The sequence below is a fragment of the Pleurodeles waltl genome, chromosome 5 (assembly GCF_031143425.1).
Source record: "Pleurodeles waltl isolate 20211129_DDA chromosome 5, aPleWal1.hap1.20221129, whole genome shotgun sequence".
NCBI classification, from domain to species: domain Eukaryota; kingdom Metazoa; phylum Chordata; class Amphibia; order Caudata; family Salamandridae; genus Pleurodeles; species Pleurodeles waltl.
The window spans coordinates 1181650786-1181794964 of NC_090444.1; the positions used below are offsets into that span (position 1 = coordinate 1181650786).

Below are 144179 nucleotides of genomic sequence, written 5' to 3' on the forward strand. Positions count from 1 at the left end.
AGATTACATTGCAATGTAATGTTTTAAGAAACGGTTAGTTCCATGTGATAGGAAGTGATATTGAGGGTAGAACTGATGGTGTGCAATCATGTTGGCCCTTGTCTTTCTCTGATCCCTTTAAATGGATATCAAAGCAATGACAGAAGGAAGGCTAGATATTTCTTTACAGACCTTTAGTGTAATTAAAAAGAATGTAGGAAATAGTACTCCCACAATCGTGTAATCTTCAAGAGACCACATTCCCTTTCCTACTGTGGCCTGTCCATGTCCTACAAAATATACTAACAGCAAGACCCTATTAACTAAGGTAATTGGTCTCTTTATCAACTGTCCTCAGCTCACAATTACTAGTCATATCCTCCCAATGGGGGTGAAAGAAAAAGAAAGGCATACCATATCAATACATTCCTGCTGTGCATTATAACAGAAATGCTTAAGATATGTATTCTTGCTTGAGCTAATCTAATAAAAATGCAAAATAACACAAAAGCTCGACTCTTTTAGTGCTATGATGCAACACAGTCTGTAATAAGGGGGTGAATCATTAAAAACAAGGAACAAATAGATGAAATTTCGAATTCACTTTATTGATGAGAATAGGTTATCTGTTTCTAAAGCAATTTATGAAACTCACTCCTCCTCTAAAGAAAAGAACAACACATTCATCTGCAACAAATCTAAGATGTTAAAATGAACATAAAATAAGCCCCGCAACACTAGGTTTCTCATACGTGGGCTGGCATAAAATCATTCAAATAATTTTAAGACTGAAATGTATGATTTTAAGAACTTGGTTTGGTAAGCACGTTGAAAAACGTAAATACATTTTATTTCAGGATTTATTTACTGCAGCAGTAGAAATGCCATTTCATTTGATTTTCATTTAAATTCTGGTGAGTGCAAAATATTTTCAAAGCCCAACATCAGAAAAATAGGTTTGCCTCTAATGAACATGTAAATATCATCAAGTGTGATAAATACAGCGGGTAATGCTTGGCAGTATGCACATACTATTTCTAAAATTTCCTGTATTTGATGTTTATTTGCCCTGTCTGTTGCATTTATCTTTCTCTGTAATATCTTCGCAATTTCAGGAGATCACCAGGCGCGACATGGTGCGCACACCCTTGAAATTACCTGTTTAAAACAAAATGCATCAATAAAATGAGGGCAAACACCTAAAAACCAGTATGGTCACCATTCACATGTTGTGACTCTGTTTCTCTTGGCATCTAAATCTTTACCGAGGCTACATTTTACTAGCAAAAAAGAGATCCCATCAAACTGCTATGGTATAATGCCGTGAGTTTCAGGCACATCAGATGAGTCTTTCAGTTAATACACAATTACATCAAGGTGAATGAAGCGGTTCCATTGTGATACAGTCCTCAACCATGCTGCTGGGTTAGTGGAATATCCCAGAACTCAGCTTCCATTGTCTTGAAAAGTGGAAATAGCAGTTAGTAAGTGCTATCTCCATTAGGTATTTGGATGCAGCAATTTCAAGGATTTGTCCAAACCATGGATCTTTCAGGAGTTCCACATTTATTACCTGCATAATGCTTTCAAATCTGAATGGATTGAGCCTATCAGAAACATAAAAAAGACTCTGACAATGAATACTTCTCCCAGTCACTGGTCTGGAAATTAAGAGCATGTTATAAAATAATAATATACTTAATATGTTTTTCATGTACCACTACTGGCAACCGTTTGCAAAACTTTGTTTGACAAACGTACTCTATGAATTGGCTAATCCATGATGCTTCACAATTTTCCAGCTGTCAATGTGATGAGAATGAGGCAATTAAAAGTATTCAAACAGATGGTACGTCTTCCTTCTCGTTGCAAAAATAAAATCTGACATCTCTATGGGAAGGCTACACAATTAAGAAAGGTGGCAGACAAAATAGCCAACTAATTCCTTAATTCAGTCATGACAAGGTCACAGAGCAATCCATTTAGGAACTGTATAATAATCTGCATTTAATAGCTGTCTCTAACACTCATGTTTGTGAACTGTGCAGAAATGGGCACTGATGGCTGAGATGGGCACAACCTGCCAATCGTTATGAGGTTAAGACTTCCTGCAAAAAGCATTACATCCTTCAGATCTTCATAACAATAAAAATCCATATCTTATTCCAATTTCAGTAAACATGACATTAACGTTTGCTCTACTCATTGCTTTTCACGAATATCTATAAGGAACGAACCCTGAAATCTTGCAGTTTAAAAACAATAATTGTACTCAATTGCTACATTATGTAAGGTGGGAAACAGAAGAGAGTAAGCAAAGCCAATTAATTTACAGTACGTGAAAACATATCCCAATCAAGAATATGGCAAATAACACTTCAAGTCAGCATTGAGTTCACCATGAATTAATATCCAATGATGCTGATTGTTCGTGTGTCCCATAAAAAGCTGGGATTAATAGAGGCAGAACTGAAGAGCAGCAAGTCAAAGCAAGTTGGGTGTGCTTTGTCTTGGTGAACTTTTGTGCAATTGTTCTGTTAAGTGCTGATCAGTCGAATCCGGTACTGCTACATGGTAGAAGTTGGGTAACCTGATGTCGAATCGTAGTCCCTTCCCCACGTGAACCTTGTCATTCAAGGCATAAAGTTTGTCTGCAATGTCACTTCTGATCAAAATTGAAAAGAGTCGTGAAATGTAGCGGTGTTTTGCAAACAACAAGTACAGTTTCTTTCTCCTCCATGCAATATATCGACAGTCTGTATCTGCGATGAGGGTCACCTGCAAAACAGTATATTACACATGGAATTATTTCTAATGCAGTGCAACGTGGATATTCATGTTATTTTTAAAACTTTGTATCTGCTCCGCACCATTTAAGAAATTAAGAAATCAAGAAGTGCTAGAAACAGTAAAATATTGAAAATGGATATTTACAGTGCTTGATGTTATGGCCATAGCTGCAAACGTCTAATAGGCTGTACCCAATGTTTTGTGGTTTCTCACTAAAATTGTTGCCTCATTTCACTTTCCAAAATAGTTAGGGCCGAATTTAAGAAAAATGGTGCTGCATCCAATGCAGCAGCACTTTTCTTGCGCCCCCTAATGCCACCATGTGTGCGCATGCCACAGGGTAGGGGCAATAGTGTAAAAAGTTTTGACGCTCTTGATGTACTGTGCAGGATCCTGCAGAGTACATAGGGGACCATTGAATACAATGTTATGCCCCCTTTTAACGCCTGCTCTGTGCAGGTGTTAAAATTAGCCGCAAAAAATGTCACAATGGAATCTCTTAGACTCCACTGCACCATTTTTGTGGTCCCCTTAAGGGGGAAAATCCCCTTGCATCGGTTATGCCTAACGCAGGCATAATATGGTGCAAGAGGTTGCAAAGTGGTGCAATGCATGCATTGCGTCACCCCCTAAATATGGGGTGGTGAATTTGGTCTTTTGGGTCACATTAATGTAATAAAAAATTACGCTAATGTGGCGTAAGGAGGCGCTAGGCAGTCTTTAATCTGGGCCTTAATCCTTTGTCATTTTCTCTTTTTGCCTACCACAATACTTCCTTCATTATGCAGGATTTCTGGGTCACACATTGGAAGGGATATGGAACATCTGGCTGAGACAGGATGAGCCATTTTACCTAAAAGGCTGTTATTACGAGTTGAGTGCAGTGGTACGCCAGGGTGGTTAAGGCTTAATTATAAATGTCCCAGTGTTCCGCCACCTGGATTTCCCAGGTGCAGGAAAATCAGACATGAGTTTACTGGTTGTTAAAGTCACTTGGAGCTTGGGCTGCAAGTGCAGCCACGACGGCAGGGCCAGCTTTAGCGCTGGTGGCGCCCTGTGCGCCACTCTTTTTTGGCGCCCCACCACCCCATGGCCACCTCCTCGGATTCACTCACTACCACCTGAAAAATGTGCCCCTCATCTTTCCCTCTCTCACACACATTCATTTGTTTTACAGCGCTTGTAAAAGTTGGCTTTACTAATCCACTCAGTAATCCACATAAAATATAATTCTGTTTTTTGAAGCAGGCACTTTAACCCTCCACCTTACTTTATGGCCAGTCAAAACTGCTGCTAGACAAAACTCCAATCTCTCTCTCTCCCTAGCAGGAACATTAATCACACGAGATAACTTGAAATTGTAATTGTTTCCTCAAGGCTGGACGAGCAAGGAACTTTTCAGCAGGTGCTTTTAAATCACAAGTTTCGAAAGCTATTGCTCAACACAGCACCCCCTCCCCCAGGTCAGCGCCCCCCAAACCAGGTCAGAACCTGATGAGGCCGCACCGCTCTGCTGGACGGGGTCCCTGCCCAACTCTTTAAGGAATGGGGGAGCATTTAATGTTGATGTGTCAACTCTGCTGAGTAAATTACGGTCCATACATAATCAAGACTGAAGAAGGTGGAGGCTAAGCACAGACACCCAAAATAAAAAAAACTGGAAGCAATATTTCAATGGATGAATAAAAAAACAAGTATAGTGAGGAATGAGCAGAAATACGTGTACATGCTGATTTGTAAAGATAAAAAGTGTAGGCAGCCATTCACATAGTTCTAGGAAAAAGATACATGTCTGAAACTCGGCGACAATCATGCATGTGGACAACCCACATGTGAGAGCCTACTTACAGGGTGGTGGAGGAGGCACACCTAAGAAAAAGGTGACAACTTAATACAAAATATGGGTAGAAGTACAACAAAAAAGATAAGAGCACAAAACTCATTACTTACATTCAATGGACAAAAGGTTCCAGAAAACATGAGTAGATTGCCAATGTGAGGTCCTGACAAGCAATTGTAACTGTATAGCTCAAGGTTTGAAGATTAAGTACTCTAGATAAAAAAGACTACTTGCCCATTCCTAATACTAAAAGAAAGTGTGCTTACTGATTCTGCATCAGTTAGGCAATTCACACAGACTACATGAGTCGACGTTGCCTCTTTAGATTGGAAAAATAAAAATGTGGTCTGCGCATCAAAGCCTTGCTGAAAGGGTCAGCGAGTGAGCATAGTGACGTGCCCGAGCATACGTGTGGATGTTTGAGTGAGTAGTTAGAATTCTAGATGTAAACGTATAGCCTCAAAAATAACTTTCAGGCAGCACAAACTTCGAGCTCAGTGATATCAGAAGGTACGCAGGCTGACATCAAAAGCAAGAAGCGGCAGATTAGTGCTCTAGAAGTGTACATGTAATCTACAGAGGGCACTCATAAGTGAAAGAACAATTTTTAATGTAAATAATGAAAAAAGGAGCCCATCCAAAAACGCAAATCATTTCAGGGGACAAACCTGGACAAGAAGTAATAATACCAGAAATACACTCACCACCAGTGTAGAGAAGTCAGGCAAAGTACCTGCTGACATCAATGTCCGAAAGGGCAGCCAGCATTATAAAACAACTGAGCACAGTTACAACTGGTGCAGATCCAAACAAAAGAGATTTCTTACTTGCTCTGAAGTTGATTCTGAACCCTTTAAATACATCAGCAGAAAAACTAACCCCATGGGTGTGAAACGACAATAGGAAATAAAGATGAAGAAATTCCCATCTTCAATTTTCTGAACATATTTTGTCATCAATGATAATTTTTATCCTTAGGAAAGGGTTATCGTTTCTAACAACTGAAGTAAAGTATTCAATATACAAATAAATGTTTTATTTTTTCAAGAAAATCATATTCAAAACCTTTTTCTGCAGAGAAACCAAGTACCACCTGTGATAATAACAGAAGCTTGAGGCCCCCTTCCATATTTAACCTACCTGTCACTCCTATGCAATCCAAAAGTTTGACTTTTAAAAACCTTATTATCAAGGAAATTTCAAAACAGAAAGTGTCCCATTAATTGTAGGCTACAACATTCATAAAGAAGAGAGAATAGTCCCCAAGGCCCTTAAAAACAACATCACAATAATTATCAAACCATCTACTAATGGACTCAAACACTGATACAGGACACAGCAAAATGTAAGACATAAATACTCAGAAAACTAATCAGTCAAACTCAATACCACGTGCTTGTGAAGAATAAATGTCACAAGATTTGAAGAAAGAGATTTTTGAACTCACAACCCAGGCTAAATAAGGTAGTATCATCAACAATAAAAAAAATCTTGTTTTTAAAATTCCAACCCCACATGCCCCGGAACTCTACACCCTTTAAAAAATTCGTTAAAATCCTGATTAACCACCTGGGACAGCTACTTCTTTCAGGCTGTGGTTTCATCTTAGAACCTACTGGGAAATAAATTGATTTGTTTTTAATTAAGAACATAGCTTCCTCAACTCTCACTTATGTCAGAGATAGTAGTGCCTTTATCAATCAAACTGAAGATTTGTATTTTGATACAAGTCAAGAATTGTTACTCTGTATAGACATTGACTCGTTTTACAACAATATTCAGAAAGATGGCAATTTTGCCATGGAGTGCAATTTGGATGCTGCATTGTTAAGGCTTCCGGCTATCTCTTATTAAAATAGCACTTACTAAAATGATCTACAGTTTGCGAGTACTATCTACAAGTGAACAGGACTTCTACTTTTACTTGTTTTGTACCAACCTTTCCCATTACATATGTGGATAAATTAGAGAGATAGAGTCAATGATATGAATCCTTTCCTCAAATATATTTGGTTATGGTTTGTTGGTGATTCCTTCATGATCTAAAATGAAAATTAGAACATTTTCAACTAGTCTATGAAAGGCCCAATTCAGCATCCCTGGTCTTAAATTTACCATACATTATTGTAACACTTCCAATGAATTCTTGAATCTTACTATAAAATGAGTATCAAGTTTATTAAGCACTTCTCATTTTAGAAAACCTACTGAAAACAAGACCTTTTTATAAAACACAAGTAAGCATCAGGTTGCTCTGAGGCAAAGGCCCTCATTACGAGGCACTCGCTGTGGTGGTCCTTCCGCCGCATAGCCGGCGGTAAGGACCGCCACATTAAGAGTTGTGTGGCTTGGCAGATGGCAAGCTTCCACAACCCCGCCTGGCCCGCTAGTGCGGTCGCACCACCGCGGCTGGTGGGAGCACCTCCAACCCGGTGGCAGGCCTCAGTCTGCCGTCCGGATTATGAGGTTGCACACTGCCTGGCTTTCCATGGCAGTCACTCCGCCACAAAAACCCTGCTGGTCATGTACCCGGCGACAAGAATCTTCATTCCTGTCATCGGCACACACATACACACATGTCCCCACACATCCCCCCACCCGTCCAAGCACTCTAAACCTCCACCCCTTCATGCTCGCATGCCTTGACATACACACGCATGCAGCACAGGCATACATGCACTCAGACACCCTCACTCACTCGCATCCATCCACACAGACACCCCCAATCACTCGCATTCATCCACGGACACCCCCATAAACACGCACATTCACACACACACACATTTACATTCACTCGCAGAAATGCACGCATAAAGCACCTTCCTCCGCAAACACACACCCAAACACACAGACCCTCTCCTCCCCCCTTTTCGGACGCCCACTTACCTTCTCAGTCGATGGGGACACCCAGGAGGGGATGGGTCCTGGCAGTCTTCCCTCGCAGTCACCACCACAGCAGCAGGACTCCGCCAGGCCATATTACGGTGGTGGTGCGACCGAGGGAACCGCCCCTGCAGCGCCGACCGCCAGCACGACTGCTGGTTGCTTTCTGCCTCAATAATGGCAGAAAGCAGCCAGCACTCGTAATATGGTGGTCTGCTGACCGGCAGCACTGGTGGTTGTCTGGCGGGTTGGGCTTTGGCGGTCAGTGAAATTGACAGCCAAAGTCCAAATGAGGGCCACAGCCTTCCTTTTGGTCAATTCCTGCATATTTGCAAGAACTACAAGTGGTGAGTTGATTACTCACTTACTATCATGCAAGGAATTAGAAGAGAGAAGGTACCCAAGATGTCTGGTAAAGAGTTCTATGAAGCTTGCGACATATTATCCACATGAAACATTACTTATCACTAAAGAGAAACAACCGGACAGACTAGCCAATGAAAGTACTTTTTACCCAGTACCAAAACAAATTGTGAAAACCATAAAAACTGGAATACCTGGACCACTAGTGGCAGTAGCGTAATGCAAAATGATGTGCATTCCCTGCAGGATATGATGAGTGGCCATGAGTGTCCCATGTCTCATGGGTATACATTGTACTTGGAATGAATGTGGTGGCCTTGCTGAAGGGTTGGAGGCGTCTTAAAGAGTTTGGGCCACAAGGACTGCAGGGGCCTGTGTTAAGCCGCTGTCTAGTGGCCTATAGCTAGATCCTCCTACATTGCCTTTAACCATTTAAAAAATCTCATGTGCCACCTTGCCCATGGTCGTAACCCTACACTTGGGGATCCCTCTATTACGGGTAGCTGGGGTCTCTCCACAATTTTGGGTCACTTTAATCATGGCCTTTGTACTGTTTACATGCAACATTGTGGGCCTGATTCATAAAGGTAAACCTAAACTTTTGTGTAAGTTTACGATTGTTTGGGATTCACAAACGTATTTTACTAGTAGTATCTTTACAGCTGTGGAGTCCTCACACATAGGCAAACTTATAATTTACACAAAGGTAAACATACACGTTTGCATAAGTTTACGATTGTTTGCTACTCACAAAGGTGTTTTACTAGTAATATCTTTACAGCGGTGGAGTCTTCGTACATTGAAAGATAGGACAGTCCTATCTTTTTATATGCGGAGACTCCACAGCCGTTAGCATACTACTAGTAAAATACATTCGTGAATAGCAAACAATCTTCAACCTACATAGAAGTGTAGGTTTACCTTTGTGAATCAGGCCCTAGGACGTTTACATAAAGCAGTGTCACAAACATGGTTACTCACTTTACTACCTGTAATTCCATCAATGTGATTTACACCATATTGTGCTCTTGTAAGCTAATATATGCAGGACACACAATGCAAAAAAGTTGAAATATCAATTGTTTAATGTAGGAGCAGGATCAGATACCTTAAATAAGACTCCAAATGATAACAAGTGACAAGTTATTGACCAGGTGTAAATGCAGCACATAGGCAGTACTTTGTTATCAATGCCAGGAATCCTGGAGTGCAAGTGGATCAATCAGTGTGGCTCTATTTATCATGGGTTGAGTTCTACAGAGGATTAGAATAACATTATTATTTTTTAAAGAAACATGGGTAGAAATGGGATATGCTGATTTCCTTCTTAATTCATATGGAATAAAATGGTCATCAATTATTCCCTTTGTTTAAATTAAGGCATTGCAATTTAGATGTAGATGTATGGTTTTCCATCATTATGATATATGTGTATCAAACATATTAACATCACTACTTTCTACTACTTGTGATCCTAGGGATGGCTTATTTCCACTCATATGAATCAGTCAAACCAGTCCTGTAAACGGTAGCTTAAAAAAACAATATTTTTGTTCTATACAAATTAAAAAAAACTCATGAATGCTGATCCTTTGACCCTAACCCTTAGGTCCATGCTGTTCCCCCAAAAAAATCCCCTTGTGATTTATCAATCAGCATGTATGTCCATACATGTTACCGCTTTGACACACTGACTTTTCTGAAGTAGTTTTTGAACTGAAAACCAGTTTTTGCACATTTTCCTGTTTTTGGTTTCCTTGAATAGTTTTCTTTTTGATTGCTCAAGTTGCCAACAGTTGGGTCCCCTTAATGGTCACACTCTGGTATCTAGAACCCTGACCCCCTTCCAAGCCGTAACTTCAACATGTATGTCATCTGACTTTACAACACTGATGCTTTGTTTATTTTTTATATTATAAATTGTCGAAATCCATGTTCGTTCCGTGAAATGATCAGCATTTTGGATGGGATTTTCTGGGTATCCATGTTATTATTTGTTGTTTTTCTATTTATTTTCTTAAATAGGTTAGATATTCAGAATGATAACCTCCTCATTCTGCCTTTTGATGTCAGCAAGCTTATCATTTGATGTCACTGTACTATCCAGTTACTGGACTCAAAGTTTGTCCCTCACTGAAATTCCGTCTAAGACTTGACATGTACATCTAAAATGCCAACTACTTACTCAAACATCAGCCCATAACTCGGGGGACATCACTAGGCTGATGTATCAGCCAATTCAAGGAGGCTCTGATGCTCAGGACACCTTGTTTTGTTTCCAGATTATGGAAGTAATGTTCACTCATGTCGCCCTTTTGAATTGCATCAATGACTTCACCTCTTTTAGTAACTAGGAATGGACAACCCACACATTCTATCAAGTATAATTAATACGTTTTACTCCTGAACTACACAGTTAAATTGCTTATCTGGACGACGCATTGGCAATCAAATCAACAACATTTTGTCAAGCATTTTTTTCCTTAGATGTGAGGAATGAGCATTATGGGTTACCGTTTTTTGTTGTACTTACGCCCATCTTTTTATTGACTTGTGTCAATTTTTCTTACATATCCCTCCTTTGCCACATTGTAAGCAGACTCTTATATGTGTCGTGCACCTGCATGACTCTCGCTCACCTGATTTATGAGTTTCATAGAAGTATTTTTTTATAGGACTGTGTGAATGACTGACACACTCCTGAACTCCATTAAACAGCACATGTTTACTTTTTCAGCTCAATTGTTACTATACTAGTTTTTTACTGATCCATTGAAATACTACTTCCTCATTTCTAATTTTTGGAAATCCGTACTGATTCTCCACCTTCGTATGTTTGGATGATGGCCCAAAAATACTCAGCAGAATTGAAACGAGATAAAAACATTAGTAAAAGAAGTGCAATTTTATTTCAACTTTTTGCATTTGAATACTTTATTGGGCACGTTTGGCACCTGTATCACTCACAATCTGTTCATATGAGCATTGGGCATGTTTGTTATATTTTTTAATGTGTAGCACTTCTAAATAAATGTTCAAAATCACCTAAACCGATGTTTAGACTTCCTTTATCAAGCAGTTTTGTTTGTTATACAATGAGATTTTTTTAACGTATAAAATGATGTTTCTTTCCTAAACTGGAGCAGGATTAAGACCATCTTGATAGATACAGAGATGTTCTCTCGGATACTAGGTCCTTTGAAGAAGTAGACCTGGCTGCAGATATCGAAGGGTCACCGGAGACGGTGGCCTTGTTAGCCAGATAATAGTTAAGAGTGCTGATCGTGTTGGATTTGTAAAATATGCAGCTGGGTTTGAAGATGGTGTGGGTGGACAAGGGAAGCCGGTGAAGTTTAATTCAAGTGACTTGGCAATGGGTATTTCAAGCTGTCAATGTTCATATCATTGAGCCAATTTGTGTTCAAATGTCATTATAGCTTGATAACAATGCCACAGACTGTGTTGCATAAATTGCTTCTTTTACAACGTAATCCTGTCAATCCTGTGTCACAGTCTGATCACACATTGCTGCACAACACACTGCACAATTAGCCATTGTTACTTGTAGCATAATTCTAGAAGCCCTCTGTCAAATGTAGGTCCTGCATGGTTGCATAATTCCAGTAGCCCTACATTGAAATCTTCATGATGCTAGTTGTGGTACCAGAAGTGAGCATAGAAATCTCATACTCTCAGATGAAATTACTCGATGGGAAGTTATGACTGTTCCATCCTGGAATGTTATGAACTCTACCTTGAGAACAGAATCCAAACAGCTCTTATTCTGGAAACGTCTGGAAATTGAACTTTTTTGGCTGACATACAGTAGAAAACATGAGATTACTAGGGTAGTCATTATAAATACTGGTAATAGGTAAAAACCTTGCATTCAACAGATTTTCAAACTCTCAACTAACCCCAACAATTGCTTTGCGGAGCTATATGTCAACATGTGGACTTTTATAAGAACTCAAAATCCTCAATAAGAAAATAGACCTTTGTAAAGGCCCCACATTGACCCTGGGAAGACTATATGGATGATAATGACTACAGTTTGTGTGGCACTGGCCTTCTGTTTGGCTAGAGTGGTCAGAGTGAATGTGTACCTCTGCCTGGTATCCCCATGGCACAATCAGTATACACACTGTGCCAGCTAGTACGTTAGCTGGCGAGATTGTCTGTGGGTGGGAGCTGAGGTGGAGATGTGTGTCAAACGATAGTTTGGTCTCATTTAAAATGCGGAATTTGATGCACTTCTGTTTAGTGATCTGTAATTGTTAATCAAATACTCTACCCTAGAAAAACAAAAATGTCTCAGTTGATAGTACAACATTAACAGATAAAAAGGGAACATACAAATTCAAACTTTAATAACATAACCAATAGGGAATTCTAAATTGACTGTTGGGACAAGTAATAGTAATATAATATTTCCTGTATTTTCAATGTGGTAGCTGGCTGTAATCTTTTCAAACGTAATGCACATTGCTAATTTAGTATGCAAGCGGCTCTAAAATCAGCCCTTCTAATGGTAGTTGCTAATGGCCAGCATGTGCATTCAAAAACATTTCTCTATGAGTGCATTGCCTATTATATGTATTTTCTGACATGCTACCATAGAAGATATTGTTCACAATCGGAGTACAATTCACACAATGTAAAAGCTTATAACAGAACTATTCATGAATGTCGGTACTAAATAGGTAAACCTATCTTCTAAGGAACCCACTACGAAAAGCTGCTAGCCAACAGAGTAGTTTTTCATTTGCTGATTAATGGTAGTATGCATTGTTCATTTTATAGTAAAATTAGAAGGCAAAAATATTTTTGTTGCTGTCATTTTGCAAAGAAATTAAAGTTAGACCCAGTAGGATCACAGAGCTAATTTGTTCCACTCATAGGCATGCCTTGATTTCTCACTTTCAAATACTGATAATACACCACCACAGTTTCAGAATCGCAGTGCCTCTAAGTGAACCTGGTCTCTCACATTGCTTTAGCTCTGGGTGTTTGATAGCCAGTGCAATATTTTTATATTATCTTTGCAGTGCAGATTTTCACTTTGCCTAAAATGAGTAATTTGTTGATAACTCATTGCTTATGCCAGTTTGTTAAGATGAATGATCTTAGAGCTAGGGAAAACCCAGCTGCGGCCAGTCCTTTGGGGCTGAGGGGCAACACCCCCCACCTTTTGCCCATCAAGAAGCATGTCAGTGAGGCTGAGCAAAAGTTAACCTGACAGACACTCTTCATTTTCAGGTCAGGCAACTGGGAGTTAGACATGCGCTATTACAGGCTCCCGGCTGCCTGAGCTGAACTCTGCGGGCGTGACCTCTTCAGCCTAGCAATGGTGCCTCGAGGCCCGCTTCCTCATGATGACGGGGGACGTCACTGAATGCTTTGGACCCCGTTGCTTCAGTTTCAAGCCCTGAAGTGCCCAGGGCCGAATGTCAAGCAGTAATACCTTGTCACAGAGTGGGGTGGGCTCAGCAGTCTCATTGACCTTATCCCACTCTGTGACGAGTTGGGATTGCTGCCTTCCCTCATTGGCTGACCTTAGGTTAGCCAGTGAGGGAAGGCAATAGTCCCAACTCTCCTGGGACCTCCGAGGCAGAGCTGAAGTTAAGTGTGTGTTTTTTAAAAGAATGTTTGGTACATGCATGTGTGTTTGAATATTTGATAATGCATGTTGTGAATGGATGTGTGTGCACACGTGTAAATGAATGAGTGCAAGTGTGCATTTGTGCCTGTGTGTTCCATCCAACCCCTCCCACCTAATATTACCGACCGCCACTGGGAAAACCCCAAGTCGTCCACCAATTTACCCTTTATGTTTGACATAACCTCGAAATAATGTGAGGATATTCAACATATTGGTTTTCTGTGCAGAGAAAAAACACATTAAAAACCTATTTAAATTAGTGCCTTGTAAAACTTTGAAGCTGGAAAACTGTTTCTAACAATTATTATAAATAAATAATAGTTTTTTGCATATGACTTATGCCCATTTATTCGGTAATGCATACTCTTGGGCAATAAAATACAATGACCAAACAAAATTCATTGACAAATGTACTATATAGACTCAGTGACAGCAAGTGAAACACTTGATGACTTTTGAATGTTTATGGTAAAACCTTCAGTCATCAGTTACACATTGTTAACAGTAGAAAATGAATAAATACACGGAGTTTGTTCATTATTCCTAAATTCCTATTGTATCCTCAAGTATCTTTGAAAAGGATTAATCTAGCACTCTAACATATATATTTGAAAAATGCATAAATGTAAAATACAATAGTACACACACTCATTAAAGAAGACACAATAGACCAGTTATGGAACAAATGAATAAGTGAAGATGAACATGAATTAAGACTGAATGTACTCAAATATGACAAATTTTGGAGACATATGACCCTTCTAAACAGTCTCATAAATTACCTGAAAGATTCCTTCTTCTGACGGTCTAAGTGAATCCCATTCAGGAGAATCCAGAAACTGGAGTGGGAATATATAATGCAGAAACTCTCCATCAACTGTCACTCTGATCCTAGCAAAATATAGTAGTAAGGATTAGCAGTATATAATTGGAAAATTGACAAGACTAAGGTATAATTATATCTGGTCTAACACTTCATATAACACCCTAAACAAATCATAACAAGTTAGGTTCACAACTGTTAACATTAAGCAAGTCCTAATCATCTAAACCAGGAAATGTAGCTAAGCAAGAAGCTACAGGGCAAGAGAAGTTATTCTGCAAGCAAAGTCTAGAAATGTTAGACATTAGGATCCTTGGCATTAGTAAAACCTGGCAATCCTGGAGACAGGATGGCAAATGAGACACCTCGTTCATGTGCTCCTCTGCACATTACCATGCCTCTGTTCCCATGTTGCACCACTCAATAAATTCCCACTCAATAATCACTGTTTTCCTACACAACCGACAAAGCAATAGCTACATCTTTACTTCAGAAGCTATGACCTAAATGTAACAGTATTTCTCTGGTGTGTAATGTTCCTTCATCTGTCAATGGATTTCTTTGAATTTCTAACTCTTGGTGTTGTTTTAGGGTCTGATTCAAAGATGTGTTTTCAAATCAGGGTATTTTCACATGAAATGCAAAATTTTACAGTTTCAGGAAACTTGATTTAAAGCATGGTCTGAGTTTATTTTTGTTAGGTGTCTGGGCTATGCCCAGGTACTTTCAAATCGTTTGTAATGACTAACAGCATAGTCAAATAGGGGTGAGGCAATCTTGAGAGGTGAGGTGGTATATATTTCATATGCTCACATGTTTCCTTGGTGTACAAGCTGGCTCTCTCCCTTCTTGGTGTATGTACAGAGATAAAAGCAGAGAAGTGTTACTGCAAAGGAAGGCAACACAGCAAATAATCAAAAATAATTCCAATTCAGTTAGATGTAATCACAAACACAGTTCAAATTCAAATGTCATAAATCTTTATTTGGTCAAGGGCTGACCATAAAATAAAATAAAACAATTTCATCACACAATAAACGGTAAAATTCATAACAAACTCAACTACAGTTCATAGTTAAATACAATAGCAGCAATACTCATCACAACCATATTCGCTCACAGATCCCACATCTGTACAAGGCACACATATAAATAAAACCAAATAAAAGTCTAAAAAAGGTAACCTAAAATGGACAGTAATCCAAACATTCCATAAGGGCACCTACCATTGCGAATGACTAACTATATTCCATCCTCCCCTTCCATGGATTTTCTGCATCTTAATGCAGAAAGGAGAAAGGAACTTACACTCAGGCATATTTCCTCATCAGTCAACATTTGTAGATGAAAACACGCTTCTCTACACTTACGGCGCCCCAACTTTTTTAACAAAGGTTTAAGAAAAATTCTCAAATGAGAGTTAAAAAATCTACAAAAGAACATAATATGTAACAAAGGCTGCTCCCCCAATCACCACACGGACAAGGTAGGACAGGATCCCCAAATGGGCTACTTTTGCCACGAAAGTACAGTAACCTTCACACTGTGCCCGCTCTAAAGCAAAACAAAAGAGACTTCTCCCAATTCATGACGGGTAAGGACATATATAAATAACATGGGCTCACAAGTTTCAAAGGATCTGTAAAAATGTAAGATATTAAAAAAGAAATTTAGATTTCAGTCTATTTACGGTACAATACTTGAAAAAATGAAGCCTTAATTTCAACTTGTCGCCTCTTCTAATAGTTGCCCGAGCCGTAAAAAGGTCCTCCAATCCCAGTAAACAAAATGTTCTGAATAAAGTTGATCCACGGATGGAACGACCCTTATCTAAGGCAATCCATTATTCTATCCCTGCATAGGGATACTGCTAACACTATCTGCAATAAATTGTAAGTTAAGCTCTGAATGCATAATGAAACTTGATCTAGATAGAGGTGCCAAGAGCAGCAACCGACAAAAGTGGGATTCCTCAGTGTGAAGGGACCAGCTATTACAAAATCCCCAAATCTCAGCCCCATACATAGCAGCGGGGATGCACTGAGCATCGTAAATATTTAGAAGAGGGAGATTAGAACCCTTCATCCCTCTACTGGGTAAATTAAATAGTGCACCAGCCGCTCTACTCAGTTTTAGACATGCTTGAAACACCTTAGAGTTAAAATTGACAGCTAAACAGCTAAAATCATTAACACTACACAGAGACTGACCCTTAATTGTGAGCCTGGCGATGTTACTCTTGCCTGACCCACAGGCCTTCATGTGAGAATTCCCATAATTAGAGTTAAAATCTAAACTACTCATAAAAGAAACAAAACAGCCAACTAGCTGAAGCGCAATTGGAGTATGTTCCAGCAGCACAGGAGCATCCGCATATAAGAGAGCCGGGACCGGAGTATGAGCCAATCTGGGGACATCCACGGGTGTCTAGGTCAACTTGGAACATAGTTTTTGTATATAAATGGAGAAAAGTAGCAGAGCCATTTTGCAACCCTGTTGAAACCTTCATTTGAGGGAAAATTCAGTGGTCATAGCCCCACAGGCATTCAAACAGACTCTGGCTACGAGGTCTACATGAAGCATATGTAGGAAATTAGAGGGCGAGGCTGGACTAAAAAAGCACGCCAAGCCCTCGCATCACATCAGATCTGAACCCCAGATCTCCTGTAGGGCGATTATATCATACCTAGGAAAAAAGCTTGCCAATCCTTATTTTTAGCTTCCACCTTACACCCGCAACATTCCAACTGAGTATTGTAAAAGATTGAGCCCCGCAAGAACTAGCCAAACCGCCCTTAAAACCACTCTTTGGTGTAGCCACTACCAAAGACAGGCTAGAATCTACACTTTTACTGGTCTTTAACAGATATCAGTCTATTGTTGAAAGTACTTCAAATCAACTAAATGTTGGAATGGCAGGGGAGAAGGCTATACTTGCAGGTAACCTTAATGGCCTCTGGCTAATTGTATTATTTGGGGGGACTAGAGAAGGACACAAAGAGGGCCATAGCTGAGCCCTGCAACAGAAGCCAATCGAACAAACTGGGTGCCCTGGGGGGCGGACTGAGAGTACAAAGGACAGGAGAGGCACCAGAGAGATCTTACTTCTCCCTAAAGTATAAACACTCAGACTGAACAGGAGATTATGCCCCAAGAGTGGAAATCTGAAATTTACAATGACACAATCTCTAGGGGAATCACTAGGGTCAGGGCCTAACCACACATATCTCTGAACCATCAAGATGTCACTAGCATGGTGTAGAGGCAACACTCTGTGACGTGTGAGCCAATCTAAGGTCTTGGTATAAATCTCACCGTCAGACTTGTGCATCCCTTGTTGGAGGGGTGGTGCCTCTAGCAAGACTACCACGTAAGGGCAAGCTGCTGAGGGGAGGTTAACAACAGCCTTATCAGATACCGGTGAAATAGAATCCCTTCCAAGACTCGCCTTGCTTAGCTCCCTTGGGACGTGGTCATCACCGCCCATGTCAGCACCAGAAAAAAGACCCCGTGGCAGAATGGGGCCTTACTGGCAACTTGATATTAGTGAGGGCCCTTTCCCCAAGTATGGAAGTGTTCTGTTTAGTAACCTGTGCTATTGCTTGAGTTTCTTTGTTGGCCTCACTGTCATTTATCCAAACACTACCACCTTCTCTCTGTTCACCATTCAACTTGCGCTGGTATCTGGATCGTTCGAAGAGACCATCCCCATGGCAAGGGTTGCTAACTTTTCCTCAATGGTGTTTAAAAGTGAGACCAAAGATGATACCTCTATTTTCAAAAATTTCATTAATCTCATGAAACGCCCTGCCAGTAAGCTGACCACACTACCTTTTACCACCTTAGCAATATCCTCCTTAGTTATTTGCAAGATCGGTGAGAGAAGGAAGCTTCCATGTCCACAGTCAGCTGTGCCGCAGGGTTACTATTCTATTGCCTGAATTATTTGGCTGATTTCTACATTTGGCTCTCCTAGGAGCGATCGAGGATAAAACATGCCCAGCTAGCAATGGGGGGGTGGCTACCTTTTGACAAAAAGTCTTGTTGACAAGAGGCGATATAGTGGAGATGGAACCACTAGAAAGTAACGACCGCAACTCAACAGCTGAGTCCTCACAAGGTAGGATGCAATCAGACCCAACCCCAGACCCTGACCAAGATTCAATGAAAGCCTTCTCTCAGCTAAGGCAGTTACAGTGTATATGATGCCCACAGCACGTTCCAGCATGCAGTCAATTGTAGTTCGTTTCGCAGGGGGTGCTGGGGCAAGGGCATTCCAAATCATCTTCTTCTTCCCCATACTGTGACCTCTATGTCGGCAATTTTCGGGGTAACCAAGTTTGTCCCAAAAAACTGGCTAGTTCTTTATAGGTTGAAGGCGGTAAAACCTCTCCCTCCACCTGTAACTGCCAACAGTACCTTTCAGAGGGTTCAGAGATAGAGGCCAAGAGTTGTAGACCAGCCCAGCCTAATCCGGATGAAGACGGTTGTAGATGGGCCACGTGGAGGCAGCAAGAGCTTAAAAGCATGCACAACAGGGCTCTGTCTCTCCTAATACTGAGGGTGACTGGGGGACATAGTTCCACCCCACCCTGAGTCTCCAGCAGCCCCTCACTTTATTGCAGTCCACAAAAATGTTCCCACCCCACGGGAGGCACTAATCGCTTAAAAGAACGTGGAACAGGACTCCGCCTCTCCTAATACCGAGAGTGGCTAGGGCACATAGTCCCACCCCGGCCTGGGTCTCCAACAGCCCCTACCGTTGCTGCAAACACAGTTATTTGGCCTGCATGATTCCCTTTAACATATCCTAATAGCAGTCCTGGCTAACTATTTCTGAGGACCATACATCTGACACTTGGCTCCTAATGCTCAAAACCTGACTTTAACCTGCTTGTATCCATTAAAAGTAATGTGGTTCTACTTGTGCTAAGTTTTAGACACAAACTTATTTCCAAAAACTCATTGACAATCCCCACCTGAAAAATTAGTGACAGAGATATAATGATTGCATGTGACTGAGAAGAAAGTAAACTTAATTCACTGACCATGCAATCATGTAACTTCACCATTATGAGATCCATAGAAGCACACCAAAAAACATCCTGCCGATGCCCTTTAGGCTAAAAAGTAGAAGAAAGAAACAGTAACCTAATGTGATGGGGGCCTACTCTGGAAGGCTCAGCCCCTGGGTCATGGGAGATGCTTGGTGGGTACACAGTTCTATGGTAAGCAGCAGAAAGAAAGTTAATTGACCAATTCATTTGATGTATGGAATCTTGTGTGCCAAGGAATACTGTTTTGACATGAGTCCTGTGGAAAACCCACACTGTATCTACACACCTGCCACATCGCTTGCAAAGTAGTCAGTTTAAGAGCAACCTGAATTGCTACTGAGGTTAACCAAAAGATGAGGGGTCTAATGGGTTACCTCTCAACAGTACCCCTTTGTACAGGAGCAGACCTGTATACGGGGTCTGTGTAATGAGCAAATTGTAACATAATGGAGTACATGTGAACTTAAGAGAGATTTAATCAACCTTTATCGGTATGTTCCTATAGGAGTGAAGAAAGAGTTGATGACACACCTCTTTAAAGACCACTACCTCATAACACAGTTAATAATTAATCTCTTTTCTCACAACCTATTAATCCCTTCCTAATCATACGCTTAGACTCAACCTCTGCCTTTAATCCAGTGCAGAGCATTGCTGCTTTTTGTCTAGGTTCATGCTATACAGTACTACATATGTACAGATGTGCATGACTATTTTTCATGGAAGGCTTATGAATAAATCACAGACAGCTTAGAAAAAACTGGAGGGGTCGCATTCACAGCCACATTTTTGAGTAAGTTTATGACTTTTCAGTAATCACAGACAGCACTTTTGTAGTAACTTACACTTTTGTAGTAAGTCCAGCACTACACATGCCAACCACTGGCATTGCAGCACCCTCCCATAGAAAATAATGGTGGTATGGACTTAAAATAAAACCCCATTGGAAATACTGTTAAATTAATTTAAATGATTCAAAATGGCTACAAATATAAACAAATTAATGTGTGTGTGTATATATATATATATATATATATATATATATATATATATATATATATATACACACATCAGCTCCAACAGGTCAAAAAAAGGACACTCATTTCTTGTCGGTGCCTGCATCAGGGAAGGACCTACTCCCATTAATACGGTACCGTGATCAAGACCGGGAAGGTCGAAACGCGTTGGTGTTAGTTTGTTGGAGATCTTTTCATGTAATAAAAGAAGTTTGACGGAATTCTGTGAGTGCTGCATCCTTGACTTAATTCTCAAACAGGTGTGAAGATATATATATATATATATATATATGTATATATATATATACATACATATATATATTTATATATATCAGGAGATATTACATATTTAATTATAAAATATGTACTAACCTACTTTATATTTAAAAAATATTGTAACAATAGGAACATTTATTCTTACATTCATTATAAATGCAAACATAATTATTGAATATTTTATATTTAAATAATGCATTGCAATTTAATTATTAAATAAAAGGTGGGATCATGCACAAAATTACCATTATTGCGAGGTGAAAGAGAAATACTCCTCTGGAAGGAGTGAAAGCCCACGCGACAAATACTTTTAGATATTGATAACTGTAAATCACAGCAGTTACGTTTTTAAGCCAGACTAAAAATTAACCAAGAGCTAATAACTGTTTCTCTTTAGCTCTTCAATAGTTTCAAGGGTCATTTAATCGAAAAGGAATATAAATGTGAAGGGATTTATAATATATATTCTATATCGATAAAAACGTTTCTATCTCAATCCATCTTATCACCCAGTTGGCTATTAGGTGGGATCCTGCTGCAGATGTCCAACTTAGCTTTTACAAGTATAATGTTCAGCCACAGTGAAACAATTTCCATACCAGATTCATTGTGCTGTGAAATGATAAAGACTTCAATGGTCACTGAAAAACTCTGGAAGATCCTGAGAAAGAACATATATTTCAGTCTTCAGAGGTGAGGTAAAAAACCTACCGGGACCAGAAGTAGCAATGGCATGCTCAAAATACATAGAATGCCTGTAGGTGTATATCACAATCTTTGTTCTTCCTACAAAGCAAGTCCCTTGAACAATCAGGGATGATGACATCACGCATTTCTGATACTAAGAACTTCAATCAGATGCACACATCATTCCTTTCATGTGGAGCACACAAACAATGAAAATAAATGGAAAAAAACTGGGTGGGAGCCTGGACGATTCCAACTCACAGTCATCACTGGACTATTGCCTCTCAGGCACAAATGCACATTACAGCATCAGAACATTAAGTGACAAAAAGAAACAAAGAAACAAAAAGGACTTAATTCAGTGACCATGCAACTAAGCAACTTTGCATTATCACACTTATCACATCCATATGAGCACATCCATCTTAATAGTCATAAGCCACCACCAAGATGCCCCCTCACAAGTGGAAGGAAAACCTACCTAACGTGCCATAGATCTGTCCCTGTTGCATACTCCTGCAGCCATGGTCCAGGTTGTAGAAACAGAGCTGGCATGGATGCTTTACACCAGAAGCCTAAACTGTGCTTTCCATTTTTTGTGTAAAATGTAGCATTATTACCTCTGGTCAGACTTGTCCTACCAATACCAAACAAGCTTAAAAAGTACATACTGCTTTTATCAGAACGCATTGGGTATTTTATACTCGATCAGTTGATCGCATCACTCTTGCAAATCCATCAGCAATTTATTGACAACCGCGCTCATTGGTCTCTTACAATACTTATCCACCGTATCGGTGGTATCCTTTCACCTTCAAACAGCGGCACATTGTTGCCCTTCCATTGTAATATGGGTGACAGATTGCTATAGAATGCATTTTTGTGTCCATCAGGAAGCCACTACTGTTTATTTAAATGCATACCGCCACTTCTCATAAATGAGTAATCATTAGTACATAACTTGAAGCTTGTGATGATATTTCAGAAATTAAGGCAAGTGTTAGTGTTGGTTACTGCTCGCCATATCAGCATGCATGGTAAATTTGGAACAGTAGCAATAATCTGTCAGATTAACACTCTCAAACTCCTGAATATATTCAGTGGCCTTTAATGTTGAATTTTTGAATGTGTGCTCAAAACAAAAGCCAGATCTGTCCTTGGAAAGAGTTTCTATTTCATACAAAATCTATTTTCCACCACTTTGCTATAAAGAAAGATTGAGAACAATGTGACAGGTTTGCCAGAAACTATCCAACCCGAGAAAAAGTAAATCTGTTTCAAATAACAATGTAAGCCTTGATGACTGGTCACATGCTGGGCAGCAAAACATATAATAACCAAGGATGGGCACAGCATTCTGGATAATGGTAATGCTTTTTTAGTACAAATTCATATATTGGATCCTATAGGAGTAACTTCGTGGTTACTGCATGAGTGCAAAATATGTCAAGTAAATCAAATCCTTCTGGCATCTCATCGAATAACATACAATGGACATGGTGATGTAAGTAGACACATTGCTTCCAATAACATGGGTGATGAGGGCCCTTATTGGGTGTGTGCTATTTACCTATGCATAGAAGGCAGCTGCTCAGCCCTCCCACAACATGCACCTCCTCTTTCATAGGGCACAACGTGCATGACATTGCTGTCTGGTGGCATCACTATGAAATGCTTGCTATGTTATCTATAATCTATCATTTATGGAGAAATGTCCAGGTAATTTTAAACGATCATGGCCATTACTATGTAAATAGTGGAGTGAAAAGTCCTGGACTAGTGTGGCGACTACTAACAGTGCTAAAAGACACCTTAAATTAAATCCACTCTATTGTGGTAAAGTTACTGTTTATGGAAAATACTTTAACACTTATTGTAAAGGCATTCCCACCAGAGGTAATTGTCCCAATCAGGAATCTACACTGTCGAAAATGAAAACCATTTACCATAGGAAAGTCAAAAATGGGCTGGCCATAAACCATTACCAAGTGCTGCTACATGAAATTTAGTTTAGGTAAGGGCACCAAACATTCAAGTTATAACAAAGTAGTGTTTTAGGGGCATAATCAATGTTGGTGGTATTTTAGCAATTTCCATATTTAATGATGGAAGCAATAACAACCCCACAGCAAAAATATAATATATAACTGAAGTACCACCAAGGAAACCACCACCAAGTATTCCACCCTGTGCAGTGGTATTCTCTGCAGAGTAGTAATGAAGTCTCAGATTTTAAGATTACTAAGGTAAAAGTTTAGAAGCCCTTAGGCTCACAGCAATTTCCAATTAAAAATGCAGATTGAAAAACATGTACAGAACATAACAGTAATTGTACATACAATTTAACAATATGCTGCAATACTGGTCATAATGTACATGTTAAAAATATCATGAAAAAAGGCTCACAGGTAGAATACGCACTGGCAAAGACAATAGACTGCCATTGGAAGCCAGCTTTTTGGCTTTGTGAAGTTTTGTTTTGCTTTTGCATAACTATTATCAGGAAAGATTCTGTGACCTTCTCAATTAAAACAAGCATTTGCAATGCAACGGGTCTCGCGTTTTCTCATGTTAGAGCTGATAGCGTTGTAAACTCCTAACCCGACTTTTCACCTGCCGGCAAAAGTGCATTTATGCACGTAACCCCAAAAAGTGCAATTAACTGTGTAAAGCGCTCGACTTCTGCCAAGCGAAATCGCGCTAGTAAAATAGAGAAAAAGAAGTCCACGAGCCGGACAGAAAACAGCAAGCCTCGCTTGTTTTCTGAACTTGGTCGATGCGCTCGAGGAGGGCTAGCCACTGGAAAAGGCATGACGTATGCATGCCTTCGACTAATGAAAGCACGCAGATTTTAATAGGCAAGCCCACGAACCAATGAAAAACACTGACGTGACGCCGACAGGGCTCCGAGCCCTTTTCTAAACCCTAAAGCGTCTTGCTGCGATACGCATGCGCAAGCGCATGCAACGCAGGCTCGACCCTAAAAATGGCTAAAAGCAAACATGCAATAGGCTCAAAAGCACACATCACCATAAAAGTTACTGGCACTGTAGGAAACTACTTTGTATGAGGGCGTGCTCTTTGTGAAAGAGCAGAGTGCCATCACTCACGGTGAAGTTAGTCAGCAGCTGAAGTGAGCTGACCATTTGCGCATTTCTGCTGAGTATGGAAGCAAAATGTGAATGATACAATAAACAAACTAATACTTGAAGGGGACTGTCTGAAAGCACCCCCAGGTAAGAATATTCTTCATATAATATTAGTAAAATAAAAAGGTCTTCGCTAATGCCAGACTTAAAAGCAGTTTCCATATAACAGGAATGCCAGAAATAAAAATGCACAACCATAGTCTGGTCAGAGATCTTTAGACTACAATCAGTGGACATGTAGACAAAAATGTCAGTGTATTAGTTAGGGATGAAAGCCCAGATTTACTAACATTTGGGGTTGGAGGTGCGTCACTTTTTTGACACACCCTGAGGAAAAACAAAATGTATTTCCGAACCTACTATGACACACAAAGATCGATTTGCGTAGCTTAGTTAAAAAACAAAAGGGACTGTGCTTCAGGGAATCGTTCCGGGGTGGAGCATGGGCATTCCTGTGCACCCACCCATGGATTTTGACGTAAATCCAGTTTTACTGAAGTCTGTGTACCTGGGTTTGCACCAAAATGGTTTGCCTACCTGAGGCTGGCATAATGAGGAGAAATGTATTTATTTATTCTTGTTGCATGTATGCTGCATTCTGCAGCACATATACAAAGATGAATAAGGCTCTAAGAGTAGTTTTTGTGCAGGAAGGTATACCGTCCTGCACAAAAACTAGACTCTGACCACAATGCAGCACCCTTTGGGCGTGGGACAAGGGTGCCTGCATGGGTGCTAGTCTGCAACAACTGTGCCAGTGCAAGAAGAGAGCTAAAGTGATTCATATTTTTGAAAATATTACACATTTCTGTTGTCTCTAATAGAGGCAACGTAGTGCAACACGTTCCCTTGCAATGTTATGAGAACATTTTGTAAATCCAGGCCTATGGCCTAAGTCCACTTGAGATACTACATACGTCTAGACACACAACATGACTGATGAGGATTTGTAAAAAAGTCAAACGAATGAGCAGTATTTGATTGCAAAAACGTAGAGCAGACTCTCTGTAGCACGATACTAATGGGCTGAACAGCAGAAATTAATTATATCAAATGTGCCGAAAGACTATAATAGGTCACCAAAACCATTATTAACAGGTTTCAATCAGATATATCTGGCAGAGAGACTGAAGGAGCAACAAAGTCGGGGAGAGGTTTCTTAAGGTAAATGTCTGAAACTGATATAATCAGTAACCACTTACTTAAATGAAAAAAAAAAAAAATATTTAATAAAAGTAACAGCTGCTTGCTTAAAGAAAAACTGATACAGAACCCTTTATGGTGGGTCAAGCCAGAACGGATTGTTTTCTAGAGAATCAGAAACAGAACTGTTAATTTTGCTTAATGTGTTATTTTCGAGAAAAGAAGTAAAGTAGGAAAATGTGTTTTACATTAAACCAATAACCATTTTTTCTGGATGAAAACAACGACTGATTTTGGTTAGTACTAAGGCAGGATCGCCCACAGAGGTATGTAGGCTAAGCTGCTTTGGAAAAGACCATTGTCTGTTCTCAAGTATTTTAGAAGACTTTCAGCCCAAGATATGAAGTAAACAGCATTTGCCTTTGCTGTTCAGGTTCCGCAAGACTCCCAGTAAAGATAGACTATGGCAGAAATATCTCCGAGTGTGGATGTTTACAGTTTTGTAATGGAGTTATGACGTTTGTATGGAAAAGCATGCCTCAATTAGAAGCTATATTAAGGACACAGATTAGGAGTGATAATGGCCGCCTTTTGGTTGTTGAGTAGAAACCATGCACCAACATGAAGGACAGCTTGAAATAGGGCTTGAAATATAGCAAGTCTGGTTTTCAGGTGACCATAAAGAAGGTAAAATCAGGTTAGGAGATCACCAAAGACTCAAATGCTAATGCCAGATATGGTGTGAGGGAGGTGTAGCTTTTGGTCAACAGGAAACCCCAAGGATTTTGTCTGTTGGCATGTTCTGAAGTAACGTCATCATTCTTGATGGTTATTACCTAATATTGTTTGGTAACTGGTTTAAACTTGGTATTAGGAAAGAAATTTAGGCCCTCATTACAACCCTGGCGATTGGCGGAGAAGTGGCGGTTTTACCGCCAACAGGCTGGCGGTAAAAACAAATGGAATTATGACCATGGCGGTTACCGCCCTGGTCATCCACCACTTCTCCGTTCCGACTGCCAGGGCGGAGACGACCGCTGGGCTGGAGACTTGGGTCTCCAGCCCGGCGGCCGCCACAAGACCACCGGCAGTATCATGACCCAGCTGACCGCCGTGGATTTCATGGGGTTGGGAACCGCCATGAAATCCATGGCGGTAAGCACTACCAGTGCCAGGGAACTCCTTCCCTGGCACTGATAGGGGTCTCCCCCACCCCCACCCCTGAGCCCTCCCCCCACCCCCCTCCACCCCCCTGCCACCCCCAAATGTGGCAGGACCCCCCTCCCCACCCCTACCCCCAATATCACAACCCAGACACACACTGTACACGCATGCAGACACCACCAACACACATACCCGCACACATATCAACAAACATGCCAACAGCCACACACACAGACATACACGCACACATCCATTCAGACATACATGCAGACATGCACACATCCATTCAGACATACAGTACATACAGACAGACACACACACATTTCCAAACACAACACCCCCGCATGCATACACGCACTCACACACCACGTCTACATACTCACACGCACACCTCCATGCACGCACACAACACACAACACTCCCCCACCCCCTCCCCTAACGGACGATCAACTTACCTGGTCCGTTGATCCTCCAGGGAGGGGATGGAATCCATGGGGGCTGCTCCGCTGTCAGCACCCCGTCATCAGAACAACCTCTACTTCCCCGCTGACCTGTCGGTATGGCTGCTGGCGGCTCTCCGTCCACAAAAGGATGGAGGGCTGCCAGCAGTCATAATTCGTTGCGCGGAAAACCGCCTGCACTGGCGGTCTTCAGCACGGCGGTCCCTCGGCGGTGTTGCAAAAAGACCGCTGAGGTTGTAATGACCACCTTAGTTTTTAGGGTGTTACTTTTAAGTTGTTTTTGTTCCAGCCACTATCGAATGCAAGTCAAGGATTACATGACACAGGAAGTGGATTCAGGAGAGTATGATTTAAGATAGATTTGATGATTGGTGATAGTTGCTGATGAAAGGACATACCAAGATCTTTAAGTATACTGAGATCCTTAAGTATGTCACCTACTGGTTTGAACTGGAGTTTGGAAAAGGGGGCCACTGTAGTGTCATGAGACTATGTCCATTAGGACCCTTGCAGTTCTGGGCGGACTTAGCAGGGGAATTACCTAACTTTGGCAGAAATATCTCCGAGAGTGGAGTGTGTGATCGTATACTGAGGAATAAAGATGTCTGTTATAGGGCTTCTTGTGTGACGTGGTCCTTTGCATGCTCCTGGGCTGGGGAGGAGGCTACAACTGGCGACGATTAGTGGCTATGTGCCCTGAAGAAACAAGACTACTCTTCATGAGAGTTTTCAACAATACAGCAAATTGCTCGTGCATGACACATGCACCCAAATCCATGAGAAGCAGTTCGAAGATGACATGCGTGGAGTCCAAGCCAAGCCCTGCTCCAGCCTATATACGGCCCTTGAAGGAGTTGAAGGCCCTACGCATTCGAAAAGCCCACCAGAACCGGTCAGTAACGTTGAAGGTTGAAAGAAGAAATATGACCATCATCACTGATGCAGAGCGAACCGCTAATGGCAGTGACAACCAGGTATGATGCAAAAAACTAAACACAACAATGATCAAATGCAAGAAATAGAACCGTTACTCACCATCAAGGAAGAAGACGATGATAAATGACCTCAGATTGGGCGTGATGACTCAAGTGCAAGCACACAGCCAGTGCTTGCAGAAGTTGCAGGTCCAGGTGAACAGCGGCAGCCATCTAAACAGTATATACTCACAATGGTAGCACAAACGAGCATGGAGTACAATGCAGATGAGTTTCTGAAACCCCCACCGTCTTTCAACACCGCCAAGAAGCTAAATATGGGCAATAGGTGGACCGCATGGATCAAGATGATTGATGACCTCATAGATGCCCTAGAAAAAGTAGATGATAATAAAATAATTCGGTGTTTGGAGCACCTTGCCAGTGACGGAGTAAAAGAAGTGCTGAAGAAAATCTTGCAGACTATGCAATATTGCACTGTCAAATCAAAGAAGCACTGGGTACCAAATGCTATCTGAAGCCGTATGTCGACTATGAAAGGTACATTTTCAATCAAGTGAGACAGCAAGCTGGTAAAACGATGGATGAGTTTGTTGAAAGAGTTGATGTGCTTATCAAACACTGTAAGTTTAGTGAATTTAATGATAAAGAAGCCATACGAGTCATTGATGGCTGTCTTTCACACTCTTTCAGAAAACGCATGTGGAGAGAGACGCTCAGTTTAGAGAAAATATTAATGCCTGCAACAGCAGATGAAAAAGCAGATCAACAAGCTGCTGATTAGGAAGTTGGAACTGCGAAAAATGAGTCAGCGTTGGTCACGAAAAGCAAGCACAAGTACAAGGTAGATGCATGCTAGAGGACGTCTTCAAAGAAGAAAAAAGTTGTGTTTCCGATTTGGGTTTCCATTTCCCCGTGAAAGTAAATGTCCAGCCATAAGACAGAAGTGGAAAGGTTGCAGGAAAGAAAACAACTTCATAACAGTTTGCAAAGCGCTTCATAAAGGTTTGCACAGCGAAAGAGAAACCCAATACATCACCGTGAGAAGAAAAAATGGGCACAAGAAGGTTCCAGAAGCATTCTTTCCACACCCACAAGGCAGAAAAGCAATGTCAGTTATGACAAATAGAAACCAGGCAAATTTGAGCGTTGTCAACCTCATCGTACAAAGGCTGGAATGTCATTATCAGGTGCCAGTGAAGAAGATGGGTAAGCGATGATGGTATTGACCAAGGAACGACAGGCACATGTCTATTTGGCTGCTTTCAAGGAAGAACAAAACACAAAGGCAAACCATCAAATGAAACAATTGAATTTATTTGGACACTGCCCCACAATTAAAATAAAGGTTAACAGTTTCCCCATAACCTTTATCATAGACAGTGGTGCGTCGATTGACATCATGCAAATCAAGAAGTTCAATAGCCTGTCTCCTGTGCCACGTCTCAACCCGTCAAACACACAGGTATACACCTGGGCTGCTTCTAAACTATTGCAGAGTTAAGGGCCATTTCCAGCGAGAATGTGACATAAAGCAATATTAGTACACGTGCCAATTCACGTTCTTCTAGGAACTTCGTCCATGCATGCCTACTAAAGTTTTACCACTGCTGCTGACATGGGACTGATCTCTCAATTTCAATCTCCACACTCAATCTGAAATTGTCTCCACTGTTGTGTCATAGCCAAGGAAGACCCAGGACAATGAAAATGCAACTTCACATTAATGGGGACATTCGCCCTGTTGCCCAGCAGCACAGCAGAGTCGCTTCTCACTTGCAAGAAGCTGTTGAGAAAGAGCTAGAAAGGCTGTAAAAGCCTGACATCATTGAGCGCTCCACCGGTCCTTCACCATGAGTTTTGCTCATAATGGCGATGCCAAAAAAGGACAGTGGAGTTGCAGTGCACATCTTTGTTGATATGCACCAGACCAACAAAGCAATTGAGAGAGAAGACATCCTGGGCCATTTATAACTGTAATTGAGTTCACTAGTGAATCTTAGGAGTTCTATTTTTTGGTCCTGAAGAAACACCACTGGATCCATTTTGGACTTCACAGACGTGAAACATGTCGACCATCATTTAGGGTTGTAGGACCAATCCTCCTTTTCCCGGTCCTATCTGGTAGAGTGAAGGAAGATTATTTCCTTGGTCACTCCCTGTGTTTTTCAACTTGACCTAGACCCTTTCTAAGGAAGTAATAAATTGATGCAAGGGTTTAGAGTCAATTTTATCCCTTGTCTCCAGCTTCTTTCTTTTCTTGTAGGTTTGAATCTACCCTTACATACTATAACGGCATCTCTTCATAAAAGATCTCTGGCAAAGAGTCCCTTTGAGAGGCCCGCTGGATATTGCATGCACAGCCCGATGAGGAGCAGACCCTATGATAAAGCAGGACACCCACTGGTTGCGTGAGGGCTCTGTCTTCTACTTTAAGAGTGCCTTTCTGATCTGTAGTCCTTCAGTGGAACAGTGCATCTTACTTTTTTGTATTTAGGAGTGCCATCGGCATCAAACTGCCACATTGTACAGCAGACAACCCACTGAATGCTGCTAAGGTTCATGTCACAGGCAGTTCCCGAAAGTGCAAAATGAAAACATATGCCAATCGGCATCAACAAGCCCAGAAAACAGTCTTCAATGAAGATGACTGGGTCTTGGTCAAGGGGAAATTAAAGTGGAAAACAGACACTCGGTTTGCAGTCAATCCTCTGAGGGTTGTGACGTGCAAAGGACACATGGTGACGGCGCATCGTACACGGACGTTGATCACATGGGACTCATCACACTTTAAGCACCTACCTTGACATGTGTCAGATCCTACAACTATGAATGAGGCGATCCACCTAAAAGTCAAGATCAAGCATTAGAACCTGTGCCATCAGAGCCCAACCAGAGTACATATCAACAACTTCATACCACTCAATCTAGCCGACTAGTGCACGCGCCTCAACAACTTATTGAAGACATATAATGTGACTGTTTATTTAACAAATGGGGAGATGTAGTGTCCGGAGACTATGTGCGCTAGGACCATTGCAGTTCTGGGTGGACTCAACAGAGGAATTACATAACTTGTGGGAGGTGTTAAGGTGTGGTTATTAACGCTTATGACGTAATCAAAGTGGAGTGTGTGATTGTATGCTGAGGAATAAAGACATCTGTTCTAGAGCTCCTTGTGTGACATGGTCCTTTGCATGCTCCCAGGCTGGGGAGGATGCTACAGTAACTAAACCGACAGTTTGTAGGATACCATGAGGTAAAAGAGTAGGACAGAGATACATTTGGCAGTTTAAGAGGGTGCAATCTGAAAATGATGCTTTGGATTTATGCCTGACTGGAACCATTGCAAGATGAATCCGTCCGTGCCCATCCAGTTTTTAAGAGCATACAAGACAAATTAATGGTTGACAGATTTTGAATGTCACAGCTAAATCCAGAAAGACCCATGTAAACTACTATTGTTAAAGCCATTTCCCTATCCCATACTTAAGATAGTATACATTTTCCTGCGATCTGCACACACAAACCTCTGGAAATGACCAATTCTGTGAATAGGGGTCTGCTATTTAAGTTCACAGCTTGCACTATTTGCTCAAGTTAGTCTAACTTCTAGGTGCAACCACGTTTACAAATTTGAAAACTGGATAAACTGAAAGAACAGGATAGATTCAAACATAAAGCAAATGACAGATAATCTTGTCAATACGTATATGTTTTAAAAGGTGGCAAATGTTTTTAAAAAATGAGTAATGCACATTACACACTTTCTACAGCAAGTGTTATTAAAAATCAGCTGGCCAAGTTTTGTTCAAATTAAAGCGTAACGTGAAAAAACAATGACTGAATGTGTGGAACATTACCACAGTATGAAAAATCGGGTATAAACACATACAAGAGAAATGGAACATAGATGAAATAATATATCCTTTCAAAGAATTTGAGGGAGAATGTGTACTGACATTGAGGAGCTGTCTAATGCTCAGAACGGAATTAGATTGCATAATTCAATAGAACCTTGTTTTGATGTGGACAACATGATATAAGTTGTGTGGCCTAGAGTAATGTGCCTGCTCGACTGAACCATACTTCACAGTGAGAATAACAGAAATAAGCATATTTATGTCTCTATATGTAACATATCTTCAGCAGTCACTTTTCACAGCCTTGTTCTCACGTTCCCAACTCTACCACTTTATAAAATCAGAAAATATGAACATTGTCACCAACAAAGCAGACCATTTTCAGTTATCTGTCATATTACACCTGCATGGACTTAGAGTGACATATAGAGCTGTGGAAATAAACATGTGAAGACAAGGTGTGCATTTTGATGGGCGGGGGCAGCAGGTTTGCCTAAAAGGTGATGTTTGGAAAGTACTTAATGTCTCATTTTACACCACTGATTCCCTGTTTTGGGTTCAATAATCATTTGCACTATGACTAATTTTTAATTTCCCTGACAGACAAGGATTAATGTCTTTCATTTTCAGTGCTCAGTACACACACAGCTGCACACAAATATCCTGGATGTGCTTTCATTTGTTAACATTTCAAATCTACCTGTCAAACGTTGCTTCAATTTTCAGTGTAATTCATATCAATTTCATAAACCGTATAATGATTAGCCAGCAGACACAAATACTTTGATAAAGCATAAAATCAATAACCAGTTTCTTAAAGCAATAACCTCCCCCATGTGCTTATTATTCTACTGCAAATAAGAACAATGCTGCATTTATTTTATAACACTGTGAAAACAATTCATATGTTTTATTGATATTGAAAGTGTTTGTCTACATTCTGAATGGTTGAATTCTGGGCCTAAAACGAAAAAAACATAATTTACTGTAGTATGAGTCAGTCAAATAAATATAACGAAAAAAGTACCATCTTCATACTGTACTAAGAACAGTTAACAGAGGAGGCAGACTATCAGGCGGCTGAAGTGGTATTTCTAGGTGGGATACAGCTCTGCCCAACACAAGGGTCTGGTGTTCTCTATCTCCCCTCCACCCCGGATTTTCTGGATACGGGAACATCGAGTCAATTTTTACTAACTAGAAAATTCAGCCTGTAAAATGATGTCTTCCTGCCACCCCCCACCCCCCCCCGTCCCTTTCAAGGGCACGGGGGGAAGCCTTATCTGCCAGCCCACAGCCTGTCCTGATGTGCTCCCATCCCTCCTGCAGGACTCCACATGAGGGATTTGGTCCCAGTAATTTTGTGTCTACATGTTGGTGACCAAATACTCAGAACAGTTATATTTAGGTGTTGGTGATACTGGCTGGGAATGTTGTTTCTGGCCAAATTATATCCCTGCACCGAATTTCCACCAACTCGTTATCAGTGCCTTAATGGGGAGTTGAAATCTTATGGATATAAAATGAGTCCCCAGTACTGTCAACTTATGAAGAGGTAATGTGTACGTTTAGACGATTGTGTGCATGAGTCCCTGTCCCTCAATATGTCTTGCAAAGTTATTTGCCATAATGATTAAGGCTGACCTTGTTTTGGCATTCATTTTTGTCCCTGATTCCTTCTCTCCTGTTCTTTGGAATGGCTCTTTGCCTGTTGCTGTATAAAGGTTTAAGACCAGATGAGACTGAAATGTCATATTCTGTAAACAATTTTTCAAAATGTATAATCGGTATCACTGCACCTTTTGATGGCGTTTTACGTTGCCAAGTGTCTCTGCTGACACTACTAGTATCTACTCTACTAAATTTCAAACTTCAAATTCGACAATCTCACTTCATGGAGGAATTTAATTTTCCTTCAAGACAACAGTCTTAATGTAATCACCTTTCCCATAAAATTAACTTCTCCTTACATACGCCTGAAATGAAATATGGGTTTCTACAAAAACGGTGTGTATGAGGATGGAAGCATGCTAGTTTCAGCTTGTCACCTTCCCAGGCCATTCCTGCAAAGTGAAACTTGTTATTGCGGGACCTCTATACATTCCCCTGCCTCATAATCTAAGGTAAAAACGGGGCATCCCATAGAGGGTACCTGATATACTATCATCTACAAAGCACCACTGTTTCTCAGTGCCTTATCTAACCAAGTTAAAAAGAGACCTAACTATATCCAACTTGTAGCATCCTATCTGATCTAGCACACCTAACCTCCCATTATTAGGATGAAGTGCTCCCTGTCTGTAAAAGATCCTGTTCTATTATCTCTGGCTAAAATCATGAATACGTTCGGGGGTGTTTGAGTCTTCTGTAGGGCTTGAATTGGGTAGAGTAATCTGCCCACCATTTTCATCCATTTTGTCACTAGTCTTGCTAGCGATTATGCAGTTTTTAAACAACAATTTTGTAATACTTTTCCAGTTTCATTAAAAAGTATGTCTTAATGGTGTGGCAGAGGGGTAATGTCTGCTGTTTGTGAACCCAGATATCTAACAACGTGTTGTCCATTTAAGTGCCAATTTGTGAGAAAAGGCATTGACTCATTCTCGGGTGGGAGCAAGGCTTACAGACTTGTTTTTTATCTTTGCCGGACTCCAAGAAATTAAGTCCCTGTGGTTTATAATTTAAAATAAAAAAAATAACAAAAATGAACAATTAAAACTAGAACGAGAAGATTACCAAAAATGAGAAACACATGAACTGCCATTAAGAAAAATTGAAATAAAAAAATGAATATGCACCCTTTAGGAATGAGAGAGCGTGACGCGCACACAGCAGAGGCTGTGAAACCAAACATGAGTGATGCACCCAGTAAGAAGGTTTCTGAAACGATGCACAAGAATGTGCACGTCTAAGAGGAGGTCAGAAAGTCATGGTTACAAAGCACAGAAAGAATACTGATGTACACAGAAAGAATACTTATTTACATACTGATCAGATTAAAGTGATTGAAGGCAAATTCTAAACAAGGTTAGGGAACTATTGAACTCCTCAGTGCACTGTACTAATTGGAGGCTTTGAAGAGGCAGCTAAGGCATCGCAGGGAAGCCTGGATGCTACCTGCCCTGTGGGGGAGCAGCAAGAGGCATATCTCTTGAGGAAGGGAGAAAAGGAGAAAATAAAATATTAAATGCTACAATTTTACTTTGGAAATAAAAGAACCAGTCAATAAAGTGAGAAACGTGAACACTGACAAAAACGGTACTTCACGGCTTGCAAGGGACAATGACAGGTTTAAAGTAGGGGATAGGTGCAATTTGAGGCTCTTGATTTGGCGTAATCACATAAAAATTCTGACAGATTTCGCTGAATTCTGCGATGGAGCAAGTAGGCATTTAGTGATATTTTCTCAACCTCGTGTCCACAAACAGATACGAGGATGCATTTTGCTCCATGAAAATAGTGCAGCCAAAAATTACTGCAGAGTATGCAAGGGTGCTGAGTAGTATGGAGTGGTTCTAACTTTAGAAACCAGTGCACAGTTTTAATTTTGCCGACAGAGCAACAAACATTTTATTTATTATAGTAACGCAGAATTACCACATTCCTCCAATTCCACTGGCAGAATTGAAAATTTTCCCTCGGTGTAACGAAAGGTACATGTGTGGGCATAGGGATATTCATTTAGGTAAGTGTGCTTTGGTTTAAGATCCCACATGAATATAAAATCCTGAGTGCAGATACACAACGTAGTAGCTTATGGAGATGCCTCTCCGAAACCAGATGAAAACATTTGGCAAACCTCGGTGGGGTGTGGCATTCAAAAATTCAGACATTGAATTGGATGCACAGTGAAGAATCTGAGTTTTGCACTACACCTGCTGCACTAACAGTGGACAATACCTGATCTGTATCCTGTGGGCATTTAATACGAATGGATAAATATATCTTGCTGCTGCATATCTCTGTTTTTTATGTTTAATCCTATTTATCTATACATTGCCGTGAAAGCCACGTGAAAAGCTCAGACAACACCATACAATTCAAACCACTATAGCTGCACAATGGAACATATTGAACCAAGTCTATTTCAACAAGAAATCCACCTTTATTGCGTTCCCACTAGACTATGCCAGGGAGTCCAGAAGTCTCCAAAAACAGGGAACAGAAAAAACACAAAGACAGAACTACAGAAAATCTGAAGCTAAAAAAAAATCAGCCATTAGGCATTAGGCTCCATCATTCTTTCATCTGCAGGAGTGCCCCTGGTCATTCTCATCTCAGGTCTCATACCCAGCGATCAGCAGCCAAACACATACGGCCTGATCCACCAAGGTAAACTTGCATGTTTCGTGTAAGTTTCCTACTTTTAGGTATTCACAAACTATGATTCTGCACTCCCTATGAATGCAGAGTTCTCTGCCCTGATTGCGGAGTCTCCAGGTGCGGAGAACTCTGCACACATAAGTAATGGGAGCTGAGTCGTAAAACTCTGCTCATCGTTTGTAAATACCAAAAAATAAACTACCACAAAAGTGTAGGTTTACCTTTGAGAATCGGGATTTTATTTGCCTGATTGCAACACATCATTGCCCAATGTCCGCGAGTAAACTGTTAAAACAGAATTTCGAAGATACCATTTGCGAAAACACAACTGCTTCATGTTTTATGTCATCCTCAGATGTACAGGAAAACTCACTGAAGCATTCAGCATTCTCGCCACCAGCCCTCTGGGGATCTTGATTATGGCCCTTTTGCTTACCAGCATCTCCAGGTGTTGGTCTAAAAACATCAGAAGTTTTTGATTCCCCAGTAGAACCCCTTGTGATGGCAGCTTTAAAAAAGTCATGTAATCTCTGAGTAGGTCACAAGGCAACCATCACTCTGTCGCCTGCCTCCATAATGTTCCCTAACGTTAGGTGGGAGGTGAAATGCCAATCGCACCATAGGTCCTACAGTGTCATTATCTAAGTCCTATAATGCTGAAAACACTTGCAAATCTCATCCAACAAGGCCTCAGTAGGTATTGCTGCCGAGACTCCCAAAACTCTGAGAACAGACTCTTATATAATTGTTGCCTCGTGTTAAGGATCCCTTCTGTCGCCACAGCCTTGAAAGAAGTCAAATCTTTAACAGCAATGCCCATATCCTTGTTTTGACACTCCAGCCCATGCATTCCTTGCTCCAACTTACTCTGCTCAGGGTTCCTAAGCCTATTTGACAGTCCCTCTATTTCACTTCCAGAGCCTTCACCACACTCACAATGGTGTCTGGTCTTGCTTCCAGTTCTGATCATAATGTATTAATAGTGCTTATAGGCACCATCTATTTTGCGGTAAGACTAGCATGGCCTGTAGCTCATACCAAGTCTTTAATTTTTATCTCTCATGAAGATACCTTTGTTTTATCTGAAAATGTTCTTTCTGAAATTGCTGCTGGCAGAGGTGCTATTTAAGTGTGCACCATTCAGACTCATGATGCGCTTACCACAGTGCAGCATCAGATGCAGGTCTATGAATACCTGGCCACCTGAACCCCCACAGACAAGGCTCCTCATGGAATATGGGATATTGTGCTTCTGGCTTGACCAGATTCCAGCAGCACGCAATGGTTTGCAGAACTCCTTGCCCATCGAGGGTGAAGGACACCTCTCACAGCCTCCCCCCATCCAGTCATCCACTCTGGGGCACCATTCAAATCCCACCACAGCTGCGGTTAAGCCGTGACACCAACAAAAATAATCTCTGCCTCCATCTTGTGCTTACCACTCCATCACCAACTTTCTCCAGCACAATTCCCAGAAACCAAGACAGATGTCAATGTTGCCAATGTCCCTCACAGGTTGGTATGCTCATTGCACACACCTCCTATACTAGCAAAGCAAATGAGAGAGGAGAAATTGCTGCTCTAATCCCCACCAAGTCAGTCTATTGTCAGTGGCCTGGAAGCTCATTACATTTTTGTCCTGACAAAACAGACCTCCAAACTTTGGAGGCAGTACCAGGGCGTAATAGCAAGTGGACAAAGAAAATGTTGGCTCAAGAGCTTGATTTTCAAGCTTCCAGCAACTACATTTTTAAATAATGAAGTCTTGATGTGCATCTTAGAGCCAGATGAATCATAATGCATCCATCCTGTACATAGAGCATACAAATATAAATTCCAAGCTATGCACCTAACAGTTGGACAAATAGTGAAGAACATTGGATATGTGCCCTGAAGATACTAACACATGATTCGCTCTCAGAACATAGTGGATCACTCACTTATGTTCTATTTACTGGCACAGTTTTTCCTGTGCTGTAGTCCATAGACCCCTTGGGGTCCCCAGATCCATACAACAACTATCTTTATTTTCTGTCAGTAATCATACGCATTTGACCTACATAACTCTAGTAAGGTGGTTCCATCTGCCAGGATAATTGTTGCATCAAGTAACAGTGACACTTACTTGAAATGTACTCTATTGCCTTCCCAATGTATCTGATATATAAATATATATATATTACCTAGTGGCAGTGGCCACTAGGTACTTATAGTTGGGACCATGTTTCCAAAGAAAACGTGTTTTTTGACTTGCCTATATCTTTGGCACCGTTTGAAAAATCTTCATGAAATTAAAAAAAAAAGGGGCTCGGTGATTCTTGGTGTGCATAGAAATTTTCGAGGTGATGTGTCAAGTGGGGGCCTAAAAAATTAAAGCCAAAAAAACATTACGTTTCCCATGTTAATTCCCATAGGATCTGGCAACACGTCTACCACCTGAATCGCTAGACGGAATTACACCAAATTTTGCAGAAAGCTAGCTGTTGGTATGCATATTCTGCTTTTTTGTGTAAATCTGTTCAGTAGAAATTTAGGGAAATTCAAATTTGTATATCTCTGGCCGCAAGTATTCGTGAACAAAGATGAGCTTGTGCAGCAAAATGCACAGCTCTGACTGGCTGCCAACACTTCAAACCAGGAAGTGTTGGCAGCCATATTGGGACTCGTCTTGAGCAGAGTCCCAGAAAAAAAGTTACAAAAAATATAAAAGGGGCCAGGGTAGAGATGCCCTTAGCACTGGTTTGGGGGTCCTCCCAGAGCAAAAAACATTTGTTTTTGTACTTCTGTGCCACAATTTTGCAAGATTCGCAAGTTTGTGGCAAAAAATAAAAATAAAAAAAACACAAAAAACACAACCACGCTTGCTTTTTTATAGGCCCCTGGGTGGGCCAGGTCCCGGGCATTACAAATTTTGTGCTAGGCACACCTCTCCGGAGCTTTCATTTTTTTATCTGCGGGAGGCTGCCCTTGGGACCGCCACCTGCTGAGGGCTTTCATTTTTGTATATGGAGGGGCCCATGTCCCCCCTGTGCCCCATGGACCACAACCCCCGGGGCTTCTAATATATCATATGTGGGGGGGCCCACCACACCCCAGTGCTTTTTAAAAAATATATGGGGGGGCATGCGCCCCCTCTGCACCCTGGAGACCACCACGCCCTGGGGCTTCTTTTAAACTATATGTGGGGGCCCACAGCCCCCCACATCCAGGGGACCACCACCCCCTGGGGCTTCGTTAAGAATATATGCAAGGGGCCTATGGCCCCCCCAGCGCACCAGGGACCACCACCCACCGGGGCAAAGAGTTAAAGAGTAAAGGGGCCCCAGGGTCCACCTTCCCTGGGGCTATCTTTATGTTGGAAGGGGGCTGTGTGACCATCCCCCCCTCATGGAGCCATAGCTGTAGCCAAGCCACAGCAAACACTTTGGGTTTTAATACGGGATCTTTAAAGCAGCTCCTGCTGTCAAAATCAGAAGTTTCATCTCTGTCTGCTGCATGCGTGCAGAGGACAGAGATTAAATGCTTCAGCAAGCAGGGAGCTTCTGTCAAAGCAGCTGCCTGCTTGCTTAAGCATTGGCACTGCAAGGTGACCCTTAAGGCTTCCCCCATGGTGCCAGGTAGCCTGTAAGGGAATTTTGATAAAAAAAATAATAATGTTAATAATAAATAATTAAAAACATATATAGGGACCACGGAGGAGCCCTGGAGGGCTCCCTCGTGGTCCAAGATAGTCCGTAAAGGGCAAAAAAAATATATAAGAAAAAGCTGTAGCTCAGTGTGAAGGTCCAGCTGGGCTCGTTACCCTTTAAAAAAAAAAAAAAAAAAAAAGTACAATTTCTTTTTTTTCCACAAATACTTTTTTTTATTTTTTATCTTAAATTGTACACAAATAGCTAATTCTAAGTATATCAGACATTAAAACCGAAAAAACTCTATGTCTCTCTCCCTCTCACTTTCTTTCTCTCTCTGTCTCTCTTTCAATCAATTCTCTCACTCACACACTGCGCCAACTCACAGACCCACTCAGACATTAACGCACCCACCCACACACCCACTCAGACACTTAGGCACCCACTCACAGACCCACTCAGAGCCTCATGCACTCACTCACAGCTCCAGTCAGACCCTCATGCACCAACTTAGATCCAATCAAACAGTAACACACCCATTCACACACACAGTAGGACTGTCACACAACCACTCACAGACCCACACACCAGAGAGGCCGTGGCCAACTTCGCCTGTGCATGCACACAGGCCTATGCACAGGATCAGTTGGATGGTTAGGAGGATTGGCTGCCGGCAACCCCTACTGCGCACAGGAGAAGGCCGTGCACGGTGCAAGGTTGGGTGCTTAAAGGGGGTTGGCCTCTGTGGTCAACCGCCACTGCGCACAGCCAAAAGCGGTGATTGGATTCATGTATAGCAATTAAAATTACTATACATTAAGAAAAAATTATAGTTAGGGTCTGAAATTTACTCATACAAAAACCATAGAAATTCAGCAGTTATAGTTAGAGTTCTTTCAAGTAACTAAAACTTGAACTTAAGGTAAATATAATTTGCGCCGTCATCGTGCACAGCTAATTATTCCACGTATTATATCATTGATGACACTGTCTATGCCATCTTTCATATTGTCACTGCAACATTTTCAATAAAATTATTGATGAGACAACTGTGCAAGGGCTCTTTGAACAATACATAGTTCCTGCTACTTTTGCAGCCGTATGATAACATATTTTTGTTATTTATCCAACAATTGGATATTTATCCATCAGCCTGGAAAATGAAATATACGCTATGGACCTGACAGTTGGAAAGACAACAGGTATTTTCAGTTTATACAGACACAAAATAAATGGTAACTGTATAAGTAACAATTACATATAATGTACAATATTATGTTCCGAGCATGTGTATAGTACATTTAATAATATGTAGGATCACATATCACTTTCTGAGTCTTGGCGCCCATCACAGTTCTGAGATGCTCAGACTAGAGGTGGACATTTTATATGATTGTGTTTGGTATTGTTTAGTGATGAATCTTAGAGAATAGTCTCCGACTTTAGTCATGCCTTAATCTATCCTGCCACGGGTGTCTGTAGTGCATTATGTGTATGGAAGCAGGTACTCTCGACTTTGGTTTTGTTTTCATCGTATGCGATTTTTCACTGCTTCAATTATAGTTGCTGTTTAGTTAGAGGATTTGAATAGTTGTTCAGGGGGCTTGGATGCAATATTGTGCCTGTGTGGGTGTGGTATATATATGTTAACTTGATATGCAACGATTTCTCGGGCACTGATATTTCTTTGGCTGTTCATCCAGATTATGACATTATCTGTATTTATCACCAGAATAATTCTGATGGAGATTTAGCTATTATCCACCAGTCCCTGCTGCAGTGAAGACTTTTCTTTGCTGAAATCATATTTTTTCGCATCAATGCCAGTCATGCTAAGTCCTTTGTCCTGATTTATCATCGTTCTATCCTGACACTAAACTTGGCACTGCCTTTCCTTACCTTACCTTCCTTCTACTATGCTTGATTAATTATAGAGTCTTACTCAATGTCAAAATTTGAACTGACATGATATCTAAACCGGAGTGTTCTTTGCTGGTTGATTTGCTATCTGAACTTGGTATCAAGGTTAATGCTGCATCGCACACACACACACCACCAGCCAAATGCCATCCGGTTTCCATTTTTATAAAGACCTAGTTGTAGCAACACCTATACCCTTCATCGGGAGAGATTGTTTTGAGTTTCTCTTTACCCTCTCTTGACCAAATCCAGACACTGCCTGCCTCTATCGCCTTTCAGGCACTTTCTAGATCATGGCCTAAAGTCAAGTTTCTTTTTCCCCTCGTTTATAATCCACTACTAAGGGCTAGGATGCTGATGCTAATGCCACGATGCCGCATCTTTAAACAGTTTCATTCTTGCAGAAGTCTGCAGCTTGGCAAACAGAGGATCTAGTGTCCACTAAGCAACGCTGTGCGGCCTTTGAAAGGACCTGAATATCACATGTAGTGAAATTTGACTATCCATCTGTCCTAAAATGGTAATGATAGTTTTCCTGGCATTCTAAGAGAAACTGATTAGAATAAGCCTTTATATGGCTAGTGTCCATCAGTATGATGCTGTTATGATGGCAACAAAGCCTGTTCGTGTTCTTCATAAGATGTAGAAGCTCGGCTTTGAAGTTTGAAAAAGAGGTGCTCTTTCTTAACATAACTGTTGTAATTCTCGTGTGTTTCTTTACACCTATTCATAAGCAAATAAAATGCCACCAGTACATCTAGGTTTCATAGAAAGGGAGAGAAGAAACTGATGAACAGACTCTACTGCTGTGTTACTAAGTTCTCGAAATATGCAACACACAGCTATCCGAGAAGTACACACCAAACAGACCTTATCACACTTTATATTTGCCATATCTATCCAATTGTACATATAATTTGCTAAATTACATAATATGTCACACCCTTAAATATCCATTGTTTCAATTACGGTGGCTGTTTAGTGAGTAATCATAGGGCCTGATTTAGAGTTTGGCTGAGGGGCTCTCTCTGTCACAAACGTGATGAATATCCATTCCGCTCTATTACGATCCCATAACAGCCTATGGAGATTGTAGTGTGGCAGACGGGATATCTGTCACGTTTGTGATGGAGTAACCCGTTTGCCAAACTCTAAATCAGGCCCTTAGTCAGTTGTTTATGTCACTTAGATGCAATATCGTGTCTGTGTGGGTGTTGTATATTTAAGTTAACTTGATATGTACGTTGGTTAGAGGATTATTGTGCTGTTGAGGTGGCTGTTTCGTTAGCAAATTTCCTATTTTCTCCAAATCCTGATTACAGCTCGAATTGCTGCTTTTGGTTGCACTCCATGTTGCCAGTCAATCTCACCCACAGTCCTCTTTGCAATTTGGCCTTCAGATAGCACTGTCCTGCCACCTTCGCTGCTCCACTTACCCCTATTGCTCCATATTTTGTTCTGACACCCAAACCATGTAGTGCTTATTTCAACCTATGGCATCAATACGGAATAAACTATGATATAGATCCTTACAATACTGAGAAACCATGTATTGTGCATCCAACTAAATTATGACCTTAAAGAGTGGGTGCAGATATAGCCAAGTGAAAAAGAGTCAAATATATTTGATCATTTTTATAAATACGATAAAGAGGAACATCAAATATCAATCCTTAAAGTGCTTAAGGTGTAAGGTGAACACATAGTACTCGTGGAAATCAGGTGAATGGCGCAAAATGAACCACATAAAAGAACAAAGGAACATATTGTAAGAATTTACAAAGTAGTTTCTTCCCTATTGCTGCCCTCTGGAACATTGTGATCTGATACAAAGTTTACCCAGATCTCTAAAACTCATCCAACAGTCCCTATTGCTCAATCTGCTCACCCTTTCGCACTTTTCCTAGGTACCATGCAAGAAATGTAAATCACAGCAGATAGTAAATTGTATTCCAGAACAGAATGTGCTGTCCCTCCACAGATCAAAAACATCACCGGTCTGCACACAACACAACACTATACAAAACATCACACTAGAGTAAAAACCAGTTATAGAGACAAAACGTCTAACACCACACCATTCAAACACCCAGCACTGCCGAAACATTCACCATCCTCATCACATCGACCAAACCTCACATCATAAACCTCATTTCCCATACTGATCAATCCATAGAGCGATCAAGAGCATCATTCAATACGCTCCCAATGCACACAAAAATCACTATGATCAACCATGAACTTGTCATAAAAAAATAAACACTATAACTAGATTCCAATCACAATGCACCACCACACCAAATACCACTCCACATGTTAACATCACCCTAATGATAATCTCTAATCCAGCCTACCAATATAGATTCTGACTAGTCAGATTATTATTATGAAACCACTGAACAACCCTTAGCAATGCAGAACAATGGGAAATGGGACAACTACGCTTATGTACAATATTCCACAAACATACCAACCTCTCAAACATACCACCCTTACACAGTCAACACCACCAATTACAAGGAAGGAGGCACCACCTTCATGATCCAATGGATATTAACCTATGGTTACACAGCCGACAACTACATAATTCCCACCACTCTTCTTACCAACCTCCACACATCCGCCACTCCTAAGACTTGGAACACACCATAATAGATCTGTTTTTGATAACAGAAAAACAAAAACCATAGGGTTAGCAATCCCACACCATAAATCAAACTAGAGAGCCCACAGTCCTCACTACACAGTGATGACGAAGGACCAAGAAAACACCATAGAACACACATTTTGAGAGACTCCAGCACTATAGGAATGGGGATCCGAGAGAACAAGATAAGAATCACAAGGAAAGAGAACAAGTGACTCCTGGCTAGGTAGATTGAAAAAAGATAGCACTGCTCTGATCAATAACAAAAGCAGGACTTTTCAGCTGTGACCAATCTAGTCAACAAGGTTAAACCTATGTTCTAGTAATATAACACAGGCATCAACTCAGCAATCTGACTCTAGAATCAACTTAAACATGTTTGACACGTTGACATGTACTCCTCACCCTCACAAACACACAAGCACTTCACAAATATCTAGGAAAGTGCATTACCCAAGCTCCCAGAGGTCTAACAAGGTTAACCGATTACTTGCACTAATGACAAGGCATTTCCCGATGATTAGAGGATTCACCCCTCCTCCCCCCTGATGCAACATGCAGAGACAATCCTCAGACAATTTACTACCACGGAGGTTTGGCCAGCATGATGGAAGATCCACACAACAGTAGGGAAAAAAACAAAATCCAATCCATTAGCACACTCTCTGTACTTGGCATGGACTGAGCAACCTGACACTGGGCAAAAATCACCCCCCACAATGAGCCAGCCAACAAGAAGGTGCATGTGTACATACCTGGACCACAAGCAGTGCTAACTCCACACCTGCTTGTCCTCTTTCCCACAACTGCTGCATATTAAAAATTCACACATTGTACATACCTTTCTGCAGTACTGCTCTTCTCTTTATATGTGTAATCATTTCCAACTAAAAAAACGCATAGCTTTTAAATGCTCAAGGCTTATTCTGATGCCAACCAATAACACAGCTCACATTTGTCACACCAGTGTATATATTATTACATTCCATTTTTATTTGCAGGTGTTGTGAATGTTTGTATCCTATTACCCTTTGCTGTTAAGAGCTCTTTTACTCTTTGTGGCCTACCAGCGCTATATAAAAAAATAAAAAATAAACATCCACCTGATCCACCAGCATTCCTGATGAATACTGTCTCTACACCCTGGTCTATGTTACAGATTTGTGCATAGAACAACCACACCTCGGTTAAAATAAGGGCATGCCCAAAAGAACGTTTACATTTGTCAGGACCAACCATAATGACAGTCAGCCTATAACAGAAGCTGAGAAGCATGTGGGTTGGTAGCTGCTGCAAGACGTAGCACAGCATGATGCCATTAACCCAAGAAACACTCTAGGACAGCAGCAGAAGGGTATCAATTCACTCAGAGGTGGATGTGGTATGCCAGAGCCCTTTTGGGGAAACGGGCTGGTAAAGTATTGATTATCTGTTGCTTGGATTGTTCTGCATGGACATTTACATGATGTGCACCCAGCAAGGGAATGCTGGTTCTTTACAAGTAGTTGATGGAAGCACAGCATACATTGTGCTTCTGGCTGAAATAAAAGATGGGGTTAGATGCAATGTATATGAAGCACGTCTGATGAACTAAACGGGTGACCTGCAGGAATTTTCGACTTCTCATTGGGTAACCCAAACTGGACAGCACGTAGACACAGCATTTCAACTACGGTGATCATTGGATAGTATAGTAATGCCTGACTACAATATCTAGAGATCCCTTTCTTTCAGATATGAGGTTCATTTCTACATGGACATGACCTTCTTCGTACACACACACCTATGGGAGCAGTTATGGTATGTAGTTCTAGTCTGTGCTGCTGGTGACTAAAGCACAACAGCTTTGAGCAACTGCAAAGTGTTAAAAAGCAGTTAGCAAGCATGAGCTGTGAAATCTATACCAAGAAAAAAGAGAATGATCCTAAAAAGATCTTCTTTAAAATTGTGAGACCTCTGTAGAAGAAGGCATGCATTGTGAACTAATGTCTGTAAAGAAAATTGAGCTGAATGAACCATTGTGAGAATGAATAGCAGCCTGTACAAATCTTTTTACAAAACGTTGACTGCAGTGACAATGCAAAAACAAATGGCTATGAAATTCCCTGTCAAGTGAAAAAGGTATTCATGTGGGACTAAGCTGAATATCAATGTGTGCGCTGCTAGATATCAGCGAACAACTGAGACGCCTTTAATCGCTTATTGCTAATTCATGCACTATATTTTGCAAGCCACAAGTTATTATTAAACACAGCTCCCTATTGTGAATAAACCTAAAAACATCTGAATTGGCATGGTGGCTGCTCATGGCCCTGCAAGAAGTTTGGTATAGGTGCAGTCAGTTAGCACAGAGGGGAGCCAATTTCAGTAACCATAAAATCATCACTATGGGAGATATGGCTATGAGGTGGAGCTGAGAGGAGCAGTCACCTGGCTTCCTAAAATCATACAACAGCAAGCCTCTGACTATCACCTTTTATAAACAACACGAGCATCTCCCCGCTCGACTAAACTTTCCTATAAACCACAGTGTACATTCATCGGCATCTTGCGACCATACCCAAGATGGTGGGCCAGTGCTGCACATTGCGGCTTGGCAGCTTACAATGAAGGAGGGAGCTGGTGAGCACAACCTAAACTACCAGATCTAAGTAGACCACAGATAACAACATTAGGGACATTCTCTCATCAACACTTTAAGGCATGACGGCATGAAATTAACGCCTCCCCTTACAGGGCTTTGTTTAAGCAGAAAAGGATGAACCATAACTAACATGCTTTCTCGTTTACATCCAAGTAACACACCTTAACTGCAATGTTAAAATCAATCTAGACATATTTAAACAATGCCAATTTAAAAGAATAACTGAAAAATTCAGAAGAGGTCCCCAATGGCTTTTTTGTTAATGGGGGTGGGAAGGGTGGCAGCATTAATAAGTTTGAAGAGCATTACAATACTGTGATAATTCCTTCTGGCCTACACATATAGAGGCCTGCAAAGTGAAGAATGTGAAAAAAACATTTTTACTAATGCTTGAGTTGTAGTAATCCATTAAAGGTATTTGTTGATGCACATTTGGAAATGTGGTCATAATGGATTATATCTGAAAAGCGATCTTCCCCATGAATCTGATCTGAGCAGTCAAAAGCAAAGTAAAAACACAAGCATTTTATGTATATCCTTGCACAAAGCGTCTAAGGGAAATAGTGGCAATAGCTCAGCATGGGCAAAACTCAAATGTATGTGTCAAATTCATATAGCGTAGGCTCCAATAGAAAGCATCGGAATGAGGTGGAGGGAATCAGAAAACAAACGATTCAAGATCATGTACAATAGATTAGGGATAGAAGGATTCAATCTGAGTGAAGCCTTGGTGAAGGAGGGGAGTTACCTTGTCTTCCACTTCTTGAAATAAGAATCCTCCCAACAATATCACAATGTCTCTTTCATCTTCTCAATGTTCAGAGACCGATAGCCACAGACTGAATGGGAGACATGAAATGTTGATTACCGGTAGGTGCCCAGAAATGAGAAAAAGTATCTCTAAACAGGGATGATGGACTACTTGTCAGGCCAAGGGCGGCACATATCATTTGGGACTGCATAGTACTCAATACTGCCTGATGTCACAAAACAAAGGTTCTTACAATACACACTAGACTTTATAAGGTATATTGACAGACCGACTTCCCTGCAGTTTGGACACTGATGTGTGACAGTAATGGCTAGGGTCACAGGGTGGTAGGTGCTATAGTAGCAAGCATGGAACCTTGCCACATTATAGCAATGTGTACATTATGAGAAGAGATGATGGTTCATAACCTTCTCGAGAGACATGATTGGGAGGTGCCTCAGCTTATTACATAGTTTTAAATGCTTTCCATGTTTTTTCCTGACAAATGGATGTTGTGTGGGGTACTGGGCTGCTTGTCATGGAGATGAAAGTGAGATGGAAACTAGGCTTGCATGACATCAAACAGAGGCTCTGACCCCTTCATTTTAATTTAGGTCCCAGATGGGAGGCACTCCCAAGCGGCCCAAAACCACTCATACATTTCAGTGTTGACACATGCAATAGGAAATTCACTGAAGAGACAAGCCTGCCACTTGATGACTTTACATAACAAGAGATGACTAACACTGCAAAGTAAGGAACTCTACGTGCATATGTATGACTGGTAATGAAAGAAGAAAGTCTGAGCCTGCTAAATGACAAAAAATCCGTGCATACCTAAGATGTAGACAAGTACACATCCTTCCTACATTAAACGCATTTGACAACTACTGAGACACAAAACTGCAGAAAAGTTGGAGGAGTTAGGTGTAAGGTACAGCATAATTTTGAAATGCAAGAGGTCAACATATGGATGACAGTAGGTGTCCTATTTCAGAATAAAAAAGTGAATAGGGGACCGATAATGAATCCTTTAATTACAAAGTGTGTGACACGTCTAAGCTGGAGCCTTTAAAAAAAATTCAGTGTTAGGCTGTTTAAACACATGTACCTCTTCCATCTGTATGTACACCAATAAAAATGACAGGGATCATTTAGGCTTTGCCAGAGATCCCACTAGGGTGGTGGAGGTCAAACCCTCTAAGCCCCAAACCATAACTGCCCACCATAGATAGAAATGTTCCTCCTGGCAGCGTCTCTCTGTCGTCAAAGAAACCACAGCAGCTCCTCTGAAGACAATGTATCATGCAGTCACTCAGCAAAGTTTTCTGGTATTCAAATGCAAACTCCCTCTGAGCTTGTATTTGAAAAACAAACAAATAATGGCCCTGACACCCAGGGAATGTTCTCCCACATGTGTTTTTTTTCTTGTTCTGGTAGTCCCAAACAGGAAAAAATGGTATTGTAACGTCCTCCATGAATAGGGTAGATATTATGAAGTCTAACGACAGACAGCCCGACATCCCATATGTTGCAAGTCGGTGGTTTCCACCAGCGGAGTGCCTCTACAAAATGGCAGTTAGCCTGATTCATACAGCCTTATTTCAAGTTTGGCAGGATGGATACTCTGCCCCTAATGTGGTGAAGTATTCCGTCTGTCAAACTATTAGTCCACTCTCTCTTTTTTACGTTTTTCAGCTCATTTAGGTCTATGCATTGGTACAAACCCTGCATCAATACCTCATTGCAGTCGGAAGACAAATATGGAGGCAATTTGATTTTTTTAATAACATTTCTCAGTATTTTGTTATATTTCTTAAATAGATAAATATAAATCCTTGAACACTAACCAAGGAAATTTAGCCCTCAATGTCTGAAGTCTGGCAATGCCAAATATGTTTGGGTTTTCCTTTGGAATACAATCAGCACAATCAGTTATTTTAATATTAGTTCTGATCATTTATTTGTGCAGATCACTGTTTATAGTGCACAATTCATTCGATGGAAGATATCAAAATAATCTTTATATGGAGAGTTTTCTCATTCTGTACAACCTAAGGAATCTATTAGCACAAGCTACGTCTCCCTTGCTCTGACTGGCTGGACAACAGAACATGCTGAATATGACGTTTGTCAGACTTTTAGCAACCTTTTTTTCAAACTATGGTAATTCCATTCAGTCGTCCTCATGCAGGAACATATCCCTGACAAGGCTTGACCCACCTGTACTCTTGTGGGTCTCCCGAGTTACGATAACCTGAATGGAGTTTAGTGAAATTCAAGTCCAGCTGTCTCAAGGCAATCAATGGCACAGACAAAAGAGAAAACAAGTGTACGATTTAGGAGACTGAGGAAGGCCTAATCCAAAGAAGAGTATTGAATTATAAAATTTCACTATATTGAGTTTCCCTACATTGTAAGCCACAGTCCGCAAAACACTTTACAAAATACTTCTTTGGAATTACATGGCATTATGGATAATCCAGAATTTGGAATCCTTCAAATTATACTTCAATATTGAACTCAGGTTAATGGACACAATTCAAAATTACATATATTGTTTTCACCCCACATGTGTATTCATTAGAGTTTCTGTTATTATCAAATAATGCCTGGTCAGGACAAAGTGAAAAAACACTGTAAAGCGCAGTTTGATTGTTAACTCTGGGTATCGTGAGCTTTTGAATAAAGTCACTATACAGGTATGCATCACATTCTTTGTAAGATGACTTTAATGTGCCACTTACATTCTTATCCAATCACAATTTCTCTGCCTCCGTTTGTGTGGGAGACAGGAGTAAGACTGGGGAGTTGTGTCTGTTTTCAAATGTATGAAAAAATGCCCACTGTGAAAATTGTTAAAAATATGCCCTTTTAACGCTACTTGGCTTTATTTAGGTGTGTTGAAGCACATAATAAAACATGGATCATGTTGTCATATGTGCATACCTGTTTTATGAGAAGCTGGTGTGTTTGACATTTTCAAGTTAATAGCGGTGGGGTGATGAAAAATAATGGGACTCCCCTGCAGAATGTGAAGAGGGGTCGCCGAGTCTCCCATATCTCACTGCTGCTCATTGGCATTGGGCTGACTGGGGACTCCCCTAAAGGACTGAGGGGCCCCTGAAGGATTGGGCCCCCCCCTACGCCGCAGGGCCTGCTGGGACTTGTGTTACATCCCTGATTAATAGCAATTTCATCAGGACCAAAGGACACTGGTTAATGATAGTGGTGTTTAAGGCGCACTGTGGTTCTCCTAAGAACTCTTCCATCCTGGAAAGCTTGCTGGATAAATTTCTCCCTGCATTTACTGTTCAGTAGGGAGGGGCACATGACATTGTCTGCCTTACTATTCACGTCAGCAATTGAGCTCTGGTTTGTCATGAGAGGGAGACCAAAAGTGAGGAAGGGGCCGTATTTCACTCTTTGGACCCAATGTTCTCCAATAGCTAAGTGATCCAAGCAGGAGAAGTGATGTTGGCAATTCGCTCCTGTGAAATGTCTGGTAGACAGTAAGATCTAAAGTAAACTGGAGCAAATTATGTCTATTTCCACTGGGACGAGGTATGGACATATATCCTCCTCACACATTCAACCATGATAGAGGCCAGAAACCATCACATATTTCAGAGACCAAATATATCATACAGCTAAATGCACCAGGAGAACCTCAAGAGAAAGCTAATGACACGATGAATGACGGTCTGGTGTCACCGCTCGCTGACACTGTGATGAATTGCATTTTCCAAAATGAATATGCTCCTGAGTATTTTACAATTGTTTTCCTAATCACCTTATGGCCATACAAGAGTTTGTTTTATTTCTTTTGCTTGCAGTGCCTGTGAGCACAAGGATTTGCAAATAGTGGAACTAACTGTGGGTGAGAATAGAATAACAGAAGTAGCTTAGCCAGAACACGAGCACATTAGGCAAAAAAAGGAGATCCCCTTGTTGGTGAGCACAGCATGCTAATACTGGAAAATAAGTTTTGTTCAGACGGGGGAACAACGCATATGAACCAGAGCCACAGCTTCTACTGTGGTGTTTTCCTGAATTCGAACTCGTTGGGAAGTCACCGAGGAAGGATAATGGACCACAGCATGCATTTCTAGGGTGTGAAACTTTCACGAATGCAGCACACGTTTTCCATTAGAGGACCTAAGACAAAAATGTGCCATTCAAATGCACAATGCATATTCCATGGTCTCCTGTTTGCCCTCATAAAATGCACGAGACTCGTAAAAGAGTGAGTCACTAGAACATGGAAACTGACACCCACTCCTACAGATGGGACATGGGAGGACAGTGATAACTCAACTGAAAAACACAATATGCAACCCAGGCAATGCTACCCTGTGAGAGATTAGAGCACTTTTGGAAATAGATTTAGATAAGGAAACAGGTGGCAGGACTAGGCACCCCTAGTGCCTTAGCAGAATGTATGCTGGGGTATCTCGCAAATGCCCCAGACGTAGGGTGAAAGCAGCCATCTTTTAACACATGGTATGAAACTATCCAGTGGGAAAATCTTTCAGGAAGGGAGTAACAAACAAACTGTATACTATAACAAGGAGACCCAAGAAGCTTAAGCCAGCGATCAGACTCTTGGGGGTTGATGGTCGGGCCCAATAAAACACATGCAGAACGTCAGGTTTTTTACTTCAAAATGGTGGTAGCCAAGAGACAGACTGCAATGGTCAGGAAGGCAGCAGCACCCAGGGCTCCTAGGTTGAAACGGGCTGAATCTGAAAGTATGATGTTTTTTTACACTGTGATGCAACAGCTAGGAGTGAATAGTTTCAGTCTGAGAACATGCTTTTCCAGGAACTAACCAAAAACCTAAAGCAGACCCTCCGAGGCATTAAAAGAGACTGATTTCAGAGAAACAACTTACATGAAAAAATACTATGGGCCGGCAACAGTGAAAAATGCAGGAAGACATGCCCACCAGTGGTGATGTGCTTGATGTGCCACACACAGATAGGCCAGTCACACAGATATTATTATCTGAGAACGACTAACATTAGAAGACACCCAAACACACATTAAGGCATCCACTAGCAATACCGCCTAATATCGACTGAGTCAATAGTCCCAAAGGGGCACACATGGACTTTACTCTGTAGCTGGGTTACATACAGATGTCGAAATGTGCCCCCTTAGAGACCTCTCGATTGATGTTCTACAATCTCTGCTAAAAACGTGGGTTTGATTTAGTACTTGGTGGATAGCTTACATTAGTCACAAATGTGGTGGCTATCCCATCCGCTTTTTAAAAAGTGCATTATATTCTATGGCACTTGTAATGAGGCGGACGGATATCGGCCTCACTTATGATGAAGTAACCCATATCCACACTCTACATCAGGCCCTTAGGCTGGCCTAGTTAAATGTCAACCAAAGTTATAATAGAATTACCACGTGTTGTGATATCTGATACCTCTTTTCATTAACAATATCCTGAAAACAGGACACTGTCTAGATATTTTCGACGCAATCACAAGCAATATTTCTTTGCATGTCTTTCCACTGTAACTGAAGATATGGAGAAAATTAATAAAAGACATTTTTATAAATATGTAAAATGACCAAGAAGCTAGCTGCTCTTCAACGCCTTACACTATGGCAAAGCAGAAGCCTCGTTATATATGCAGAATGGTTAATAATGTGTGAATCTGAAAGAAGGTATGCGGCACAGTGTCAACTCTGAAGAGGTTTCCTGTAAATGTATCTCCTTGTGGTAACTCACCCAACAAGGATAAAAAACAACCCCCTATTAGCAAATGTGATTTTTGATTGAGATGGCTGATAACCTTCCTCGAGCAACTACCACAGTCCTTGTCATGGTGAACCACAAAGTCACTAAATTAACCTGTGCCTAACCCTCTGGTATCTTGGCACAAAAGCAGGCAGGCTTAACTTAGAGACACTGTGTATTTATGCAGAAGACAAACAGTAAAAATGTGAAAACACAAGGAAAAAAAAAACACACCATTTTTTTTTTAAAAATAGGGTAAATTCTAAAAAATAAAATACAATAAAATGACACAAAAACATATTAAATCCAACCAGTAGCACCAAAGTTATGAATTTGTAAAAGTTTTTTAATGAAATCTAATGCCCTTAAAGATCAAATTGCCAACTGCAGCCATCTGGTTGCACAAGACTGGAGCAACATCGAAACTCAAGGCCAAACGCAATGGACTGCATTGGATTGGGCCCGGTCTGTGGTTACTTACAGACTTAGGAGAAATTTAGAAGAAAGGGTCAGGTGTCCAAGGAGGTGTTGTCTGTGAGCCGCTAGATTAAGTGTCAGTGAAGCCTTTGATGATGGTGGGGAAGAAATCCTTGTGGAAAAAATGGGATTTCCGGGCTGAAGATGCCTGTTACCATCAAACCCAGTGAAGAATTTTACCTTTGGACTTAAATAGCTTTTTGGATGTCAAAAACCTCCAGCAGGAGGAAGCTGTAAGTGAAGAGGGCTCTACAAGGGCGGATGCCATTGCTCGGTGGTACCGCAGAACAGGATTTGCAGAGAAAAACATAGCTGAAGCTACTGCAAAGAAAGGCTGACCAGCTATGCACCGTGGGTTGATCAGTGGGCAGCCAGGGTTGGGCTTCTGTCGGTTTTCTGGCGTGTTTTAGTGAAAAAGTTTACTAGTCCCAATTTTTAGGGTTAGGCAGGAGCTGCACCTCTAACCCTGCTTTCAAGGGTCAAGCACCTGGGGCACCACGTGGGAGTTAGGTTGCACTCCAGCAGAAGCCAGGTGCAGGGTACAAGGTCTCTGGAGCTTGTTATGTCACTGTAGCTCACACAACAGGACAGCTAAATAGACCTTGGCGTCACTCTGGTAGTCCTGGGCTCAAGGAGATGATCCTATCTCCTTGGAGCAGCACGGCAGGCCTAAGGCAGTATGCAGGGAGTACTCTGGGGCGCATGATAGGCCTTAAGGAGCAGGCAGAACTCTGGTAGCAGCAGGGCAGACCTCTGTAGAACAAGGCAGGACAGTCCTCTGGAGTACAAGGCAGTCCTTCTGAAGTCTTCCACAGGCCCAGGAGTGTACTGAAGAGTTGTTCTGAGGGTCCAGTATTTACACCCTGTGCCAGCCTTTGAAGTGGGGGACTCCCTATGCTACCCCCACATCTGTATCTGGAACGTTCTTCCCTTCCCCTGCCAAGTTTCCAAGAAGTCTGGGGTAACAAATGACTAGTGTCAGGCTTCTTTGTGTGCTGAAGGCAATCCATTAAAAATGTAAGTGAAGCAGAGAACAGCTCCATCCCCCACCATGCCGACAGTATGGCACATCCTGCCAACAATTAGTCCCCCTTTGTCTCACTATCTGGGAGCAATACACACAGCCCAACAGCTACCCTATTCACAGTCATATGACACTGGCACCAGGCACCAAATGGTTACGCAAGAAAATGCCAACTTTCTAACAGTGACATTTCCAGAACTGTAACTTAAAACCTGACTTTACCATTAAAGAGGTTTTATATTACAATTCATTTGAGTCCAAACATGTTCTACCCACTCCCAATCAAAAGTCAGCACGTATTAAATGCAATTAGGTAACCCAATGTTATCAACTGGAAGAGATAGGCCACACAGTAGTGAAAAACAAATTTAGGAGTTCTTTACTACCAGGGCATGTAAAATTTAAGTAGACACATCCTACATTTTAAATACAATGCACCCTCCCTGAGTTTTTAGGGCCTACCACAGGGATGACTGATACGTGTTGAAAAGGACGTTTTAGGCATGGCAAAAGGTTTACTTTGGAAGACGAAATGGCAGTCTGAAACTGCACAACGGGCTGCAATGGCAGGTTTGAGACATGTTTTGAAGGGGTACTTAAGTGGGTGGCAAAATGCTTGCGGCAAGCCCATTAGTAGCTTGGGATATATGAAGTACTATATACGAGGGATGCATAAGTAAATTAAATTTGCCAGTTAGGAGTAAGCCAATTGTACCATGTTTAGGGAGGGAGACAAGCACTTTAGCACTGGTTGGTAGTGGTAAAGTGCAGAGAGACATAATGCAAACAAAACAAATTTCGGAAAAATGAGGGGTGAAGGCAAAACTTTGGGGGTAACCCTGCTGAGAGGGCAGAAATAACTGAAAGCACAGAGATTGAATTCCCATGTGATCTGCTCAATCTCTTCAGAAAGGTCACTGAAATTCATCTGATCCACAAAGATCTGCCACAGGTTTCTCTAATCTACAGGAGCAGATGTTTCTTTATCTTTACTGTAATTTCCAAAACTGTGTGTAAAAACACAACAGTAAAAAAGTTTATACAATTGAACACCGTTCAGTAAGCATCATCTTTAAAAAAATATATAAGCACTTATCACTGAACTGGCCTGGTTAGCCACACAAAAGGCATGTTTCAACTGTCCCAAAGTTTTTCTGAAAAATGGGGTAAAAAGCATTTTAAAAAGCGTTGCTATTTGATTTTTCAAAATGTTTACCTTTTTGCCTCATGGTGTATCCATACTAAATATTTATTTTCATCATAGTTAAGTCTTATATAATTATAAAACCTCACATGCATACGTCTTTGCATGATACGAGAAAAATACTTTTTATTTTTTTTAAATGAATGCCCATTATTTTGGTGCGTTTCATAAGCACCATAGAACTCTAAAGATGGTAATTTTGTCCTGAATGTTGAAAGTATGGAAATATAAAATATTGTTAGGTTTTGATAGAGCTGAAGGTCCGCATTGGCTTAAACACATATTTACAGCTAGTAATAAAAGTTCTCCGTTAAGATACAAGTTTGTACTTGTCATTGTATCAACCAAGAAATCTGAACGGAAAAATAGCATTTTAAACTGGAATTGAACTGATAAAAAGCTAGATTGACATCTTGGACTCAATGCTCAATTCCACCTAAACTGACAAAGCTTAAAACAGCACAAAGGAATTGTCACACCAGTTTCTCCAAGATAAACAGTAGTCATAGGGGTTTACTCGGCTCTCCTAAAGGCCAAAGTCTGAGGGTGCCTGGTAACCTGTGCTCAAAAAACTAATGTCATTATATAAAGCGAGCATCATCTAAGCCCCATGGTTAACTGGACAGATGTGATTAAGCAGCTAAGGCTTAACTCAAAGGAGATGTGTAGGGTGATTCTAGGTACAGTACAAGACAGGAACTAGAGTTAAAATACAGTGTGAATGTCCAGTCAAGGCTGTATGAGAATACAACAGGTTTAATAAAATCTCTTAATATAAAAAACGTTTCCACAGTATAATAAATTAATCAGAATAGTGGCAATTTACAAAACACAAAGCAAACCACAATACCTGATATGAAATGGTAATCACAAAATGAAACGAGTAGTCTTCAATGAGCACTGTAAGTTCACGAAGAAACCAGCAATTTGAAATGAAAAAGGTAATCACAACATGAAATAAAGTAATGGCAATAGAGCAATACCAGGTCTCCTGGCTACATCATCTACGCAAAGATATAATGACCACAAACCTCCATGTGTTCATGAATTCCTAAGGTTTGCACAGTTCAGAATACAACTTGAATAGAAAGATACATAACTAATGCACTAGTGCGATGAGGTAGGGATACAGAAACACAAGCGTCACAAACAATATAGCATTTCTTTGCACCACAACCAGTCACTTTGTATCTCTTTGTTATTAAAGTTTGAGGCAATAAAGATTTTGTAAACCTTTAAACAACACAGAACAAGCAAACACATTTGTTGCTACTTGCCATGGATACATGCACAAGAAGCGTACAGAATATCAGAATTTGTGGGTGTTGAGTAAATGGACTATGGAAAGGCCTGACAACCTCAGGTTTTCAAGATCGACACATGGCAATAAGTTCAACAGCACACTGGACTCAGGAAAGACCATACGGAGTATATGGATCCAGCCAGCTACCAAACTCTGTGTCGGACTGCCACACTCTGCATGTAAAAAAGCATCAAATGTAAATGACAAAGCTAATAAAAGTCACTGCAGGGAAGTGTGAGCTCTCAGGGCACCCACCATTGTCGTACATGCACAAAAAGCAAACAGTCTCTCAGACTGCCCACCTTCAGTCAAGGGTCAATTTTTCATCAGCTAGACTTAGATCTTATGGTGACATCTTCAAGGTACTTTGTTAGTCCTCCGGATTGCCACGGTCCGGCTATGGACTTCCTCACAGGGCATGGCCGGGGCAGTAGCATGGAGGTCAAGCAAAGCTACAGGGAGCCTTTGGGCGTAATTCTATTTTAGGAGGAAGTGGGCAACCTTCAGCTCCACATCCTGGATACACCATCACAGGGTACATTCAGGTCCTAGTACAAAGACATTTGTGAGCTTCAGGGCCGCTCCAGCTTATATTTCCAAAGTTCAACATTAAGACAGGCGCTCTCTCCAAATCAAAGTCCCGTGCATAATTCAATTTGAAAGGGTCAGCCATTAGACTAAAGGAGAGTTACCCTACTCTGGAGGACTTCGCGGATGGGTCTCTATCCAGAATCCTTCAAGCAGCACAAAAAGGAGAACAAGACTTTGGAGATGGAGTTGTCCTATGTGGGCTGAATTCACCTTCCACTCAATAGCCTCCACAACACAGGCAGGGTAATGTGTGCAAATAAGTGACTAAACTCACTCCTATTAATGTTCGGAAATTATTGCACCAGTGATGACTGCATGCAATACTTGCAACCATTACATTTATAAAAAAATAAACATGAAAGGACCCTGTCTGGCCTCTGGACTTCACTTTATCGGGGATGGCAATAGGCAACTTCCTTTGGTGCACCTAGTCACCCTAAAACCTATAATCTGCTACCAGCCAGGTCTTGAGGCGTGGGAACTAAGGGGTGATGCTTCTTAGGCCTCAAGGTGGGGATATTCAAGGATGGTATACCCACCCGAGAGGCTGCACACTCCTGCAGAGAAATATATAATAGTGACATAAGTGTCTTTTATGGATAGGTGAACATTCTAAAATAGGAAAACACTAAAGTACATCACCATGCATAATTTGCCTTGCAAATTATGCAAACAACATGATTCTCGTTCCCCTAAACCGATCAGGAAAATTCCATGGCTTTTGGATTTAAAAAACAACAAATTATTTATAACTTCATTTTTAGGAAAATTAACGCTTATTATTGTAAAATGTCGTGCCTGACGTTGGTTCAAAATATTGTCTTCCACCATGTTCCCCAGTCTCCAAATCAATGCTGAAAAAATATGGACTTTGGGCAAACATATTGAAAAGTATTATTATTGGGCGTCATCTAAACTTTTAAAAACGTTCAATGCAACACAAACCTAGTGTGGAAAAACGTACTGTGCTAATATGCACAACCTCCAAACTTGTTTGCTTCAAAATTTTGGACAGGGCACCTGTCAAATCACCCAAAAAATAAATGCGTATGGCTTTTGGTGCCCCAAACCGAAAATTATTTACATTGAGCAATTTCTTGAAACTCTAAAACGATTAATAAGAGCAATTATTATGTGCAAAGTTCGTTATATAGTTTATGACACATTAGGAAAATGCCTATTAGTACAACTCATAGAAATTATAAGCATTTCTGTGACCTACAATGCAAACTATCCATATCAAGCACTTTATAGAGGGCTGTTAATATTCATTAACGAGTGCAGACATAATTCATATGACTGGGCACTTTCCACACATCGCCGTCCCTATGTTCCAGACCTAACCTGCAAATTACATGGCCTCCTAGGGGACTTTAGCCCTTTTTTTACCTAATGTCTACAAAAATCCAATATAAACGTCATTTGTGTTCAAGTACAGCATTCAACAAGTTCCCTCATAATAATGCTTTTAGCTGGTCATCCTGTGAATAACTAAAAATATATTTTTTTTGTAGCAGCATATTTTTATCTTGCTAAACCTATCTTTAAAGTTCCAATACGCTGAACTTTCCAAATTGAAAACTGTTCTCATAGAACACTTCTACAGGACACTTATTTTCCTTCTATGTTTCAATGTGCCTGAACCTAAATCAGAAGCATATAAATGTTTTTGCCAACATATTTCCCAAATCTTAACTGTTAAGTGAGAAAGTATATGTGTAACAACACCAGCTAGAATATAATACACATATGCTGGTGCTCAATGAAACTGAAGATACTGTTAGCGAGACAAATTCCTGAAATGGCTAATAGCTACAAGGGCTACATGTTTCAAAAGTCCTAGTTTAGTGTAGGACTCTGGCTTCCCCTTTTCACCTGTCCTTTAACTACAGACCTTCAAATGATTACAGCTGAGAGACAGGAGAAGCTAAGTTGCTGTCGAAGAATGGACACAGCAGAGCTGCTATTGCTGATCAGTGATCCACTGAATGGACTATTACACAAGTTCGAATGGGAGGGTGCTGCCCCATCATGGGGCCAATCGCTCCCCCAAATCCTGACTACAGAAATAATATTGAATGTTTTATCCTTTCCATTGGGTTATTCATATGGACCTGGCCATCCCAATTGGCCTCCAAGGAAAGGGGAAAGATCACTACACACCAGCAAAGTGTGGCTGACAAACGTGTTTTAATATGACCCATAGTTAGGGCATAACATTACTCAAGAAAATGGAAGCTGTACCACTGGAAGAGTCTTGATCCATCCACTGGAACAACATGGAGTTTGGAATGTTAGGAAGGCACCCAGACGCAAGGACCAACTATCCATGCTGCTCAAAATAATATTGAAACCCTTTAACTTCCTGGAAGGCAATGAAGCCCAGCACCCAAAGGAAGAAACAAGTCCACCAGACATCATGGATACAAGGATGTATTTGTAAACAGCACCATTTTGTATAAGATCCCAATCAGGAGGTCATATGGAGAACCCAAGTATAACATTATATTGACCCTTCTAGAGCGAACAACCAGACTAACATGTCCTCTGTTCCACCTTTGTAATGGTAATAATGGGAAGGTGACGTCCTGATACGGTCTTCCTGGAGACCCTTGATGTTTGCACTGTACTCCAATGAAAATGCTGTGGAATGACAACAACTGTTAACTGAACAGGCATTCTTTCGTGGGACCATTATTGGCCCTACTCCTGTAAAGGCAACTGCTTGGAAATCATAGTCCTCTCTAGCAGGAATCCTTTACGGATGCCCCCCTTTTAAATACTGCCTCCTCAATACATATTTCTGTCTGAAGCACAGCAATAGTTGCCTCTTTACTATGCTAACATATGTCTTTTAAGTGCAAGTTCTATTTTACAATGTTATGTTCCTGTTTTTTGTAGCCAGCATATGGCTTAAAACTACAAGTTAATACTGCTTGTTGGTATTCGACTTGCCTTTTTTGATGTCGATGATGGTGTTGATGATGTTGTGTTTGTATTTGTGTGTGTGTGTCTGCGTGTGTGTTGCCAGATGAGGCTTGTGTGTTGTGCTGTACAATGCTGGCACTTTGGGGAAATTCAATGTCATGAGCTTATTCGTAAAGAAAGAAATACATAAAAAGGTAAGTGCAGTTCCTAGCGTTACAATGAACTGCTACTCCTGAAATTCTATGACAAAGGAAGTACATTTGCTTGTTATAATCTGTGATGAGAGCACTTCTTTCTTGGTTTAGGATCAGCTGGCAGAAACGCATAAGCCAATTTTTACTCCTGATTATAGCAAGAACAAAGGTAGAGTAGATCAAAACTGACCAGTTGCTCCAACTAAAGGATGCGGTATGTAAAACCTGCACTGTGTATAGGAGGCTGGCGGTCTGCCTGATGCTTCTTGCAATGCACAATGCATATGTTGTCTATTGACAAATTACCACTGGAAGTCTAATGTCCTAGAGTTGGCCCTTATTATTGATGGCAATGCTGTAAAGGAAACAGCCGCAACTTCAATTATTGTGGAATTTATCGTAAGCAGGGAAGGATTAAATATTTGATGACTGCATTGTTGCAACAGAATAAAGGGTAATCCTTATCGAAAATAAAGAGTTTGTACTTAGCAGGGAAGGAGGTGTGAGAATAGGTACTACTGTTACTAGTGCCCATCTAAGCCAGACCTGTGCCCATCAACTTGCTTTTCTTTGTACAACACAAAACTGTATTTCTGAGAAACTGATTGAGGTTGCCAAGTCAGTTCTAGCGTTTGGATCCAACTTCAAAAGGTCATGCATAGATGCATATGTTCCATGAGCCTCTGTTTGAGTTGTGTCTGTCACCAAAACCTTTGACATATGAAATAAGGTTTTAGAGAGAGTGAATTTGATTATGGGTAAAGTTAAACATTTTCAAAAGGAATGATGTACTTAATGAGATGTATAGTGCTGCTATTTACGGCCCACTGGCAAATTTAGGGCTACAGAGAGCTATAATGATAGCCTGCATACCGGGTTTGCGCTATTCACTAGCATTGCATTGATGATTGATTAAGGCAGCTCTCTAAGCTTGCCACACTAGAAAGAGTAACCTTTACCTTTAAAAGGGTGTCTTTTTTTAAACTAAAAATATTGGTGAACGAAACTAGCAACTTGTATTCAAAACGGATCGGTTGTTTTGTTAATCCTTTCACCAAACTGAGCCTGATATTCGACATATTCTTTGGGCAACAATTTGAGATTGAAACTGATTGGTTTTAAAAACCCTGTAGCAGCCCAATAGATAGATTCTGAGGAGAATATGCAATCTGCATATTTGACATGTATTTTACTGGATACGCATTATGGGCTTCTTTATCTCAAAAACATACTAACAATGTTTTTTTCATACAAAGGCTTTAAAAGTCAAACTTCATTCAAACTACAAAATTTAAGTGAAGACTAGTGAAACTGTAGTAAAGTATTAACATTAGACTAAATGGCTGCATAAACAATTCAATTAACTAAAACCATTTGCCAATCAATTACAATAGATGTATGCAACGCTCAGAATGTTTTGCAATGACATCAAAAGTGCCGGTGGTCATGAAAGGTAGGAAGTGTGAACTCAGAAAGCCTAATACAAGCCTTCACACTCCAATTAGGAAGTGACCCAATCACAAAACCGGACTGCATTTACCCCAATCAAATTAGTAAAGGAACATCTTCAATTTCTTCAGAAGTGTTTTGCTATCAGACTTTCACGACCAGTGGCGTAATAAAGGCCCCGCAGCTTTGGGGGAGTGGGGGGTGGCCGGGGGGTCGCATCACAGAACCTGGTCTTGGTGAGTTCGGAGGGTGCCCCGTCCACGTTCTTTGCAGGGGGTTGGGTTTCCAGTTTTGTTACGCCACTGAACATAACTCATTCGTAATACGAGCGAAGGTGTCCAGTTATCTACTCCTTGCGCATTCATAGGGCACCTGAGCAGCAGACAAAGGGACAACATTGTGACACGCGGGTAATGTAGGAGGAGCACAGACAAACTTCTAAAATAGTGACGTTTTAATGCAAAGGTCCTAAGAGGTATTCAAACATGGATACTAGCAATGCAGAGGAACAATGATATCTACTAAATCTGTCTCATTTACCACGTCTTCGCTGTTTTCATCAGTTTGCATTTCATTCAAAGTCTGCGATGGTTTGAGCTAGAGCTCCAGAGACGACAAAGCAGTGCTTAATTTGTGCTTGTTGTTTCCGGTGCTGAGCACCGGCACTTATTTTTGAGGGCCGGCGCTTATTCTTCTGCCTCTGCCTCAAGCATTTACTGCGAGCAAAAGACACATATGGGAAAGACGAAGGGAGAGAAAAACGATAAAGCGTCACAAGGGTAGAAAGCAGAAAGCTGCAAGAGTGAGCTGAAGGGGCAGGGAGTGGCTTTAAATGGATTGAAGAGGCAGGAGTTGGCTTCAGGATTACGCTGCCTCCCTATTCCGTGTTCCCACATTTAATTGCAGCAGCCACGTGTTTAAGAGGAGGGTTTTGGGCACCAGCACGTTTTTATTTACAAATTAAGCACTGCAGCAGTCACCTCATTCTGTCAGCGAACACTGAAAAACAAAGCCAAGTTTTGTTTCACAATCAACTGCACGAGGATGTTCGAGTCCTTTTTAGCCCCAACTCTAAATTGGGTAATTTCTTCGAACTAATTTGTTTTAAATATTCTCACCACAAAGTAATGTTAACTTGTTGCTACGATTTTCCTTTCAAGGACGGGCATAGTGAAACAGTTTTATTTTCCTTAACGTTTTTATAACTATTAAAACTATACGGACAGAAATACCTTTTGCTATGATGGCTGTGGCACCACCCGCTGTGGGTGTCAATACTGCACCCTGCCTCTGCTTGCCTGAGACCGCCAATGCAACCTTTTTTTCTCATTTTTTTTGTGGCGTGTATTTGGAGCACCCCCTCTACTGCTTTACGCAAGTAAAAGACAGTTGCAAATTGAAACTTGTTCCATTCTTGACCCAGACTGCGTAAAGCGCCGTTGCGAACCTTATCCGATTTGCAGTAGCAATATGTAATTTAGGTATGATTTACCTGCTAGCACTGGCCTGAACTGCTGTGTCTGTGCAAGCTGCAGTAAATCCTCTGAGGACAACACCACCACTGCTTAACTTGTGCGTGTGGGCTGCAGGCGGGGGTGGACAGGCACTCGTTTATTGAGACCGGAACTTTTGTATCATCATAAGACTTTGACCCAGAGCAAAAAAAAAAGGCTGAAAATGAATAAGGATGAAACAGGAAGAAAGGAAACAGTGACACGGGTAGAAAGAAGAAATTAAAAAGCACCTGAAAATTAGATGAAAAGGCAAAAGGGATAAGGGATAAAAAGATAGAAGAAAGACATGAGGTTGAATCAAAAGTAGGTACGTTTGGAATTTGGCAATGCCAGCATTTGGCAGCGCTGACAGTGGGAACCTAAGAAAATCTTTGGGTCCAGGTACATTCTTTTAATAAATTGAGCACGGTACCATATACCCCAAGCAATTTGAAGATAGGCCTGGATAAACTAGGAAGGCAAGTTTGACTCGCACCTGCATTTTAGTTGTAGAAGACACAAAGCTTCAACAGAAATTTAAAGACAGTAAATGCCCACTTTGTCACGGTTGGTTCTAGATAAATTCACTGGAAGAATGACGGCATTTAACTTCCCCTGTTTGTGATGTTCCTGCAGTGAAATCCTCACAGGTGCTCACATGTTTTACACAAATGTGGCTCTATAGCATAAATGGGAGCATACATTACAGCCGTTGAATGCTTTTATCATACGTGTTACCTGACCAAACCTTTTTCTTTTCATTAATATAAACCTGTCCAACAGGGGCGGCTAGCCCCCCCTAGGGCGGAGGAGCGTCACCCCTCCGTCCACCCCCACAGTAGCAGGAGCTGCAAAACCTTTGAAAATAAAACGGTAATAAACCATGTTTATTACCGCTTTATTTTTAAAGGGGGCAGAGCCATGGGGGTGATGAGTGTGATTGGAGTGCACAGACCATTCCCCTCAGCGCGCATGCATGCTTGGTCGGCCGTCTCAGGCCGGCCAAACACACATGCAGGCAAAGGCTCTCTCCAATTCAGCACTGTGTTGCCCAGTCTGTGTTGGAGCGCCGAGCCAGGGCGCTCCAGCCAATTATAACGCTGCTTTGAGCAGCATCTTGATTGGCCGCAGAGAAGGCTGGGAGCCTGCAGTGCAGCAGAGAGCGGTGCGACGTCCAGATACGTTTTTTAAAATTTTGTTTATTTTTCATTTTTATTCTATTCCCCCTCCCAGCCTGGCCCCTGCCCCACCACTTTTCGAAGTCACTAGCCACGACTGCTGTCCAACCTTTAAAAACAAAAACATGCAGGAGGCGATGAGTGACAGATGGACTGCACAGCTGTGGAGGTGGAATGACCTAGTCATAACCTAGAAAAGAAGACAGCACTGCTGCGCTCTTTCATTTGTGTGCAGTTCCATTCCTCTTCCAACCCAAGACTGACACTGCTGCTTTTTGCTTGATTTTGACTCTCAAACGAAGAGGTGCACATCCATAGCCTACTACTGGTTCGGCGCTCGGCAATATCCCTTCCAGCTATTGCTGTGGCACTTGTGCCCATGGTGAGGCACCAGAGAGGAATTCACCAATGGGCAAAAAATGGCAGTGAGCTTGCCACCTACCACAGAGCTCTGTTTTTGTGGGTTATATGTTGGAACAATACATTCCGTTGCAACACACACCATTACCACACGTGTGTTACAACGAGAATGCCATTACCACGCATAACTTTTACCACGCATGCCTTTATAACAAATTACATTGTAAAAGCATGTATGATAAATGCATGTACATGGTAATGCTTGCCTGAAATCCCTACCCTGACTCCTAAACAAGGTTCCCGATGTGAACCCCCCACCGGCTCACACCCTTCTATAAACTACCCTACCCCTGCCCTAAACCCTAAAACCAGACCCCAGCGTGACCCTCCCAGTACCCACCCTTCTAAAAACTACCTTACCCCTGCCCTAAGCACAAAAAAACGGCCGCCAGCGTGACCCCCAGCCCCAAGCTTGACATCCCCAGTCCCCACCATTCTAAAAACTACCCATCCCCTGCCCTAAATCAAGACCTCAGCATGAGCCCCCACCCTTCTAAAAATATCTCAACCCCTCTCCTAAGCTCTAAAACCAGACCCCATTCGCATCCCCCCTCTGGCCTCAGCCCTTCTAAAAATACCCTTCCCCTGCCCTAAACCAGTACCCTCCTAGCCTCTGCCATGAGCCCTAAAATTGTCCCCCGCCCTTCCCACACCAAGCCCAAAAACCTTCACCCTGCCCCAAAACAGTATTTACCTGAGCCCTAAAAAAAAAAAACTATCCCAACTCCCCCACCCCTTAAAATAAACTACCCCGGCCCCCACCCGCCTTGAGCTCTAAAAAAATAAAAAATAAAAACTATCCGACTCCCCACCCCTAAAAATAAACTACCCTGACACCCCCGCCATGAGCCCTATAAAAAAACTACCCCGATCCCACCCCTAAAAACTAAAAATCTAAACTAAAATAACATCCCCACCCACCCTGAGCCCTAAAATCATGCCCCCAATAAGTAAACGATCCCAAGACCCCACCCATCCTCAGCCCTAAAAAAAAATAAAAGAACTATCCCAACCCACCACCCCAGCCCCTAAGAACTAAATTACCCTGAACCCCCACCCATCCTGAGCTGTGAAAAAAAATACCACAACCCCATAACCCCTAAAAACTAAAGCTAAAGTACCCCAACACCCACCACAAGCCCTAAATACACCCCACTGCTAAAAACTACCCACCAACCCTGCTCCAACCCCACTTACCTCACCACGCCCTCTCCCAACCTTTTCTCCTCTTCTCCCTCCCTTCCTTAAATCTTACCCAACCCCTCTTAAAAAAACTACCCCACCCTAAATTAATAAAATACCAAAAAAACACCCACCCCTTAAAAAAAATAGCCCACCCCATGCCACCCACCCACCGCAATCCCATAATCTGCTCCCCACCCTTGCCCCAGCCCCACTCACCTCGTCACTCCTACCCCTAAACCCACCCCCCTTAATTCCTTAAAAAAATACCCAACCCTTTAAAAAAAACAGCCCACCCCAATCTCTTAATCCACCCCTACCTCTGCCCCACTCATCTCACCATGTCATTGCCGCCCCTAGCCCAACCCCCATCCTAACTCCTTAAAAAAATAGCCAAGCTCCTTAAAAAAAAAACAGCCCTCCCCCAGCCCCCACCCACCCCATCCCTTAATCCACCCCCCACCCCTGCCCCACTCACCTCACTGTGTCACTCCCACCCCTAGCCCAACCCCCACCCCAATTCCTTAAAAAATACCCACACACCTTAAAAAAAATAGCCCACCCACCAGCCCCCCAATTCCTTAATCCACCCCTCACCCCGCCCCAGCCCCACTTACCTCACTGCATCACTCCGCCCCTAGCCCAACCCCCAACCCTAATTCCTAAAAAAGAAAACTCTCCACCCTAGCCCCTTAAAAACGATAGCCCGACCCCCAGACCACCACCCACCATAATCCATTAATCCACCCCCCACCCCTGGCCCTGCCCCACTTACCTCACTGTGTCCTCTCCCGAACAAAGCATGTCTGTTTCTGTGCCTAAGCCACACATTCATAGTTCAGCACATGCATGGTTAAGGCACAGAAACAGCCATGCGTTGTTTAGGTAAGCATGGTTACGCTTGTGGGGGAAACGTCTGCATTGTTTACAATGCGTGGTTGAGGACGTTTACCGTAATGGAAAATCAGTGTAACCATTTTTAACAAGATTATAGGAAATATGAAAATAAACAAGCACTGGCAAAGCCAACTGATCCGTCATTCGTTGTCAGTCTTTCGGTCTTGTCAAAGCGTGTCTTGTTTTGATATTGCTTTTGTAACACTTTGTTGTGGTGGGAGCTGCCAGGCTATCACCATTGTAACAAACACTGACAAAGAGCAAAAAAAAGTTTTTTGCTCTCAAAAAGCACACATTGACACAGTTGTTCCTGGCACTGAACAAAACAGCTCTCTGTGCCAAGATGCTCCTTCTGGAAGAGCAGAATGCTAATATTCACAGTAAAGCCAATGATGGATAGAGAAGGAAACAGAATGTTAATAAAAACAAAATGTCTTGGTTAATGCCTGACCTAATAAGAGGCCCAATTTTTTAAAAGAAAGTCACAAAACTAGACCCATGGTATAGGTCTTTAAATTAGTGGCTTTCATGAAACAAGAATTTACAGAAGTAGACTGGGAAATATTTCTCCTAGAAAATATTTGTGAACTGTATTTTAGCATGAGCTAAGAGGCATGTGTAGATTTGCTCAAGAGCGTTTACAAGTTCACTTTTCCTCCAACCACTTTTTTCCCCATCCCTGGAAGAACTTCTACTTCTGCCCTTGTCAGAAGTAAATTTCCAGCCTTTCTTAGTATGGGAAAAGATTAGAAAATAGGTGGTGAACATCCTTAAACATGCAAGTTAGTAGGATTGCACAGACTCAATGGCATTCCAACCCTGGAACTAATGCTTACTGCTTCCTCCATTCCCCCAGAATGTAGATTCACAGAAAGGTGACAAAACAAGGACATTGCTATAATAGGGTTTGAAATTGCTAGTACTCAAGCCCACTGTAGTATTAGGCCTGGCATAATCATAGAGGCTATTATCAGAGCCCTTACATAATGACTCTGATAATGTGTTGTACACTACATGGCACTAAAGGGACAAGTAAACTTTTTTTACAGGACAAGTAGATTTAAGAAGCACCCTGTCCCATGGACAGTTAGATATTTTACTAAATTTCACAACCGTGCCCTTCAGAAATGACTACGCCATTGATTTTATGTGTTGTCAGGCCTCATGTGGTCACCAGAAAGTGGGCTTTACGAAGCAATACTGAGGGAAGGGCTGAGGTTCCACTAACATGTTAATCTTCTCTGCTTCTCTGCAATCCTTTAACTAGGTATTAGATGTGTTCACTGAAAAAGGATATTATTATTGCATTTTCTGAACGTTTATGCTCGGAACAGAAGGCCTAAGGAGGTTATGGTGACAAGCCAATAATCAAGACAATAGGTTTGATTGGTTAATTGGAAAAAGGTTATGACAGATGTGACCTGACATTTATTGTGAACAGCATATATTAAAGGCAATGGGAATTTAAGGCTTGATTATATTTGCACTGTGTTAAGTTCATTTGGCTACATGGAATCTCAGAGAGTAGACTAGAACGCGAGTGTTTGGTGCTGGTTGCCCATTCCAACAAACCCTGCCTGTAGATGTGCACTATGAGAATTATTGCACTCTGAGGAGAGATGTATATTGTGTTGTCAATTGTAATTTTATGACTCTATGCATAATGGATGCTTTTTGTGAACTGCATCCTCAAACAATTAGGCCGTGGTTGGTTCTGGTGACAAACCAAAGATAAATGCTTTAGGCCTGATTGGTTCATTGAGAAAAGTTAGGTCAGATCCCAAAGGTCTGATATATTTCTTATGAAACATTATGACAAATAGCTGACATAATTATACCGAAGGCATGTATTACAGCCAATAGGACTCTAAGGATAGATTGAAGTTATAATGTTCTAAAGACCGTAGATAGGTATTTTGTCACATGGAATTTCACAGATTAACATAGTAGGCTCTGGTTTTCCTTTGTTCCTCTAAAAAACCCTAGGTGTAGAATATTGTACATGAAGCAATAGATTAGCCCACTTCATCCGCTGGCTCTATATCTGTGTAAGTGATGGCATTTTACTTGATTACAAACATGCATATGCCTGAAAATGAGTGTCATTCAGTCCTAGAGCTGGTAGATCCGTCATTTAGTTTTCCATTTCCCCATCTATTACTTTTCTTCTTATTCATTATAATATTTTTAGTAGACTGTCTGGCTGCTACCTAAACAGTGCCCACTCGCCTGGTGCTCATTTCATCTGCAATGCATTGTGTACCACACAATCACTGCTTCTCAACCAAACTGCCAATGTGGAATTGTATAATCCATGGTCTATCATTGTTTTTCTATTCCAAATGGTTGCCATGTTTAGAAGTGTTGGACGTTTTTTGCTTATGCAGGGTCATCCCCAATCTTTTTGCCTCCTGCCTCCTAATTTTTTCTGACCTGTTGCTGTTGGCTTTTGAACTCTGAGCACTTCACCACTGCTAATTAGTGCTAAAGTGCATATGCTCTCGGTGTGAATTATATGTCATTGGTTTATCCATGATTGGCATATTTGATTAACTAGTAAGTCCCTAGTAAAGTGCACTAGAGGTGCCAGGGCCTGTAAATCAAATGCTACTAGTGGGCCTGCAGCACTGGTTGTGCCACCCACATAAGTAGCTCTGTAATCATGTCTCAGACCTGTCACTGCAGTGTCTGTGTGTGCAGTTTTGACTGTAAATTCGACTTGGCAAGTGTACCCACTTGCCAGGCCTAAACTTTCCCTTTTCTTACATGTCAGACACCCCTAAGGTAGGCCCTAGGTAGCCCCAAGGGCAGGGTGCAGTGTATGGTTAAGGTAGGACATATAGGGGGTCATTACGACCCTGGCGGAAGGCGGAGAACCGGCGGTAAGACCGCCAACAGGCTGGCGGTCTTACCTTGTGGAATTATGACCATGGCGGTTACCGCCATGGTCATCCGCCGGTTCTCCATTCCGCCCGCCAGGGCGGAGACGACCGCCGGGCTGGAGACCTGGGTCTCCAGCCCAGCGGCCGTCACTGTACCACCGGCGGTATTTTGACCCGGCTTACCGCCGTGGATATCCAGCGATTTGAACCGCCATGAAATCCATGGCGGTAAGCACTATCAGTGCCAGGGAATTCCTTCCCCGGCACTGATAGGGGTCTCCCCCACCCCTCACCCCCACCCCCTCCCCTACACCCCCCACCACCCCTGCCACCCCCCAAAGGTGGCAGGGCCCCCCTCCCCACCCGACCCCCAACATCACATAACTCACACAGACCCGACACGCATGCAGGCACCACCAACACACACACACCGACATACATGCCAACATTCACACACACAGTCAGACACGCACACCCACATTCAAACATACACGCACACATCCATACAGACATACCCAGAGACATACACGCACTCATTCCCAAACACGCATCACCCCAACAAGCATACACGCACTCACATACCCCCTCTACATACTCAGACACACACCCCCATGCACGCACACAACACCCCACCCCCCCCTCCCCTAACGGACGATCGACTTACCTTGTCCGTCGATCCTTCGGGAGGGGACGGGAGCCATGGGGGCAGCTCCGCCGACACCACACCGCCTACAGAACACCGCCACGGCGAATCACAGGACGTGATTCACTGGGCGGTGTTCTGTTGGCGTGGCGGTGGAGGAGGAGCAACCTCCACTTCCCCGCCGCCCGCCAGTATGGCTGTTGGCGCCTCTCCGCCCGTAAAGGGGCAGAGAGCTGCCAACAGTCATAATACGCCGAGCGGCAAACTGCCACTACTGGCGGTCCCTCGGCGGTCTTGTAAAAAGACCGCTGAGGTTGTAATGACCCCCATAGTCATATGTTTTATATGTCCTGACAGTGAAATATTGCTAAATTAATTTTTCACTGTTGCAAGGCCTGTCCCTCTTATAGGTTAACATGGGGGCTACCTTTAAATCTGATTAAAGTGTAGATTACCTTTGGGAGCGGATGGACATGTGGAGTTTGGGGTCACTGAGCTCACAATTTAAAAATACATCTTTTAGTAAAGTTGATTTTAAGATTGTGTGTTTGAAAATGCCACTTTTAGAAAGTGAGCATTTTCTTCCTTATACCATTTCTGTGACTCTGCCTGTTTGTGGATTCCCTGTCTGGGTCAGTTTGACAGTTGGGCTGGTTGCACCTCACACTACACAGTGACACAAAGGCAGCTGGGGTGCAGTCTGCATTTCCTGATGAGCCATCTGTGCTAGGAGGGAGCAGAGGAGTGGTCACTTACACCTGAAAGGGCTGTGCCTGTCCTCACACAATGCAGTCTCCTACCCCCGGGTGGGTGTCTGGGGCCTGGCCTGGGAAAGGCAGGATTTCACATTCAAAAGAGACTTTACTTTGAAGTAGGCCTACTTCAAAGGAGAAATTGGGTATAAGAAGGGCACCCAAAACCACAGACTTTAGATCGCTTCTGGACATCAAGAGGAACCTCTGCCTGGAGAAGAGCTGAAGAGAAGTGCTGCCCTGCCTGTGACTGTGCTTTGTGGAGCTATCCTGCAGTTGCTGCTTCTGCCAGAGCAAGAGGGCAAATACTGGACTTAGTGTGCCTTCCCTCTTGTGAAGAAATCTCCAAGGGGTTGATTTAGAGCTTGCCTCCTGTTGTTTGAAGTCTCAGGGACAGCGAAGACTTCTCTCCTCCAGCACCTGGAGCCTCTGGAGAGACTCCTGCTCTGACAAGTGGTGCCCTAATCACTCCCTGGGCCCTTGAAAGGAAAGTTGGTGGAAAGCCAAGGAAATCGACTTTGGATGAGTTTGGACCGACACTGCTGCTGAATCCGGTGATGCCGCCTGCAACCGACTCCGTGATCTTCGCTGGAACGCGACAACCTTTGCAGGCCTGATGCCGCTGCAGACCCGCTGAAGTCCGCAACTCCGTGGAAGTCGCCGCACCACTTTGTGACTGATGCCGCTCGAAGTGCGCTGATTCAACGTTTCGCACAGATGCCGCGATCCCCGACTTCGCGCATAGACTTGTTTTCACTCTTCACCAAAGGTACTGTACTTGGGGGTCTATGCGACTCTGTGTCAGGCGCCGCTGGTGTCGGCTTGTTTGGAACGACTCCGTCACGACGCTGTGTTAACACCTCATCGAAGCATTGTGTGTTTCTGAGTGCTATTTTTGAGTTTAATCTTTAAAAATTCATGACTTGACTTGTGTATGTCGCATTTTTGTCATTTTGGTCTTGTTTTGTTTAGATAAATATTTCCTATTTTTCTAAACTGGTGTAGTGTCATTTTGTAGTGTTTTCATTAAGTTACTGTGTGTGTTGGTACAAATACTTTACACCTAGCACTCTGAAGTTAAGCCTACTGCTCTGCCAAGCTACCAAGGGGGTAAGCAGGGGTTAGCTGAAGGTGATTCTCTCTTACCCTGACTAGAGTGAGGGTCCTTGCTTGAACAGGGGGTAACCTGACTGTCAACCAAAGACCCCATTTCTAACAAGAAGCAACACGTTATCATTTTTCCTCGGAATAACTGCGATACAATATAGACTATACAATTCAAAGATGGCTACCCAGTGTGTTTTTTTTTATGAGTGGCCATCCTGGAATGCTACTGTCATAGTGTACCATTGTTTTACCATTTCAACATAGCCAACACATTTCTTCCATGGACCAAGTTTGAATTGTAATACAATGATACGCTATGCATGATACTATTCCAACATGGCCATAGTTTTCTATGTTTATTTTTTTGTATTTTCTATTGCAAGTATATGTACACTAAGTTTAGAGAATCCTATTTTTCGTTTTTTACACTTGCATTATTTTAATCTTTCTTGCATACACCTGTGAGTTTCTGTATGTATTTAATTCTGTAAGGGCTAGTGCCTGAATGCAAGGAAAATTCAATGGATGGGTGAATGAATGCATGAAATCAAAGATGAATCACAGAGTGCATGTATTTTGAGTTACGGAGTGCCTAATCTAGGTTGTGTATTAAAAGACACACTCACTCATAAACCAGACCTACTGGCACTTCCAATGCTTGTTTCTACTTGTAACAGTTTTAGCAACAAAGTGATAGATAACTGATTTTGTTGTAAGTAGCTAAACGCTTGTCACAGTGCCCATACAGACCGGTAATATTGTTTAGCTTTTAGTAGTAGTTATAATGCATATGTCACTGCTATAGCAATGGGCTAGATTTAATCGTATCTGTTTTTCACATAACTTACAGTTGCCATGTGGCCCCCTTTCACATGCCATGCAATACATGTCTAATAAAAAAGCACACTAAACGGTGTAATGTAAAAACCAATACTTCGAATAGTAAACATGAAGAGACACATCCCAGGAAGGAAAGTTCTGCTGTCTGAAAAGCCATGACAGGCACAAGGCAGAGGTTCACTTGTCCGCGTATGCAGGAACAAAATTAAATGGAAAATGATTTCATTCTAGTGAAGTAATTTACAGCACTGCCTTTCTCTAAGTCTGTCAATTCAGTCTGACATCGAAATGCTGATACAACTGGAACTTTTCGCTCAAGTGCACTGAATTGAAAACATTTTTGGGTCTCTGCTCCACAGATCAATGTGCATACGCCAATTTGTTGATTCCAAAAGAAGTAAGATAGCTCACTGGCTTAAGGCACTGACTGCAGAAGCATACTGTGGGGTGCACAGGCCATAGGCTTCAATCCCAATAAAGCATCATGGTTTGATGAGTGCCTCTTCCACATTTATATGTCTAACCAGATGAACCCTGTTAATTTTTTGAACTAAAGATGATACCCGCAGCCTACATATGAAGCTAATTTGAAATCTAGACCATTGCAAAGCTTATATTGTAAAGTTAGGATTGTTCCCTCAACCTTGATGGCTGGAACAACCAGCCATCATTGCCTGCCCCAACAAAGTTGTTTTTTAAACGCTCCTAATGTAATATCCTTAAAGATTACCACTACAATTATCAAACATCTGTTTGGGCACTTCCTAAAAGCTCCCTTTTGAAGCTGTATTTAAATGCTACCAGATTTTGATGAACGTTACTCTCTAATGGGCTTAAAAATGCACCCTATCACACTTGGGTTACCAAGTCTTCCTTGGGAGGAGAACTCCCAAATACCAATGCATGGAGTGCGGGGTGCTGTATATACATTAATTCATTTAACCATCTCCTGGGCCAGCCTGCTCTATGTGGAGTGTAATAGAAATAAAACGGGAGGAGACTGCTTGCTTTGGATGTGCAAAGAAAAGAAGGGAATGTGGTGCAAAATGGACCTTGTCTGTGATGCTGAAATAAACCGAGGTATAACTCTCTTTTCAAACAATTATCCTACGTCCAAGGATATGCATAATTGTAATTTCCGAGTTCTCAACTCCACAGAGCACTTTAGGAACAGATGTGTGCGGGGATCTTTTGGTGTGTGGGGTAACTTGGTTTTACACTGCATTATTCCATTCTTTGCACTGTGACAGAAATTCAGTTGGGACTAACAATGTGGTTACCTAAGCATTAATTTATCATATGTAGGGTTGTAAAGGCAGTACTGGTGACAACACGATGGAATAATTGTGAGAGCAGTCTGCGCCTATGTTACAGCAGCAGTCAGCCTTGGTTATCACTTTTAGAACACAAAGTTGGGGGTACACTTGAAAAAGATTTGTTTCTAGATTATACTTTTTTGCATCTTCCTATGTGGTTATTTATTACAGGGCCTAAAACAACGTGCAATGGCGATATAAAAACATCAAAGTCATGTTTTTGTTATTCTACAGTATGCAATACTGACATATTTAGCATCGTGAGGCAGTCAATTGCCTCATGGCAAGGCCCTCTAGAATGATCATTAATATCAATTGCTAGCATTCCAAGAACTCTGCAACTTAGGTGAAGAAACTCCAATTGTCTGTATGTATTTTCTCTCTCTCCTCGCTCCTCCTGTCACCGAATGACAGAGCGGGAGCCATGCAGGAATCGATCCCACTGTAACTGTGAGATGTTAATGTTCAGGATCTGCGCGGCGTTTGACAAGATGACTCACTTTACTGCTTCCTTCAACCACAACACACGTCACCAAAGTACAGTTGCAGTGTTACAGTAAGAACAACATGCCATCATGAGTAACTCATGTTCTTAAAACCAGTGACTGGCGCTACAACAGAGGCAAGAGGAAAAAGCACTACATACTTGTACGAGCCTTGTGACAGCCAGTCTGTCCCAAAGGGAACCTATTACAATGGGGTTAGTGATTGCAACAACGGGAATTATTATAATGTAGATAATGTGCATTTCACCTTTGTAGGGGTGTTTTTCTTTAGATTACGAACCCCCCGGGATAATGGGGAATTAGCTCAAGAACATAGGCACTGCGCCAGTTAATCATACTTAAGAAACTGAAGACCACATTCCAAGTGCCTTGGATTTTGGTGCAATAGAACCGCATCCAATAAGTACCAATACCGAAGAGTGCAGTGTTTACCAACTCTGGTATTCTGTTCCAATTCTGTGATGATGTGGTTAGAATTACAGATGAATTGTAGTATGGACATTTTAGCCCTCCAATACTGCAGATGTTACCACTTTTTCAAACAGTTTTTCCTGTACAGATTATATCAGCGTTTTCCTGGTGCAAATAGTAGGGAACAATACGTGGATGGGCTGTAAATTCAGCAAAACTCAAATCCCAATTTGAGATTTACACCGGGCTCCGAGTGGGGAGTTACATAAGCAAAGATTTATCTAATGAAAAATGCCTGTGTTTCAAGGAAGCCTTTCATATTATTATGGCAGCGCAACTCTAATCTATGTAATACAGAACTGATCTGCGATTCATATTTTCGTATGATTCTGAAAACACAGAACACCAAAAGTAAACATGCAAGTGTTTGATTAAAGCATCAATCAAAACAGACAGTAAATTTTCACAAACCTTCCTGATACTAGTAAGGAGAGTTTGTCGATTGGAGTTTTCCCTTGCATTGCATAACAGTGTTCCTTCTCCAAAGTTATCACTTCTGCATTGCAATATGACATAATCTTCCCAAACACTGTCAAGGAGATCCCCAGTGGTTGAAAAAGAGAACTGTATACCTCCTGGAATTCCTTATCAAAGGAGATGTTCCGCAGCTGATATGCCACGTGGATGATCTGTATGATGCATATCACAAAAAGGGCAAAGTTCCAGGAGAAGACGTCTGCGGCACAGGCGTCTAGCCAAGCCCAGAAAGAAGAACAGAGAAAGCCCAAACTCAGGAAAATGAAGACATAGAGGAGGCCAGAGTAACCGCTTCCTCCCATGTAGCCCAAAATGAACATAACACTGGCAAGGTGATAAATAGACCCCTCGGCCTCAGGTTTCCACTTTGAGCACACTGGGTGTCCAATTACTAAACTCTCCCAAAAAGTCAGGTTTTCTCCCATGGCTGGGCTGTATGAAGCAGTACTCACACCATGTTTTTCTTTTATCTTGCACTGCTTGTTCTCTGTACTGGATGGGCCATGCTCCTGTCTCGGTGTCTGGGGCTACATCACATAATGACGAATAAGACAAGATTGTCAACATTTATGACGGCCACAGTTGACAAAAAGTATGACTGTGCTTCAGCGCGTATAAGTATTCAAAGTTTGCTGGATGACAGGGAGTTCGTAATTTTGAGCTTGTCATCGGGAGAGGAAGCAACAAAAACGTTGACTGCCTAGAAAAGAAGTCCATGCATTGCAGGGTTGACTTTTAAAATCATGGCGTCCTCATGTGTATCCAACATTTAAAGTGTGTCTGTCTGTTGTATCTGGAAACATATAAGGCAAAAGGATTAAAAGCGCTTTAGACTTACACAAGTATACCAAAATCCAATACCCTGCTGCTAGAACATTTAGCAGATCATTAGTCCGAGTCTAAATGTATTCTAAATTGTCAGGGAAATATATGCTGTACAAAGATTAGGTTGAATGAAGCTGAAAGCGAACTGATGCCCATCAAATTATTAGGAGAACTCTGACACAAAGTAAATTCATGCTAAAGAAGCAGCCAGCTTGTAACTATATTAGGGCTTTGAACCTCAAGAACTATAGGGGTACACGGCCAATGTTATAAATCTGAGGATATGCTTCAGTGATATGATCGCCATTGGACCTGACCATAATCCCGGACAGTCTATTTATGCTTCTACCGTGAACTGCTGATGTCTTGTTCTTGCTTTTGGAGAGGGGGCGGGGACAGTGGACTCTTAATGGGCACGTTAAAAACAGCTAATCAACAATGCAATGATTCATTATCAAGGAGCTAGGTCCATCATACACACAGACACGTGGCATGGTACACAAAGATTCGTGGTATCCCTTTCCTGGGGTTAATTGACTGACTGGTTCCTAAACGCTGCTCCGACCAATACGCTCTAAATATAAACAGAGGAAGGCACGGGCCCTTTATGACGGACGTGGAGCAGTGACTCCAGCCCCAGCTTCATGTGTGAATGCAACATCTAGGGCACAGCCATGGGAACAGGCTGGGGCACACGCTGGTCGTGGGAAAGGGAGGGGGGCTAGACTGTGAGCGGGACAACGCCACGCAGAGTTGGAGTACCGGCACTTTTTAGAAGCTCACAGGTACTCTAATAGTGACTAACTACACCTCTATATATAAAATATTTCCATTTAAAGCACTGGAATGGTAACAGGGCGCCCACCACTTTAAAAGTGCGTCCACGCTGTCTAAAGTAAGCACCTTGGAAAGCTCCAAGCGGTTCACACCAGCACTGGTATCCTTGCTTGGAGCCACGCTTTCAGGCCGGTACGGGAGCTGCTGCTGCACGCAATTTCCGGATTCTCCTCGGCAGGCATTTGGCAACCTTGGCACCCCTGGCACTGTCATCTCCCTCGCCCTCACCATTATTAAGTTACATCTCAGCACGCCGCTCCCTTGCATAGTGACCAGTCCATGGGCGGACACCAACAGCCTGGCTCAGATCACCAAGCACAAGTAGCAGGCTCCCGAGCAGTGCAGCTGTCAGCTGAGCCCACGTGCGCCCCGGGTCCTCCCGCTCGCGCAGTTCTAGGGTCGCACCAGGGGCAGCGGCGGACACCGGATACCTACAGCCGGCACAGAGCAGCGCCGAGGAAAGGGCGGCGGCGCTTCTGGGAGATCCGGGAAAAAACCGAGGCACCCAGTACAAGCAGTCGAGCTGATACACTCTCCGGATACATGCTGTCGCTCCACGCTAACTTTAAAAAGCGCTAGCCACCATCTCCCGCCCACACACCATGGTGGTCATTAACACACCCAGCTATCCGCTTTGATTCCTCCCCTTTCTCACCTCTCCTCCTGTCCCGGCGGAGGCAGTGGTTCTGGCTGGACGTCCGTAGAGATGACGGGATGCCGGGTGGTGCGGTTCCCCTCCTCCCAAGCCACAAACTGGCAGCAGCAGGAACTCCTGAGCGTCGAAGAGTAGAAGCGGAGCAGGACAGGGTAGCGCGCGCACTACACCTGAGTCCCTCGCGCACGCCCCTCCACCAGCTGCAGCGCGCGCGCGGCCAGAGGAAGGAAGGGAGCACGCGCGCGCTGGTTGGACCAGTCCCGGGAGAGACTGGGTAAAAGAGCCCGGGTGCTGGTGCAAATGATGTCACAACACCGACGGCCCTGCCCTCTAGCACACATAAGGAGTGTTCCATGCCTCAAGTTTTCGTTCAGTGTTCATTGTTGATGGCGTGTCTGCTCGTATTTGTGCCGAGAGCCAAGCTTTTTAATTACCACGAAAATACGCTCTGGATAGTAAACAAAGAGCGCAGGTGGATAAGTGCCTCTCCCAGGAACGGGAGAGAATAATGAAGAAATGCGCACGTGACGCAGTAGGCACTTAAAGGAGGCACTGCGTGCTTCTCGTGATGTCCTTGAACCAGTATAGCCTGTCTTCTCGCGTACACATAGGGGGCTCCTACCCACTCATGCCAGTGTCGTCTAGTAACACTGGGTGGATATCTCGCACACCCCAGGCCAGATTGTAGCCCTTTCATCACTATTTCTGTTCTACTTCCATACACCACCATCGTTATTCTTCACTACACAACCCTCCCGGCAGTCTCAAGTGGCCCGTCGCACCGTATAAATGTCTTTACATTTCGTTCTCAAAGATATCTGTAAAGCTGAATGCACATAACATCGAAATTAATTCAATTATTAACATTTAATATAATTTCTTCAGATGATATTGATATTTGCAGTTATACAGCAGCCAAATGTTCACATTTAAGAGACGACCGTGCAGAAATTTACTATTGACCAATCACAGTTGTTGTGTGCTCGATCATTTTCTATTAGAGGTTTTGGACACTGGGTGATGGAAGCCCGGTTCAAAAATTACGAAAAACACCCAAATCACACAAGTACGTGACAAGGATAATGTTCACGAATTTTCATCAGGCAAATGTTATTAATCTATCTTCGTTGTTATCGCTAATAGGCAAACCTTTGGATCAACTCACTACTAACAAACGGAATGATGTTTCACCTGAAATTTTGAAAAGTCAGGTAGACAAGGAAAGGCGTCGTTGCTGCTGTTTGAGAATCCACGTGCTGCAATCGATATTTGTAGCAGCCCTCTTACACCAAGAATGGGCAGGGTTGTTATTAAAAAAAGTAAATTTGTAAAATATTGCAGACAAAGTACATTACATCAACAACATTATTTAACTCTCAAAATAAAAATATTTGTTCACAACTACAACTGCAATCTCAGTTTACTGGAGGCCGGAACAGGTAATAGGCAACCTTCATTTTACCCAGCATGGGTCTCTCTTCACAAATATGTGGATGAAACTTCAGTAAACTTTGGAATGTTGTGAGTTCTTGTGAAAATAATGGTGTGGTAGAGTGGAAATAATCACTAGTGTTGACTTTGGCATGCAACCTAATCCCCATTGGTTATCATTACTCTGGAAATGTTTCTTCTGTTCCCAGGCTTCAACAAACAATTGCCAGATGGGTACACATTAATTTTTCTTTGAGATTCAAAATTTTAAAATACCTCTGTGTCTTTTGGTTGCACTGTATTTTGCAACTGTATAGTTTAATTGCCTGCATTAAATTTATAATGATCAAATAGAAAATGCATATCTTATTGTATCGCAATAATGTAAGTAAAGCAAAACCATATCATTGTAACCCCACTGTTTGTTTCACCATTACAAATTTGCTGTATGTATAAACGGATCGTTATTAATCTTTAGATGTGTAAGCACACTCATGACGTTTTTTGGCTACTCTAACAGTTTTATCCACAATATTTAGAAAACAGAAAAGAAAGGCAACACAACCCAATAATTATAAAGAGAAACACAAAGTAAAGTAGTACAAATACAGAAGAAATAAGGGGAGTCTGTTTGTTCTTCTTTCTATTTCTTCATTTCTTTTATTTCTTCTTAGAGTACAAAAATGTTGCAGCTAACACGTTTCGCCTAATCCAGTGGTTCCCAACCTGTGGTCCAGGGACCTCTGGGGGCCGCAAAGCCTCCTCAGGGGGGCCGTGACTGCTCAGAACATTAAATATTAACAGATTAGGTCCCTTTCTTTCAGTAATGACTCAGTAGGGGGGTCACCAGGTTCCAGTAATGATAAAGTGGGGGTCCACAGAAGTCAAAAGGTTGGGAACCACTGGCCTAGTCAAAGGCTTCCCCAGGGCAGACCGCACAAACCGCCTCTGATTGTTTTAGGTCAATCCTCATGGAAGTTCGTAATGGCTAAATATACTTATGACATAGCTTTGTCAACTGAGTAGACTAGGCAGTATCACATTCAAATAGACATTAATGCCATGTTCAGCATGCTTTTCTTTGTATTTGTAGGTGTCTGACATGACCTGCCTTTCGAACATGGCATTAATGTCTATTTGAAGACTATGAAGTCAGAATGTGATTACTGCCTAGACTACTCAGTTGCCTATGCCTTGTCATAAGCATATTTAGCAATTAAGAACTTTCATGGGGATTGACCTAAAACAAAAGGAGGTGGTTTGTGCTTTCTGTCCTGAGGAAGCCTTTGACCTGGGTAAATGTGTTGTCTGTGACATTATTGTACTCCAAGAAGAAAGAAAAGGAAAAAAGAAATAGAAAGAAGAACAAACAATGGACTCTCCTTTTTTCTTCCGTATTTGTACTACTTTGCTTTGCATGTATCTTTATAATTATTGGGTTATGTTGCCTCTCTGTTCTGTTTTCTAGCTTCTTATGTGGGGCCAATTGGAAGCTGGTCCTTAGAGGTGGGAAACACTTTTTGTACCAGGTGACAATTTTGGGTGGCGAAACAACAGATTCCCTGGCTGCCATTCTTTGTTCAAAATCCACAATATTTGACAGGCCCATTTTCCACCATATCAGTGCACTGGAAAATTTCAATCTTTCCACTATTTCACAACTTACCATAAACAAAGGGGCAAGTCACAACTGAATACGTTAATTCAAGTTTAACATTTTCAGTACTGTGGATGGTAGTATTTGAAAGTTGTTTCTTTTAAATGCTATACAATTAGTCTAGCTAACTGTGCACTGTTACCTAGTGAGTGAAAGATCCTTCTGCATTACAATTGCTCCTTATGCTATCCAGAAGGGCACACACTGGTAGCTCACAGACAAACCATGATGTCTGAAGGCAATGAAGGGAAAATTGACTAAGCTCAGAGTGACTGCATCCTGACTAAACAGAGAGAGGAAGTCAAGGGTAAGAGTACTACTAATAATGTGAATAAGGTGGAAGAGATATGATCTACGAATGAAATGCTACTCAACTTTTATCCCATAGGTAACGTGAAGTCCAGAAACAATAATAGGAAACCAAATAGAAACACGTCCAAATAAATTCACTGTGAGTGTGGACACTGAAGCATGCAGGTGCTAAATAAAGCTGGGTTCTTAGCATAAAACAGCAGGTATTGTAGAGATGGGCAGAGGCTTCTAAGATGCAATAAGAGTCTCTGCTTCCACAACATCATAGTCACAAGTTAAAGTTGCGGAAGATAATAATAGAAAACGTCCACATGGACCTGTGCCAATATTAAAATAATTGTTGATGTATGCTGTACCCAGTGATTGATTGCCCACATATATCTGCCTAAAAGGTGCAGATATTATTTGAATTGTAACCAGGTATTGCAATCGCTCCAAGCAATCCGCAGGTGAGAGTGAACTTATTGTCAGATATGAGCCTTATGGCATTTATTAAACAAAGAGCATCCAAATTCTGTGAAATCAAAAAAGTATTATTTGCTTCTGTCACTGTGTGAAACATTACACAATAATGTTTACAATTAACTTCCAGTTCCTATTTTCCCCTTTGTTGGAAAGAGGTTGGGCTGTACAAGGAAACTTGTGGAGGTTCCATAATATGCTATTTCTGTGATTGCCACTAGGTCTTTTGTAATCAAGTCATGCCCTGATCCAACTAGTAAACTTCCCATTGAATGATACCTGATCTCATTCAAGTTCGCAGATGGCAAGCGTGATCTTAAATAGTACAGTGAGGAGGTTAAAGCACCAAGACTAAGAAATGATTAGCTACTATGGGATACTGTTAGCAAACGGCTGGGCCTACCTTGGTAATGACGTTCAGAAACAAGCCTGTAATCATTCTTGGCAAAGTTCACAAAAATTGTCTTTGTTATCCTGGAATGTAGTAGGAATTAAAAAGCACCGTGAATCCAAGGAATTTCTAAAGTTTAGTTTAGAATTTAATTTTCCTGTTTTGCTCAAAACATAGTTGTATGCTCAAAACAAGTGCCTAGTCACTTCCCAAGTTTTTCCACTCTATATAAGGGAGCAAAATGCCAGGCTGAGCGGATTTAATGCTAATAAAATGTTTCTCCTTTGATGGTAATGAAGCTATTTATTGGAGTATATTTGAAGTATTAACTCAGAAGGTTTAGGTAGTGAGTGACAACCCATACATACTCTTATTCTCAGGCCTAACAACTGTTCAAACCATTACTGTACATAAATAGCATCATACCAGAATAGATTTGCTGAGTTTTGCTATGCAATAATATCACTTGTTTACATTACTGTCTGACTATCCATTAACCACTGCAGAAACTGCACATACAATTCTTTGAACAAACTACAGTTTGTATCTTATGAACAGTGTTTGGCCATTAGTTGAATTTTGCATATACGGAAAGAGATTTCATTTTAACAACAAAGGTACAACAGAGATAATCTGATAAATACAGCTAGTACAGAATTTGGAAACAATTTAAAAACATTATTAGAGACTTTAACATGACGAATTCTCTATGCTAAGTTTGTTTTTCATTTATGTCTGATTGAAAGATTTTTAGTTTGATAATGACCCAGCACAAAGACTTGTAACAGTGCCAATCCTCCTAGAATTATTGACCATTAGATATAGCTGTAAGGTGAGGTGATCTTGTTAGGCTATCATCTGATTTACTACCCATGATTCCAAATATATTTCTGACTGCAGTTTTGAAAAAAATATTCTTTCCTTTAAATCTTCAAAAGTCCAGTAGCTCAGCTCTCGAAGCCTGCAGTATATGGTGGGCAAATGCGTGTGTTTTAGCTGCTGACATAGGCACGACCCCTGGAGAGATGGTTGACTGGTATTTGTGCATAAGATGAGGACTGAACAAGATAATAATAAATTCCCAGCAATGTCAAGCATTAGCAGTAAAGTCCTAACAAAATCTCCTCACATTCATCAGCTTCAAAGATTTGAGTTTAAAAAATCCAGCTTCTGTCACAGTTGGAGGCTAAACCCACCAACACTTCATAGCTGTTTAACTTTTGATGCTTTTTTGGCAGAATTGCACTGGATCAGAATAGCCCACTTCTCCATTGTACCTTTACCGATTTCACTTTGCCCTTCAACACTATTAACAGTTAATTATTGCGAACAAATGTATCTGTCTCAATATCCCAGTGCTACCATTAGTCATGACACATCTATTTATGCCAAAACCCGGGTATAAGTCTAGAAAAAAAGAGTTAGAACTAAGCTGCCAAAACAACACTATCAAATCATGGAGTCAAGCAAGGGATTGTGCTGCCTCCTTTGCTCTTTAACTTTTTTTAGCCAACTTGGTTCAAGTATCCCAATAAGTAGGTAGCCGAATGGCTAGGATATGCATTACCACACTCCTAGATTCATTCCACGCTGATGATATCTTTGCACTTTATTGGGAATTAGTGACAGTTTATCCGAGCTTGAAATGTGTTGCTGAAGCAAAAATTTACTGAAAAGTGCAGAGAAGTCAAAATGCAGGTCCTTTTGTGGGACATACTCATATAAAAATGGCAAACACACTTTTGATTCCTAAAATGCAACTCCCATCGAGAATTAGCAAATGCATGTAGGTGAATGAAAACCAACTATGGAGACCTAGTATGTCTTACGAAATCACTGAATCCAGAAAGTTTTTGAGAAGAAGCTTGCCTTGCTCTGTGAAACAATAATGCAGAATAATTCAAAGTTGCATTGGCAGCTGATTTCTAAGAGCCAGTGGAAAGAGCCACGAACGGGAATACATCCTTATCTATCGGGGTGAAAAGATACGCACAATATATAATGCCCTTTTATAAACCTGACACATCTGCTGTAGTGCTATCTGTGGTAAGCTATGTGTTATGTCCCCCCACCAATTCAAAAGGGTCCCATAGTGAATAGGACTTTGGCTGTTACAGCTAAAATGGTACATAGAAACAACAATTCCTTATTAGTAGACAACAGTGGAAATTATATTCTTGTGTTTAAAAGTAATGTATCTTGGCTGCGTGTCTTTACTTTCCCAGTTATTTAATGAGTCTCTACAATGAGCTGTCATCCTAGAGACCTGAAATGGTATTACCATCCTTGACCTTCACAAAACAGGAACTGATGAAAGCTCCTTGTACTATTAAGAGTGTGTAAGGAACTTCTTGCCACATTTCTAAGGTTATTGTTTGACCTCCATGAATAGCTCTATCAATATGGCTCCAAATGAGTTTACAGGAGGTAGTTCTTTTAAAAATGCAGGGGCAATACTAACACAATGGCTTTCATGTTAGATGCATCTGGGGGAAAACAATATTTGCGTGTACTCTGTGGACTTATCATCATCTTGTGACAAGGTCTACAAAGAGCTGGTGTGGGAGAAGAAGCGAAGCACCAAGATAAGTCCTAGTGTTTACGGTACTGTATTCCATTACTCTGACCTGCATACAGCTTTAAGAGAGAGGGCCTTCTCTACCATGATTCTGAGCCCTGATGCACGGGTGCTCAATTGACACTTTTCTGGTTAACACACTTCTGACAGATTTGCCAGCCTACTTAGTATGTGTGAATTGTTTGGAGCCTAGGGTAGGTAGCTTAGTTTGCCTGTACCTTTGTTTGCCATTGATATGACCTTATTGCCCTAGGGGCCTTAAATAAAATTGATCAATACAGTAAGTGCATACTCATGGACGAACGTTGCTACCATAAATATGAAAGGTAACATATCATGAAATTAGTGAGTAATGAATAAAGTATTCTGGGACATTAGACAGGACAAGTTGGAAGAGGTGACAGGCTTTGAGTTACTTAGGCCTTCTCCCAAAACAAAGATTATTAATCGTCTGCACCTGAAGAAGTAAAGCTCGAAGGCAAGTACATGGGGCACACTCTGTATTAAAGCTGAATTGTATTCTGCAGTGTCTCCTTACAACCCATTCTAAAATTGTACATCGAGAAAATGGTGCTGTTTGCCTTATAACACAAATGTGTAGGGGTGTGTTGTTATTAAGTGTTATGTTAATTAGGTTAAAAAAACTGGATAAACTGGAAGGAACGTTTTGGTGGCTAGCACTGAATTTAAAGCATAACATTTTCTGTGCTGCGATTCCGTAGGATGTGGCGTGAGGGGGCCTACAAAGCTGAGGCGCATTTGCCGTAGTCAAGAGCATAATAACATTGTTCTATTTGAATCATTACTCTTTTTGCCCGTGACCTCTTTGAAGACCATGGAAGAATACAGAATCCTGTGTGGGTGACCCACCAGCCTGCCAGGTCAGCCAAGGCCCTTATCTCCTGTTACTCAGCAAGGAACAGTCCATCCAAAACACCGAACTGGTGGGAGGACTTTCAGAGAACTTGTGATGCTGGGCTGGTCGCTATGTCATGGCGGTCCACTTGGCATTACTCAGTTTGTTGAAAAAAAAAATCTATGGCCCTGACATGCAGGGAATTCTCTCTAAATAAGTAAAGGTGATTGCTTTTTTTGCATGGGCCCACCATACTTTGCATGCTGGTGCAAGGCAGGAGAAATGTATATGTCAGAAAGTCATCCTAAAGTGGACAGCCTTCCATCGTTCTAATCCATCTAATCTGTGTTGAATGTCGTGCTTGTCACAGGTTTCCGACAGTATGGTCAGCTCTACCATCAGAAAACTAGTGTTTCTCCACCTCTAAATGAGGGAGTGGAATCTGACTTTTAGTGTGTGCGAGGTGGGGGCGGGAGGAGGGAGTTGGTGTCTGTTGATTTATGACAGGGCTCATTGTCGACAAAACTCAAAAGGAATCCCTTTTCTCTATATGTGAGAGTGTGCTTGTGGGCCTGCTCAAAGAAACAAGCAGACCATGGAATTTCTTGTTTGAAGTTAGGTTCTTTGTAGTGTCTATCTATTTATCTATCTACACAATTTTGGGCTGGTTCTGTTGGTTTTTCGACTCTGAGAAACTGTGACCTGTTAACCAGACCTCAGTGCAAGTGTTTTAGCTCTTTACAAAATTTATGTTGAACTGGCATAAGCTAACTTACTTAGAAGTCCCTAGTATATGGTACAAGGGGTACCCATGACATGTAAGTTAGAGTGACCACCCAGGGCTGCAGCACTTGTTGTACCACCCTGAGTGTGCCAAAATACAACATGGCTTTCAGCCTGCCAATGCAGTTTGGAAGGGCAGTTCTGAACTGCTAGTTTCACTTGCCATTCAAATCAATGTCAAAGCCCCCTTCCCTATAACAATAAATATAGGTATCACCTAAGGAAGGCCCGCAAGCCCTATTAAAAGTAGTTATGTATCTAACCTTGGCAGTATCATCATATGTGTTGCTTTTTTTCTTGTCACCTTTACTGCTTTGTTCTGAAGTAAATAACAACTGATCTCTGGACCGGGATTTGACTCTAGCTGCACTGTGTTGTAATAACTCACTGGAGTATCCTTGCTGTTTTAATCTGTCAATCATGTTGTCTTGTACTTTTAAATAATCACTTTCTTTACTACAAATTCTCTTGGCTCTCAAAAATTCTCCAAAAGGAATGTTATTCTTCAGAGGTTGAGGATGGTGACTTTTGGCATGTAGGATACTATTCCCTGCTGTGGCTTTCCTAAACAATGTTGTCTCAATTTTGTTATTTTCAATTAATACTCTAATGTCTAAGAATTCAATCTCATGCTTGTCAATTTTCCCAGTGAATTTCAAGTTGCAATGATTGATGTTTATTTCTTTGATAAAATTGCTAGCAGTACCTCGATCACCCTTCCAAATTATGAAAATATCATCGATATATCTGAGCCACAGAACGATGTTATCATTCCATTTATCCAGCGGGAAGTTGTTAAGTATCTGTTCTTCCCACCACCCCATAAATAAGTTGGCTTAACTGGGAGCAAAGCATGTTCCCATCGCTGTACCGCATGCCTGCTCAAATATCTCATTATTGAAGAAAAACATGTTATGTTGTAAACACCATCTTATCATTTGGCTCAGCATTTTGCTATGATGGTAAAAACTGATTGATCTCATTTTCAAAAAATATTCTACTGCCTGGATTCCCAATTCATGTGGGATACTTGTATATAATGCTGTAACATCAAGTGTCATCAACAAGTATTCATTTTCCCAGCCAACATCAAAGATCCTCCTCAGAAAATCACCACTATCTTGCAGATAGGAAGATAGGTTTCTAACTAGTGGCTGTAAAAACTTGTCTATGTATTGTGATACTGTTTCAAACAAACTTCCTTTAATGGACACTATAGGTCGCCCGGGGGGTTTGTGTACATCTTTGTGGATCTTTGGTATCAGGTAAAATACAGGTAATTGGGGGAAATCTACTTTCAGAAAACTATACTCTTGTTGACTGATGAGACCTTTGTCACGCCATTGTATCAATTCTAAATCAAATTGTATTTTAACACTCTCAACGTGATCAAGGTCAATCCTTCTATAACATTTGTTATCATTCAATTGTTTGTATGCTTCATCCATGTATTGTTTTGTTGACCAGATCACTATATTCCCTCCTTTATCGGAGCCTCTTACTACGATGTCTGGGTTGTTGGAAAGTTTATCTAATGTTTTGTAGTATCCACCCTTTTTGTTATTCAATGCACTCCAAGTTCTGGCTCTCAAAGTTTTCAATTCTTTAATCAAAGTTTCTGAAAATTGGTCGATCATGTCTCCACTGGGTGATGGGACAGTTTTTGACTTTGGTTTCAGACCTGATGCTCCATCTTTATTGAAAACAAACGTGCCACGCTCAATTCGTGATGACTAAAACACTCGCGTTTTCCAAATAGTCTTTTTGTGAAGTCACTAAAAGTCACAAAAAGACTATTTGGAAAACGCGAGTGTTTTAGTCATCACGAATTGAGCGTGGCACGTTTGTTTTCAATAAAAACCCACATCAAGATGCGAGAAGCCGCATAATATTTTTGGCCTAATGTGAAGATTTTTGTCATCATGAAGTTAGTGTGATGCGCTTTTGTGCATAAAAGCAATGTACATTTTTGAGATCAACATTAGAGTATAAGTAATCGATTGGAGGATTGAATGGCACTTTCTGGATAAGACATTTATATTGCAAACAAATAGCACACACACATACATAACAATGGCTAACAAAACTACAAATGTCTATGAAAACAGAAAATTAAGAGCAGAATTAGCCTTTGCTAAATGTACCAACAATGGGAAAGATCAAACAACCAGGGGGGACTCCCCAGCAGCAAGCACAGATATCTATGGGGCATTCAAAGAACTAGAAAAATTGAAAAAGAAAGAACTAAGCAAATGGTGGGAATGTGAGTCTCTCAATAAATACTTGGAAGTGGATAGAGTACCCAGGGGGCTAAGAATTTTTATTATGCCCAATTATGATGACTCAAATCCTGATCTTTTAAAGGAATGGACAGCTCACAATGCTGCAAGCTCTGCAGGAATGATGAGAATACTAATCAAGTATGCACAAATAGAGAGAGAGACAGTTATAGAACAAATAAATAGTGTTACTAAGCGAATTGAAGCTTTTTCTGACAAAAAGTTAGTTGAATCTTTGAGTAATGCCATGGAAGAACGATTGATTAAGATCGAGGAAGAGATCATTTCCAAGAAATCACGGAAATTCAATAGAGACGCATTTGATTATGAGACGGGACAAATTTACACATTTGCGAGGAAATTTGATTATTGGAGACAATTGAAAGTGAAGGAATCAGCAAGCCAAATCCAAAGCAGTGCACGGAGGACATCCAATGTAGGCATGAGTGAGAGTTCTGATACAGACTTTGAAGAAACATCAGGAACAAAGTCACACACCACATTACAAGAAGAGTTTGATTTTTTAAGGCAGGATCGGAGAACAAATCACAGACCATGGAGAGGAGGAACTCGAACAAGAGGAAGAGGCAGAGGCAGAAAAGACGAGGGGGCAAAAGAAAACCACAGCGACGAGGGAAGCAAGATGACTCGCAGCAGCAAACGGTACTAACGGACAATAAAACTGTGGTTAATCTATCAGACATCCAATTGGATGAGGAGGACAAAGCTAATTTATCGTTAGGCCTCTCGTACTGCCAACCCAGTGATTTTGATTATGTGAAAAGCCGTATAGACTTGTTTTTGTTTATACGTAAATTAAAACTGTTAAAAATTCATCAAGCAAAGTGTAAAAAGGTAACAACACAAGGGGAGTGTACAGAAGAAATCAGTTGCAATACAGAAAGACTAATTAGTCATAATTTAACAATTGAGGATGTTTCACTAATGAGAGAACTTTGGGAATTGGAAGATAGTACAATGGGTGAAATTAATGAAGAACAGATGATAGACAGATTGGAATCAGAAGGAGTCTGTCTAAATAAAGATGGAGCATTAGGTCTGAAACCAAAGTCAAAAACTGTCCCATCACCCAGTGGAGACATGATCGACCAATTTTCAGAAACTTTGATTAAAGAATTGAAAACTTTGAGAGCCAGAACTTGGAGTGCATTGAATAACAAAAAGGGTGGATACTACAAAACATTAGATAAACTTTCCAACAACCCAGACATCGTAGTAAGAGGCTCCGATAAAGGAGGGAATATAGTGATCTGGTCAACAAAACAATACATGGATGAAGCATACAAACAATTGAATGATAACAAATGTTATAGAAGGACTGACCTTGATCACGTTGAGAGTGTTAAAATACAATTTGATTTAGAATTGATACAATGGCGTGACAAAGGTCTTATCAGTCAACAAGAGTATAGTTTTCTGAAAGTAGATTTCCCCCAATTACCTGTATTTTACCTGATACCAAAGATCCACAAAGATGTACACAAACCCCCCGGGCGACCTATAGTGTCCATTAAAGGAAGTTTGTTTGAAACAGTATCACAATACATAGACAAGTTTTTACAGCCACTAGTTAGAAACCTATCTTCCTATCTGCAAGATAGTGGTGATTTTCTGAGGAGGATCTTTGATGTTGGCTGGGAAAATGAATACTTGTTGATGACACTTGATGTTACAGCATTATATACAAGTATCCCACATGAATTGGGAATCCAGGCAGTAGAATATTTTTTGAAAATGAGATCAATCAGTTTTTACCATCATAGCAAAATGCTGAGCCAAATGATAAGATGGTGTTTACAACATAACATGTTTTTCTTCAATAATGAGATATTTGAGCAGGCATGCGGTACAGCGATGGGAACATGCTTTGCTCCCAGTTATGTCAACTTATTTATGGGGTGGTGGGAAGAACAGATACTTAACAACTTCCCGCTGGATAAATGGAATGATAACATCGTTCTGTGGCTCTGATATATCGATGATATTTTCATAATTTGGAAGGGTGATCGAGGTACTGCTAGCAATTTTATCAAAGAAATAAACATCAATCATTGCAACTTGAAATTCACTGGGAAAATTGACAAGCATGAGATTGAATTCTTAGACATTAGAGTATTCATTGAAAATAAAAAAATTGAGACAACATTGTTTAGGAAAGCCACAGCAGGAAATAGTATCCTACATGCCAAAAGTCACCATCCTCAACCTCTGAAGAATAACATTCCTTTTGGAGAATTTTTGAGAGCAAAGAGAATTTGTAGTAAAGAACGTGATTATTTAAAAGTACAAGACAACATGATTGACAGATTAAAACAGCGAGGATACTCCAGTGAGTTATTACAACACAGTGCAGCTAGAGTCAAATCCCGGTCCAGAGATCAGTTGTTATTTACTTCAGAACAAAGCAGTAAAGGTGACAAGAAAAAAAGCAACACATATGATGATACTGCCAAGGTTAGATACATAACTACTTTTAATAGGGCTCATGAATCCATCAGAAAGATTTTACAGAAACATTGGCACATGTTAAAAAGTGATCCTGTGATAGGCACAAACTTGAAAAACAGGCCCACAATAACATACAGAAAAGGGACGTCAATGAGAAATGTCCTTGTGAAAAGCGATGTGAGACAGGGGAAGACTATGCAAAGTAGTTGGCTTCAATCGCAAAATGGAATTTTTAAATGTGCCAAATGTAAAGCATGTAAAAATGGTGAAAACATTAAGAGTATTAAGCAAGGAGATAGAACTATTCACACCATAAAAGGCAGATACGACTGCAGGAGTGAATATGTCATCTACATTTTAAAATGCAGTTGTCCCAAGATATATGTTGGTAGTACTAAACTCCAAGTGCACAAAAGAATACTCCAACATTTTAGGGCGATAACTAACAAAGATGATTCATACCCTGTTGCCAGACATGTACATGAGTTTCATGCAGGACGAATGGAAAGTATCAAATACAGTGTAATTGATGGAATAAAAAAAGATGTCCGTGGAGGTGACAGGGAGAAAAATCTGAGAAAGTTAGAATCTAGATACATTTTGACACTTGACTCTAGAGAACCAGTAGGATTAAACTCTAGTGAAGAATTATATATTCATTTGAATTAAAAAGTGTCCCTTATTTGGTGTATTCTTTCATTCAGGTTTATTTAGTCCCATGTTCTCTCTGTTGATACATTTTTCTTCAAGAGACATATTGTACCTTTCCATAAAAACAAACATTCTTTTCACCTTTGTGAAAACAATGGTATCATAACATTCCATAGGTTTAAGTATATAGCCATTGCTATTGTGTTATATCATGGTCGTTGCAGTATTTATATGAGTTTCCAACATGTTTAAAGATTTTTTAAAGATTTTTCCATGGTTATATAGTATAGTTTTGTTTTTTGTTTTTGGTAAATCGTTGATTTAGGTATGTAATACATTTTTGGAATGTGCTCAGTTGATAACAAGAATGATAGTTTTATTCATTTTCATTTTGTCACATTTGTTCACATATTTGTTTTTATTTATCACTTAGATTATATTTGTTTTCATATAAGAACAAGGTTTTCATAGACAAAATATGTGAAATAGGAGGTTCGATTCACAGGTATTCAAATATGGTTTCTCAATAAGACGAAATGATGGATGTTGTAAATATTATATGCTTAACTATTAGTATTTTTGTAACTATGTTGCTTTAAGAAATTCACTTGTATTTAAATGGGGCAAAAATGGCGGCCTACACAGGTTGAGAAAGGCGGAGACGCCGAAACGCGTTCCTGTTTGTTTGTATTAAACCTTATTTTTGTACATTCACGGAGTGCCGGTTGCCTTATTATTAAAAAATAAGGTTGTGTTTGTATGTCAGACGCGGTGGCGCGCGTCCTATCCAGGCACCATTGGCGATTAGGAGCGGCAAGGGAATTGCCGAAGTTAAGTGTATATATATATATATATATATATATATATGTATGTGTATATATATATATATATATTTCTTCAACAGATGGACAGATAGCCATCTGACGGCTGCACCGATCCCATCAAGTATCTTCCAAATCTCGAAATCGATTAAATCCAATGCGCTCGTATTTAGTTCATGAATTTATTTTCTTATATAGGTAACACAGAGTCCTGAGTGTGATGTCTGTCAACGCGTTTCAGCAAAACGCTTCTATATGATCAAGACCTTAGCAATCCAAATGCGTCGGGTGGTGGAAGCACTCACTTTTTGCTTAATAAGCAAGCTTGTCAAACATGCTTCTTGGAAGGCAATGGTTTGGTTTTTCGTTGAATTATGGGTTGGAGTTTGTCCAGTAACTCCCGCATTGGCACCAGCAGTAAGAGTGGCCATTTGTTGAGGAAAAAAAAAAAAGGCATGACGATGTGATGTTAAGAAAATAAATTCTAAACTTAACTAAATACATACCTTTTTAATATTGCTGTACTTGCTTGAGTTTTTGGCAGGACACATTTTTATTTATTCTGTCACACAACCGTTTTACCCGTCAGTGCATTAGAGAAGTGTAGAATTTAACGACATGCTGGTGCTCTATGTTTTCAGATTAGGGCAGTTAAAGTTTAACGCCATCACAGGTAGTTGGGTTGGGCGGTTTACAGAGAAAAGGAACTGCAGCTCTGGTGGCAAAAATAGTCAGGGAAGAAACCACCTGCCATGTAATGCTTTCATGTCCATAGGCTGTAGAGTAGCACAATATAGGGAAATTATAATTTCATTGGGCGATGGTAGGCCATGTGAATGGGAATTGGTTATGAATTACGTATCCTATCAATATGGTTTCTAGGTAACGAAGATAAAGAAAGTTTTAAAATTGTGTGTAAAATATGTCACAAATTAAAATGTTTCTCTGCATTGCTTAGTTCACCGAAGAAGATTGTCAGAAAATATATGCTTTTTATTGTCCATAAGGATGTTCTTCGATGACTGGATGGTACAAGATTAGACTAGGTTATAGATATAGATACTTGCGATCGACATTTGAAAGCACCCTTAGATGAAACTCACAAATAAAAGAAGATGCTTGTTACAACAACAAGCAACTTTCATAAATTGAATACGCGTTTTTGTTTTGTATAAAATATGTCAAACTAGCCTGTGGATCAAAGAAAACATCCATCTGATCTACTACACCAGTCTGGTGGATGTAATCTAATATGATCTGTACTTTGTAGAGGCCCCCCCATGGGAAAGGAAGGATGTTAAGGATACATACTTTTCTTTTTACCTAAGGCGTCAGAATTGAGATGGCTTTAAAATTTACAAATTCGATGCTCGAGGTTTGCCGTGCTAATTCTGGCTTAGAATCCAAAAAGCAGCATTAGACTATGCTGGGTCCGCTTGCAGGTGCACAATTTCTTTTACTCATGGGTAGAAGATGGTTGCTGATATAGTGGTGTGGCATTTTCTCACCATAAAGTACATAAGTATTATAAACGAATGCTATAGGAGTTGATGTCAAAGTGGAGTAATATCGCTCATTTGCAAACATTAAGGGTATATTATTTACCAATCTTTCATGCAGCGCAATGCAGCAAGTCACGTTGCTGTGTTGTGTGAAAGGGAAGGCAGGATTGTTTTCATGATGAAGGGTCATCTTCCTGCACAAAAACAATCCTTAGAGACTTTGTCCTCTTCATATATGTGCTTCCAAATGCAGCAGACTTAGAAAGAGGAAACAACATGTAGAAACAAAGATATTTCTCCTCAGTACGCCTCTGATAAGGAGGCATAGAATTCTGACTCACTCGCAAGTCTACCAGTGTTGGTAAATTTGGGAACATGTGAGAATCCATGGGTGGATGTGTGGGAACACCCACACTCCACCCATCAGAGTAACGCAAGGCAGCGATTTGCAATGCCTTGCATTTCTCTGATTTATCAAACTGTGCAGAGCCACAGAAGGTGGCCTTGCATAGCTTAATAATTTTCATTTAGGTTTTGAGTTGCCCTTACACCCCCATACATGGTGCAAGGGTGTTGAAAACTCTTGCTAAATCTGGCCCTCAAGGTAACAGCTCACGGTTTGAGTGGCCCGTTCTACTCTAATCACTGTGCAAACTCCCCTTTGCGCAGATAATGCATGTCATCATTGCTAGAAATGGGGACTTCAGTTGGCAGTCAGGTTACCCCCTGTCCAAGCAAGAACCCTCATTCTAGTCAGGGCAAAGGAGAAACATACTTGGTTAACCTCAACTCTCCCCGTTGGTAGCTTGCCACGAGCAGGCAGGTTTAACTCAGAAGCAGTGTGTAAAGTATTTGTACCAACACACACAGTAATACAGTGAAAACACTATAAAATGGATACCAGTTTTGAAAAATAGGCAATATTTATCTAAATCAAACAAGGTAAAAACGACAAATATCCAACAAACACAAGTTAAATTTTTTTAAAAGAATAAGAGTCTTACTCCATAAAAACAATGGAAACATTGATTTTGCACAAAGTACCTGGTTAGCGTCAAAATTAAAGCTGCACAGGTGAGCGTGTGTTGGAAAAGGCAGTGATGCATCGATTCATTCCTCGCAAGGGAGGCCGTGCATTGTTTCTTCTCTGGTCGGGTCGGCGATGTGTCGTTTTTCTCTCCAGAAAGAGATCGATATGCAAATTCCGGGCGGGGCACCTCGAATCTGCGCAGAGTCGGGTTGACTTTTCGCCCAGGGACGATGCGTGGAACATCCAGTCGCATGGTGTTAGAAAACCACGCTCTGTAGGGCTTGCGTCGTTATCAGCACAGTCACAGGCAGGGGCACCACTTCTCCTCAGCTCCTCAGTACTTCTCCTTTGCAGAGGTTCCTCTTGAATCCAGAATAGATCTTGAAGAAATCTGAAGTATGGGGGTTTAGGTCTACCCCTTTCTGCCTTTGAAGTTGGCAAACTTCAAAGGAAAGTCTCTGTTGTTCACAAAATCCTGCTTTGCCCAGGCCAGGCCCCAGACACACACCAGGGGGTTGGAGACTGCATTGTGAGAGGGCAGGCACAGCACATTGTGGTGTAAGTGACCACTCCTCCCTTCACTCTAGCACAGATGGCTCATCAGGATATGCAGGCTACACACCAGCACCCTTTGTTTCACTGTCTAGAGGGGATTTACAAACAACCCAACTGTCAAACTGACCCAGACAGCGAATCCACATGGTTAAAGCAAGAAAATACACACTTCGAAAAGTGGAGTTTTCAAACTAACAATCTAAAAACCAACTTTACTAAAATAAGTGTTTTAAAATTGTAAGTTCACAGACACCAATCTCCAAATTTCTATCTGCTCCCAAAGGGAATCTGCACTTGAAAGTTATTTAAAGGCGTCCCGCATGTTGACCTATGAGAGAGATGGGCCTTGCAACAATGAAAACCGAAATTAGCAGTACTTCACTGTTAGGACATGTAAAACCCATCAGTACATGTACCACCTTTAACATACACTGCACCCTGCCCATGGGGCTACCTAGAGCCTACCTTAGGGGTGCCTTACATGTATAAAAAGGGAAGGTTTAGGCCTGGCAAGTGGGTACACTTACCAAGTCGAATTGGCAGGTTAAAACAGCACACACAGACACTGCAGTTGCAGGTCTGAGACATGATTACAGGGCTACACATGTGGGTGGTGTAGGAGGCTGGCTTGTAGTGGGTACCAAAGGTACTTACACCTTGTGCCAGGTGCAGTTATCCCTTATTAATGTAGAAGAGGTATTTCTAGCAGCTTAGGCTGATAGAAGGTAGCTATGGCAAAGCAGCTTAGGCTGAACTAGGAGACATGTAAAGCTCCTACTATACCACTGGTGTCATATGCACAATATCATAAGAAAACACAATACACAGATACTAAAAATAAAGGTACTTTATTTTTATGACAATATGCCAAAAGTATCTCAGTGAGTACCCTCAGTATGAGGATAAGTTATATACACAAGATATATGTACACAAACCAAAATTGTGCAGGTAATAACAAATGGAAGTAATGCAAGCAATGTAAAGTTATAGTAGATTGCAATAGGAGCACATAGGCATAAGGGCAACACAAACCATATACCCCAAAAGTGGAATGCGAACCACGAATGGACCCCAAACCTATGTGAGCTTGTAGAGGGTCGCTGGGACTGTAAGAAAACAGTGAGGGTTAGAAAAATAGCCCACCCCAAGACCCTGAAAAATAGGTGTAAAGTGCACCTACTACCCCCAGAGAGCACAGAAGTCGTGATAGGGGGATTCTGCAAGGAGAACAAACACCAGCAATGCAACAACAGTGGATTTCCGGACCTGAGTACCTGTAAGACAAGGGGACCAAGTCCAAGAGTCGCGACAGTGTCGAGAGTGGGCAGGAGCCCAGGAAATGCCAGCTGAGGGTGCAAGGAAGCTGCCACTGGGTGGAAGAAGCTTGGTGTTCTGCAAGAACGAAGACGACTAGGAACTTCCCCTTTGGAGGATGGATGTCCCACATCGTGAAGAAGCTTGCAGAGGTGTTCCCACACAGAAAGACCACAAACAAGCCTTGCTAGCTGCAAGGGTTGTGGTCAGGGTTTTTGGATGCTACCGTGGCCCAGGAGGGACAAGGATGTCGCCACTTGAATGAGGGACAGAGGGGGCGCCCAGTAAGTCAGGGAGCCCTCACAGAAGCAGGCAGCACCCGCAGAAGTACCTGAACAGGCACTTGGAAGAAGAGTGAACCGGAGTCCACACGAAGTCACAAAAGGGAGTCCCACAATGCCGGAGGACAACTCAGAAGGTTGTGCACTGCAGGTTAGAGTTTCGGGGACCCAGGCTTGGCTGTGCACAAAGGAAATCCTGGAAGAGTGCACAGGAGCCGGAGCAGCTGCAAATCACGCGGTACCCAGCAATGCAGTCTAGCGTGGGGAGGCAAGGACTTACCTCCACCAAACTTGGACTGAAGAGTCACTGGACTGTGTGAGTCACTTGGACAGAGTTGCTGAGTTCCAGGGGCCACGCTCGTCATGCTGAGAGGGGACCCAGAGGACCGGTGATGCAGTCTTTTGTTGCCTGTGGTTGCAGGGGGAAGATTCCATCGACCCACGGGAGATTTCTTCAGAGCTCCTGGTGCAGAAAGGAGGCAGGCTACCCCCAGAGCATGCACCACCTGAAAACAGTCGAGAAAGCCGGCAGAATGAAGCGATACAAGGTTGCTAGTTGTCGTCTTGCTACTTTGTTGCGGTTTTGCTGGCGTCCTGAGCAGTCAGCGGTCGATCCTTTGGCAGAAGGTGAAGAGGGAGATGCAGAGGAACTCTGATGAGCTCTTGCATTCGTTATCTGGTGAGATCCCCAAAGCAGAGACCCTAAATAGTCAGAAAAGGAGGTTTGGCTACCTAGGAAGGAGGATTGGCTACCAAGATAGGTAAGAGCCCATCAGAAGGAGCCTCTGACGTCACCTGTTGGCACTGGCCACTCAGAGCAGTCCAGTGTGCCACAAACACCTCTGTTTCCAAGATGGCAGAGGTCGGGGACACACTGGAGGAGCTCTGGGCACCTCCCCTGGGAGGTGCAGGTCAGGGGAGTGGTCACTCCCCTTTCCTTTGTCCAGTTTCGCACCAGAGCAGGGCTGGGGGATCCCTGAACCAGTGTAGACTGGCTTAGGCAGAGATGGGCACCATCTGTGCCCATCAAAGCATTCCCAGAAGCTGGGGGAGGCTACTCCTCCCCAGCCTTCACACCTATTTCCAAAGGGAGAGGGTGTTACACCCTCTCTCAGAGGAAGTCCTTTGTTCTGCCTTCCTGGGCCAGGGCTGCCTGGACCCCAGGAGGGCAGAAACCTGTGTGAGGGGTTGGCAGCAGCAGCAGCAGCTGCAATGGAGACCCCGGAAAGGCAGTCTGGCAGTACCCGGGTTCTGTGCTAGAGACCCGGGGGATCATGGAATTGTCCCCCCAATGCCAGAATGGCATCGGGGTGACAATTCCATGATCTTAGACATGTTACATGGCCATGTTCGGAGTTACCATTGTGACGCTGTACATAGGTAGTGGACTATGTACAGTGCACGCGTGTAATGGTGTCCCTGCACTCACAAAGTCCGGGGAATTTACCCTGAACGATGTGGGGGCACCTTGGCTAGTGCCAGGGTGCCCACACACTAAGTAACTTTGCACCCAACCTTCACCAGGTGAAGGTTAGACATATAGGTGACTTATAAGTTACTTAAGTGCAGTGGTAAATGGCCGTGAAATAACGTGGACGTTATTTCACTCAGGCTGCAGGCAGGCCTGTGTAAGAATTGTCAGAGCTCCCTATGGGTGGCAAAAGAAATGCAGGGTCCCAGTGACACATAGACTAAAACAACATATATACAGTGAAATATGGGGGTAACATGCCAGGCAAGATTGTACTTTCCTACAGGTGGCACAACAAGTACTGCAGGCCCACTAGCAGCATTTGATTTACAGGCCCTTGGCACCTCTAGGTCACTTTACCAGGTACTTACTAGTAAAACAAATATGCCAATCATGGATACACCAATCAACAATACAATTTACACAGACATAATATGCACGTTAGCACAGGTTAGCAGTGGTAAAGTGCCCAGAGTCCTAAAGCCAACAAAGCCAACAAAAACTGGTCAGAAACAATAGGAGGAAGGAGGCAAAAAGATTGGGGATGACCCTGCAAAAAGGGCCAGGTCCAACAACCACTTGAAGCGGTGCCTTGAATGTAAATATTCAGATGGTGAATGTACTGATGTACATGTTGTATTGACTTAGTAACTGCTCATCTTAGAAATATCTTGTGCTTGTTGGGGTGTGTCCAAAGACACGGGCATGTGGGAATTATGACATAGTCATTTTGTGTTTCCTTGAAGCACCTTGACAGCTAACGGAAGCACAGTGATAATGTTTCATTACTTACGGGTAATCTTCATTACTCCTGGTCCTGTTGTCCTCATCCCATTCATCACTATTGACCATCTCACATACTAAAGGTGATAAGGCTTTCTCTTTGTCCAACAGTAAGGGCCTCATTACGACTTTGGTGGTCTTTTAGAAAGATCGTCGCAATGGCGGCTGCCAAAAGAATGCCAGGTTGGTGGTAATCTGCCCGTGGTATGAAGAGTCACACTGTGAAGACTGTCAAAAACAGTCAAGTTTCCAAAACTGCCAGGACACTGGAGGAGGGAAAAGTGGCGGTCCCACCACTAGCAGCGCCAGACGGACAAAAATCAACCCACCAAATTGCGATCCACAAATCACCACAGAGGTTCTTCCATGGCAGAAAACCATTGGCCGTCCGAAACACGTCTGTCACAGCTCACTCCTTCTCAGAACACAACACCACATTGGATAGTTTGAATACCCCACACCTGACACACATCCACACACCAGACACACCTACACACTGCACTATATATCACACCCCTACACAACCCACAATCCTTTGCATCCAGAAGACCATACACATAGAGCGAGAAGCAAAAAAGAAAAGAATTTGCACTTGTACACTATAGGCACACATTTCACTCTGCACCCCCCCATATCAGCACAACTATTACAATACACACCTCACTAGCACACACAATCCGATGCAACCGTCTCCCACTCACATCGCAGCACACACACCTCACCAGTTACTCAACACCACACCCTTACTCTCACAACATCCCACATACAACATCCACACAACCACTACCATTTCCCCACAAAATCACCCATGTTTCAATGATGACAAGTTGCCGGTCATGGTGGATGAAATAGTAAGGGTAGAGCCACACCTGTTTCAAGCACAGGTCCAACAAACATCTATTGCCAGGAAAATGGAGTTGTGGCAAAGAATAGTCGACAGGGTCAATTCCGTAGGCAGTCATCCAGACACAAGTGAGGACATCAGGAAGAGGTGGAACCTACGGGGAAGATACGTTCCATGGCATCCAGGCACCAGCTAGCCATACAGAAGCCTGGTGGTGGGCCCCCACCTCCTCTACCTACTTTCACATCATGGGAGGAGAAGGTCTAGGACACACTGCATCCTGAGGGCCTGACAGACATACCTGGGGGAGTACAGTCTGGTAAGTACCCACAACATTTATGTCACACAATTGTCTTGTCCCGCATCTCCCTCACCACCTAAACCTACCACAATGAACCATTTTACCCACTCCACCTCTCACTAAATCACCAAATGCCCCTCTCTGGCATGCCACTTTCTCCACTGAGCCCAACTGCCCTCATAGCCCTTGGAAATGGCATGTTAACTACTGACTAATCATATCAGTATGACTCCCATAATGCACCAACCCATCATTGTAAAAACCTAGAATGTGCACAACACATCCCATGTAATGCATGTACACATAAATAACTAGCTACACCATCTAGACTGTTATAGTGTGGAGCAGTACATGGCAATGGCAGCAATGCAATGGCATACTCACAATAGCAACCTAAGTAAAACACAGTTATAGCTGAGTGACCATTCAGAATGACCATAGATCAAATATCCCAAGCCACAAAATAGACTGACCTGGGTTGGAAAGTCAGATGACTGAGTTGATGCACATGCACTACATCTAGTTACAGGCCAATGTCCCTTGCATACTCAGATACTGTGTTCCTACAAGAACACCATTGTGCATTGTGGAGCTCTAATGTGTGACATCTAGCAAGCCTGGCATTCACAAGGTAACAGAGGTGAAAAGTCATGTCCATAATCAGACAATATCAGATCCCATCTGCAGTGCAATCTGTAACAACCTAGTCTAACAACTCTTACCATGGAGTATGGAAATCAAGTCACAGAGTTGTATTTACAACTAAGGTAGGCTTTGCAGCAGCTCTCAATGTCATTGCAGGGAATCATGTTGAGGCACTGTCTGCAGCTCACACAAATGCTACAAAACACCCATTTAAACCTGACCTCTGTGTCTCACTCCCTCCATGGGCAACCTTGCCATTGCCACCATGGATAGGATGCCAGAGAATGTCACACCTCCTCTGGATCGAGGCCCCAGTGAGGACAATACCTTTCGATATTTGGACACTGACAAACAACCTGGCCCATCCGGGACACCTGGTCAGTCAATGACTCTCAGGCTCATCCTGCCCACATCGACTCCTACCAACACTGTTGCAACAACATCACAGGTAACCATTTGCCCCCAAACCTGTGTCTCAAGGACTGTATCATCTATTGTGTGCCCCAGAGTACAGATACATAAGTCTAACCTTGCCCCCCTGACAATGATGGACCTGCAACCACTGGGAGTGGGCACACTGTGCCAAGGGCACATGCACGTGGGGTTAGGATGTGTGGGTGGAATGCTGAGGGCCAGAGGATGGGCCCTCAAAGGGACACAACTGACCAGGAAACCATCTCCCAAGTCTTGGGAGCCTACCAAAGTTCCCAAGACAGGATAGGCCAAGTCATCACTATGTTGGGGGGAAACCAAAGGCTGCAGAGGGACCACCACCAGGAAGTCATGCAGCAGTGGCAGGCACATAATGCCAAGACCAAACCCACTGCCAGGAAGTGACCCTCTCTTGATTAGTCAGCCTGTGTGCCACAGATACACCCTGTTGACTGTTCTGAAACCTAACTCAATTTTTCCTTGTACAAGGACACTGGACTCGTGTTACCAACTGGTGTAGCAGCTCATTTAATTTAGTACCTTTTTCACAGATTTCCTTTTGATATGCACAATAAATCATGCTTAAACACAGGTCCTGTGTATGTGTCCTTTATAATTCATGTACAATGGTTATGCATGCCAACTCTTGTGTTGTCATGTCACCCTGTATCGGACAGCCTTTGTAATGGACATCAAATGTGGACCCCATCAGCAGGAGACTCATTACAACAGAAGTGTTACAGGGCAAATGTCAAAGAGGTTGAAATCCACTCCTACACAAGTTCATAGTATTGCAATCAGCACATAGAGCATGATTGAGAGTACCATCAGGATGTAGGAAATGGTGTCATACAATGGAAATATGCAGGATACAGAAGTCAGGGACATGGGAATCTACTTAGAAAGCAGGGGCACACTGATAGGTCCCCTGTATCACCTGGTATAGGCTCTTCACATACCCATACCATAGCTTCCAGATCACATATCCCATGGAACATACAAAGATGATCAGTGAGGCACACAGTACTGAAACCATTTACTACCATTGTTCCCATACCTGTAGGATTGTCACTCACCTATGTCTGTCTACAGTGGCATGCACCTTGGACTACAAAGTAAGAACAAAATGACAGCTAGGTCCAAGTTAGATCACAAAGTACTCCACGCATTGTGAAGGCAGAGGACATGATCTAAACATTACACATGTGTCAGACACTTCTCCAGACACATAATACACCATTTGATATCCTCTTCTGCCCCACAGGTGAAGGAAATGCTTAAAGCCTTTTCTACCGCAGTGTTATGACGGTATAACAATCAAGGTTACACTCCACTTACACAACACTGATATTACCAGGTATCTGTCATGTACACTTCTCATGTCTGTCAGCAATTCCCATCTGCTTCTAACACAGTATTTCTCAAGCCAAAGTTGCAGAGCCAAACAAGATGAAGGCAAATCTGTGAGTGAAAGGGACAAAGGATAGGACATTGCACAAAACACCCTTCACATCAGAGAAGTCTTTTCCAGTAGTGTAAGTTTGCATCTGCTATAACAATACATGAGGCTGCAGAATAATCTGTCCTGTACACAAAACAAACTACTAGTCAGCATTCACAACTCACTCATAGGCATTTGAGCTCACTGCGTCCCCAAAGATGATGAAAGAAAGGAGGTGTGATGGCAGTCATCTACATCTGGTTGTACAATTACATCACAACAATAGGTATACTTCACATACCTATCGTCAGTTGAAGTACTGATTGATTAGATCTGCCCTAGAGTCTCCTGCTTCATCTTCCTCTGGCTCTTCATCACTTGGCATATCAGCATTTCCACCCACAGGTTCAGCTGCCCCCCCTCATCTGCTATCAATGGTATCTGACATCTCAGGGCTAGATTATGGAGCATGCAGCAGGCAACTATTATTTGACATACCTTTTGGAGCGAGTAGAGGAGGGCTCCTCCAGGTAGGTCCAGGCACCTAAATCTTGCCTTCAGGAGCCCAAAAGGCAGGTCAACTACACGCATTGTCCTCTCATGAGCCCCATTATAGCGGACTTCCCCTGGCGTGGTTTAGTACCTCACTGGTGTCAACAGCCAAGGATGGTTTGGATAGCCAGAGTCACCTGTGAACACAATGCGAGAACAACACAAACATGTATGTGTGACATCCTATATTGTGATGGCAGGAGACATAAATCACAAACACACAGTTCAATGGTAACTTACCAACCCAACCAGGCCCGTTTTGTGTAGGATCATGATATCAGCAGTGGGACATTGCTGTTTCACATGATGAAGGAATCATGCTCAGAACCTGGATACTTGGCTGTGACTTGTGAGATGTACTGGTCTGCCAGACACACAACCTGAACGTTGATTGAGTGGTAGTTTTTCCTATCCCTATACTCTTGTTCATTAACACTGGGAGGGACCAAGACTACATGGGTGAAATCAAAGGCTTCTACCACATGTGGAATGTGTCCCATCTAATAAAAGTCTGCTTTCACATAGGACAAATCTGCTTGGTGGAGAAACCTGATGTAGCTGTCCAGGTGTTTCAACAATGCACACACTACATCCTTCAAAACCAGACTGAACACTGGCTGAGACATCCCTGCTGTTAGAGCCACTGTGTTATGAAAGGACCCTGTGGCTTGGAAGTGTAGCACTGACAAGACGATGGGAGGTATGCAATAGGGATTGCGAATGGCAGGCATCCAATCTGGCTCCAACTGATTACAAAGATCCATGATGGTATGACGATTCAGACAATGGGGGTCATTACAACATTGGCGGTAAAAGCCGCTTACCGCCGTGCAGAAGACCGCCAATACACCGCGGCGGCGGCGGGAGACCGCCACAGCTATTATGACACACATCACGGAATCCGCCAAAATTCAGACACCCACACAAGTCCGCCACACCAAAGGTCAGCGATAAATAAGCGGAAACAAATCCTCCACCTCCACGCCAACAGAAACACGCCCATGCAATTACGACCCACGAATCCACGCGGCGGTCTTTCAACCGCGGTATTCCATTGGCGGTACACACAGCCGCGCTCAAAATACACACACATCTCCAAAACACCACCACATAGGACAATTCAAAATACACACACCTGATACACATACAAACACCACTCCCACACATCCAATACAATATAAAATACACACTCACATCACCCACAAACCCCTACGACCACAAATTAGAGACGAAGGCCAGAGAGAGACAGCACAGAATAGAAAACACCATCACACAGAGGCACACTACACCATCACCCACACAACATCCATGCACAAAACGCCACATACCACTACACACACCACACTCATCAACACATACACCACCCCACACATCACACACACCACCCCATGTCACGCCAAAGACACCCCCACTTCTCCGAGGAGGAGCTCAGGGTCATGGTGGAGGAAATCATCAGGGTAGAGCCACAGCTATTTGGCGCACAGGTACAGTACACATCCATAGCCAGGAAGATGGAGCTATGGCAAAGAATAGTCGACAGGGTCAACGCTGTGGGACAGCACCCAAGAAATAGGGAGGACATCAGGAAGCGGTGGAACGACCTACGGGGGAAGGTGCGTTCAACGGTATCCAGGCACCACATCACGGTACAGCGGACTGGCGGCGGGCCCCCAGCTCCTCCCCCACAACTAACAACATGGGAGGAGCAAGTCTTGACATCTTGCATCCTGAGGGCCTTGGAGGAGTCGTCGGAGGAACGGACACTGGTAAGTCTAGTCTTCACTATCATATCCCCCACCCTACCTGCATGCTATCACACACCCCCACCCTCACACCCTCCCCTATCACCCTAACTCCTCACTAATCTACCCATAACACCAACCACCCATCCCAACCCTAAGACCTGCATGACACAACTAAGCATGGACACCCATCACTAAAGCATGCCCACTGCACAGACCCACAACACCCCCCAACCATCACCACACAAGCCCCCACACAGGAATGCCTGCACTGGGGTTCACGCACACCCATCCATTGCACACCATGAAACACACACATGCAATAATCATGTTCTCATACCCCTGCAGGAACCCGAAGGACCGTCACCACACCAGAGGGTCCCGACAACACCACTCCACCCCCAGAAGAGGCCCACAGTGACGACAGCAGCTCTGCCCTACTGGATCTTGATGACCAGCCCGGACCATCGTGGGCCTCAGGACAGTCGGTTCCCCTTGCCCAGCCACAGCCCAATACCGAACTGCCACCCTCTGGGAACACCAGCACAGCACCCACCCAGCGGACCCATACCTCCCTACCCAGGACAGGTCAATCAGCGGTGTGTCCACCACTACAGGGCACCCAGGCTAACCCACCACCCCAACAACAACAGGGACCTGGGGGCAGTGGTAGTGGGCACACGGTCCAGGGGACGGAGGCACAGGAACACAGGGGAACTGGGAGGGCTGATGTGCGACAGAGGGAGGACAGGCCAAGGGAACCCACTCTCCACGAGGCCCTATCCTCCATCATGGGAGCATACCACCACTCCCAGGAGACGATGGCAACGGTCCTGGACAAGTTGCAGGAGACCCTGCGCCTGCAGGAGGAGCAGTATTTGGGGTTCAGGGAGGAGCTCAGGACCATCGGCTCCGCCCTGGGCACCATCGTAGGGGTGCTGACGGACATTCAAAAAACCTTGAGGGACACCGTGGCTCTCCAAGGGGCCCCTGACACTAGCCAGGACGACGAACTGCCCACCACCTCTGCCGGTGCTAGTGGACAGGACGCCCCGCCACAGGACCACCACACCAGCACCCCACCCCCTGCAGACGGACAACCACCACGCAAGCGGGCTCTGAGATCCAGGAACAGGACAGGGCAAGATGGCAAGACCCACGCCAGGAAATAAGACTACCTTGATTGTCCCCCCAGTGTCCCACTTTGTTACCCTGTCCAGATTGGAACTGCCCCAGCTCCACTTCCAATGCCCAGATGTGCAATGTACCTCTGAGACTAATGGACTGGACTCTGCCATGGACATTATTCCACCATGACCTCTCCCCATTTCACAACCCCCCTACATTTTTATGCACTTCAATAAACACCCTTGAAACCTCAATAATATTGGAGTCAGTCAATGATTGTGAACTTTGTATTGTCAATTACAGTGTTAAAAAAGGTTAGCCATTGGAAGGTCAACATACCAATGTCACACATCACAAGCCTTTCAAGGCTGCAAGCTGTTGACACGTAGGTCAACACATTAGTGAAACTGAAATGGAAGGGGACAACTCAGTTAACAAATAGGGAGTGAAATGTAGGTACAGGATAGAGGTAGACGTGTGAAATGTAATATAATGTGAAACATGAAATTGTACTCACCTGTGTCTCATTGAAAATATTGCTGTATGACTGACTCCCTGTTGTCGTTTTTATCTTCATCAGCTTCCTCCTCATCACTGTCCACAGGCTCCCCAGGCCCCCCCGCTGCAACAACACCGTCATCTGGATCATCCTCCTGCAGAAAAGGCACCTGGCGTCGCAATGCCAAGTTATGGAGCATGGAGCAGGTGATGATGATGTCACACACCTTCTTCGGTGAGTAGAATAGGGACCCACCTGTCATATGGAGGCACCTGAACCTGGCCTTCAGGAGGCCGAAGGTCCGCTCGATTACCCTCCTAGTCCGCCCATGGGCCTCATTGTAGCGTTCCTCTACCCTGGTCCTGGGATTCCTCACCGAGGTCAGTAGCCAGGACAGGTTGGGGTAACCAGAGTCCCCCAATAGCCATACACGGTGCCTCTGGAGTTCACCCATCATATCAGGGATGCTGCTATTCCGCAGGATGTAGGCGTCATGCACTGAGGCAGGGAACATTGCATTTACCTGCGAGATGTACTGGTCTGCCAAACAGACCATCTGGACATTCATCGAATGATAACTCTTCCGGTTCCTGTACACCTGTTCATTCCTGCGGGGGGGACCAGAGCTACATGGGTCCCATCAATGGCACCTATGACGTTGAGGATATGTCCGATGGCATAAAAGTCCCCTTTCACTGTAGGCAAATCCGCCACCTCAGGGAAAATGATGTATCTCCTTACGTGTTTCAGCAGGGCAGCCAACACTCTGGACAAGACGTTGGAAAACATAGGCTGGGACATCCCTGATGCCATGGCCACTGTTGTCTGAAAAGACCCACTTGCTAAAAAATGGAGCACTGACAGCACCTGCACGTCAGGGTGTATTCCAGTCGGATGGCGGATTGGTGACATCAGGTCAGGCTCCAACTGGGTACATAGTTCCCGGATTGTGGCACGGTCAAACTGGTAGGTCACAATGACTTGTCGCTTTTCCATTGTCAACAGGTCCACAACCGGCAGATTCCGCCATCTTCCAATATGTCCCAACTGACGGTGCCTAAGAAGGACAACAGCAAAAAAACTGTCAGCATTCCTCCAGATATGTACCCACAGTCATACACAAGACTACACCAGACAATTAACCCATCCAGGAAAGGTTTTGAGTGTAGGCCTCGGTATGTGTGACGCAGTAGTAAATGAAGCCATGTGGGCTCCTGAAATGGCGGCTGCCTGACCTCTAAAATGGGACAATGGAATTGTGGGGTAACTGCGCTGGCATTGCACACCGTCGTGGTAGGCGGTCGTAGAGCGCGGCGCAATGCTGCATTGGTTAACATTGGACCCTATGGGTCCCAGGAGCCAATGAACAGGTACGCTGGCGGTGATGATGCGCACCGCCGCGGACGTCACCGCCGCGGGCGTCACCACCATTTTCTATCTGTTCAATCACTAGATACCTGACCTTCGACAGGAGAGGACCTACACTGCTAGTGCTGCTGTGACCTCGGTCTGGAAGCGACGATGGCTGCTGCGTCTGGGGAAGGGCCCCTGCCTTCACTGCACAGGAGTTGGAGAAACTTGTGGATGGGGTCCTCCCACAGTATAAGCTACTCTACGGTCCTCCAGACCAACAGGTTAGTACACAGGGAGCACGTTGTATGGGCTAGGCCTGGATGGAGAGGGCTGGGTGGATGAGGGAAGGGGGCAGAGTACATAGAACAGTCATGCATGGGGATGAATGGGCCACAGGGTTAGAGTTGGGAGGGGGCCAATTACAACGACGGTGCAGTAAGTAATGACTGTTCCTCTTTCCTTGTGCATGTCATGTAGGTCAGCGCCCACCAGAAGAGGGACATTTGGCGTGCCATCGCCAAGGAGGTCCGGACCCTGGGGGCCCACCATAGACGGGGCACCCACTGTCGGAAGAGATAGGAGGACATTCGCCGCAGCAGCAAGAAGACGGCGGAGGCTCAGCTGGGGATGGCCTCCCAACGTGGGAGGGGTGCCCGTCGCACCATGACCCCCCTGATGTTCCGGATCCTGGCGGTGGCCTACCCGGAGTTGGATGGGTGCTTAAGGACATCACAGCAGACACAAGGGGGTGAGTTCAACCTCATGCAATGGACTTCGCGTGCTGTGGAGCTGTCTGGGTGGGGGTGGTGGGCTGTGGGGGTCCCTAGGCCAGGGCGAGTTAGGTAGGCAAGGCCCCTCCATTATGTAGGCCATGTGGCACTCTACCCCAGCTCAAAAAATAGGCACATTGATGTATAGTTGCCCCTTTGCCATCCCTGTGGGCAGATGTCTACCATTGTCATGTAGGCCATTTTCCAGGAATTGCATGTGCAGAGGGCAGGAGCACGGCGTAATGCAGGGGGCTGCTGCGTTTGTCTTGTCCGCCAACGGTAGTGGTATGCCATGCACTAAAACTCTCTTTCTTCTGTCTCCACCCTTTTTCTGCTCTCCCTGTCCTTCTGTACATCAGCATCATCAGGCGGAGGTACAGTGGCACCGGAGCACGAGGGAGCTGCATCCCACATGGCCATGGAGGGCCACACCACAGACTCTGATTTCACCAGTGGGACGGAGGGCGAGGGGAGCTTCACGTCGGCCACAGGATCACCAAACAGCGACACTGACTCATCCGCCGATGGGAGCTCCCCTGTGGTGGCGGTACCATCTGTGCGCCCCACTTCTACAGGTACAGCCGCCACCTCCCCTACCAGCACTGCCCTCCCAGCAGCCCCTCAGCGTTCGCCCCGTGCCCGCTCACCCAGGAGGGTGGGCATCAACTTCGCCCCAGGCACCTCAGGCCCTGCCCCTGTCACCCCTGCTGCCCTCAGTGAGGAGGCCATTGACCTCCTCAGGTCTCTCACTGTTGGGCAGTCTACCATTGTGAATGCCATCCAGGGTGTAGAACGAGAGTTGAAACACGGTAATGCATTCCTGGAAGGCATTCATTCTGGTCAGGCTGTCCTTCAGCGAACCCTGCAATCTCTGGCCTCAGCACTGATGGCAGCCATTGTCCCTGTGTCCAGCCTCCCCCCTCCAACTTCCTCCACCCAGACCCAATCCCCTGTACCCCAGCCCATCCCAAGCACACCTACAGACCAGCATGCACACAAGTCAACACCCAAAAGTAGCTCAAGCAAACATAGGCACCACACTCACCACAAGCACTCACACAAGCATCAGACCCATACAGACACAGCAACATCCACTGTCTCCACTGTGTCCCCCTCCTCCTCTTCTCCCTCCTCCCTCCCAGTCTCGTCTACACACACACCTGCATGCACCACATCTACAGGCACTAGGACTCGCACCAGGACACCCAGCACCACAAGCCGCTCACCTGCACTCACCACCTCCACTGCCATATACACGTCCCCTGTATCCTCTCCCAGTGTGTCTGTGACGCCCCCTCCCAAAGTACCCAAACGCCGGCAGTCACTCACCCAACATCCATCCACCTCACGACAGCCTCCAGTACCTGCACCTGCACCCAAAACACCTAAAGTGACACCTCCTACAACCACCTCCTCTTCCTCCACTCCCAGAGCCCCTCCAACTACCCATCCCAGTGTACGTCAGAAACTGTCCCTATGTCAAATTGACCTTTTTGCCCCCAACCCCCCCCCTACAATTCATCAGTCCCGTCGTAGCGCCTCAGCCAAAATGCCTCCAGTACCAGTGGTGCGTGTTCCAGGTTTTTGGAGTGCCCCGTCCACCAGGGCAGGCAGTAGGACCCGGAGCCAAGGCACTGTCAGCCCACACCCTGTGACGGCTCCGACATTGGAGATTGGACGACAGGACCGTGTCAAGACTCCTGGTGGTACAAACAGTGAAATGGGATCCAAGGCGATTGGTGAGTCATCTGTAACTCAAAAGAAGGTGGGGAAGGTCCCGAGGAAGTCTCCCCAACCTGTTGTGAGTGTCACGGCGGAGAAGTGCGCCATCATTTCCGGCGGTCCAGACACAACCGCCAGCACCCTCGTTACTGGTCAGGAGACCACTGCCAGAGTCATAGCCCAGGAGGGCTCAAGTATCGTCACTGGTCCAGAGACCACCGCCAGAGTCATAGCCCAGGAGGGCTCAAATATCATCACTGGTCCAGAGACCACCGCCAGAGTCATAGCCCAGGAGGGCTCAAGTATCGTTACTGGTCAGGAGACCACTGCAACCGCCGGAGTCACAGCCCAGGAGGGTCCAGAATCTCACAGCCTTGCTGGGCAATGATGGAACGTCATGCCACACACCAATGTCCAGTGTGGAGATCGTCATGCCACACACCAATGTCAGTATCTGAACCGCCATCTTAGGCTACCGCTGAACAGTCCATAGGCAGCCATGGCAAAACACCGCTGAACAGTCCATAGGCAGCCATGGCAAAGCACCGCTGAACAGTCCATAGGCAGCCATGGCAAAGCACCGCTGAACAGTCCATAGGCAGCCATGGCAAAGCACCGCTGAACAAGGCCAAGACCGCCATGGTGAAGACTGCTGAACAGGGCAAAGACCGTGTGGGTATGAATAGTCCGGCACATCAGGCATCGTTCTCCCATGTGCAGCTAGGACAGTGACAGGACAGGTACTTTCACGGGGAGACTCATCCAGTCTGGGCACCAGTCCCCCTCCAGAACCAGTGGAGACCTGCATCTACCTGAGGGACTGTGGCTTTGCACTCCCCAGGATATGGCAGTGGGCAATCCACCCACTGTAGAGACTTGAGAGACTGTGGCTTTGCACTCCCCAGGATATGGCAGTGGGCAATCCACCCACTGTAGAGACTTGAGAGACTGTGGCTTTGCACTCCCCAGGATGGCACAGTGGGCAAGCCACCCACTGTAGAGACTTGAGAGACTGTGGCTTTGCACTCCCCAGGATGGCACAGTGGGCAAACCACCCACTGTAGTGATTTGAGAGACTGTGGCTTTGCACTCCCCAGGATACATCAATGGGCATGGAGCCCCGTCGTGGATCTGGCTTCGCATTCATGTGGCTGAGGTGCCCCCTCTTCCCTTCCCCCTGAGGTGCCTGTAGTGTTTCTATCTGATGCCCCGGCAGTGTTCTCTCGGATTTTGGTCAGGTATCTATTGTGGGCGTCGCCCATGCATTTTTGGACTGTTGGTGCACGGACATTGTTGTGTACATATCTGCACTACGTCTTGTTTGGTACATTTATTTTTGACAGATTTCATGATATATATCCGTATATTTTTTAATGAGTAGTATATTGGCACAATACAAAGTTTGGCCGCTATTCGCTTTGTCATTGCATTCTTCCGGGGGGGTTGTGGGTTGTTACTGTGATTTTTGTGACTGCATTGGTGTGTATGTTGTAATATGCGAGAGTGGGGGTGGGGGTGTTTGGTGGGTGTCCCCGTAACTTTTGCATCCCCCCTCCCCCGTGTCGTAGGTGCAGTACTCACCGGTATGTTCTGCGCCTACGTCGCTGTTGGTCGTAGATGAGCAGGAATGCAAGGGCTGGTAAGATTTGTAGTTCCGGGTCCATGGAGTCCTCGTTCCTCGTGGGATGTGTTGAGGTGAGCGTTTTCCCATTGCAAAAGCTGTTTCCGCCGTGTTTTTATCCACGGTGAATCCGCCCCGGAAAAGGTGGCGGATTGGTGTGTTGTGATAGTGTGGGCGGTACATTGTCTTCCGCCTGTCTGTTGGCGGTGACCGCCGCGCTGTTTGTCTGTACCGCCCTGGCGGACGATGTGTTAAAGTGGCTGTCTTTGTTGGCGGTTTCCGCCAGGGTCGTGATTCAATTTTTTTGTCCGCCGGCCTGTTTGCGGTATTACCGCAGCTTTACCACCGTCCGACAGGGTTGTAATGACCACCAATATGTTTTAATAACATGTCTTTCTTCCATGGTGTGCAGGTCTACTACTGGTGGTTGTCTTACTCTCATCATGGCAGAGTAACTACGTGAAAAAATTTAAACATAGTATGAGAAATGCAGAATGCACACATCATGTACTGCTAATTACATTCCTCACACAACAGCTGTAGAGGATGGCTACTACATCTGACATTTAAAGTGCTGCACATAGGTATGCATCCGTTTACAGCTTCCTTGGTGCACATTGTCAACTATAACAACGGGATAGAACTTATGAAACAACTATCACTGTCAATGTGAGTGAGACTAATGTCATACATAAATCACACATATTGTTGGAGTTCATCGACATTTACCTGACACATAGGATCCGTACATAGCTATCACCACATGTCCTCCGACAACACAACATTTACAGCACAGATGCATAATTTGTCAGTCAAACATGAGGGCAGTACGTACAGATGTACAGCACAATAGGGGGTTAAGTAAATGACGCAGTTTAGGAAACACTTCCATATCTGAAATGTGCTCAAAATGGCAAGCGCCTGCCCTACTGTACTGGGCAGGTGAAAGTGACCTAAGTGCACCAGTGGAAGTCGTCATGGCGGTAGGCAGTCACGACCGCCATGTAACTTGCCATTGGAAGACATTGCTGCCTTTGGTGGACTTGGGCCAATGGCGATGTCCACCAGCGGTGACGATCATGTACGTGGCGGCCGTGACCTCCATCTTCTACAGTATTGCTCACTTGCCTCCTGACACTGCTGCCGGCTAGACCTCCTCAACCTGAGCTGCTGTGTACTGTTTATGGAAGCTATCATGCCACATACAGCAGGTGATAGAGCCCCTGCCTTCACCCCTGAAGATCTGGAGAAGCTAGTGGAGGAGGTCCTTCCCCTGTATGAACAGCTATGTGGTGCACCGGAGGAGCAGATGAGTCCAATATCATACCAATGTGTGATAGGTGTGGTGTTTGACGGTGTTCTGTTAATGTAAACTTGTGAAGGTGTTGATGCATGCAAATGGTATATTGTGAAGGCGTGTGAGCTGAGAGGATGGGAATGTGTGGCTACTTGCTGTGACTGATGTGTACTGTCCACTCCTATTGGTATGGTCCTTGTGGACATGACTTTCTCTTTTTGTCTGTGTCATCCATGCAGGTAAACGCTCATCAAAAGAAGGGGATTTGGCGTGCCATCACCAAGCAAGTGCAGACCCTGAGGGTCCACAGTCAGTGGAGCACCCACTGTAGGAAGTAGTGGGAGGACCTGAGACGCTGGGCCCGGAAGACCGCTAAGGCCCAGCTGAGGATGTCCTCCCAACGAGGGAGACCGCTGAGGCCCAGCTGGTGTTGTCTTCCCAACAAGGGAAAGGTGACCATCGGACCCTGACCCCTCTAATGGCCTGAAATGTGGCAATGGCCTCCCCCTGAGGTGGATGGGCATTTGAAGGCAGCACAGCAACCACAAGGGGGTGAGTACCAACATAACCCATGCACTTTCCTCTGGTAGTTTGGTGTATGCTGTCTCAGTATTGCAGCTGTGACAATGTTGTTGGTGCTACAGGTATGCTGACTCCTGGAAATACATGGTTCTCCAGTTGTCGATATACAAACAGAGATCTAGCCTTTGGATTGTGCATGGAAACATTTTGATCACCTGTGTCCAACAAAATGTATGACTGCATGTGGAGATGCACATATGACTGAGCCACATGTGTTACTCTACCCAGCTATATATGTCTGTAAGCTGCTGTGTCATCCTTCCCATCTAGTGTCCCCAGGTCCAATCATCCAAATAGTGTGTTATGTAGCTCAATGGTGTCATGCCACCCCCTTTTAAATGAATCTGCTCTATGTGCAACATTGGGCCTAACATATTAGTTACAGGGACTAGTTATCCAGTGTCCTGAAACAATTGTAGACTTCATGTGAGGCTGGCATCCAATTCAGGCTATAGTTATGGCCAAAACAGTACTGTCCCTATGGGGTTTGAGGAGGTGTCCCCATTGTCATGTTACAATAATAGAATGGGGTATGTGAAATATGTAAAGGATAGATATCTCACAATGGGAGACTCATGTTGTCTACTAGCCCTTAACATTTGTTGCCATTACATTAACATGTGGACAACTAACTGGTATCCCAATGCTTTTATTGTAGAGAAGGCAAGTGGTTAAGCAGTTTGACCCTTTGTCCGTGTGCATTGTCCATGTTAGACATGCAAATGCCATACCTATAAGAGTGCCACATATGGTATTAGCTGCTTACATCAAGTCTCAATGGATACTTTGTGGCTGATCATGTATAGTAGGCTATATTTTCCTACACTTACCTTAGCTGATCTGGGCTGTTTGGAAAGGTTTGGTTTTGGCTCAGCTCATATTGGCCTGATTTAATGGTTTAGCTGAAGTTCCATTTCACATACATCTGTTGGTGTTGTGAGATGTTTTCAGTAAAATAGCAGTCATGTAGGTACTCTGTAAATCATGGGTACATTGGATTTCATTTGTGTAAGTGTTTAGTCAGGACATAGTGGCAATCACATCAGGACAGCTGTAACTGATGTAGGTGTACTCAAGTTGTCATATAGTGGCTCTGAATCAGCATGTCAGGTGGAATGTCATGAGCCCTCCTAGCAAATTGTATGCTGTCCACAGTTGTGTTGCTATAACTATACTCTCTGTGATTGTCTGTGGATGTATCATGTGTGCTCGGTGGCCCCCAGTTGGAGTACATGGAGTTGTTGTGTATTTGACTATGTTTCTGAATAGTGACTGCAGAAAATCCTGTAAGATTTATTACAAGTATTTATATAGCTGTTTCCCAGACACAGAATGTGAAATTGTGATGACCACTGTATGGGACTGCCACATGTTGTGTATTCATCAGAGAATGTTGCCATTATGTGAGTTATGTACAGAAGGGTCAGCTAGGCATGTAAGGCAAGGTGCTGTGTCGTTTGTGAAGTGACATAACCTTCTTGTAAAGGAACATGACTTTTGTTGCAGGACTGGGCAGTCGGAGTAGGCATGAAATGGTGCTATCTGTCACCTGTATTTCCTTAGACTGATCAGATGATGGACAGTGATGAGCTGTATGGGGATGAAATATTTGCCTCAGCCAGGCCTTGATGAGCATGATGCCTTAGAGTTACGGGTGATTTGATGGGATGGTCAAGTAGTGCTCAAATACTTGGCTTATGATGTTGGTGAGACAGATGACAAATGGGGTAGTTGGAAGTATCATATTTTGACATGATGTAGGTTCTAAAGGGTTTTTAACTCAGATTTCCCTAGCAGGAGATGTATACTTACTGTTGTGCATGTTGTTATGTGTGTGTGTGTGAAGAATGTGATGACCTTCTCTCTCTCTTTCTCTCCCTTTCTCTCTGTTTGTGTGCATCGGCAGGCAAAGGAGACTGGGCACAGGAGAAAGGGGAAGCTGATGGCCACAGGACCCGGAGTGCTGAGACCACTGACTGTGAGAGACCCAGTGGGCCGGAGTATGAGGGAAGTGCCATGGGGGAGATAGGATCTAAATCATCATCAACCTCGGAATCCTCCTCCAGTGGACACTCCCTGGCAGTGGCAGACACATCTGGGACCACACCAGCACTATCATAGTCCAACAACCACCTTTCTATCACTGCCCTCCCTGTTCCTCCCCACTCAGTTGGCTGTGTCCGCTCACTCAAGAGGGTGGGTGTCTCCTTTGCTGCAGGCACCTTTGCCCCTGCCCAGGTCAGCCCTGCTGCCCTCAGTGAAGAGGCTATTGGCCCCCTGAGGGCGACCTCTGTGGGTCAGTCGACCATTGTGAATGCCATCCAGGGACTTGCAACTCAAGTACAATAGAGTAATGAATTCTTGGAGGGCATTCACGGTGCACTGGCAGGCCTACAGGGATCCTTTCAGGCTTTGGCCTCCACACTGATGGCAGCCAGTCACCCTTTTGCTTTTGCCCCCCTCCACCTTCCTCTTCCCAATCCCAAACCCCTCTTCCCCACCCCAGCCAAAGTACATAGACAGACAATCATGCATCCACCTCAACATCCAAGGGTAGCTTAGATAAACACAACCACCACAAGACACACCACCAAAAATGCACTCAAGCAACATCCACCTGCAGACACATCAACAGTCACAACCTGCCTTGATACCCCCACCACCTACAGCATCACAGACACAACACCAACAATCACAGATCCAGCCTCTACACCTATCCTACCCACAGACATCACAACAGCAGGCTCTCAGACATCGACCCCAGTCACCACATCCGAAGACACCACAAACATGCCTATATTCAGCACATCCACCATACCTGCAGTTACCACCACAACAGTCACCCATCCACTCCGACATCTCCCAGCATCTCCACCCACCCCCTAAGACACATAAGCACCCACACTCAGACACCCAACAGACACCCAGCACCCACAAGCATACCTCACACAAACATGAACCCAAGACATCCACAACACTTCAGACATCCACTCCCTCTCCCTTCACATCCAAACATTTTTGCCATGACTGTCCCAGTGTGTCAAAGAAAGCTTTCCTATTGGAGTTTGCTGTTTTCCATACTCCTCTGCAAACCTGTGATACCCCTAGACCTTCTGTGTCCCTCCCCAAGTTCCTCCCCAAGTCCAGCCCTTCTACCTCCAAGACCTTCCCTGCCTCCTGCAAGTACCCATGCCCCTCCCCTGCCAAGAAGTCAACCACTCGCAAGAGTACCCAACCCTTCCCTAAGCCTCGACCTAAGCCCCCCCTCCCAAGCCCAAACCCAAAGGTCCCCCTCCCGTTCCACAGCTCAACCCCTCCCACACCTACCCCCTTAATCCCTGAGATCCCTGCCTGCCCCCTTGATGCCTTACCTGTGGAGGTTACATGGCAGTCAGGAGTCAAGTTAGGGGCACACACATGTGCTTTGTGTAGATGTTGCACATTGGACTGGACTCTGGCCTTGGACATCATTAGTATTTACATACAAATAATATACATTTGGACCAACCTGTTGTTGTTTTCAATGTTATATCTTTGTTCTGCATTTCTTTACATAGGACAGATTTTGTCTTGGCTGACATTGTTTTGTGTTTCAGCATTTGTGTTTCAGTGGTGGTTGTGCTACCTGTTTTGTCTGGGCAGCATGTGTGGTTGTGTGCAGTGCATGAGTCCCCCAGTGATGAGTGTGTGTTGTGTGATGGGCATGTGTATGTTGGGGACATGTTGTTGTGATGGTATTGAGTGGTGTTTGTGTTGACATGTGTTAATTGCAGTGTTGTGTGCCTGTGTGTGCTTGGGCTGTGTGCATGAGTGTGTGTGGAGAATGGTATGTCAGATATGTTCTGATGTGTGTTTGCGGGGTATGTCATATGCTGCTTTGTTTGGATGTGCGATTGTGTGTGTTCGTTCCCTGGTGTTGGTACGTAGTGTTGTATGCATGATTTGTCAAGCGGTAGTGTCTATTGTGGGTGCTTGCCAATGATTTGCTGGTGTTGCAATTGTGGTATATCAATGTTGTTTGGTAGTGTTGTGTGTTGCTGTGTGTGGGTGCTGTGTATCTGGGGGTTGGTGTGCGTTTTTAACATCTGTGTGTGTGTGATGGCCATAGTGTGTGTACTATGTATGTACGGGTGTGTATGTGGCTGTGTGTCAGTGTTAGGTTACGTGTGGGTGTGTGGCCCTCGCTCGCTTTGACATTTTACAACAGTGACAGGTAAGTGTGTGCACTAATGGTTGCTGTCATTGTCACTGGTTCTGAAGTCGTAGAGCGAGCAGGAGCAGTGGGAAGACGTGTAGTTCTGGTTCCACGGCAGCTCCGGAGTATGGCTTCCTGAAGGTGAGTGTCTCCTTTTATACAGTTGGTTCATCCGTGGTGGTTCGACCGTGGTGGAAACCTTGGCCGTGTGCAGCCTCATAATCTGTCCGGTGGAAACAAGGTCTCCGCCGGCCTGCACATGGCTACCGTCGTCCGTGATGGCCTGACCTCACTGGCAGTGCCGGCAGTGGTTTGGCTGTATTCTGTTGGAAGTACCGCCATGGTCATAATATGGCAGTCTTATCCCACAGCCTGTTGGTGATACGACCGCCACCGCCAACATGGTGGTCTTGAGACCGCCAAACTCATAATGACCCCCTAAGTATATAAAACTATTTATATCCTGACGTATTGTTTGTCTCAGAGTGCTCCCCCTGTTAGGATTTAGGGTAGATCCACCAATACAGGGTATTTTCATTTCAGAGATATGTCCGGCTGCTGCTTTTGTGAAACATTATCTCTCACAGAATGTTTTGTGTGATACTTATGATCTTGATTTGGGAGTTTTGCAGTCTGCTGTTTTTTATCCCTGCCTATTTTGTGTTCTGAATAAATCACTATGAGGTGCTGCATTCCTTTAGTGGTATTTATGTCTGTTTTTTTTCTTTTTAGCAGTCATATGAATACCAGAGAGTACAGCTTGGGTATTCCTCATTAGTGATGAGAGGGATGAGGACAAGGGGACCTGGGGGTAATGACTTATCACTTACAGATAGTCTTCATTACTCTTGGTAGTGTTGTCCTCATCCCATTCATCACGCCCCTCCACCCCTCCTTACGTCCCTCCCTCCCAGATTGCCGGCCTTTATATAAATGGCTCGGTAGTTCAGACTGAATGCTTGGCAGGTATTGCCTCTACAAGTCCCAGTAGGAATGCGAGAAAAAGGAGGGGTCCCAAAACAGGTTTTCCCCATTCAATTTTCCATGGGGAGTTTGAACAGCGATAGTGTAAAAACTACTGGACAAGATTACACCAAATTGGGCAGAAATATAGGTCCTGGTCTGGAAAGCGACCTTTTTTGTTTTGGTGTAATTCCATCCAGTAGTTTTAGAGACATTAAAGAAAATCCAAATTTGTATATTTAGGGACATGAAGGATTCGCAAACCCTTCCAATCTCATTCAGAGATTCGATTGGCTGTTAACACTTCAACAACAGAAGCCGTTGAACTGTTGTCAGCCATCTTTGGACTCAGCAGAAGCAGAGTCCCAAAAGCAAGTAAAAAATAATGAAAAGGGTCCAGGGTACGAACACCCTGATCCCTTAGCTTCGGTGGTGGGGTCCCAAAAGGACCCCCTCGGGGCTAAAATAATTTTTTCTTTATTTTAAGAACAAAGTTGTGGTGGATCCGCAGATCCTCTGTAAAAAACAAAACGAAGCACTGTCTCCCGCGCTTTGTTATCATAAAGCCCCTGGGTGGGCCAAGTCCCTTGGACATTTCTTTATAAATGAGGGGGAGGCCTCCTGGCCCCCTCCCGGTGCCCTGGGAACCACCACCTCCCCGGAGCTTATCATTAATATGAGGGGGCTGCGTGCCCCCCACTACCCTGGGGACTGCCACCTCCCTAGGGCTATGACTTGAATATGCAGCGGGGATGCATGCCCCCCACTGCCCCGAGGACCACCACCTCCCCAGGGCTGTGAGTTGAATATTCAGGGGAGAACGCCCAACCCCCTCCCGCTGCCCGGGGGACCACCACCTTCACTGTGCTTATAATTGATATGCCGGGGGCACGTGACCCCCTCACTGCCCTGCGAACCACCTCCCCCCTGATCTTTGAATAAATAAGTGGGGGGGCATGTGCCCCTTGCTGCCCCGGGGACCACCATCTCCTCGGGGCGTTGTTGTAATAATATGCAGGGGAACCGCGTACCCTCCCACTGCCCTGGGGACCACCACCTCCCCAGGACTTTGATTAAATGTGTAGGGGGGCTGCGTGCCCTACCCGCTGCCCCGGGGACCAACACACTCCATGACCATGTTGTTATGTTGTTTTCTATTATATTCTTTCAAAACAAAGCCCTTTCAGGGTTAGAGTGGCGCATACATTATGCAAAAAAGAAGAGAGAACTCTGGGTAGTTCCCAAGTTTAGGTGGAGAGCAGCTCTAGAAACGAGCACCATGCAACACCTGCAACACTCTCGATTTGTTCACCTCAATTGTCTGTTTATGTAGCAAAATCTTTAAGCATAGGATTGACACAGTGTCATCCTCGCTGAGCTGTAAAAGAATAAAAGCCATTCACCACTCCAGGCTCAGCATTACAGCTTTGGACTGGTAAAATACCATCCAAGCCAACCTGGAATGAGTAAAAGCAATCCCTGACATGTGTTTTGCTAGTGTTGCAGGGTGCTCTCCATCTAAACTTGGGAACTACCCAGAGATCTCTTTTCTTTTTTGCATAATTTATGCATCACTCTAACCCTGAAAGGACTTTGTTTTGAAAGAATATAATAGAAAACAACATAGCAACATGGTCATGATATTAATTCAGACTGGCTTGGAATATCAGACTAGAACCCATAGATCACACAAGGCATATGGAATGCCAAGGAATGATGGATTGTGGGATGAAATAGGCCATCATCTAGTTTTTTATGAATACAAGGGATTGCTTGGATTATATTGTTCAAGTCACAAACATCACAGCCCACTCATTAATATGAATTTAGATAAACAATGTTGTGCATTTATGGCGTAATATCGAAACGAAATCCTTGGGAAAGTGTAATATAATGCTTGTTAACATGGGGTTGGCACTTTTAATATTGGTTCGTCAGTGGATATGTTTGACATGCTTTTGTATTTTGTTTGATTTTAAAAATGAACTACATTTCCCAGAATGCTGCATAAGGGCATAGAACGGGATACTATATATAGGTGACATGGAAAATGCACTCACTAACTGTATTCAAGACTTTGTTAGTCGAAACGCGTTGGTGATGGTTTGCTTTAGTGACCATTAAAACATAAATATCAAGTCTTTTAGATTGCTGCATTTTCCTTTTGGTGGATAATATATATATGCATATATATATAAAAAATATTAGCACAAAAACACTAATTCGCATACACAAAATAAGGACTGAACCTAAACAAAGTAACCATTATAAAAACATTACAAATTAAACATCCACTTTAAAAAGAAAGAAATACTTGTAATACTTTATGCCAAAATGGTCAACACTTTGTAAAAGTGAAACTCTGCCAGATTCTACAAAGAAGAAACAAAAATAATCTCTGAATACAGAAAGAAAACCAATCCAAAACAATAATGAATATATAACAAATTACTAAAAACGAATTAACACCTTACCTTCAGCCAAACCTTTAACTTAAACCAAAAAATTAATATAAACCTTTCAATGTATTTCCCTAATAGAGCAGACAGCAATGAATCAAACCTGCAAATTACAAAGTCCACATTGGACAAACATAATTAAAAAGTAAGTAAATATAACTTCTTATTAGATAAATTAAAACGCTGTAAACTTTAAAAATTAAAGAAAAATAAAATAAAGCCTTAGACAAAGTAACATTGATTTTGAAGTATCTAATGCTAAACAATGTTGTTTTTCCAAAATAAAAAAATCAATCTCTTGTACCATAACCTTCCAACAAATATGACAAAATGCCAGATTAAGGCCTCATTACGAGTTGCGGTGGCTGTCGGATCGCCATGATTGTGGTGGTCCTACTGCCACATTCTGAGGTTCGCAAGCAGCCTCCACATCCTCCTGCTGTCTCCACCGGGATCTTTGATCCCGATGGGCTGCCAGTGGCGGAGGTCAAAATCAGCCAGGCCGGCCCTGAAGTCAGCGCCACCCTGCTGGTTACGACCTGGTTCTTCACCAGCCTTTTTACGGCAGTTTCACCGCCATGAAAAGGCTGGCAGAGAACAGGTGCAAGGGACCATTGGGGCCCCTAGACTGCCCATGCACTAGGCATGGACAGTGCAAGAGTTTCCATGCCTAGCACCCTCGCAATGCTCACTGTCTGATATGCAGACAGTGAGCATTGCGAGGGTGCTGGTTCACTCTGCGGGCGGCAGCATTGCTGCCGGGTCGATTATGAGGCAGCGATAATGCTGCTGCCACTTTCCCGCTGGGCTAACGGGCAGAAACTTTGGTTTCTGCCTGTTAGCCCAGCGGGAAAGTCGGAATGGGTCCGGCGGAGAGGTAATGGCAGCAGCCTCCCCATTGGAATTTCGGCCAGATGGACTATCCAGTCTGCCAAACTCGTAACCAGGCCCTAAATCTGTAAACATAATTTTCAAAAATTGTAATGCATGTTAAAATAATAATGCTACCTAAAATATTACCATTTCAAATATTTAAGGCCCACAGATAAAATAGAGACACTTACATCAAATTTCAGAATAGAAAATAGTTATTGACTTGCATGAGATTTACGTACAGTCCTGAAAGAATAAGGAGTGAAAAAGGGCATTGGAAACATAAAAGTATTATTTTATTGCACAGTATAGGAGGGCTACCACCAAACAACAAAGTTGTTGAAGGTGTTAGAGAGCATAATCACCTGCTTAACGTTAAAGCTATCAAAGTCAGAAATGTATTACAAGACCTCAGGGAAGGTAGTACTAGTTCACAAGAACCCATAAGAACAATTAAAAAAGAAATTATGCCATAAACTCCTGACTACATTACAGGCCAACTCCTGGGTATCCCAAACTTAAAAAGAATCATAGGTAGAACAGAAAAGCGACAAGTGAAACCCCTGCTGCCCCTAAACAATTCCAAGACATAATATTCCTAATAATTTAAATGCAACACATAGGGCCTGATTAAGACCTTGGCAGAGGGGATTACTCCGTCCAAAATGTGAAGGATCTGCCCTATTACAAGTTCCATAGGAAATAATGGAACTTGTAATATGTGCGACAGGATATCCGTCACATTTGGGACGGAGTAATCCCCTCTGCCAAGGTCCTAATCAGGCCCATAGTGACCAAACCGTTCCTTATGTATGACAACACTAACAGAAAAAAATAATTTATGCAACAGAAAAGAACCTGGTAAAATTAAGCCAAAGCAACATATGGATGATGGATGGTGCTTTTAAATCCTGCCCTTCACAAGTCACACAAATTTGCACAATGCATGGTGAATACCACAACACAAGCGTACAACTCTTTTATGCAAATAAAATCCCAAACTAAAAATTACTATCCCCAAAAAATTATCAGTGATTTTCAGTAATCAAATATTAGCACCATTTTAAACAAATGTCCACATCCAGCTATACAGGGCTATCACTATCATTTAACCAGGTCATATAGAGACACCTCAAAAAAACTGTACTAAATGATGAGTACTTTACACACACTGACTTTTCCTATGAAATAAAAAAAACAAATTTCCCTTGCATATGCCCCAGTTATGAGAGTAGCAAATCACAACAAACTCTTAATAGAAACACCCTACTACGAAAGACTGGAAGACAAAATAAGTCTCCTGATGGACATTGTTAGAGATTCTTGGGTTAGCAGACTGCACCGGTCTGGCCACAGATGCCAACCCAAGTATCACAAACAATGATGGAACAAATATGACAGTACCATGGCACTGCATGCAAAAATAAATAATGGAGTAGAAGGGTGGCACAACTCCTTCCAGGGGACTTTAGGCCAAAGTGACCCTGTAACCAAACAGTTCCCAGAAATATCAAAGAGGAACCATGATACTAACATCTTAAAATATTCCAATCTATTACCTAACTAAAACTTTGGCCCTCATTCTGACATTGGCAGTAAATCCCACTTACCGCCATGCTGACTGCCGCTAACATACCGCTGCCGTGGCGGATATCTATGCACCATATTATGACACACACACCCCAATCCATCACTATTCAGCCACAGACACAAGTCCGCCACACCAAAGGTCAGTGATAAACTGGCGGTATCAAAACCCACACTGTTATTCCAACAGAACAACACCCACCACATTATGACCCACAAATCACCATGGCAGACATTCAATGGCGGTAAACCATTGGCGGTACATACCGCCGTGCTCAAAATACACACACACTCAAACAAAAGAACACCACCTTGGACAATTTAAATAACACACACCTGACACCCATCCACACACCAAACCCACACCACTATAAAACACACACCCACATTACCCACAACCCCTTACGAATACATACCATTGGCATGAGACAGATAACACAACTACAGACAAAACCAGAGCCACACACCACCTACACCTCTACACCACCACGCACCCCACATCACACACCCAACACATCACCCTACACACCATCACCTACACAACTCACACAACACTGCTGTGCGCCAGGGGGAGAACAGGCCCAGGGAACCGACTCTCCAGGAGGCACTTGCAGAGATCCTGGGAGCCTACCAACATTCCCATGATACGCTGGGCCAGATCCTGGACAACGTGCAGGAGAACAGGCGAATGCAGGAGGGACAGTACCAGGGGATGAGGGAGGACTTGCGACCATTAACACCACCCTGGTCTCCATAGCAGGGGTGCTGGCATACATGGTCAACATTATGAGGGAGGCAGTCTCACAACAGCAGGCCCCTGACACTATCCAGACATCTGAGCTACCTTCCACCTCCACTGCCGCTAGTAGAAAGGAGGCCCGGTCACAGGACCAACAGTCCACCAGCACCCCTCCTCCTGCAGAAGGTGAACCACCCTGCAAACGTTCCCTGCGATCCAGGCAGAAGCCAGAGACTATTGTCAAGACCCCCGCCAGGAAATGAGAATCTCCTGATAATCATCCTTGTTTCCCACTCTGTCACCCTGTACACCTTGAACTGCCATTGCTCCCCTTCCTATGTCCTATTGGACAATGCACCTGTGCACCAAATAGACTGGAACAATATCCTGGACTTTCCTCCATCATCACCCCATCCCAATGCACTTGCCCCTCTTCTTCTTAGCACTTCAATAAACACCCTTAAAAAAAATACAAGTATGGAGTATGTCAATTTTTTTAAGTATGTATTCGTTTAACCAGGTTCAAACATTGCAATTCAACTGTACTGTAATGTTCACATAGGAAAGACCTGTAGTTGGCTGCAGTGATCACACCAGGAGCAATAGTGGGGCACCAACATCAGCAAAATGAATTGCCAAAGGGTACAGTGAGTGGGCAAAGAAGTGGGAAATAACAGCATTTCAGTACCAAAGATAATCTAAATAATGAAATGTGAAGTAACACTGTCTTACCTGTGTGTCATTGGAAGTATTGTCGTGTCACTGCTGTTCTGTTGTCCTCATCCTCATCCTCTGCCTCTTCATCCTCACTGTCCACAGGGTCCACTGCTGCCACACGGCCATCTCCAGCCTCCTCCTCCTGAAGAAAAGGCACATGGCGTCTCAAGGCCAGGTTGTGCAACATGCAGCATGCCATGATTATCTGGCAGACCTTCTTGGGTGAGTAGCACAGGGATCCCCCAGTTAGATGGAGGCACTTGAACCTGGCCTTCAGGTGTCCAAAGGTCCGTTCGATTATCTTTCTTGTTTGCCCATGTGCCTCATTGTAACGTTCTTCTGCCCTTGTCCAGGCATTCCTCACAGGGGTCAGTAGCCATGATAGGTTAGGGTAACCAGAGTCACCTGCAATTATCGAGGGACAACATTTAGGCACACACTATCCTATATGGCCCACTCCATTCCCATACACCAACATCTACTGGGTGGGAACCAGGGCTCACCTATTAGCCACACCAGGTGCCTCTGTCGTTGGGCCATCACATTTGGGATGCTGCTATTCCTCAGGACAAAGGCATCATGAACCGACCCTGGATACTTAGCATTGACATGGTAGATGGACTGGTCTGCCAAGCACACCATCTGTACATTCATGGAATGGAAACTCTTACGATTTCTGAACACCTGTTCATTTTGCCGGGGGGGAACAAATGCAATATGAGTTCCATCATTCGCCCCAATTATGTTGGGGATATGTCCCATTGCAAAGAAGTCAGCCTTCACTATGTCCAAATCCTCCACCGGGGGGAAAACAATGTAGCTGCACATTTGTTTAATCAGGGCAGACCACACCCTTATCAGCACGTTTGAGAACATTGGCTGTGACATTCCTGCTGCCAAGCCCACTGACACTTCGAAAGAACCAGTTGCCAAGAAATGGAGCACAGATAGGACTTGCACAAGTGGGGGGATCCCAGTGGGGAGACTGATAGCAGATATCAGGTCAGGCTCCAGTTGGGCACACAGATCTGTGATTGTGGCCCGGTCAAGTCTATGGGTGAGGATAATGTGCCTGTCCTCCATTGTTGCCAAGTCCACCAGGGGTCTGTACATGGGGGTATGTCTCCATCTCCTATTCATCCACAGCAGTTGCAGTCTAAGGGACAAAAGAGTGAGGAACCGGTCACAAACTGAACATCGGAGCCACAACAGTACAATGCATGATGTTAATTTGTACTGGTTAAGTGGGATGTGTCCTGTATGTCCTATTTCTAACTATGACGCAGTTATTATCCAGGGCCTGCCCTCCCCCGAAATGGCATCCGCCTGTCCTGTGTGGAGGGACAGGTGGAAGTGCTGTAATTCTGCTAACGCTCTGCGCCGTTGCGCTAGGCGGTCAGGAACCTCATTGGTTAACATTGGGCCCTATGGGGTACAGTGGCCAATGATGATGTACGCCGGCAGTGACGGTATGCACCTCCGTGGACGTGACCGCTATTTGATCACTCACTTGCTACCTGACCCTCAGCAGGAGAGGACCTACACTACATGTGCTGCTGTGACCTGTGTCTGGAATCCACCATGGCTCGTGTGACTGGGGAAAGGGCTCCTGCCTTCACCTCAGTGAAGTTGGAGCGACTTGTGGATGGGGTCCTACCCCCGTACAGACCTCCAGACCAACGGGTGGGTACACTGTGGGCACAATGCATGTGGCATGAATGCATGGAGTTGAGTGTGAAGGCCTTTTGTAGGGGGTGTGGGTGGATGTCCCCTGGGCGGCGTACAGCTTGTGTGTTGAGCCATGTGTGTGTAAATGGTGATGTGAAGGGGTATGGTGGGCTATAAGTGTAACAGACAGGATGGTCTGACTGATACCATTTCCTGTGTGGATTTCTCTGCAGGTCATCGCCCATCAAAAGAGGGGTATATGGCGTGCCATCGCCAAGGACGTGTGGGCCCTGCAGGTCTACGGCAGGCGGAGCACCAACTGTCGGAAACGATGGGAGGACCTGAGACGCTGGCCATGGAAGACGGCGGAGGCCCAGCTGGGGATGGCCTCCCAAAGAGGAAGGGGTGCCCGTCGAACCCTGACCCCCCTGATGGCCCGCATACTGGCGGTGGCTTATCCGGAGCTGGATGGGCGCTTGAGGGCATCACAGCAGCCACAAGGGGGTGAGTACAGTGCCCATCATTCCAACTTACGCATGGTAGGGGGTTATCCGGGTGGGGAATGTGTGTCAGTGGGTGCCCCTAGGCCAGGCCTGACATTGCAGAGTAGGTCCCATGTTGGCCAAGGTTCTGAAGTAATAATCCTGCTACCTAGCTCGTAGGCATCCACAACTGGTCAGGGCTGTGTGGGTCCCAGGTGTGCTGCATTTGGCGGTGTGTACCCCTCCCCATGCCTTGGTGGCTAGCATCATAACTGGTAGCGCAATGCATAATGCGTAGGGTTGTTCCCTGTGTGTGAGTGTGGTGTGTACGCCAACGGTAGTGTTGGTGCAGCCATTGACCCAGTGTATCCTTTGTCTCTCCCCCCCCTTTTTGTTTTGTCACCCTGTCCTTATGTGCATTAGCATCATCTGGCGGAGGAACAGAGGCAACCAGCGACAAAGGGAGATGCTTCCCACAGGACCTAGGAGGCAGAGCCCACCGACGGTGAGGGCACCAATGGGATGGAGGGCGAGGGGAGCACCATGGCGGAGACTGGAGGGGACAGTTCGGACACAGATACTTCCTCCGATGGAAGCCTGGTGGCGGCGGACACCTCTGTGCCCACCCCAGCTACAGGTACAGCCGCCACCCGCGTACCAGCACCGCCTTCCCAGCAGCCCCTCAGCCAGTTTCCTGTGCCCGCTCACACAGGAGGGTGGGCATCTCCTTCACCCAGGCACCTCAGGCCCTGCCCCAGTTAGCCCTGCTGCCCTGAGTGAGGAGGCTAGTGACCTCCTGAGATCCATCTCTGTAGGGCAGTCAACCATTGTGAATGCCCTTCAGGGGCTGGCAGCCCAGATGCAACAAACTAATGCATTCCTGGAGGGCATTCACACTGGCTTGGCAGCCCAACAGAGATCAATCCAGGCTCTGGCCTCTCTGATGGCAGCCATTGTTCCTGTTTCCACCCTCACCCCTCGAACTTCCTCTTCCCAATCCCATTCCCCTCAACCCCAACCTATCCCAAGCACACAGGCAGACGAGCATGCACGCAAGGCAACACACAAGAGTGGCACAGGCAAACACAAGCACCACACATCATCCCACAGGCACTCACACAAACATCATCCAGATGCAGACATACCAACATCCACAATTTCCAATGTCTCCCCCTCCTCCTCCACCTCCCTCCCAGTTCCGTCTACACTCACACCTGCATGCACTACATCCTCATCCACTACCAGCATCACCACCACATCTAGCAGAACACACACCCCACTGGCAGACACCTCCACAATAGCCATGCATATATCCCCTGTGTGCTCTCCCACTGTGTCTGTCCTCCCCCCTCCCAAGGTACACAAACGCAAGCACTCAGACACCCAACAGCCATCCACCTCACAACAGCATCCAGCCCATGCACCTGCACCGAAACACAGCAGACAGACACCTCCTACAACCACTCCCTCTTCCTCCACTCCCAAACCTTCTCTTTTTACCCGCCCCAATGTCCCTAAGAAGTTTTTCCTCTGCACCATTGACCTCTTCCCTACCCTTCCCCCCGTCCTTCATGTCTGGCCAGGGTAGCAAAAACCCAGGCAAGATCATCAGCCACCCAGTCCACGGGCCCAGTAGTCTCCACACCCACTCGTGGTGGGAAAGGGTCCAGGGCACCAGGCAGCCTCAAGGAAAGGGTGCCTGCCCCAGCTGCGGGCCAGAAGACCAAGGAGTCTGCCCCAGCTGCTGCCAGGAAGGGCAAGGTGCCAGCCCCAGCTGCTGCCAGGAAGGGAAAGGAGCCAGCCCCAGCTAATGCCAGGAAGGGCAAGGACCCTGCCCCAGCTGCTGCCAGGAAGGCCAAGGAGCCTACCCCAGCTGCTGCCAGGAAGGCCAAGGAGCCAGCACCAGCAGGCAGGAAGGACAAGGGGCCTGGTGCAGGGACTCAGACGGAGCCCCCACCAGCAACCATGGTTGTGCAGCCATCCAAGGCTACAGGGCATGGGCTGGAGCTTCCCCCCACCAGCAGCAGCAGCACCATGATCACCACCAGTGGGCAGCCATCCGAGGCTGCAGGGGATGGGCTGAAGCTTCCCCCCACCAGCAGCACCACCACCACCACTGAGCAGCCGTCCGAGGCTGCAGGGGATGGGCTGTAGCCTCCCCACACCAGAGCTGCAGCAGCACCACTACCACCACTGACCAGCCATCACAGCCGACGGACGATATGTAGTGCTGCCTCGATGGGCTGGTGTACGGCCTGCTCCCTGCAAATCCAGTGGGTGAGACACCCACTAACCCCAGTGTAGTGTGTTATAAATATGCACTGTTGTTATTTTCTCAATGTTTATCTCAGGTTGTAGCCTTTGCTGCACTCATTGTATTTCCCATGAATTAGTTGGTATGCTCCCTCTTCTCTCCCCTCTGTATTCTGCTTAGTATCTCCAGAATGTGGAATGTAGTGGGAGACTGGCAGGATCTGGAGTGGAGACAGTGTATCCGGTTGGTGGATGAAGTTTCCTTTCCTTGGAGATATGTGGAAATAAACCGGTACCTTACATCACCCTACAGCTGTTTTATCTTTCTTCTCTGCAGTGGATTACTTGGAGTCACCACATTTTTGGCGACGAGGAAGGGATACTTCCATTTCTAAGCCCTGTGAAGTCTAAGCCCCGTGAAGTCTTTATTTCCTGGAAACTTCAACACCTCTCAGCTGTTCTGAAACTATTGAAAAAAAAGAAAAGGTACTGTTTTTCTTTCTTTGTTCAGTGGTGTTTATTTTCCACGTTAAGCCGTTGCCTAACGCGTCCTTTGTTTATGTACAACAACCAGCATGAGTCTATTAGCAACTGCCTTCAGCTGCTCGTGTCTACGGATGTGTTAGGAGACACGCGCGCTATCACCTTCTAGCTGCGTGCTCTCTCTCGCATCCCCCTTGGCAACTGTTGCTACAGCTGCTGGAGGTTTCGGACGCGCTCGAGATGTTTTTCTGAAGCGTTTTCCTGAAGCGTCTGGTTCTGCTGTCCGCGTTCGTCTTGCCTCCTGCTGTGTTGAGCTAGCACTTTACGAGGCAATTACTGACTCAACAGAAATAAAGTATTCTTCTAAGTTTCATTATTGCGTGGCCTGTATGAGTACATTTACAAGGCAATTACTGGCACGACCGAACAAATTATCCTCCGACATTTCTTATTGTTTGCACTACTTCTATCCTACAAAGTAGTTTACAAGGCAATTTCTGGCTCAACGGAAATAAAGTATCCGCCTACGATTCTTATTGCTTGGATCACTTCTAAGGTTCAAAGTGGCTGGAAATACTTGTTTTCATATTTCTGGCTTCAGTGAGCAAAGCATAAATTTTGACCTTGGTGGTCTTTACAGAAGCTTTACTTGTTGGGGACTTGCTGTATTCTCCTTTTACGTGTTAAAAACAAAATAAAAAAAATAATAATAATATGCAGAACATTACTCAACCTCTGTTTTTTCTTGCTCTTCCTGGAGATCCACCTATACCTTGGCATAAATGGAAAAAAGTCTTCCTGACATATATGCGTGTCTGTGGCAGCAACTTGTCGTCTGAAAGAAAGAACTCTGTCTTACAACACTGTCTTGGTGCTAAAGGCCAGGACATCTTGGAAACCCTACCTGCCATAGCACCCTCTCAGGGTGCTGAAGGTGACAATTCTCTGAATGAATTTGAGTCTACTTTACTTAGGTTAGACAAGCATTTTCTACCAAAAGTTTCAATAATTTTGCAGCGCTTCTACTTTGGAAAACGTAAGCAGAATGAGGATGAATCCAATGATGACTTTGTGACTGCTTTATGCAAGCTTGCGTCATCCTGTAATTTTGGTGAGAATCTAGAAGAGCACATTAGAGATCAATTTATGCTAGAGTGCAAATGCGACAAAGTAAGAGAAGCCTTATGGGCAAAGAATGACCCGACTTTGGATGAAGTATTACTTATTGCTAAACAGGTTGAACATTCAGATGGTCATTACAACCCTGGCGGTCGGTGTTAAAGCGGCGGTAAGACCGCCAACAGGCCGGCGGTAAAAAATCTGCAATTACGACCGTGGCGGAAACCGCCAACAAAGACAGCCACTTTAACACTCCGACCGCCACAGCGGAACAAACAAACAGCTTGGCGGTCACCGCCAACAGACAGGCGGAGGACAAAGTAACGCTCACAGTATCACATCCTACCAATCCACCAACTTTTCCGGGGTGGATTCACCGCGGATAAAAACACGGCGGAAACAGGATTTCTAAGGGAAAACGCTCACCTCTACACACCCCACGAGGAACCAGGACACCATGGAGCCGGAACTCCAAATTCTCCCTGCGATAGTCTTCCTGCTCCTCTACCAGGAGCACGAACGCCGGCGGCGAAGACCACGGTGAGTGGTGCACTTACGACACAGGGGAGGGGGGAGGGAAAAAACAGGGACACACACATGCAACACCCCCACCCCCACCCTCACCCACTACAACACACACACTAATACATATTTATACATGATAGTTACACCCCCAACCCCCCCGGAAGAATGCAAAGACAAAAGAAAATGAGTGTAACCATTGTAATATATTAAAATCAAGTGGGCAAAAAAATATATATACACCATAAACAAAATATACACCAAGCATATTGCACTGCAGGGGCATCAGAGAGCAAGAAAACAGGCACCTCAGGGGGAGGGAAAGGGGGGGCACCTCAGCCGGTTGAGTGCACGACGCCAAGTCCACGAGGGGGCCACATGGCCACTGTTCAATCCTGGGGAGTGCAAAGCCACAGTCTCTCAAGTCTCTACAGTGGGTGGGTTGCCCACTGTTCCATCCTGGGGAGTGCAAAGCCACAGTCTCTCAAGTCTATACAGTGGGTGGGTTGCCCACTGTTCCATCCTGGGGAGTGCAAAGCCACAGTCTCTCAAGTGGATAACAGTCTCCACTGGTACTGGAGGGGGCTTGGTGCCCAGAGTGCTTCATCCTGCTAAGGACAGAGGTAGTGGCTGTATCTCTCCCCTGGTTTTGGAGGGGGCATTGTGCCCAGAGTGCTTCATCCTGCTAAGGACAGAGATAGCGGATGTATCTCTCCACTGGTTCTGGAGGGGGCATTGTGCCCAGAGTGCTTCATCCTGCTAAGGACAGAGGTAGTGGATGTATCTCTCCACTGGTTCTGGAGGGGGCATTGTGCCCAGAGTGCTTCATCCTGCTCGTGACGGACTCAGTAGCGTCAGTGCCCTTGGCGCTCATGGGCCAGCGGTGCTTGAGGCGGCGGTGCCCTGTTCAGCGGTGCATGGAGCGGCGGTGCTCTGTTCAGCGGTGCTTGGAGCGGCGGTGCCCTGTTCAGCAGTGCTTGGAGCGGCGGAGCCCTGTTCAGCGGTGCTTGAGGCGGCGGTGCCCTGTTCAGCAGTGCTTGGAGCGGCAGTGCCCTGTTCAGCGGTGCTTGGAGCGGCGGTGCCCTGTTCAGAGGTGCTTGGTGCGGCGGTGCCCTGTTCAGCGGTGCTTGGGGCGGCGGTGCCCTGTTCAGCGGTGCTTGAAGCGGCGGTGCCCTGCTCAGCAGTGATTGGAGTAGTGGGCTCCTTTGCAGTGACTCAGCTGCTGGCGGTCCTCTCTGTCCCAGCGGGGCCTGCGCTGGCGGTCCTCTCTGTCCTAGCGGGGCTTGTGCTGGCGGTCCTCTCTGTCCCAGCGGGGCTTGTGCTGGCGGTCCTCTCTGTCCCACCGGGGCTTGTGCTGGCGGTCCTCTCTAGCCCAGTGGGGCTTGTGCTGGTGGTCCTCTCTAGCCCAGCGGGGATTGTGCTGGTGGTCCTCTCTGTCCCAGCGGGGCTTGTGCTGGCGGTCCTCTCTAGCCCTGCGGGGCTTGTGCTGGCGGTCCTCTCTGTCCCAGCGGGGCTTGTGCTGGCGGTCCTCTCTAGCCCTGCGGGGCTTGTGCTGGCGGTCCTCTCTGGCCCAGCGGGGCTTGTGCTGGCGGTCCTCTCTGGCCCAGCGGGGATGATGACGGTGGCCTCCTGGGCAGCGGGGATGATGGCGGTGGCCTCCTGGGCAGCGGGGATGATGGCGGTCTCCTCCGCCGTGCTGCTCTTCCCAGACTTTCCTGGTTTCTTGTGGCCCTTCCCCACCTTGGAAGGTGTCGCAGCTGACTCCACACTCCAACGGGGACCCCTGGGAGCAGCTTTGGGGGCTGGAGTCTTCCCCCTCTCCCGCCGGGCACTGGCCAACTTTTGATGCTTGACAGGTGGGGGACTGTCCGTGCTGTGGCTCTGTGCCACACTGGCTGCCCTGGTGGCCGGTGCCCTCCAGACTCCGGTGACTACAGGCACCACTGGTCCCGGAGATGTTGTAGCTGAGGTGCTAGTTCGGGACCTGGGAGACGGATGGGGTGGGGGAGGTGTGGTAAAGAGGTCAAGGTTGGACAGGAAAAGTTTTTTGGGGACACTGGGACGTGTAGCTGGAGGGGGTTTGGGAGTGGAGGAAGAGGTTGTGGTTGTAGGAGGTGTTCGTTTGGTGACTTTGGGTGAAGGTGCATGCGCTGGAGGCTGTCGTGAGGTGGATGGCTGTTGGGTGGGTGTGTGCCTGCGTTTGTGTATCTTGGGAGGTGGCGTCACAGACACACTGGGAGAGGACACAGGGGATGTGTGAATGGTGGTGGGGGTGGTGACTGCACGTGAGCGGGGTGTGGTGGTGTGTGTGCTGGTGATGGCAGTAGTGGCTGTAGATGTAGTGCATGCAGGTGTGAGTGTAGATGAGACTGGGAGGGAGGAGGGAGACGAGGAGGAGGGGGACACAGTGGAGGCAGTGGATGTTGGTGTGTCTGCATGTGTGTGATGGTTGTGTGAGTGCCTGTGGGATGTGTGGTGCTTATGTTTGCCTGAGCTTCCCTTGTGTGTTGACGTGTGCGCATGCTGGTCTGTAGGTGTGCTTGTGATAGGCTGTGGTACAGGGGATTGGGTCTGGATGGAGGAAGTTGGAGTGGGGAGGCTAGACACAGGGACAATGGCTGCCATCAGCGCTGAGGCCAGAGTCTGAAAAGCTCGCTGAAGGGCTGTCTGACCAGAATGAATGCCCTCCAGGAATGCATTGGTTTGTTGCAACTGCCTTTCAACACCCTGGATGGCATTCAAAATGGTAGACTGCCCAACAGTGAGGGACCTGAGGAGGACAATGGCCTCCTCACTGAGGGCAGCAGGGGTGACTGGGGCAGGGCCTGAGGTGCCTGGGGTGAGGGTGATGCCCACCCTCCCGAGTGAGCGGGCACGGGGCCAAGGCTGAGGGGCTGCTGGGAGGGCGGTGCTGGAAGGGGGGTGGCGGCTGTACCTGTAGATGGGGGGGCACAGATGTTGCCACCACCACAAGGGAGCTCCCATCAGAGGACGAGTCTGTGTCGCTGGTCTCAGCTCCTGTCCCCGCCGTGGAGCTTCCCTCACCCTCCATCCCACTGGTGAAGTCCGAGTCCATAGTGTGGCCCTCCATGGCCATGTGGGATGCAGCCCCCTCGTGCTCCGGTGCCACTGCTCCTCCGCCTGATGATGCTAATGCACACAAGAACAGGGAGACCACAAAAAGGGAGGGGACGACAGAAGAAAGACATGTTGAGTGCATGCATTACCGCTACTGTTGGCGGACACGACAGACACAGAAGCCCCCTGCACTATGCCGCGCTCTTGGGCTCCACTGTTCAATTCCTGGGAAATGGCCTACTAGGCTATGGACAACATCTGCACACATGGATGACACAGGGGCATGACTAGGTGTACTTGGCATTCTACAGAGGTGGGGTGGGGTTCCACATGGCCTGCCTTACGGAGGGACCTTACCTACGGAACTCGCCCTGGCCTAGGGAAACCCACAGCCCACCTCCCCCACCCAGACACCGCCACTGCGCGCAAAATCAGCAGGATGAGAGTGTACTCAGCCCCTTGTGGCTGCTGTGATGCCCTCAAGTGCCCATCCAACTCCGGGTACGCCACCGCCAGAATCCTGAGAATCAGGGGGGTCATGGTGCAACGGGCACCCCTCCCACATTGGGAGGCCATCCCCAGCTGAGCCTCCGCCGTCTTCTAGCGGCGAATGTCCTCCCATCTTTTCTGGCAGTGGGTGCTCCGTCTGTGGTAGACCCCCAGGGTCTGGTGGGCACTGACCTACATGAATTGTACAGGGGGAAGAGAAACTTATTAACAACTGCACCGTCACAGTCATTGGCCCCCATCCCTACCCTTGCCATGGGGCACATGCACTCACTGTCGTTTCATGTACGCCGCAATCTCCCCCCCTTCTTACATCTACCCCACTCCACACAGGCATAGCCCATACAGCATGCTCCCAGTGTACTTACCTGTTTGTCTGGAGGACCGTAGAGTAGCGTGTACTGGGGGAGGACCCCGTCCACGAGTTTCTCCAACTCCTCCGATGTGAAGGCAGGGGCCCTTTCCCCAGACACTCGAGCCATTGTCTCTTCCAGACCGAGGTCACAGCAGCACTTGCAGTGTAGGTCCTCTCCTGTCGAAGATCAGGTATCGAGTGATTGAACAGATAGAAAATGGCGGTCAGGTCTGCGGTGGTGCGTACCGTCACCGCCGGCGTACATCGTCATAGGGTCCAATGTTAACCAATGCAGCATTGCGCCGCGGTCTTCGACCGCCTACCGCGACGGTGTACAACGCCAGCGCAGTTACCTCACATCCCATTGTCCCAATTTACAGGTCAAGCAGCCGCCATTTCAGGGGCCCACATGGCTTCATTTTTAACTGCGTCACACATACCTAGGCCTAGACTCAACACACATACAGGCCACTTTTTGGATTATGATTTGTGTTCTGTGTAAGCTGTAGGTACGTACCTCTGAGTTGGTTGACTTTGTGCTCGCTGTTGTCCTTCATAGGCACCGTCCGCTGGGACATGTGAGGAGATGGCGGCATCCTCCGGTGTACCGACCGTTGGTGGACCTGTCGACAATGGAGGAAAGACATGTGATCATCACCTACAGGCTTGACCGTGCCACAATCCAGGAACTGTGTACCCAGCTGGAGCCAGACCTTATGTCAGCTATCCGCCATCCCACAGGAATCCACCCTCAAGTGCAGGTGCTGTCAGTGCTCCATTTCCTTGCAAGTGGGTCATTTCAAACAACAGTGGTCATAGCATCAGGGATGTCCCAGCCTATGTTTTCCAACGTGTTGTCCAGAGTGTTGTCTGCCCTGCTGAAACACATGCGGAGCTACATCGTTTTCCCTCAGGTGGAGGATGTGCCTACAGTGAAAGGTGATTTCTATTCCCTGGGACATATCCCCAACATCATAGGTGCCATTGATGGGACCCATGTGGCTTTGGTACCCCCTCGCAGGAGACAACAGGTATACAGAAACCGGAAGAGTTACCATTCCATGAATGTACAGATGGTATGTTTGGCAGACCAGTACATCTCCCATGTTAATCCCAAGCTCCCTGGCTCAGTGCATGACGCCTACATCCTGCGGAATAGCAGCATCCCTTATGTGATGGTCAACTCCAGAGGCACTGTGTGTGGCTATTAGGTGAGCACCTGGAAGCAAAACAGTGGGAATGTTTGTCTGGGTCTGGGGATATCCCTACAGGTTAGTGTGTGTCCAACAGTTGTCTCTCGCCATTTGCAGGTAACTCTGGTTACCCCAACCTGTCATGGCTACTGACCCCAGTGAGGAATCCCAGGACAAGGGCAGAGGAATGCTACAATGAGGCACATGGGCGTACACAGCAGATTACTCGAGCGGACCTTCGGCCTCCTGAAGGCCAGGTTCAGGTGCCTCCAAATGACAGGTGGATCCCTATTCTACTCACCAAAGAAGGTGTGCCAGATCATCGTGGCCTGCTGTATGCTTCACAACTTAGCTTTGTGTTGACACATGCCTTTTCTGCAGGAGGATGTTCCGGATGGCGGTGTTGTTGCAACTGTGGAGCCTGTGGACAGTGAAGACGAGGAAGCAGAAGAAGAAGACATGGACAAAAGGGACTCAGTGATCCAGCAATATTTCCAGTGAGACACAGGTAAGAATACAAACCTGCCTACCACATGTACTTTAACACTACTACCTCTCTACTGTCTGTTGTTTTCACCCAGTGTATGGTCACTGAGTTGTCACTTTCCCTTACGATTTCACAGATGTGTGTCCCACAGTGTGACGTCTGCTTTGATTCATCATGGACTGCAGCTGTGTGACATAGGTATGTTGACATTACAAATGAAAGAGATTTTTGACACTGTAATTGCTAATACACTATTCCGAAATCACAGACTGACTCCAGATTGTTTTGTGCTTTAAGGGTGTTTATTTTAGTGCTCAATATTGAAGGGGGTAGCAAAATGGTGATGGGTGATGGCGGAGGAATGTCCTTGGCAGAGTCCAGTTTATTAGTCTCACAGGTGCATTGCCCAAATGGGCATAGGGAGTGGAGCTGGGGCAGTTTAAGGATGGACAGGGTGACAAAGTGGGACAGAAGGATGACATTCAGGGTGGTCTCATTTTTTGGCGGGGGTCTTGGCATCGTTCTCTGTCTTTGCCCTGGATCTCAGGGACCATTTGCGAGGCAGTTCTCTCTCTGCAGGGGGTCGGGTGCTGGTGTGGTGGTCCTGTGGTGGTGCCTCCTGTCCACTAGCGCCGGCGGAGGTCGTGGGCAGTTCATCATCCAGGCTAGTGTCAGGGGCCCCTTGTAGTGCTACAGTGTCCCTCCTGGTGTTGAGTACTTCCTTCAGCACCCCTACAATGGTGCCCAGCGTGGAATTGATGGCTCTGAGTTCCTCCCTGAAGCCCAAATACTGTTCCTCCTGCAGGTGCTGAGTCTCCTGAAACTTGGCCAGTACCGTTGCCATTGTCTCCTGGAAGTGGTGGTAGGCTCCAATGATGTTGGAGAGGGCCTCGTGGAGAGTGGGTTCCCTTGGCCTGTCCTCCCCCTGTCGCACAGCAGCCCTCCCAGTTCCCCTGTGTTCCTGGGCCTCCGTCCCCTGGACCGTGTGCCCACTGCCACTGCCCCCAGGTCCCTGTTGTTGTTGGGGTGGTGGGTTAGCCTGGGTTCCCTGTAGTGGTGGACACACTGCTGATTGACGTGTCCTGGGGACGGAGGTATGGGCCCGCTGGGTGGGTGCTGGTCTGGTGTTTCCAGAGGGGGGAAGTTCTGTAGTGGCCTGTGACTGTGTGATGGGAACGACTGTCCCGAGGTCCCCGATGGGCCGGGCTGGTCATCTAGATCCAGTTGGACAGAGGTGCTGTCATCACTGTGGGCCTCTTCTGTTGGTGGTGTGGACATGTGTGGACCCTCCTGTCCGGTGACGTTGGGTAGGGGTCCTGCAGGGGTATAAAAGGATGTTTATTACATCTGTGTGTGCCATGGTGTGCAATGGGTGGGTGACCGTGTACCCCAGTGCTTGCATTCCTGTGTGGGACCTTGTGTGATTATGGTTTAGGGGGGTGTATGGGTATGTGCAGTGGACATGCTTTAGTGATGGGTGTCCATGCTTTGTTGTTGCATGCAGGGCTTGGTGGTAGGATGTGTGGTTTGTGATGTTGGGACATTTGTGAGGAGTTGGAGTGATGGGGTGAGGATGAGGGTGGGAGTATGTGATGGCATGCAGGTAGGGTGGGGGATGTAATAGTTAAGATTTGACTTCCAGAGTCCATTCCTCCAGCTACTCCTGCGAGGCCCTCAGGATGCAGAATCGCCAAGACCTGCTCCTCCCATGTTGTTAGTTGTGGGGGAGGAGGTGGGGGTCCTCCGCCAGTCCGCTGAACCGCAAGGTGGCGTCTTGAGACCACGGAACGCATCTTCCCCCGTAGGTCGTTCCACCTCTTCCTGATGTCATCCCGATTTCTTGGGTGCTGTCCCACTGTGTTGACCCTGTCCACTATTCTTCGCCATAGCTCCATCTTCCTTGCAATGGAGGTGTGCTGCACCTGTGATCCGAATAGCTGTGGCTCTACCCAGACGATTTCCTCCACCATGACCCTGAGCTCCTCCTCCAAGAACCTGGGGTGTCTTTGCTGTGCCATGGGGTGGTGTGGGTGATGTGTGGGATGATAAGTGTGCTGATATGTAGTGGTGTGTTGTGTGAGATGCATGGAAGTTATGTGGGTGATGGTGTTGTGTGCCTGTGGATGCTAGTATTGTTGATGGTGGTGTCTCTCTCTGGCCTTCTCTCAGTAATTGTGGTCATAGGGGTTTGTGGGTGATGTGGGTGTGTGTTTTATATTGTATTGGGTGTGTGGGAGTGGAGTGTGTATGTGTATCAGGTGTGTGTATTTCGAATTGTCCAATGTGGTTGTGTTTTGTAAGAGTGTGTGTATTTTGAGCTCAGTGGTGTATACCGCCAATGGAATACCGCGGTTGAAAGACTGCCGCGTGGATTCATGGGTCGTGATAGCGTGGGCGTATTTCTGTTGGCGTGACGGTGGAGGTTTTGTTTTCGCTAGTTTATCACTGACCTTTGGTGTGGCGGACTTGTGTGGGTGTCTGAACATTGGCGGATTCCGTGCTGTGGGTCATAATAGCTGTGGCGGAATTCCACGGCCGCGGCGGTGTGTTGGTGGTCTTCTGCACGGCGGTAAGCGCCTTTTACCGCCAATGTTGTAATGACCGCCTCAATGTCTTGCATAGAGAATTTGAGGAAATCGAGAAATGCTTCTGTGGATGTTCAAGTTCTTGATACTAAAACTAAAAACAGATCTCAAGCAAATAACAGAACTAGATTGTCATGTTATAGATGTGGCTCTACAACTCATCTTGCTAATAGTAAAGAGTGCCCTGCCATGCATGTCATATGTAACAAATGTTCCAAGAAGGGACATTTTGCCAAATACGGCAAATCGTTAATTAAAACTAAAATCAAAGTTCAGGAAGTTGAATGTGATGATGATCGAGACTTTGTTCTTCAGATTATTAATTATGTTAATTGTGTCGCTGATGTACGATGTGAGTACCCTTCTGACACTGTGGAGGTAAACGGGACATCCATCTCCATGATGATGGATTCGGGTGCAAAACTTTCTCTTGTTTCTGTTTCAGAGTTTACAAGATATTTAATGGGGAAAGTTTCTCTACTGGATCCTGATATCATTCCTTACAGTTATGGTGGCAAACCCATTGAATTGAAGGGCTACTTTGAAGCCACCATACCCTTCAGGGAAAACTCTATATTAGGTAAAATATATGTTCCTGTTGTTGGTTACACAATTCTAAGTTGGCCACACCAGAAGATGCTGGGCATTATATTGAATCCTAATTCCATTCCTCAAGTGTTGGTTCAGAATGTGTGCAGCATCAAAGAAGACATTATGGGTGAATTTTCTGATGTGTTTACCTCGAAAATTGGGTGCATTGCAGGGTACAAGCATCGTATTTGTCTGAAAGAGGGTGTCCAACCAGTAGCGTGCAAAGTCAGGAAAATTCCCTTCACTTTACATGACAAAGTAAAGTTGGAACTACAGAGATTACAATCAGAGGGAATAATTGAGGAAGTGGAGGCTGCACAGTGGGTTGCTCCTATTGTAGTTGCTTTGAAAAAATCAGGTGATATTAGGCTCTTTGTGGACCTTAGACATCTCAACAAAGCTGTCATTGAAGACAAGTTTCCTTTACCTAATATAAATGAAATGGTCAGCCTTCTAGGGGATGCCAAATATTTCACCACTTTAGATTTGAGTTCGGCATACCACCAGGTTCAGTTGAGTGAAGAATCCAAATTGCTAACATCTTTCATCACTCCTATCGGTGTTTTTAGGTTTAATAGGATGCCTATTGGTTTATGTTCGGCGGCTTCAGTGTTTCGAAGACTTATGTACAACATTCTTGGTAAGACAAATGGTGTAAGTTTTTTTCAGGATGATGTTCTTATTTTCACCAACACTCTTGAACAACATCTCCTTAAGGTTAAAGAGGTTTTACAAATTTTCTGTAGTAAAGGTATCACACTAAAAGGAGAGAAATGCAAGTTTGCATGTCCAGAAATCACTGTTCTCGGTCATGTAATTTCTGCCGAGGGGGTTAAGCCAAAGGAAGATTTGGTTAAAACTATTGTCGACTTAGCTGATCCTATGAAAAAGAAAGATGTGCAAGTATTTTTGGGTATGGCTGAGTTTTACTCCAAGTACGTTCTCAATTTTGCCAGTAGATCCAGTAGCATAAAAGGTTTACTAAAGAAGGGTGTGGAGTTTGTTTGGTCCGATGAGTGCAAGAAGGAATATGTGGATTTATAGAATGCGTTAGCTTCTGCCCAATGTCTCAGTAGCTTCCGGCCAGGATTACCCTGCTGCATTATGACGGATGCATCAGATAAAGGTTCAGGCTGTGTGCTTAAGCAATGGTGCGACGGTAAAGACATCACAATTGCGTTTGCTTCCAGAGCTTTGAGGGGGAGCGGAGTCCAGGTATTCCACCATTGAAAAGGAGGCACTGGCTATTTATTGGGCGTTAAAAAAAATTAAACAATTTCTTTGGGGGTCTCACTTTGTGGTACAGTCTGATCACAAGCCTTTCCAAGAGGTTTTTGACAAAAAGGGTCTAGA

At 44.2% G+C, this 144179-nt stretch overlaps 1 protein-coding gene across 2 annotated transcripts; it reads right to left on the bottom strand.

Annotated features, from left to right (window-relative positions):
- Positions 1–566: 566 nt before the first annotated feature.
- Positions 567–79998, bottom strand: POPDC3 (popeye domain cAMP effector 3). Of its 2 annotated transcripts, none has more exons than XM_069235418.1 (4): positions 79415–79998; positions 77032–77890; positions 14300–14408; positions 567–2757 (listed from the first exon to the last, which is right to left on the bottom strand). In XM_069235418.1, the coding sequence occupies exons 2-4, from the start codon at positions 77520–77522 to the stop codon at positions 2464–2466; spliced, it is 894 nt and encodes a 297-aa protein (XP_069091519.1). In that variant the 5' UTR covers positions 77523–77890; positions 79415–79998; the 3' UTR covers positions 567–2463. The 2 variants fall into 2 exon arrangements, with proteins under 2 accessions (XP_069091519.1, XP_069091520.1); XM_069235419.1 differs by lacking the exon at positions 79415–79998 and adding an exon at positions 78826–79340.
- Positions 79999–144179: the final 64181 nt, after the last annotated feature.

What these genes read in the sequence shown, in the direction of transcription:
- POPDC3 (XM_069235418.1), bottom strand. Translation starts at nt 77,522, where the DNA reads ATGGGAGAAAACCTGACTTTTTGGGAGAGTTTAGTAATTGGACACCCA. An exon ending in TCCTTACTAGTATCAGGAAG is followed by an intron (nt 14,409 to 77,031) that starts GTTTGTGAAAAT and finishes ATATTTTGCTAG; the next exon opens with GATCAGAGTGACAGTTGATG. An exon ending in CAGAAGAAGGAATCTTTCAG is followed by an intron (nt 2,758 to 14,299) that starts GTAATTTATGAG and finishes ACTGTTTTGCAG; the next exon opens with GTGACCCTCATCGCAGATAC.